Raw genomic sequence first — 144,179 nt, forward strand, 5'->3', positions numbered from 1 at the left:
GGCCACATTGTTTCTGAAAGCTGTTTGATTTACTAAATTAAATAATCTTCCTTAAATCTCCCTCTCCCCAGAGTCCCGGTAGAAAATTCATTAGAAATGGAGAGATGCCCTCCCTTGACTTAAAAGGGATGGGGACAAAAGGAAGTTTTTTCCCCTTTAGCAGTGTGGCTGGGAGGATGGATGAGTCCAGATTGATGCATGCAGTGGAGGAAGTATACTCCAGAGCATAGCAGTATCCTGCATACTGCACAAGGCTGGGTTTTGTGCCTCCGCTGCTCAGGAATAAGCACAAATTGAATAAAGGGTCCCGTTTCTCAAGAGATCAGAACCTAACCACCAAAAACTTTTCCACGTTCAAAATAAGATCACGGGTTGTGCATGGAAATCCATCACAGCAGGGCAGCCCTCATTCCAGAGTGTGGAGTCACTCCAAGATTAATTCTACTCACTGTCATCAAAGGTAACAAATATGGCATTGCTGGTATCAAAGCTGACAGCTCTGACTGCATTGGTGGCACTTTGTTCTCCCATGGCTGGAAGTGGGCCCTCCCTGCTGCTGCCAGGGGATGTTGATCCCCTATGTGGGAGTGGAGGTGTGGAAGTGCTGAGGTCAGCTATTTCACATGCCAGGTCCTGCTGAGCTCTGCCATGTCACCCTGGCCACCTCCTGAGCTTTCAGGAAACAAACAGAAATGCTTGGACTTGTGCAAGCAAGAGATCTTTGGAAATCTTCAGTACACGGCAGCAATTAGCACCGCAGTGGAATTACCTTGCAGTTCAATTCTCAGTGCAAACATACATTTAATGGTGCTGCATTTGCCAGCTGGATTAAGCCAAGCACGTTAAAGCAGATATGGCTTTGTGCTTCCAAGCTGAGCTACCAGAAGGATCCTCTCATGGGTCCTCAGCAAATTGGAGGCTCACAGAATAGCTTGCACAACTATTGGTTGAAAAATGGTTTTGTAAAAGACCAGTGGTAGCGAGAACATCTCTCAGCTCAGTGATGGAATGCTTGAGGGCACAGGGAAGGATATCTCCAGCCCCACATCTCCTTCCCAAGGAGCTGGTATCCAAGAGGCCTCTCCTGGGCTGTGGACAGGAGATTGTCTGGCCTTTACAGAAGCATAGGGGAAAAAAAGAAAATAATAATAATAATAACGCAGTAGCCAGGCTTGTTTAGTTGTCTGTCTTTTTGTTGGCATTTCCCAAGGTTTTTAGGAACCCCAGACTAGCATAACCTACATGCAAATATAGACTTCCTCCAAACATGAACTGAGTGAAATAGGTCTAATCAGCCACCACTTTCTTCTGTGGTAGGTAGGCTAGAGTACACTAGAGTAAAATAAATTACTGGCAACAGCTAATCATAGGCACAATGTGTGTTGTTTTATTTTGCATTTGCAGCATTCTTCTGTCATGGAGATAGAAACTAACAAATGCATTTTTATGCTAATTATGGCCACGTGAATTACTCCAGATAGATGGCACAACAACATTAAATTCCACCCAAGTGAAGAGCGCATATTTTTGTCCCAGAATGTAGCACATAAGTAGTGCCCAAGGTACAATAGGCATTGGGGAATGTTTCTTCAATAATGAGCTCAGGAGTAACCACTGCCTACTATACTATCAACAACAGCAAATCTCATTCTGCCTGATTTAAACATGACACAGGTTAAAGTAACCAGTGTGACAGTATCGTACAGCAGCAATATATATGTGTGAATACAACAAACTGATCTTTAGTCAGATATTCTCAAGATGAAATACAAACCTGTCTCCAAATTCAAATGCCTCCATTCATGCTTCTTTCTGCTTTTGCTCCACAAAATGCAGTTTTGCTTTTGTAAATGAAAACTCACTACCAAAACATCAGAACATAATAATTCTTCATGTGGGACAGCTTTTTATTTTATAATTTGATTTATAAGCACATTGTTACTGTTACACAAAGGTTTGTTCAGAAATGGAAGAATAAAAAATGGCCACATTCCATAAGGAACTCACCATTTTGATGCTGGAGTTATCTGTTAAGCAGCTAATGAGACAGTTCAGGAGTCTTTCAGGTTTCATAGAATGGTAGAATCATAGAATGGTCTGGCTTGGAAAGGACATTAAAGACTATCCTGTTCCCACCTCTCAGCCATGGGCAGGGACACTTCCCACTAGATCTATCCAGCCTTGCCTTGAGTCCCTCCAAGGATGGGGCATTTCTGGGCAACCTGTTCCATTACCTCACCTTCGTAGTCAATAATTTCTTTCTTATATTTAACATAAATTTACCCTTATTTTTTTTACTTTTTACTTTTTTATCTTAAAGCCATTATCCCTTTTCCTATCATTACTCCAGCTTTCCTTTAGGCTCTCTTTTGGTTACTGGAAGGCCTCTATAGACTTGCTGGAGCCCTCTCTTCTTCAAGCTTAACAAGCCCATCGCTCTCAGTTTTTCTTCATAGGAAAGTTGCTCCAGCCCTCTGATTATCTCTGTGGCCTCCCTTGGACCTGCTCCAACTGCTCCATGTCCTTTTTTGTGCCCCAGACTTGGAAGCAGTATTCCGGACAGGGCTTTACAAGGGCAGAGCAGAAGTCAACAGTCATCTCCCTTGCCCTGATGACCACCCCTCTTTTGATACAGCCCAGGATATGGTTGCTTTTCGGGGCTGCAAGCACACACTGCAGGAGACAGACTGCCTTTTCAGTGGGGTCTGATCACCTGATTTTCTGGCCTTGCATCAGTCAGTACTCTGCACCCTTCACTCTGGCTCTCTGCTCCATCTCAAAGTAATGATAACAACTGCTTCCCTTATAGTCTGGTGACTTTTTGTTTTCTGTCCAAACAACAGCTTGCCCATCATATTCTTGTTATTGCATGCACAAATCAAGCAGTGTGGTACTGCTCAGGCTTTGTCATGCACTCCTTGCCTTGGGCCATAATTCATGTCTGCTTCCTACAATCACTGTACAAAAGGGTGTTTATTAAATGCTCTGGTACTGAGTATGAAAGAAGTAAATCCACTGTCTTTGGCCAGGTCTGTGATTATCAACATCAAAAACATGTCTGACAACAATTGTGACTTCTGGTCTGACATCCAAAATACAAAAACAATGAGAAACTTCTACAGAGGGTGAATCAATCCTCATCATAACCATAGGTAGGAGACCCAAGGAACAGGATTGTCTGGCTTTCACTTTGAAACAATGCATGTTCTTTCAACATTCCTTAAACAACAGTAACTCACCTTTACAAGAACACATTAGAAAATCTGCTTTTCCTTTTAGCACAAGTAATGGCACTCACGTGCACAGTTCCTGGGTCTGATTGACCACCGCATTACTTCAGCCTTATTTCAGAGATATTATTTATAGTGCCGCACTGACATGAACTATGAGCCCTGTCTGCAATGCCCTCAGCAACCAGAGGGGAGGATGGATTTCTCCAAATTGGCTCAGGATTTGTGATCAACTTGCCCAAGTTCCCAGTTAAGTGATCCTTTGAGAGACCAGCCTCACAGGCTGTGAGTGCTCTGCACCTTCCAAAACACTTCCTCCTCCCATATACTTCTCAGCCATAACACAAGGGTATTTAGATCATTACTTAATTCAGAAAATTCTAGCATTGTGGGAACCTGTCCTGCCCAAAGATCCTGGCTTCTTCAGTCATTAGCCAATATTATTGATTATTACATGGTCTACACTCTGCAGAATATTTTCACAGCCAAAAGATTGCCCCAGTTTTTAATTCTGCCAATAGCTAAGTATGCTAAGTACTTTCCTGACAGGAATAACCTCATTGAACTCTGTAATGAGACTCAGCCATCCAAAGATATAGGCTAGCGCTGTCATTCCAGAATATAGCAACATGCACATTATTTAAGTTGAGCTAAATGCTGTACCTGGCCGCGCAGGACTCAGAGAAAAAAAAAAAAAAAAAAAAAAAAAAAAAGAAAAAGGAATGTTTCTTTTGACCTTGGTTAATTATCATCTTTATTATTAACATCACAATAATGCCCCATAGCTCTAACCAGCTCTCATTATCCAAGGTACTGTATAAACTTATCTGATGACTGAAATCTGAGCCAAAGGAAGCTTACATACACTTTGAAGCATAAAAAATGAGAATCCTGTTAATTTTATCCCACTATAATTGGTAATGTCTTTTCAAACCTAATAGCAAACTGAGGGCTACAGCGTGATCTCAGCTACTCTTGTGTAAAGCCATAGGAATGCTGTTCATTTAGACCTCATTGGAGAGGCTGTTATATGTATTGCTGCATGAAGAAAAAACTCTATCAGAAGGATATTATTAAGATTACAGAAGTCCCACACCTAGCTGCCACATGGGATACCTCTAAGTGTGCAATTTTTTGATGTTTTTGAAACCTTGAAATTGCTATGGTCTCACTTCTTGCCTTCCCAGAAGTAATATCACCAAGGCACCATGCTTCCTTTCTACTGATGTGCATTTTCTTGCCTGTCGAAGACCCCAAATGTTCATGAGTGGTTCATATCACCAGTATTTTCCCCCAGGAAAGCAGAGAGGTGAGGAATATTTATACTGCAGAATGCAAATACATGCAAGCACAGACAAAATGGCTCTTCCCAGGCACCGTGCTACCAGAGCCCCCACCATTGCTATGCACCAGAAGCCCACTCAGCTGCCTTTTATTGCTGCTAGCTTACTAAGAAAGCTCTGCCTGGCATGTACCATGTACCACGTCCTAGTGCTCAGACCCTAGGCACAGGGTGCCCTATAGACATTAGGAAGTATTACTTCTCAGAAAGGGTGGTCAGGCACTGGAATAGACTGCCCAGGGAGGTGGTGGAGTCGCCAACCCTGGATGTGTTCATGGAAAGACTGGATGTTGTGTTGAGGAACATGTTTTAGTGGGAGCTATTAGTAATATGTGAACGGTTGGACTGGATGATCTTTTAGGTCTTTTCCAACCTTGGTGATTCTATGATTCTATGGGGAGGCAGCAGCAGCATGCAGCCACAGGCCCTGGCCAAGCTCACCACCCTTCCTCCAGGCACCCAGCACTGGGGCTGTTGGAGGAAACAGTCAGGGATTTTGTTACACAGACAAGAAAACAAGGCATCTTACTCAGAAAAAGGAGCCAAGCCTTCTCAGATGACATTTTCAGAGGGATATTCATTTCTTTTTATCTTTATAGATCAGCCTGAGGCATTTATAATCGAGTCCAAACAAAGTCTGGCAAAGTTGTAAACATCTGAAAAGAAAGTCCTCTTACAAGCGGAAGCATTGGTCCACCTTAATTACAGACACTGCTGCCTACACCGATGGTAATTTGCAAATATAAAAAAGCTTTTGTTTACATACAGCAGCCTGCAAAATGTCAATTAAAACCAAAACCTGGGTGAGGGATTGTAAAGGTATGTGTGAAGATTAATCTGCTGCTCCCATTTTGTATTCCCAGAAATCAGACACGTTTTGTCTGTGTTTACAACAAAAACATCCTGCAGTCTGCGTGCTACCCAGTTAACTGCGGTTAGGTGGTGTAGGCTCAGTGGTTCTGCCTGGACAAGGGGTACTGAGCCACATGTCCTCAGAGGGCAGGGCTGGCCTAGAAACCCCTCAGACAAATGAGTGTGATGGAAACACTGACATAGCAAATGCAGTTTAGATTGGAAATCTTCGTTGGTTAATGAATAGCTGAACTCTCACTAATGCTCAACATTTTTTAATGTATTGATAGATATATATCCCTATATCTCATTCAGAACCATATGCAGGAAGATCACCCATGGTCACAATGATCTCTACACAGAGGCAGATAGCAGCGTTGAGGTGTTCAAGGTTGTTATGACCACAAGTCAACAACAGAGTCTCAGCTGCTATGCTGATTTACACCTCTGGAGCATTCAATGCATCAAATGAACATGTTCTCACAAATAGTAAATATCCCAGTCTGCTTTCAAGCTGTTTCTGTAAGGGCATCACCTTCCAGCAAGTGGAAGAAATGCCACCTTTAAACCACAGTGAACTTTTGCCTTAAGTAAGGCCAGTGTCAGCCATCAATCTGTTTCTCAGATGGCTTCACATGCAGATGGGAATTTATTCCCTGTGGAGTTGAGGTCAGCAGGAAAGAAAGAGCCTTCCATAATGCCCCAAAACATGACTTTAACAGAAAAAAAAAAAAAAAAAAAAAGAGAGAGAGAGAGAAATTAATTAAAATGAAAGTCTTGGAGTTAGGCATTGCCCATTTGGAAAGGCAGAAGAGCTGAACAGCAGAGCTCCTAGGCACATTTATGCCTCTGGTGAGATGAGCAGAGTGCCTCACCACAGCCCACACGTTGGGGTGAGCAGACCTCCCATGTAGGGCCATTTTGTGTCACTGGGATCTGTAGGGCTGGGGCAGCCTGTGGGTGGGAGAGCACCAGCATTTCTGCTTCCTGCGTCCTGGGGACTGCAGCTGTGAAGCAGAGCAGGGCGCACTTTCTGATGCCTCTCAAATATAGTCCTGAATGTAGCTTCTGTCATGAAGAGTTATTTCCTAAACAGACTCCATACCCCCACTTTCCATCTGATAATCATCTCCTTGTGCTTGTGGTAAGTCAACATCCTTCATCTTTGCCTTATGAGGGAAAGCTAAGGCTGCGAGCACTCCAGAATTCCCTCAGCACTTGCAGATTCCTATGATAACAAACAACAGAGAGCATCTAACATGGTTTTTTCCTTTCCATACAGAGACACAGGCTTTACTTAAAAGACAGCAGCTCCCATACCAGCTCTCTGTGCTATCTACTGAGTACAGCATATGCTTATCTCTCCGATTTAGCAATCAAGAAAGGAGAAACGTGATGCAGAACTATCAATTTCCGGCTCATGGGGGAGGCAAGGGCAGAGGGCCTGCACACCACTGACCCCATGTGCCATGAGGAAACATCAGTGGGCATTGCCCTTGAGCTATGAACTGCGCAGGGCAGACTCAGATGCCTTGTCTCTATGCAGCACCTTGCTGTAGTCCTTTGGTTACTGCTGTAAGATAGGGTCTGGCACACTATTCTTTGGACGTGCTTTTCAGAATGTAAAAGAAGGTGAAGAAACACTCTCCAGATATACAACCAGTCCATCCAGCTTCAGTTCTGCCAGCACAGACACCCTGGGTGGCCACATGCTGGGCCTCTCCCTACTTTCATAACTGACCCTCTGGGAAGCCTAAGGAGCCAAATACTCTGGGGAATGGTGATGGGGAAAAAGCTCATCTCCTGGAAGCTGGTAAGAGAACAACAGCAGTATTTTCTTACTTCTTCCTCTCGAATACACTTTTCCTGTCATTCATGTGAACTGACTGAGTCTGTGAGACTCATCCTGTCCTTCACTGTGAAAACAAAGAGAAGGGAGGCTTAAAGCTGGGAGAAAGTGGAGCTGAAATACAATGAGAACAGGAAGAGTATAAAAGGAAGAGGGTAAGAAAATGAAAGAAAGGTAAGAAACAATCCAGGAGCTTAGGGCAAGGTGTGTGTAAGAACAGAATGTGATAGGAGAAAGGACAAGAAAGAGAATGGAGAAAGGAAAAATGACAGATACAATAACAGAAACAGAAGGAGTTGGAAGCCATTTTGAAGGCAGTCATTGAGTGGTTTGAAAGGGTGTGAATCGGAGAGTGGAAATGTGAGAAAGGGACACGGCACTATGAGTTGCACAACATTCCTGCACAGAGAATGGAAAGCCAAGTGCTAATGCACATTCAAACAACAAGGGGAATCCTTGCCTTACAGGAGCAAAGGGGATGTTGGTGCCACAGGACACAATTTCACCCTTTGTGCTACAGGCACAGATGGGCCATGTGAGAAATCTTTGGCTTTAAGGGATTCATTCCTGGCGGTACAGGTTTCCTTCCTGACATCTCTACAGCTTCTGAAGTAACTCAGTATCTTACATTCCTCCACTGAAGCATGTTGTGATTTTTGAGCTACAAAGGGGGAAAATTTCCCCCTCTTCCTTACACACATTGGGCCTGTCCCTGCAGGCACAAAGGATTTATTCTTCCCTTTACAAATTACTTTACCAGCCAAGGAACTGCTACAGCTGCCAAATGCCCCAGCAGCCCGAGACCTCTGCCCCATCCCCGTGAGGCCTGGAACAAGGGAGGGCAGAGAGGCCATGAGTTATTGGGAAACAAGTGCTGGAGGGGACTGCAGGGCAAGCAGATCCCAGCCTCAGGAAAGCCAATGAGGGCTTGTGCGGGCCATGCCATTGCTTTCACACTGCTGGGGCACAGACAAGCAGGAGTGAGTAGAGCTGGGGAACACCCACTCTTCCCTCCAAACCATCTGTAATTCAGAGCTGGTACATGAGAAAGTGCAAAAAGCCCCAGCAAAATTGGGTCAGTATGGATGGATTGGGTCCAGCTATGGTTTGGATCTGCCTGCACCCAAAGTTGTTCTCTTTCAATTCTGGTTCACCCTCAGCCTCAGTTTCTAACCAACAGCCCTGGTCCAGGGCCTGATTGAGGAGAAATTACAACAGGAGCCAGTTCTCTGCCTGACTGCCACTGGGTGTGTGAGCAAAGCTGGTTTCCCTCGCTTGCTTGTCCTGAAAAATGATGAATTGCAGAACTACCCCTCAGCGTTAGTCACTCAGCAAAGCAGGAAGGAAGCAGGAAGCCCTTGTGAGCACTAACTTTTCAAAGCAGCTTGCAAAGAAAGCAAAGGCCGTCCCATCGGCTGCCTCATTGCGCACTGCTATTTACCTCCTCACCTTAGCAGCTACCTAGTCACAGTTAACATTTGCAATCCATTAGCCGGAAATATTTGTTGGGAGCAAACAGCTGAGGCATTGCGAGCTGATCAGAACAGGGAGGGAGGGCAGGGAGCCTGACACTTGCTGAATGAGAGAGGCCCGGCTGCGCTCAACAGGTTCAGCTCACAGGGTGACCCTGCCCGGCTTCCTGCTATTCAGATGTGTTACTTCCCCTTTGTGGTAATGGCCTGTGGCAGCTGGCCAGAAAACACTATTAATTTCAGAAGTGGCCTGACAACAAACCCACAGCGAAGCGAGAGGAAGTGGCGGCGAGGCCATCTGTTGACTTCAGCAGAACAGTAGGGATGCAGCTATGTAGGTTTCTACAAGGAAAGCAGATTAATAATCCACAAAGAGGAAACTGGCTAAAATTATCCGCAGACCATATTAAAAAAAAAAAAAAAAAAAAGAAAGAAAAAAAAACAGAGTCACTTGAGCTGCAGCTGGACAGGAAATTGCTAGAGCTGCTTGCAAATCTCCACTTTGAACAGAGCAGCACAGGGAATGCCAAGAGCGGAAACCGTTCAAAACTGGATTAACACAAGCCAAGTTTAACTTCAACCCACTTCTACTTTCACAGTTTATGCACTCAATCTAGGCCACTACTGCATGAGACACTGACTCACTTTTTTCCCATGTTTTGATGCCTTTCATTTCACATACTCGCAGTTGCTAAAATTACACGGGATGTGCTCCGGCTGCCCAGAACTGTGCAGAACTTTCAGCTGCGGCCCAGCCCTAGAGCCCTCCATCTCCCCTGTCCCATGTGTGGAGCCTGGAGCCTTGGGCTGCTGCTCCCTGGGACATCAGTGAGTCACTACAGGAAGTTTTACAACCACAGTTGCCCCCTCCTTCCCCCCCTGCAGAGACAGGGCTGCTCAAAGGGGCCAAAGAAGGTATGAGGTGACCATGGGAACATAGGGATGCTTTCTCCATGCCTTCACCTGCTAAACTGCAGCATGGTCTGACAGAGTCAAATAACCACAGACTGACTGCAGACAACGATGGGGCTCTAGAAATGAATTTCTGCCATGCAGATAAAGAGATGGCAGTCCCACTTCCTGTCATGCGGAACAGAGCTGCCCTAACTTGTAAATAAACAAAAGAGCAAAGAAAACAGCAGCTTCTTGCTCTAAAAGTGATCCCTATGCCCCAGGGCCAGGTGCATCAATCCCTGGGGTAGCAGAGGGGTGTTGGGATGTTCTGATTAGCCTAAAGGACTGCAGAAGCACCTTCCCTTCACCAAAGGGAGGCAAGGACTCTGCCTGTGCACTTTGTTCATTTAGGGACTGGAGGACTGAACGGCAAAGCAAGGCCTTATTGTCTCAGGGGCTGTACAAAAGCTGAAAACAATTACCTTTAAGCAGAACCATATGTGCATGTGCCATCTAACCACACCCACACAGAGGGACGAGGGAGAACAAACCAGCTTGGTTCTCAATAGCCAAAAATAGTTATTTATTTATTAATAATTTAAGGTTTTACATTCTTATAATAAACTCCATCTTAAAACTTTTACACCATGAATTAGACTCTCCCTTATTGGCAACCGTGTGCAGGTTCACTGTGTGTACACACAGGTACAAATGCTCGCACATACTTCCAGTTTTATACAAAAAAAAAAACAAAACAAGAAAAAAAAGACGCAAATATTGCATTTGAGGTGAAGCTCCCTGAAGAATTTGTACAGAGGTAATGCACTGTTTAGTACATCTGAAAGTTCTAAAAAGTGATCCAAAAATCTTTCGCACTCAAAAACAAATCTCCTCCCAGATGATCTATTTACAAAAGGTAAGGAAAAAAAAAAAAAAAAAAAAGAATTTAATTTAAAAATATATATATATCATGTGGAAACTACATCAGGAGTGTGAGAAACAAAAGAAACACCACAAGAAAAATATATGAAGGAAGAGATTGTACTTGTTCACTAACATGACTTGCAAACTTCTCACCATTGCCGTTTCTCCCCACGGAAAGCTTGCTTCAGCTGAACACTAAGATTGAGCATGCTGCAAATATGTTCTTTGCCATAGTTTAAAAAAAAAAAAAAAAAAAAAAAAAAAAAAACAAATAAAGCAGAATTTATGAAGAGAACAAAAACTTAGGTGTCCCTTGGATTGATTTCTTGAATACATATGAATTCAAAACAAACAAACAAACAAACAAAAAAAGAAAAAAAAAAAGCTGCAAATTGACTTAAGATTAAATATTTACATTGATCAAGTAGAACACTACTGAGCTCCTGGCAAAGAAATACTCCAAGTACACTACGTTGAAATCTCTTTCTTTGGCTCCTCTAAATTAAAAAGTGACAAACAAAACATAACCAGTCTTCACTGAAGACAGAACCTATGTCACAGATCCAGAAGCACAGAGGGAAGCAGGGCAGTCCCAGTCCCAGGGAACACGTGCTTGGCCCATCCAGCCCCACTGCACCCCTCTGCAGTCCTCAGGGCCAGCCAGTGGGATACGGCCACCTGCGCCCAGCCTCCATGGCCTCCCAGAGCTCATCGCCTTCCCTCCCGCCTCAATAGCCGGTTCCGTGCCGCGTGACCCTTTCTAGCCTGCACCGGCTGCTGCTCTGCAGTGCCACAGGCCAGAAAATAGAGAAAGCTGTGTTTTCTTTCTTCACTGCCAAAGAGAAACCAGTGAGGAATGATCCCATGGAACGGACAGGTGAAGGGAAGTTGAGAGAGCTCACGTGGACTGCAGGGAGTCCACCTGGAAGACATTCTGGTTGGCAGGGGTGGTGAAGTAGAGCTGCTGGTTGGGCACTCGGTTGTCACAGGGGCTGCTCAGCCCCAGGGTCCGTTCAAAGTCCAGCAGCTGACCCATGAAATTGAAGTTGGGTGAAATGTTGGACTTCTTCATCTTGACGATGTCGTAGGCATCGTTCATGGACAGGTTGAGCTTCTGCATGAGGTAGGCCACCGTCACCGTGACCGAGCGGCTGATCCCCGCTAAGCAGTGCACCAGGACGCCACAATTCTTCCCTCGCGCTTCATCTATGCACAAAGAGGGAGAGAAGGACACATCAGACAGGGGCTCAGAAAAGGATCTCACCACACAAACGAGATTAGCATCTGGTAAAGAGAAAGGGCCGTTCTGATCTCAGCGGCAGTACCACGCAAGAGTTAACTCCACCGGCTTAAAACCAGGACAAGAGGCGAATCCCCCCCAAGTGCATGTACAGGAGCCCAAGAGCTGAGGAAACTAAGAATGAGACAAAGGGAGTACGCCACATGACACTGCTTTAAAGTCGGCTTTAAAAGACACTCTTTCGCTTGGAGATTTGCTTTAAATTCTTAGTCCCCTCGCCCCAGCATGGAAATCCTGCAATATGTCACTGAATGCCTTTTATACAGACCAGCAGACTGCAAAGGTCTATTAAATTATTCTCCAACTGTTGTGCAGCTAACAATGGAGGTATTCAGGCATTTAAAAAGAATGAGGGAAGTCACAGGGGACAGCCCATTAGGAGGAACAGGATGTCAACATTGGTTGAAAATGGGTTCCTTTGAAATAGGAAATGCATTACAATGCCTGGAGATTAGTTTCTTTGTGGCTTCCAGCCCACATTTCTTCCTGCTGGGCTCAGATTACCTACATTCTCCACTATTACCGGTATCATTCAACCGGATTACAGCACAGCTTCCCAACAGATAATACGGTGCTCACCCCACCGCACCCCGATCTCAGCCCTCCCCCAGCTGACGGGGAGGCGAAAGCGGACGCTTCGAACCCACGGGAGAGCGTTCCCAGAGCCGGCGGATAGCGGCACAGGGCCGGGGCACGGCGCCCGAGAGGTAGATCATTATTACCGTGGGATTTAATTAAAGCCCTTACTATACATTTGCCAGTTATGAGTAACTTGCATTTAAAAGCTAAACTTAGATCCCCGGAATGTTTCTTTTCATTATGCTGCTCTCCAGTAACCTCAAGAAAGGGAAAAAGAAAAAAAAGAAAAAAGCAAGAGAAAAAAAAAAAGCCAACGAAACAACAAAAGACGTATAAGCCACCACCAGCTCGGGGCTCATTTGCCTTATCCCTCTCCCCTAAGAGGAGATTTAAAAATAACCCCATCCTGAGCACTGCTCAGTCCCCAGCTTCCACTCAGGCGGCTCAGAGAGGAATTCCCAGCACCAGGCCAGGTATGCAGCTGCAGCCTGCACAAGGCACACTTCCCCTCAACAAACCTTCACCCCTTTAAGCCGGCTTAAATAAATAAATAAATAAATAAATAAATGAAATTAAAGATCAGAAAGCGGAGCATCATCCCCCAGAGACTGGGAGAAACGCTGCTCCCGCTTCTCACCCGAAATCTGTTTGATTTCTGAGAAAGGCATAGGGGGGTTCTGCTGCTCACCACGGAGCTGCTGGCAAAGAACAGGGTCTCACCTATAAAGGAGATGGCCTCGGGGAAGAACTGAGACAGGTTTTGGCTCCAGTGGTCTGAGATGGGGATCTGCTTGTACTTGAACTCGCCGGCGTTTTCAAAGAGGTTGGGCAGGTTGGGGGTAACATTCAAGATGTATTTTATGCCAAACTCTTCTAAAACGTCCAGGTTCGTGGAGTCCTTGGCACAGCCCAAGTAGAGGTAGGGTAAGATCTCCACGGGAAAGGAAGGCTGGTTCGTGGAGAGCGGGCTGCCATCCGAGTCGGTGGCACTATTGGGGTCTCTGTCAATGTCAGACTCGATGTCCGATGAAGAATCTGAGCTGATTCGAAGGCCTCCCAAGCCCAAGACGGGCAGAGGAGGGGAGCTGCTGCTACATGAGCTGTCTAGGTTCGTTTCGCAGTGCAGGGCAAACTCGGCCTGGAACTTACTGAAACCACCTAGGGAGGAAAGCAAGAGGGAAAAAATCGCAACCTGATAGATATACATATAGCACGGCAAGCCTGGGAGAGCTCAGTGTGCAAAGGGACATCTGTTTCCCCACCTCCTCGAGTCTCAGGCAAAAAAAAAAAAGGAAAACGCCACAGTGTCAGCAGACGGACTGACTGACCCAAATGAAGGTTTAGCAAAATCTCCCGCTGCGGCGTGAGGCTCAGAGCGCCCGGGATTACAGCCCGGAGCCGCTCCGCGCTGCGGGGCGCTGTGCGGACGGCGGTCCGCTTGTTCGACCGTCTGTCCGTCCTTCCCGCTCCCCATCGCAGCCCTCCAGCCCCCGGGGCCCCTTTAAACAAAGCGAGGAGAGGAAGAAGCCCCTACCCGGGTTATCAGCGCGCAGTGCCCGGGCCCACCCGGTCCCTTCCGACAGAACCGTAGAATCTCGCTCACCTTCCAGATAGAACGCCTTGCAGCCCTCGTCTTTCAGACGCTTGAGCAGCAGCCCCAGCACGGACTCGCCGCCCGTGTTCTCGTTCCAGTCGCGGCTGTGCTCGTCGTACAGCACCACCGTATCGGTGCCGCAACGGCGGGCGAAGCGCTCGCGGTCTTCCTCGCTGCTGGCGACCAGGGCGCGCAGGGGCAGGTTGCCCTTCTTGAGGCGGCGGAGCATCAGGCCGGGGATGGCCAGGTTGATGGCCGTCTCGATGTGGGACGACTCGTACAACTCCTGAGGTCGGCAGTCCATCAGCAGCAGCCGGTCGTTGCCCATCTCCAGCTGTTCGTTCAGCCACGCCACGGATTTACTAATCGCCATTTCCGACGCGAAAGAGACGGGTCTGAACGTATCTAGCATGAGGAAGGACGGGGGGCGCAGAGCGGGCTCGGGAAGCGCCCCTCGCTCTCACAGGGGCGTGCGGTCGGGCTGCGGCCCCGCAACTCCGCACAACTTATCTCCCCCCGCCCCGGGGAAGTGAATCACGCAGCCCCCCCGCGCCTCCCCCGCGCCGGGCGGCGGAGCCACGGGAGGGAGCAGCGGCTGCGTGTGTGTGTGTCTGTGTGTGTCTATCTATGTGTGTGTGTGTGCGGCTCCGTGTGCGTGCGCGCTGCCTGCTGCCCGTTCTCTCTCTTTTTTTTTTTTGTCAATGAATCCCTGAATGAACCTGCCTAATCGCCGCTGCAGCCCGAGCCCTTGGGCTTTTCCTCCGCCCTGAGTGAATGAAATCCAATTAGCGTGCCTCCGAGCGGAGCTGCCCGGCTCGGCGCAGAGCGGGGCTGCTCCCTCCCTCTCTCTCTCCCTCCCGCCCCGGTGCCGGCGCTGCCCGGAGCGCTGTCTCCTCTCACCCAGCGGCTCTCAATGGGCTCGGCCTCGCCGCGCTCAATGGAGACATTCTGAGGCGCAGCCAATGGGGGCTCGCGGAAGGGGCTGTTGCCGCGGCGACGGGCCGGCTGGAACAGGTTGTGTTGATGAATTGTTAATGAGTTTGTCATTCACAAAAACGGAAAGGAATTTCCGCTCCGGATAAGCCGAGTGCAAACAAGCGGCGGCCGCGGCGCAGCGGGTGGGGGCGGCGGGGGCAGGTGAGGGGGCGCGGCCCGGGCCCGGCCCCGCCGCTTCTCCGCGGGGCTCCGGCGGCGCCTTCCTGGCCCCCTTCCCCCTTCCTGCCCCCCGCGCCCCTTCCCTCAGCCCCACGTCCCCCCCGACCGCCGCTCCGAGCCAGGGCGCTGGGGGGAAGAAGGGGGGATTCCGTTGTCACGAGGGGCGGGCTGCCGGCCCTGTCCTCAGCTGATCCTCACGCAGGGTGAGCTCCCGGCTCGCCCCGCTGCTTCCCCCCCACCCCGGCTTTCCGCGTCGTGCCGCCCCTCTGCCGTCCGCGGACGCGGTCCCGGCGCCCCCCAGCCCGCCGCTGCCAGCGGAAGGACGTGGGGGCGCGGCGGGGCGAGACCGGGAGCGGCTTAGCCGCGGGGGTAAGTGAAAAGCCAGCAGCGAAAATAACCCGGGAGAAGCCCGGCCTGGACGCTAATCCCGCTGCCGGCGCGGGGGTAACGTCGTTCCGCGGGGGCTAATCCCGCTCGTAAGGCGGCCGCGTTCCCCGCGCTGCCGGCACGCGTGATGCTGATGGGACGTGGCACTAAGGTGGCACCGCAGCGGGGTTGTGACAGAGCCCGTGCTGCCAAGATGAAAGGCTGGAAAGCGTTCTGTAAAGCTTGTCCCGTCCCTGAGCGCTGGCTGTGCTCAGCGCAGGTAAATGGTTTGGCTGTGACGGCCAACTCTGTGGAGCTGGCGCTGTAAAAATAATAGGTCCATCTAGAAAACAAACAAGTGTGATATCAAGTGATGGCCCGAGAGATGGAGATGGAGACAATTTCAGTATAACACTGTGGCAAGTCCCAGCTGGCTCGATGCAATGATAAAATGCAATTTGCTGTTCGTAGTCCATGTTATTAATTGACGTGGCTTACAGTGTGCATTGATTCCTTTTTTTAACACCACAGACAAGATGAGTCGTGTTTCAGAGTTTGGGTTTGAAAAAAACAATCAAAATATCATCTCAACTAAGATATATGTAGATGTGTATTTCTATCAAATGCTTCCACATTCATATAAGGAAAACTTGCCTCCTTGATGACTATAATATTTTAGGAAGAAAATACATTCTGATTGTCATCTTCAGGGCATTTTCAGTGACGTTTGATGGCAGTAGTTTAAAATAAAGTTCTTAGTCATTCAGCATTTTAACTGCAAGTTACGTGTTATGCAAGCCGTTTATCAAACCCATTGAGCTACCTGCCTAGTAGTAATGCAGCAATAAATAGTGATAGCGTTTAAAGCCATTTTCATCGTTAGTACTGTCAGATCTGATTGAAATATTATGAATGTTAAGGTTAGATATATGAAGGCAATAAATATTGATATGAAGCATGCTCAAGAGAGTTGTGTTTCCCAAGTGGATCTGGGGGCAGACTTGTTATGATGATGGCTACTGCCAGCTCATTGCATGGCAACAGTTTGACGGTGGTGTTTCTGAGCTGGGAGCCAGACAGGAGATTCTGTGCTGCGGTGGAGTTGAACACATGCAATAGAAGGGACACCCTCTGTGCCAGGACCTCCCTCAGCTCCCACCAGCTGAAGATAACTGGGGGATAGTGAAAGATACATTGTGCTTTGTTGCGTGCCCTCGCTTTTTCTGTTTGAACCACTTTAACCTGTTGGTCACTGAGGGCGTGCAGGAGTAGACCATGCCACCATGTGCTGCTTTATCCAACACCGGATCTATGGCCCATGCATCACTAGGTCACTTATCCTTCAGCTTCCAGAAGGCTTTATAGTACCTCAGCAGTAAGAGGAGCTCGTTCCTGTTCACCATCGTTATTCCAGTCAAGGCAAAGGCAGTTTTTGAACCCCGCGATGTCCATCTCTGGGTGGTTCAGGTTTGTTTGCTTGTTTTTCTTTTTGTACCTCCCTGGCTGTGAAAGAAACCTCCTCATCCCAGTTCAGGGCATCCTCATCACATAAGGCCTATCTGGCTGACCTTTGGACTGTAGGTGATGCAGACGAGAGTGGAAAATGGAGATTAGAGTTCAGCATTGCTTAGCCAGTTCCTTTCCTGTAACAAGAACCCTGAGTTTGGCAGATGGACTTTCTGCACAGTGTAATAGGAGAGAGAAGTACCAAAAAAATGCAGATACCTAAGACATTTTGAAACTGGGCCAACTGGGCCACTGTGAGCCACTTCATGACTTGGGACAGAGACAGAGAGGCAGAGCCATCCTCCAAGGCTTCTTCTTGAAGAGGGAAGAAAGGATGGGAAAGCGTTTTCCTTTCATAAGTGCTCTCTTCCTTTAAAGATGCAGGTTCACATCTCTTTTCCACTTGACCTGGAATCTGACTGTAGCCTTTTTATAAGGAAAAAGAAGAAAACAGGAATGGGAAAGGCTTTTCTGTTCCTTTGATCCAGCCTTCCCCATGTGGCAGAACTAAGTACTTACGAAAGCAGGAGCCCCAGCCTTGGTTTTCCAGCTCCCACTGATGATCTGAATCAAAGTGGCAGGGGGGACCCTCTGTCTCAGGGCTGTTTTATGTCTGTGAAGTAAATGCAAAGATTACCCAGTGGAGGAGGCCAAGGAGCATGAAATGTGCTGGCGTCAGGGCTTTGGTTGAGATGGAGCTCAGTTTAATGTTGGTGTGCAGGTGCGTGGAAAGCGTAATGAAAATGTATTTCTCCGCTGACATGTTACAGTTAGCCATGAATTTTGAAGATCATGACTGTCAGCCTTGACTGAATCGGCCTGTGGTGGCAGGCATTCAGCTTTTGATTGCTAAAACCTAGACATTCACTCTCTGACTTGTTCTTTCTCTTAATAGGTACCTAACTTAGAGCCTGTGAGTCTCACCTCTGGGTTTAGGTGTGAATCCCTCTCTCAGTTCCTTTTAATTTCAGTAGAAGTGAGAATTAACTGTGTTGATTTGTGTGAATTATCTATTTGGAAATAGAAGCACACAACTCATCCCAGACCAAACCCGACATAAAATGCAGCACGTGTGGTGCCAATATGGTCCGTGCAGGGTGCTGCAAAGAGAGAACAAATGTGTTCTATGAAGCATGTTGCTTGTTTTATGTAAAGCACAAACAATTTATGGAAATAGTATTTCACTGATTATTCAATGTCCAATTATTCACATTCTAGAATAATTCCTGAAGTCGGAGAAATAAAACACTGAATGACTCCATTTAGGAAATCCTTTTGACTCAAGTGCTTTCCTTGAAACAGCAAATAGCTGGATGACCTCAAGCACATATTTAATTGTGCCTTGTAATAAAGTAATATAATTAGCAATTACTTTGGAATGACTTTAATATACTTAACAGCTACTACGGAAATGCATTTATTCAAGAGGCTTTGTTTTCTTTTGACTTCTGTTAGTACAAAATAAACTCTTGTCTGAATGGAGCTCATACCTGAGTTCCCCAAATTGTTCCTCAGGGCATGCAGACTGAGCAGGCTTGTTCCGCAGCAGATCTGTAACAGCTGGTAGGGCTCTCTCTCTGCAATAGAGGATGAAACTAAGCTTGCAGGAGGGCAAAGAAGGCAACACAAAGCATGCATGCAGTGTGTTAGCCAGGCACGCAGGCCAGCACTCCACTCATTTTATTTTTTTTTTTCCTTTTTTTCCCCCTCTATTTTTTTTCCCCACTACTACTTGGTAGTAACCAGGTTTGGTGGTATTCACCTGTGTATCACTTCATGGTGGTTCACATTCTGCTGGCAATAGAAATGTGGCGCAGGTGGGCAGCTCTGTCTTAAAAATAATAGACTTGAACAGAAGGCTGTATACTTTAATTACAAATAATTGCATGTTCATTGGAAAGCTTTCAAATAAAAAATGAACTGTACAAAGGAAGCAAAAAGGAGAAGCAGAGCAAACTTTAAAAGGAATAATAGGACAGTGATTGAATTAAAATACTGATATTCCCTTAAGTTTGGTGGCAGAGAATAAGTCAGTAAATTAGCTTATGTGTTGGAAACTGGATTCATATAATTCTGTTACCCCTGCTGTGGAAAACAGCAATCCCTACTCAGAAATGCCATTCCACGGTGCAGGAATATCATGTGGTTTGCACAGAGACAACTGTGTACTTACTTTATTTCCCTGCCAATGCCAAAGAGCTCAGCCATGTCCAAAGTCTGTTCCCTTGCTTTACATTCTGGTGTCTTTTATCTCTGACATTCCCTGCTATTCAGGCAATGCTATACCAGGCATGCACATCACCACAGATGAGACAGCTGAGAAAATGCTGTAATCTTTTTAGTGCAGCCCATTTTAATGTGCTCAGAAGGGCTTACTAGGCACTAGCACGTGGGCTTACCTGGGGAAGCAATAGTGCCTTTGCTGGAGCATGTCACTGCACTAACCCTGTCCCATTTTCCTCCAGTTCACTCATCCCACAGGGAACCAAACCTGACAGCATCAAGCAAGTGTAGAAAGCGACTCTGTTCCCAACGCTACGCTTTTTATCTTCCTCTGCACTTGCAAGGTTCCCTGATCCCACATCCCTCCCTAGTTATTCACTCTAACCATGGGAATAAAGCCTGCCCCTGGGATGGCTGACGGCTTGTTCCAGGCTGTAGAAGGCATCATCAAGCCTGTGTCTCTGTACAGTGCAGTTTAAATCAGCTGTGCAGGGAGCAGAGCAAGGGCAGCAAATTATGTAAGAAAAAGATCTTCATCCTGGCACAGGCATATTCAGGAACAGAAATGTAGCACAGCTATCTCATGTTCTGGTTCCAAAGAGAGGCTATTAGGAATCTAACCCAGGCATGAACAATTCAGTTTCTTCTGCCTGGTTTTTATATGATCTCTGGAATGTGTTCTGGAAACCTCCTGGAGCTGAGCACACAGTTTGGCTCCAGGATGTTGCAGGAGTAGGGAAGTGGACAGACGCATATCCTGATACCTGCAGCCCCCACTTAGCATGTCTGCTTTGCTTTCCACAGGTGTAACCCCTGTGGGGACCTCTCATGGGCAAGGCAGGACCTGAACTAAATGGTGTAAATGCACTGACCAAACTTATGGTCTGACCTAGGTGCTAAAATGTTCTACTCAGCTAGAAAAAGATCAAACCGCATGCGGAATTTGAAGCACCAGTGGCATCACTAGTGCAAAGAGTGAAGCCTTCTGGTTCAGTTGGTTCAGTTTGATATGCTTCACCGTGCTCCCACCCCATACACGTAAACAGGTAGTGGGAGATGTGAGGAAAACTACAAAACCAAATTACAATGATCTCAAGGAGTCACCACACCTCCTAATTCTCTACTAATTTATTTGTTTTCTGGAAGCTTGAAAGACCTTTGTTGGTGCAAGAAACCTGTAGAAATTTAACATGTCTGGGATAGTACTGATTTGTGCATGTTAGTAGAAAAATACATGTTTAAGGTGTACTATCCTTTTAAAACGTATATATCTCAAAGTATGGGCATAGGTGGATATAGTAGTTATTTCTTCATCTGTGATTCAGCATTTAGAAGTTTTGCAGTACACAACACAACCTTGAAGACTGAGTGTGTACAAGTGTAATTTCTGTCAGTGTTGACATGAGAATTTGCTGTTGTTTATCCTGGCTTTACTTATGCTTAGATATTTATGAGGTCTCTATGGTAGAACTGTCCAACCTAAATACCAGGTGGTCACTTGGTATGTCAGAGCACCATGGCATGATGACCACAGTGCTTTTTGTGGTCACAGTTTATGTTACTCATTTGGTGCACTGGTGTCATCGGCATACCACAAAGGTAAATTAGATTAAATTATTACCTACTCCGAGTTGCTTTATAGTATAGCTGTAAAGTATACAATATTTTCTCAAAGCTCCCTATTCTGGCTAAACTGTGCAGATAAATCTCTCTTTGAGTGTGTTGACAAGAGGTCAGTGTAGAGATGTCTACACCCCTGTGCTTTCCAGTGATGCATTGAAGCCTCTCTGCTCTCTCACAGTGGTTTTCTTCAGAATCTTTTATAAAAATTAGTTATTCCTTTTGTTCTCTTTCAGTTCCAATTTGGTTCATTTCATGTGGCAACCCTATCAGATGGGAGAAGTCAAGCATTTCTGAATCACACCAGAATTGTAATGGGAGAGACACCAAATAGAACTCTGAAGCATGCAGAAAACAAGGATGAAGATTCAGCAGTAGCCTGCTTCCTTTCCAGTTGGTCCCACAGCACTGCCCTTCTTGGCTGCTTCCTCCACGATACGTGGGCAGGATCCTAAAGAAGGAGATGATCCCTTTTTTTTTTCCCCAAGTGAACTGTAACTTTACTGATTCAGGGAAATCACATTGGAATTACGCTGGGGATGATGTATCCTAGATGGTTGGGTTTTCAGATACGTAGAGGAATGCTCAGTGAGTCAGCCCTGCAGTTTTTGGTGGAGTAGGTCTATTCCGGTGTGTGGGTGTTCACAGAACAATTACGTAAGTGCCAGGGTAGCAAGGAACTTTTGACATATCTGGCAGCTTAACTGAGTTCTTTTCAGTCAAAAATATTCTAATAGTTGTTCTCTTGCATTAAACACACATCATTGCCTTAGATGGATTTGGAGGGGTTGGGGCATTTTTTGAAGCGTCACTTGTCAGGGCAAGATATTGGAGCAGTTTTAATCTTGAGAAAACAGGAGATTTTTCACAGTTACAGTGAGACGAACATTTGTGAGAACCGTTTTAAATCATATAAGAGGGTGCGAAAGTTGCCATGCCATATGCCTGGAATTTACTATGTTAGAGCTAATTGCTGCCATCGAATGTAAGGGCCCGTCAGCTTTTTCATCATCACACCCACCTCAACACCTTTTTTTTACATTTTATTTTAAGGGTTTGGTGGAGTTGGTTTTTTTTTTTTACTTTTTTGCCTACATAATTTTTGGGCTGCAGAATGATAGTGCAACCCCCCTGCTAAATCCAGTCATGCCTTACATCCCATATTCAAGGTGAATAGGTTAGGCGCCCCACTGACATACAGTGGATTCAATTCCAAGGCAACTGCTCTTCTGCGTGTATTACGCAGGGAAATAAGGAAAACTGGTTTGTCTCCCAAGAGCAAGATACCTAAATTAGTCAGGCTAAATCAGTGTCCAAGTGACATTTTCAGGCAAGATTTCTCTCTAAAGATCAAGTAGGAAAGAAACAAAATCAGATAACTGTATTCTTTTTTGTTTGATCCAAGCTGTGCCTTTACAACCAAAATCCTCCCATCAAACTAACCAATGGATTTTTTATTTTTATTTTTTTTTCTTGGTTAAGTATTAAATCTTTCAAGTGATCATGACCTTGAAACACTGTCTGTTCTTCTACATGATACCATGACGAGGCAAGTCATAAATCTGAGTGGTGCTGGGCATCCAGCTGACATGCCTGAGCGATCAACCAGGAAAACAACATTAGTCTGTGGCTGCTGGGTAGTCAAGAAAAGAACTGTAGGTTGTTTTTCACCTGAAAAAGTAGATTTCCTGGAGTCAGCCCCAGAGAAGGGCTGTGTTATTTGCTCTCTGGGTATGGAAGCAGAACAGGATCCATGTGTAGGTGCTTGCATACATCGGCACTGTTAGCAAATCCTTGCCTGGACTGGAAGTACGTTAGATGAAGGCTCTACCAGTGACAGTACATAATGAGGAATCACGGAGGTAACCTGTGTTCTTTGAGTTCCAACTAATTTATTTTTGGACAGCAATTTTTTCCAATTAGTGAGGACAACTTAAGCCTGGATGTTCCAGCTTACTAATATATATTTCGTGCCAGCTTAGACTCTTAGCATAAGGGGGTTTATTTTATCACTTGCCTCTGAAATTAGCGAACTCGAGGTTTGAATCTGCAGTTTCTGCAATCGTCCAACTGCTGCTCCAAAAACTGGAAAACTGGAGATCTGCAGTGTGAATCCATGCCCTTATATCACTCACAGCCTGGTGGACTGAAGGGGTTCATTGTTCTGATGTGTGCAGGAGGAATTGCTTAAATCCAATGAGCAAAAACAAAGGGACGTTCAGTGCCTCATATTTCCTCTCCAGGATTTGTGCAAAGTAAATAAAGGAACTAAGTCTTCTGCAGTGAGCGCTGAGGATGAGAGCACTCTTCACTATGGCTCAGTGCTTTCAACTGCCACCCGTGTCAATTCACATAGTTACTCAGAGAAAATTGGAGGCAAATAAATGTGAGTTTTTGCATACCAAGAACTCTCTATGCTCGCTGATAAAATTTGTTTCTCTTAGGTACAGACACAAACTAATTATTTTAAATAATTGCTCCCACTCCAAGACTCGTTGAGAACACACGCAATGCCTCTGCTACATCAGGTGGGGCAGGGACTCTTACATCTGCATAGGGGGAGGTCAGCTACCCGCATTGGTCAGCTTCTAAGCACTGACAGCCGGGGCACCTCAGTGTACAACAAGATATTTTCTTTGAAGGATTTTGTTAGCTGGACTTTTTTTTCCCCTGAAAATCTACAAAGATAAATGTGTGAAGGCTACGTTGTTAATCATTGAAGCTTAGAGATATGCTGCTATGGGAAAACACTGATTACAATCTTCTAATTGTCAGATGCAAATCTGTCACTCCGCACTGAGGAAGTATCACTTGATTCAATCACTTGGCTGCTCTTTGTCTCAGCTGAGTAAGATGATCAGTGTTCTCAGGCTAGCAACTGGACTGGAAACAAACAGAGCAGCAGATATTCTGGTTCTAGTTGGAAAACAACTGTAGGTAAATTGACCCAATTCTCTTCATGTATATGTTCCATAATAAATAATAACTGTAGCGTTAAAGTAGTAGCAAGGAACAATAGTAAAATTCACAACCATTAGAATAACAGTGATGTGTGCAGCAAAACCCATTTTAAATGGCAGTGCCTCACCTCCCCATGAGTGGTGTTAAAGCAGTTTTTTTTAAGATTAGTTGACATAATAAAGGCATCAGCAGTGCCTGGGATAGGACCCAGGATGTTGATTGCCTATTTTCTTTTATAAGCATAGTCCACATTGATTTTGCAACTTAGTCACTGCAAAAATATATTGCTTTAGAAGGCAGATGAGTCCAAAATTACAGAGAAATTAACCAAAAGCTTTTTATTCTCAGGGCTTGGAATCGATCAGGGGTGCTGGTAATCCATTAAGCTGCATTCAGCACATCTCTTTTAGAAAGATGAGGAAAATGAACTTCTGACCATAGATGGCGGAGATGAAATGGGGAAGATGTGCTGGGAGGATCAGGTCCAGCTGTGGCACAGCAAGGCCCAAGCAGGGGATACAGGGTGACCCCAACATGTTCTTTACATCATCCTCTGTCCTGTGGGTCTGTGCAACTCCAGCCCTGTGTCCTTTATCCAGCTCCTTCAGAGATTTCCTCAAAGGGTTTTCTCAGCATAAGATCCATGTTCTTCTGAAATTTCTCATATGTTATCAGGGTTTTCATAAGAACGTGTGGCCAGTATTTTCTATGGAGTAGCCCTTGGGCCAGGGTGAATTTTACCTCCCAAGAATTGGGGGTTTCATATGACACAATCCAAAGATCATGTCAAATAATTCTTTTTATTATTATTTTTTTTTGCCCTGCTGTCAGTGACATTTGCGGATGATAGAAAACCATCCATATGGCTAAACAGACTATCTCCACTCCCCCACAAGTAGTGACTTAGAGGATGAAAGAAATATTCATCCTGATCATCTGTTTTGTAACAGGATATTTATCTCAAGCTTTCAAGAATTTCATTATTATTGGGGAGGAGGGGAATGGGCACTAAGACAGTATCTGTAATAGATTATTGATGCTGGGAAGTGAGTAAGCTGTAGGGCAGGAAACCTGCCTGAGCCCTGCTGTTACCCAGGGAGAGGGGCTGTGGGCCTGTGGTAACACAGGGAAGAGGAAGAAGAGGAGGCATTCTTACCATAGTCAGTTTGGAGTCCAAGAAGAATAAATGAGTTTTGAAAAAGTCTGAGGGTCCTGAGACAAGGAGGGAGGGGGACATGTCTAATGTTTAGGAAGAGAGGACTTTAGGACAGAGACAGGGACAGGGCTGTAAATCTGTTTCTGCAGACGCATCTGGGAAAGTTCACCCTGTTGTGCTGCAGGGAGATTGAATCTCAGCTCTGTGCCACTAGTCCAGTTAAAGCAAATGGCTTAACTGACTTGCACCATCCCAGTGTTTGTGGCCATCTGAAAATGACCTCATTTGAACTCCGGTACTGAACTAAGGTGCATTAAAATTACAAAGCTCTTTGCTTCCAGTCAGGACTTCCAGGGTTGGTATTAATAGCTTTGGTGAACTGTAGTCCATTGATTTAAAGCACCTGTGCTTCTGCAAGTCAGGACTTCATCAATTTTTTTATCACTTACACAGGAAGAGTGCTGGGCTTAATGCTATTTATCCAGCTGGACGTATTGACTTTGACTTAGGAGATCAAAGCATTTGGGTTAGGGATTGTGTAACATCTTCGTATAAGAACTGTCAGGGTTCAATTTACCAAAGGCTGAAGCTTTGATTGATGATCATTTTGCAGGAGTGTTCAGCATAAGGAATCACATAATATACCGTTTCTCTTGATAGACATGCAAGCCACAACACTTTTAAGTATACATATTTTGAAACGTTTCATCACCTCCTGGAACATAACAGTACATAAAAACTCTGGAAGGTACCCTTGAAAGTGAGCTTTCACTATGTGAGTAAAGGTGGTGGGCCAAGACCTCTTAAGATGTGGGAGCCAGTAAGGAGAATGTATTAGTTGTCTTTTTTTATTATTTGCCATTTGTAATAGCAGTACTCCCCAGCAGATAGGAGGCTGGAAAGTGCAAGCTCCAGAGCAGCAACACAGGCTGGCATACAGAGTGAGCCCTTCCCCTTGGGAGAGGTAAAAGAAACTGGACTTCTAGTCTCAGCTTAAGGCAAAGCATGCCACCTTCTGTGGAATTATTCCCCTTCTATTAATATGTGAAGGTTACTAAGTATGCTCATTAAACACTCAAGCATTTTTTATCACTGATCATTGGGGTTTATTTACATATTCTAACTTTCAAACTGGCCACCAGCTTGGAAGGGGGACTAGCTAAGAGGCACTAGCTGCCCTCCCATGACGAGACTGTCTTCTACCAAAGGGCTAATCTCCTGTCTCTGTCTCAAAGTAAGCCATGCAGGATGTCCATCGCAGCCTCACTGTAATTTAAACAGCAGCAATCCCCTCATCACATGAGGTGTTGGCTACATGGATGCACTCTTGTTAGTTGCCCTTACTACAGTTGTAGGAGGCACGTAGAGAATTAAAACAGGTGGAATATGGCAGAGAGTTGTCTGAGCATTTCTCTCAACATTAAATTTAAAGCTAACAAGCTATATAGGATTAGACTAGCATTATTACTGTCCATCCATGGGTTTTAGAGCCATATACAGCATTGTCTCCATCCCTGGAGGTATTCAAGAAATATTTAGATGTTGTACTGAGGGACATGGTTCAGTGGGAAATATTGGTGGCAGGTGAATAGTTGAACTGGATGATCTTGGAGGTCTTTTCCAACCTTGGTGATTCTATGATTGTTGCCATGTGCTTCTTTCAGCAAGGTGCTTTGAGCACAGACCCTGCCCAGCAGCGCTGCTCTGGCTGGTCCCCTCCCAACATCTGCAGCCAGCCTGCTCCCACTCGCAGAGGAAAGGGCACTGTCAACAGTGGGAAGGGGGCTGGCTGCTGCCGCCACTCTGTCTGCGTCTAGTAGCCTTCATCCTGAGTGTGCCACAGTGGCTTTCCCTTTCTTTTCTTTCTTCCTTTTTTTTTTTTTTTTAAGGCTACAAACAAACAAACACAACCTACATAAATGGGGTGCAGACTATGTGGCTCAAGGACTCAGGATGATTAAAAGCAGGAGCCACACGGAGACATCCAGAAATGATTGTTTTTAACAAGACAGGAACTTTGTCTGAAAACAGGATGACCTGCTACAAAAGACGCCAACAAATCCCCGTAGAGCTTTAGAAAAAAAACAAGCAGGCGCCTGAGTGTGCTTTAAAAAAATAAAAAAATAAAAAAATAAAATCCTGCCTGGTAATAAAAAGGCATGTAAGGGTAAACAGGAAAAGAGCACTCCACACTGCAAGCAGCCCGGAGGAGGAAAGGCTGGGAAGAGCGCTGATCTGAAAACCTGATATGGAAACTGAAGAGAACGATTTCTTCATATCCCTGCCTCAAATTCCCTGTGCAAACACAATGTCTGGGCAGCTGTGAGCAGCACTTGCCTCCAGGTTTTATTGTGTCTTCCTTCCAGTCCTTTCCAGTGAAGGCTGTGGGACAGCAGCAGGCGCTCCGCAGGTGGTGTTGGTTTGCTTCATTGGCTGTAAAGCAACGTCATTTCAGACTTCCACAAAAGAGTTTTTTCTAGTGCAAAACTTTATTTCCTGAAGGTGAAATGACTGCAGTTCAGCCCACCGGTGCTGCATTTACACAGCTCTCTCACAGTTTTAGCATGAATCTCTTGACATCTGTTATGTTTTCCACTAAGTTTTGGCTCCATCAGTATCGCTGAATTTTAAAACCAAACGCTGATTTGAAGAATTAGGATACTGATAGACTTCATCATGCTGACAACCCCTTCTTGTTGGCAGAATGTGCAGACTCAGCTCCTAAGCAGTTTTCCCGTAGTAGCCTGCATGCCACCCACTAGAGACCCATGACAGCAGCCATCATGGTACATACAGAGAGCTCCCATGCAGCAGCTATCCCCTTCGTTTTGCTCCAAAGACGAGCACTGCCTCAGCACTGAAATTACAGCCTGTCACAGCCTGTGTTAACATGTGGCCAGAAGCAGCTTCTGCAGCAGCCATACAGCCCACGACTGGAAAAGGTCCAGCCCTCAGGCACAGGGCATGGCCCTGCAGAAGGGCAGACCAGCGGTGTGGCTTCCTGCCGCTGCTTGGCGGCTGTTGGCCCTGAGGTGGCTCCTGCTGAAGAAATGCCGCAGTCCCAACAACTTCCGTGGCCTTGTAGAAACCAACACGAGTTTCAGAGAAGATTCTGGATCGCTTTCCTCAGGAGCAGTCCTAAATTCCTTGCAACATGTGTCTCTCAAGAAGATGGGATGGGATGTGACTGTTTGGGCCAGGTATCTCCATTTAGCGTAGTCCAAATCAGAGTCCATTTTTCCTAAGTAAGCAAGGTAAAGACAGCATCCTGTACTTCGCCTTTGTGAAGATGCCAGCATGTCTCTGCCCCAAGGCTCTGTATTCTGTAGGAGTGATGCCTTCTGCACATGGGACCTCTCATAGTCATGCTATGCCAGGACCCTGTGTGCTCAGTGTCCTGCTGGGCACCCCCTGGCCTGGCCTGGCTTAGTGGAGATCTGGGTTCAAGCTTTCTCAGGCAACTCCATACTCTAGGCGTGGGTTACTGTAGTCACTGCTTCAGTATAAAATATACTTGCACTTTCTTCTTTCCTTTATTATCAGTGAAGGATGATTCACCACTGTTAATGTACATGATTTCCCATCTAACATATTATTGATCATTTTTCCATGGCCTGCAGTGTCCTTCAGAACTGTACTACTTAACAATAATAATTATATAATCAATACAGTGATTGGGGAAATTTCTAATTTCCATGAAGTGAAATTAAAACTAAATGAATTTTTATTATGCTCAAGATGGATAGCAATGCCAGATGCTTTGTCCATTGGTTTCATAATTATCAGAGTCCCACATGCATGATCAATAGCACGTGACACAAGAATCTAAAATGGCATGCTTTGGTTTGCCTATATACCTTCCAAACTACCCATGCATACAGAACACAAAACCTCTTTGCTAGTGTGTGTGTGAACATTTCTATGGAACGATCCCGAGAACTTTGTTCTTACAGGATGTTTGTGTCTTCATTGGACAAGGAAATACATAATTTCACCTGCATTGGTGTAAGAAAAAATAAATCTAAGTAAACATTTCAAGGTGGTGATGACTTGTTCTTAAAAAAGATGGTGAAGTAAGCATAGAAGATACATAAGTACATTTCTGGAGGGGAAAAAAAATAATTCCTTCTCCTTAAGAAAGAGATGCCTTAAACTCTTCATTGAAATGAATGCAAATAGGGTGAGATATCCCAGGTGTCCAATTCATCTCACAAATTGTCAAAGGAGCATCACAGAAACAGCATCACTCAAGATCTAGCATGGAAGAAGATATTTCACTTATGTTTAAAAAAAATGGCAAGTTCAGGTCAGTTGCCTGTATTTCTGCAATGTTTTTTCCCACATCGCTTTATAATGACTAAGAGTTAGTAGCTTCTGTTTGTTACATTTTCTAGAATGGTAGACGAGCCTTTCTGTGTATGTGTTAGTGGACATTTAACTCTCATGAATTAAGTGTTCACCCCAGAGTCTTGTGAAGGAGTCATGGAGGATTGATACCCGTAGTGCAGGACAAGTTATTCTTTAATGAGTGATGAGGTCATGTGCTATTTTGGTTCTGCCCAGCGGGATCTCCAGCTTGGCCAAGCACTGCTCCCTCAGCAGCTGCCATCTCTGTGCCCTGCACATGCCTGGAAACACACACTTTCTTCACAGACAAAAAAGGCCATTCATATCAGTTGTTTTGCTGTAAAAAGCTCCTTGTTTGGAGCAGTGGAGGCATGGCCTCTTTGCAATGCCACCAACTCTCTTGGGAGATACTGTCATCCATTATGGCCTGCACAGGACACAGGGAGATCCAGCCTGGTGCTGGCATGGAGGGAAAATCCTCGTCTTCACAAATTTGTTCTTTCTTCACAAATTACCCAGTCACTCAATTGAAAGAAAATACTGAAATATTAGTAGGACAGCTATTATATTCTGCAGAGGGTCTTCAAGCCAGACAGCACAGGACTAGTTCGATTTTACGCCAATTGCTTTCGGTGGAGAAAAAAATGCATCTGAGATTCTGCATCTCTAGTCGTCGGTAGTGCAGAAGCAAACCCTAGCAGAGCTTGTGCCAAATGTGTGCTGAGGAGCTCTGAGTTAGGAGGGATGATGTTCCAAAGTGATCGTTTCAATGAAGCTCTTCTTCTTCGTATTTCAAATAGTCACAGATTTATTTTTTTTTCTCACTCCAGCTATTATTTTGCATCATCCTTGCCATATGGAAGAAAGGAATGATGCGGTTCTGATCTGCTGCCATAAAAACATGAAATGTTATTTGTGTGATCTTCAGAGCAGATTAGAACTGGAAATTTCCACATTAGTGGGATTTTCAACATGTTGAAATTAGTTTTCTTTTCAACCTAGACAAGCTACAGTAGTGTCAAGTTTTTCTAAATTTAAGATTCTCTCCCAATCAGATCTGTAAAATACATAAAGGTTTCATTAATCTCTACATACAGTGCTTTGGAGGAAGGTGTTCTACCATCTAAATTCTCAACATACTCAGGGAGGGAGGACTCTCAGAGACCATCAGCACTCGTCTTCCTTCTCCCTCTTGATCACTGACATTTGGGAACAGAACATGAAAAAGTTCTTTCAACAAACCTAACATTAAAGCAATACTGTGAAAGTGTTAGCTACAGGGAAAGGGTTAGTATCTCCGGTGATATGTGTCATTTACAATCTGCTCTTCTGGAGCAGCAGGACATGGCGATAGAACAGTCAATGTACGGCTTACTATGCTAAGTGTCTATTTTCCTAACATTTCAAGATGACATATGGATTTCCTTTACAGGAGGTTGGATACTCATGGTGATGGAAATATTAGAGAGCGCAGGTGCAATTGCCTTTGATTTTCACAATGGGTTTAGGTATGGCTGCCTTACTCTCCCAGCATGCTGGCTGCAGAAGGGACACACACACTGTGGTGGCATCAGTGCTGCAAGGGCTTGGAGAAGAGTTAGCTGCTATTCTGCTCTGTAACTTGTCCAGCTCTGGTGACAGCACAAGCATATTTGCATGGTGCTTTCCCCCAGCCAGCCAGTTCAGCTGGGCTGGACTGAGCTGCATGAACCACTGTTTCCAGGGCACTGTTTGTCCCCCTCACACAGCAGCATCTCACTCCCCAGGACAAGAAACAACCTCAATGAAAGCAGCTGGCAGCATTATGCCTCTGTAAGAATTAGGCAGAAAAGTCTGTTGCTCTTACAAGAGCACTTTTTTCTCTTTATGGGGGGGTTGGACTTTGTATTAAGGAGTTTATGTACTATAGCCTGGACTGTACCAACCCAGTTCCTAATGGGTGCAGCTTCTTGCCCTCTTCCTTCTTCATTCCTTAATCTGATATCAGCAGTGCCAGATGGAGAGATGCAAAGCAGAACGCGAGAAGATTTATTAGAGTATAAAAACAATGCACCAAAAGCAAAAACATCAAGCAGCTAGAATAGGATTGTATGCACTTGTGCTTTGGGTGCTTACGGTTTCACAAAACCAGTTTCTGAGGCATTCAATATGCAGAATGCACCTTATGGCCTTTCCTGGTATGAAAATTGGAACATTTTCTTAGTTTCTTGGCTCTGTAAATGGCAAGTTGCTGTTAACTAGACAAAGTGATGTCACAAGTGGGAAGTGATAAAGGAGGAGACAATGAAAGCACTCAGGCACACAGATGGATGGGTTTCTACCACAGAGCAGGGACAAATGTGTCTTGTTCAGTCCAAAACTTTACCCAAGCTGTTGTTGTCCAGTGTCACCACTGTGTAAAATAAAGCAGCGGACTACTAGTACAGACTCTGCAGCCTTTTTCCCACAATCTGAATCTACACATTGCAGCTCCAGGCTAAATCATACGTATCAGCAGCAAGTGTAAAATAGCAACAGAGCTCAGGAGTGCAAATGACAGGGGGAATGATGAGGTAATGAGATATAAACTGTATTTTTCTTCCCAAATGCAAAGGGACTATTTGAATTGGAGAGTTTTCCCTGGTGTAATGACCATTTCTGAGTTCTTTTTCTCACTGGTTTTTAGCATCGTTCCAGTCAGGCTACTAGAAAGAAGGCAATATCAGCCGTGAATGACACAAGAATAACTGGGGAAGAGGATGAGAAAACTGTGAAAGAGTTGCTGGGGGAGACACATGGGGACACTGGCAGTGTTTTCAGCCAGCTTCTGAAGAGAAACTGGAGAAGTCTTACTGGAGCTGAAGTTGCTGCATGAGAGATAGAAAGAAACAAGGGTGGATCATCTTCCCCACAATGATGCCATGGTAAAGGATGACCGTTAGCTGTAAGGTGAAAGAATATATAAGGGACAAGCAGAGAAAATGCTTAGTAAGGGATCGAAAATGCCAGGCCTTTGTATGGTCTGCTGACTCCCTGGCTGATGTATAGCCCTGAGGAGGTAACAGCCAGGGCATGCATTTCACAAGTGGGGGTATAAGAGGCAGTGCTTCATCTCCAGGCCTCAGTGGAGGACACAGAGCAAACAGTCATGAGGGGATGCAGCAGGTATAGACATGATTTTTCATCATGCTTGTTTACAGTGTAGCAGCTTGACTGGACTTGCTTATTTATGTTGCACTGCACAGTGTGCAAGCACTCAGCAACAGGCAGGTATCAAAAAACCAAGGTGTTAGTACAGGCTACAGATAAAGAGCATGGTGAACTAAACATGGTCACAAACAGGCTTTAATATTGCACTGCAGGACAGTAACTTCCACACTAAATGAAGGAAAGGGTTAAATTTGTAGGCAGCTGGCTTTGCAGACTCTGGCTAGGCCCACCACATTGATATTTATGAACTCGCTCAGTGGGTGACTGAGAGCAGCTCTGGGCCTGCCAAGGGCAGACTAGCTCTCTAGCAATACACTGCAGGTGAATTTAGGGGTATGGTAACTGAACTGGGCTTGGGTCACCCAGCAGCAGTCCAAATCCAGCCAGCCATGCTGGGCATAGCTCTACTCACCTGGTCTGAACAAAGTGTTCCATTAGGCCTGCTGGAGCCTGGGCAGCCTCCGCTAGTCAGACTTTCTCTTTCTGAATAATATACAATAAAAAGAATGGGATAGGCAGGGCGTGCAAGGAAGAGAGGTTTTGTTCTATTAAGAGTCCACACTGCAGCTAAGCATCTGGAAGCATGCTTCTTGGGATCCAAGTGTTGCATCTAAAATGCTATGCTATGACAGGGAGCTGAAGAAAAAAAAAGATCAGTAACTTTGCAGATGAATGACCAAAGTACTAACATGACAAAATGAGCTTTTGGTTTGCCATAAAGGCATTATCTAAGCTTTCAAGGGTTGATCACTAAGAATGCAAAATCTCTTTCAAATGATGTAGATGAGAAGGAGGGGTACTCATCAGAATTAAAGAACATCATTTGCTAGACTGGTGTTCCTGGCAGGTTACACCTGCTTCCCACTCTGTGCCTTGCTGCCACTCTGTCTGGAGCAACGTGCTTCTAACAATAGCTGGTGGCTGGAAGGTACAGAGTGTGCTACGCAGCTCGTTTCCTCTTCCTCCCGCCTGATTGTTATTGCAGAGCTCCCAGCAAGAAGGGCTCTTTAATACCATTAAATCACGAGAAAATGTGGCTTTGATAGTGAGGGTCTGATTTAATGCAATACCAAGTCAAAGAAAAACATTTAAAGAGAGAAGATGCCTTTCTCTAAGTGCTTTGTACTGTAAAGCTTCTGTATATACACATAGACTCACACACACACATATCCTGGAGGTGTGTGTCCAGTAGGGAAATCCTGCCTGCACCAAAGTTAATGACAAATGTTCCCACTGACCTTGGCAGGGCAGGGTTTCAGGCACTGTCTGTGTATGTGGGGAACATTATGGAAGCATTCAGGCATGATACGTCTGTATTTACTTGCTGTGAAGGACTGTGGGAGCCTGAGCCTACTAGCAACACACCGAAATACAAATAGAGAGCAAGAGATTGTCCCCAAGACAAGGCCCAGAAATGTTGCCATGTCTTCTTGCACCACGGGTGATCTCCCACATCTTTGTCTGTCTGCAGGTTGTGGGAGCACCCTAAGCAGTGACTTTACTACCAGAGTCTTGGTGGGGTCTTGGTTTGCTTGCTTGTTTTTGGCTTGGTGACTTTTGTATGTGTGATGCTTTCTTGTTTGTCTTTTTAACATATATTGGGGTTAGTCTATAAATTGCTCTCAGAATAGGTAACATAGTTTTTGAGGGCAAATTAGAAGGGCCAGCTGACCTCTGAATAACCATAATCCCACACTCAGTGATTTCACTCTGCTTGATTTTGCCTTCAGCTGTTTACAGTGTGGCAGAAGGTCAAGAAACCTACTTCTACAAGTAATTTAGTGGTTATGATCTTCAAAACTCCCATTTCAGTGCTGATTGTAATTCTGTTCCAGTGCTTTTTTTCTAAAATCTGTTTTGAATTTGTGCACCTCTGAACACCATAAAGTGATGTTATAGGTGGAAACATAAGATCCTGGAATAATGAACATAAATCTTGTTTTCTTGGAGACCTTTTGTAGGTCTACTAAAGGTAACTTAGAGACTCACAGTTTAAAGACCTGCCTTAATTTGTGTAGCTCTAATGTGCCAAACTGAAGTGGCTGATTTCGTATCAGTCACTAAATACAGTGAGCCAGACATGTGACTTCCTTAATGTAAAATATATTTTGTATTTCTGGATTCCTCCTGTTTGCAACTAGCATTTTGTAACAGCTGCATTCTCAGTTCTGCTGTCCTGCGGCACAGCAAACACCACAAAGCAGAATCCCCGTGTCTGAAAGGCACTTCCTTCCCCCTTCATCTTGACAGCAAACATCTGAGCCAAGGTTCCTCTGTGCAGAAACGGGTTGATCCCAATATCAGGGCTCTCACTCCTACTAGAAAGCGCAGCACTTCCATGGCTGGGACCAGATTCTGGACAGTATACCACATTCTTTTGAGAATTTGGGCCTGGCTGTAAATGTCACAGCTGGTGGCTGCCCACTGCTGAAAATCTGCTGCAATATTATGGCTGATGAGCATTTGGAAAATCTGGTGCTAAAGACCAGCAGTCAACAGGGTAATGTTGGAAAGGAGACTGGGACAAGGCCCAGAGCTGCAGCAGAGAAAAGCAGGAATACATTCAAAGTCATAGACAGGATTCCAAAATACATTCAAAGTCTGTGCAGGATTCCAAATATCTGGCAAAACCAAAGCAAAACATGAGCAGTACTTAAAAAAAAACAAGCATCAGGTACACCTATTTCTGTGTAGCAAGTATAAAACCTTAATTCACTTCCAAAAAAGGGCTGAAGTACCATTAGCAGTGTTCCTGCAGAAGCACTCTGAACTAAGGGCTTGAAGCCAGTGCCCTCCAGTTACACTGGACAAATGCATTCTCACTCCCATGCAGAGCGGTGGCTTCTTAGACACGTTCAGTGTTTTACAAGAAGTGCTGTCAGTATCGCAAATTCCAGAAGAAAAGCTGCTGAACTGCTTTAAAATCGCTTCTAAGATGTGTACAAACTGGTTTAGGAAAGTTATAATCATCATTATTACCTTCACATTTACTCTTCTTTACATAATCTTTACCTTCTCCCTTTGGAGCACTGTTGTATATGGAAACTGCACAGCACAACACATGAACACTTGTGGTAAGCAGTCTATAAAGATGTAAACAGCAGTTGTTACTGTATTATCAAAGCAGATTCTATCAAATTTATCTGTCTTCAAACCAGGCTCTCAGCTGCTCCTGAGCATATTGAGATGACCCCCACATGTGTTAGCAATACGCTACAATGACATACATGTGTTCCTACGTAGCCCATTCCAGCACAGGTTTCTTTGTTCAGAATCACATTATGTTGTTATTCATGTTTCTGCTTCCACAACTTTCCTTTGATGTAAACGTAATACAACTTTTTCATCATTATTTGAAACAGAAACGTTGGAACAAAAGGAGCATCAAATATAGGAAGTACTGAATTACATTTAGCCAATGGTGTATACATTTTCTATATGTTAAAACCATCAATAACGTATTTTCAGAAGAAACATGAATGACTTGACTTTTGTTCAGACTACAGGCTTAGCATAAAGGTCAGACAGTGACTGCTCAAAGTCTGCCACAGAGTTTGTGTCAGGGTCAGGAGCAGATTCACAGTGTCTTTAGCAGTGCCAGAGACTTTTTTTTTTTCTGAAGAGAACATTAGCTTTTAAGTCTCCTGCAAGTCCCCTGAAAAACAAATATACATCTTTGGAAAGTGACTGAAAAGGTGCTTACGTGAGAGCTGGGAAAGATGCTTGGTATCAGTCTGTACTTTCCTCTTTAAGTGTTTCTGAGCCACATCTTCACCTGCAATTAACTCACATGGCGTATGAAGATACACTCCTCTGTGCTTAACCTTTAAACAAAATTTCTGTGATTATTGGCCTTCATTCCCAGCATGACTGTGAGAAATGAGCAGGGCAGATGGGAGCAGGCGTTCCCAGTTGATGCTACAGAACATTTCTGTGATGATTTAAAGCCCTGTTAAACAATAGCTTGTTCACATTCAATTGCAGAGCATCCCAAGATGCTGTATGAGGCAGGGAAGAGAACTGAAATTGCTTTTGCGGAGATGCTAGGCATAATTAAAGGCTCATGTCTGGATCTTACAGCTAACAAACTGCTGTACAACAAGGGAAACAGCTCCCTAAGTGGCTTTATACAAAACACTAAATATACTGTCGTAACAATAAAACCTAACCATCCAGCTGCCAGTGCATTGTGTACATGTGGCACTGTGGACATCATGTCCACTCTTTCCCCTCAAATCCATCCCCTTCTGCTGCTGGAAAAATAGCAAAAGTCCTGCCAGGAGCCACTGGGAAGTTTAATAAAAATAAATTGGAGCTGCTTAATCCACGCCTGCAACCTGGCTGCACTTGTTCTGAAAATCAGGACTGCTCCTTTGGCAAAGTGCAGAGTGAAGTGAGAGGCTGTGAGCACGGCCTCACAGAAGGGCAGAAAAAAAGGCCTCTCGCTGTCTCCCCTTTTGACATGACAGATAAAGGCAAATGTGTGAAGGTCTTAAAGCCCCACTGCAGAGCAGGAAGAGGAAAACAAATGGCACTGCACCATATGCCCATAATCCCAACTAAAAGGCATTCAAATTCATTTCTTCTCAGCTACCCTTTTACACACCAGTGAACAAGTGTGTTTGACAACACAGTGTGGGAGTTTCCAGTTCACTGAGCAGGCTTCCTTCACCTTTGCTCAGACTTCCACCTGAATGTCCTGCTCCCAACCACAAGGTGGATCCCAGGTGGGCTGGTGGGGGCCAGAAATGGGAGCCCCCAGGCACTGCACCTCACACAGGTGGCTCTGACAGGAAGCAAACTGGGAAACTGGATGCAGGTTGAAGAGAAAGTGCTGGGCTTGTCAGGAAAGCAATGTTCTCAGGCCTCCATTGCCACCGTGCTGAGCTCGTTGCTTTTTCTGGGCCCAGAGCTTGCCGTGTGTGAGGAATGCACTCGGGGAAGCACCTTTCAGGTTGATGGGACCAGTGGCCTTCAGTACGTTGAAGCAGCAGACCAGAGCAGCAGGCACAACAGCTGAGGTGATACCAGCCAATGCTGGAAGAAGGAGGCGAGGGTAAAGTGCTGCAGGATGCTTGGGAGACTGGAAAATGCCTAGGAGCCTGTGGGGCCACGAGCATGTGAGGGTAAGGCAGCATGGGCTGCTCATTAGAGCTTGAGTGTACTGAGAGCAGGAGAGGATGCTCGCGTGGCAAATCAATTTGCAGGCATCAAATTGATTTAAAAAAATGCAAAAGGATGCATTCACCATTATAAATCGAATAGGAAGAGCAGTGAATAAACATGGTCTATGGTTCATAAAACCACAGCTAGATAGAGAGTGGAAACTTTTTCTCAGGCAAGACAGCAGGCAGTGTGCCCTTATGCCTCATCTGTAGCTTTTCACATTTCTATTTTTCACATTTCCAATGCCAAACTAATTATTTTCTTCCAAAGGTCCTTTCCACTCCTCTTCATCCTTCTGTTGACATAAAAGCTATTGACTGGACCTATAATCACAGCATTGCTTTCCAGTATTTGATTCTTGCTTCAAATCCTTTTTTCTCCTTTGTAGCATCTCTGAGATCTCAACCAAGGATCCCAAACACTTGCATATAACTTCACAGTCTCCAGGTTTTGGGTTTCACGTCCCCCTCCTTACCATCCTTTTCACACCTCCATCCCACTGCTTCCTACACAGAGTACAGCTGCCAGGTTGATGATACAGATGCAGAGATAAAATCCAATTCTCCAGAGCTGCCTTAGTAACACTATTTTAGCGTACAGTTCCAGATACTTTTCTTTGTGCTTTCAGGTTCACCACGATGACTTTGCCTCTTGAGCAGGCACAGCACCCAAGAGCTGTAGCAGGGTGTTATTCTCCACCCTCACATCACAGGGAAAGCAAGTATTTGGAGTGAGCACCAAACCAGCTGTTTGACAGATGTTAAGTCAAGCAACAAGTTACACTGCAGACTGGTGGGAAATAGGCTGTCATGGACCAGGATCAGTTCTTCCATCACTCCCAAGCTTGACTTCTAGCAATACAAATATCTCTGGTCCTGCTTCTAAATCCTTTTCAGTGCTCTGATCTCTTCTGTGTCCTTGCCCCACTGTCTCCATGCTGAGCAAGCCTCAGTGTCTGCTTTCTGTCTGACCTGGGCAATCCTCCCTGATGGGTTTCAGTGAGCTGAACAAGTGTCTTCTGCACTGGTTCAATCCCATCAGATTTTCATACTATTTTTGATGATAAAAATCTGTAGGAAAGTTGCAGCTGAAGATTTCCTGAAAATTTCATCCTGAAATGTGTACCAAGAATGGAAAAGTAGCCTAAGGCAGTTGTTCAAGAAATTTGTGGGTACTGCTTCTTACAAAAAGAAATGTAGGAAGCAATGGCTACCACCCAGTCTGTGGTTTAAGTTTATTGTAGAAGTTCTTGCCTACTGTTTGCCTAACCAGGAGTAAAGCTCCCACATGAGCTAATTCTGTATGTCAAGCCATACTAGTTCTGTATAAACTGCAATATTTACTTAAAATCCTCTCGCAGACAGTGTAGTGATGCAAACTGTCCCATAGTGGCTGCTCGCAATGTCATTATTATACATCTCATTATCCCAAGACAGCTGGCAAAAATAAGCTGGGTAATTTACACACAACTTTGAAACTGTGCCTGCATTTTGAACTGTGTCAGCAGCCAGGGCTTCTTCACAGCCTCTTGAATGGGCAGCTACCAAGCCATGTGAGCTCACTGAGAGATAAGAAGGAGCAAGAGCCAGATCCATCCCTTCTATGCTGTGGTTATGCTCCTTCCTGGTCACTTCTTGCTGTGTGTCTGTGCTGTGTGAGGAGATCCACAGCAGAAGTGGGGATCTGCAGGGAGGCACCACATTCTGAGGTTGCCTCATGTTGCTGTTTGACAGGCCCATTGTTTGCACAACACTAATACCAAACTGATGCTTTTGGGAAACTCCACCCATGAGCGATCTGGAAAAGTTCCTGATATGCCCAGTGAGACTTCAGCCAAATGCACTATGAGTGGCTGCAAAACATTGTTTTGAAGGAAAAGGATGGGAGAGAAGAGAAGGTGAAAACAGAGAGAGGAAGAGATAAGCAAAGAGGCGACTGGCTACAGCAGGACAGACAGTATGGGAAGGGGCAAAGCATTTGTGCAGAAGGAGGCAGAGGCTGTGGGTGCACTTGGAAGACCATTCTACCTAATTATCAGAGGTGGTACAACAGCAGAATGGGGTTCACGTTTGTCTTCTTCCTATCTGTGGCCACATTCAGAGTCTGCTGGCTTTCCCCTTCTACTCAAACCCCTAACACTTGGAGCCTTTTCCATAAAGATTTTAGGGTATGGCAGAGCTCACATTGCCTTGAAAACTGCACTGTGGTACATGACTTTCTTTTTCCAGTCTTTCTACATCTCCTGATCGCCTCTGACAGGCTGACGTTGGTGGCTGCACTAGCCTTTTGGACAATCCAATTTCTAATGTAATGGGTTTCCTGATTGAGAAAATATCATTAAAACTGAGAGATCTGGGAAAATGAGATACTCTAATAGGTTCTAAAATGCTGTTTACAGACAGATTCTGCGGCATGGTAACACCAAAACTAAATTAACTCCAGAGTTCAGCTCACCAGATCTTCTCAATTTTGACCAAATGTTTCTTCTTAGTCAGCTGCTTTTCAAGGCCAAGTTAACCCAAGTACAGACAGTGATGAAACTTATGGTCTGGAGGGAAAAAGAGAAAAAACTACAAGAGCTTGATAGAAAGAAGTATTGAGCCTGGAGTACAAAGGCAGCTAAAGCTGACTGCCTGCAACCTGAGCTCAGAGGTGGAAGAGAATTTGCTTCATCAATGAAGCCTAAGATCCTGGGCACACTTCTTCACAGGGTTCTGCTTGTGGATAACCTCACTGTAAAGAAAAACCTAAAACAGCCACCCAGGGGGTGCAGGCTGAAGTGCAAGGAAGCATCCCTATCTCCAATAAAAATAGGGCAGATAAAGCAGGAAGCAGCAGCAGAGCTAATACACAAGCAGCCAGCCACTGAGGTGAATTTCTAGAGTAAATCTGGCAACCAGGGTCCTAGGATACCACCTGTTGTCCACCATGATGACCAGCAGCTACAAGTGTCCAGGAGTCATGTGAGAGGTAGATGCAGCCTTGGTATCAGAGTCCAGGCTGGAAGAAGCAAGTGAAGGAGACAATGCTGAAAGGCCCCGCTGCTTCAGAAAGACTGTGATGCAATTAAGTGTTTAGCAAACAGGGAGGAGGAGAAGATGCTGGCACCATGAGTTCACCAGGAAATGCTCAGAAATGAAGCTCAACATGGCATGAAAACTATTTCACTTCCAGGGCAGTTTAACCTCCATCAGGGAGGAAAGCTATTCTGGTTTTCCCATGTAACAATTCTGAACAATTGGAAAAAGGCACTGAGGGCTGGTTTATATTTCTTACAAAACCTTTTCCCTCTAATTTCAAAAGAGAGGGGGGGGGGGAACCAACAAAAAAAGCAAGGAACCAGAAAGAATCCCAGGTTGAGTCTCCGAGCCGTCCTGGAGCCGCGGAGCCTGGAAAGTGGCCAGGCAGGCTGGCAGGAAGTCAGGCAGGACAGTGATGGAAACCTGCCTGGGCTGCAGCGGAAGTTCACCCAAACAGATGTGCTTCTGTGAAACACTTTGCTTACGACAAATCAGCATCCTCTGACAAAATCCTGTTCTGCTGGAAATCTCTCAGCGCTGTTTATTATGGCATTGTTCTTCCTCCAATAATAAATAAAACGAAAGTGGGTGTGCGATGGCTAATGCTAATGAGCCAAATTATATATATATATTTATATATATATTTGTCATTGACTCTCTGTGTGGAACAGATCTTAAAAACCTGACCTTGGGCATTTCGGTCTGGTTTTGTTTTCACAGTGAGGACCGAAGGCTCAACTTTGTTATTCTACAACTTAAACAAACATAAAAGGAATTGTGAGACACTGGGTGAGAATAGGGAGACCTTACTGCATCCGTAATTTCTTCCACACCAAACAGCAGTTTTCAAATAGTGTTGAGTGCCAGCTTTGTATTGTTCCCAGTTCCTCCCAAATCCATTGCACAGAAACACATGGCAGTTCCCTCCCCATTACTCAGGTTATGCAATAAGGGCTTAACTCTCCCTTTGAAATGATTAACTTGATCATTTAGAGAAGTGAGAAATGTGGGCAACTTACACACAGCTTGGAATAGCTGAGTAGCTGAAAGCATTTTTCTTTCTCAAAAAGGGGGGAAAAAAGAGATAAAATGACTGATATTTCCTCTTTTATAGTTTAGAATGACAGTGTAGACCTCTCTCATTTTGTCAGCTCCTCAGAATGAGCATCCAAAAGGCTGCAGATAAGGTCTGTATGCAAACATGGTACTGTGACCTATGCGCATTCTTCATTTACCTGTGTTCCGGGGCCTGACCTGAGAGGCTGTATTTCAGAAAGCTGTGCAACAAACAGTAAATTACACCTTTAAATGAATCAGAAAGTCAGGTTTTCACGGCTACATTTGTTTTCCATCTACCTTCAGAAAAAAATCAGCCATTGGTTTCTTCTCAACCTTTCTTTCTCTTTCTCTCCATTATGTGAATATAGCATACAAGACTGAGGCATTTTCAGCACTTCAACCGTGTGAGCAGTCCCACTGATTCCAGCCAGAGACTTCCTATTGAGTCAGGACAGCACTGATGCTTGCGTGTGACTTTGGGCTGATGAGTCATTCCCCGGTCGCGGCCACGCCGCCAGTCCAGCGCCCTGCAGGATGTCCCACGGCCACGGCCCTGGGAACCCAACCCTGGCAGCATCCGGGCTCTGCTGGCTGTGGCCACCTGACCACAGGCTGCTGAGTGCCGCGCTGCCGTCTGGGAGGAAACACACTGGCATCTCAACCAGCGTGGTGCACTTGGCGAGTCGCAGCTAGGGGGTGGTTTTAAACTACAAGAGGGGAGATTTGGGTTAAATGTTAGGAGGAAATTCTTTACTCAGAGGTTGGTGAGGCATTGGAACAGGCTGCCCAGGAAAGCTGTGGGTGCCCCATCCCTGGAAGCAGCCAGGTTGGATGGGGCCCTGGGCAGCTTGATATGGTGGGAGGTGTCCCTGCCCACAGCAGTGGGGTTAAAATAGGCGATCTCTAAGGTCTCTTCCAACCCAAACCATTCTGTGATTCTGTAACAGAGAGGATGGCTTGCAGTGACACTGGCTTGTCCACATGGCAAAAGCTTCAGGCTCGGTGTCACCCACTTGCTTCAGCTCTTTGGGGTCAGCACTGAGCGGTTGCCACAACTTCTCTAATGAAGCTCTTGCAGTCTCATGATAATGTGGCTATTTATAGGTCGGGTCAATACTGAATGGATTGCAGAAGCGGCACAAAAGCTCGCAGTGTTAGCAGTGAAGTGGTACAGAGGCATTGGTACAGCCTGAAACTCAGTATGGTTACATACAATTAAATATTATAACCTACATTGCTTTGCCTGATTACGTTCACTTCTAAACTGAAAAGTTAATGCTATCTAACTTAAAAAATTTCTCTTAGAAGCTAAGTTAGTCTTGTGAAGTACAGGAATTTTCAAGCCTTACATACTAAGCCTGCTTTTGCACCAGCATCACATTTTAGGCACCAGAATTAACACAGTAATCAGTGCAGAACCTACTGACAGATAGATACCAACACTGTCTCCTCTTTCCCTTTCAAGGTGCTCTTTGTAGGTTTCAGCAATATGTCCTGGGTTTTGTGCACCCAACATGTATCACAGGGCTAACATAATTATAAAAAGAATGATTCGAAAATGTTAGACAAGTGCTCTCTTGAGGAAGAATTTCTGCCAGGAGCAGTCTGTCCTTTTTGCCACCCAACTGTATTGCATCTTCAATACTTCATCTTGGGAGACTTGAACCATGATGGCAGCATGAAGCAGCAGGGCCCTTTGTGCACGGCTCACCTGACTCTTTCTTAAAATAAATCAGACAGGATTTTACCACTTTAAGTTTCCCAGACTTCTGTCCTGTGACACTTGTTCAGGAAGTCCCAACAAGCAGCAGCCGACACGCTGTGCTTCTGATGGTTAATCTTAGGATGGAGCTGATGTTCAATATCAATGCTGCAATAAGCACCGTAAGCCATCACTGTCACCAGATAAAGCTTCAAGTGAAATCCTGCAGCAGAGAGATCCTGCTACTTTCCCTCCTCTCTAGTATTTTCTTTCTCTAAAAAGAGTAGGGATTTCCTCTGGGGATTGGGAGGAGGAAAAAAAAATGAGAGAGATACTGAGATACTGTTTCATTGCAATACAAAGCACAAAAGGATGGAAAAGAAGCCTAATGGATGTCTTCTTTTCTTGTCTTCTGGCAATTGCTTTCTCTTCAGCAGCTTTGAAGAGAAGTTAGGCTCCTCTGTTTTATCCTGCTCTGCAGGAGCTCAGGCAGTACAGGGACTTGCAAATCTAACCACTACTCTGAGTCACGGAATCCTATATTTAGATGGCCTTGAGAGCCTCAGCTTTTCTCCTCAGCACACTCCTGTCTCTGCGAGTGCATCAAGTCTGCTGATGCGCATGTGCAGCTACAGGCATGTGAAAATTGTGTGATCCCGCCAACAGCAGATCCAGTATCAACATTAGTAGTAACATTCCTCTAGGATTCCTGCACTAGCAGGTCCTGCCAGGTCTACACCATAGGTCTCAATCCATTCAGGGTCTCAAAAGATGCCTAGCAGATTTTGGCCTGGTATGAAAATCAACCAGGATCAAGACTTCCTAAAAACATGCACACTCCCTTTTACCAGCAGTTTTCCTTATTGACTGGAAATTTAACTGAACAGTTTTAATGTGGGTGTCTTTGGAGCAGAGGTCCGAGCCAGTGTTGTTTCACCATAGAAAAAAGCTTTGATTCTAAGGCTGCAGAGTACTCTAGGGTGAAGCTGAGTCAGCTGCTTCCTGGGCAGCCATCCATTTCACAGCCAGCATGCCTTAGGTGAGTGACTTTTCAAGGATGAGGTTGGGTTGGGCACATGGCTCCAAACCAAAATCCTTGCTTCAGTGGATTCATGTGAGTAGCCAAGCAATCCCAAGAGACCCGTGGATATGAATGACTAAATATCAAGCAGTAGCTCTTCTGGCCTGCTACAGCCAGATGTTTTTGTATTGCTTTCTTGTGTGTGCATCTTTTCATTTGTTTTATTCTTTTTTTTTTTTTTCAGGGTGGTTATTGGTGGGGGTGGGTAGCGCGCTCTGTTTGTTTTGTTTGTGGCAGTACATTCATTACTTATATTTTAAGTATTGAATTTTTTTTTTCTGCTTTAAGTCCATTGACAACACTTGATGTACCTTGCTTTGAATGCCTCCAGCCTCCAGGGGCATCCACAACCTCCTTGGGCAACCTGTTCCAGTGCGTCACCACCCTCTGGGTGAAAAACTTCCTCCTAATATCTAACCTAAACCTCCCCTGTCTCAGTTTAAAACCATCCCCCTCTTGTCCTATCACTATTAGCCCACATAAACAGTTGTACCCTTTCCAGTTTAAACTCTCCCTTCAAGTACTGGAAGGCCACAATGATGTCTCCCCAGAGCCTTCTCTTCTCCAAGCTAAACAATCCCAGTTCCCTCAATCTTTCCTCATAGGAGTGATGCTTCAGCCCCCTGGCCATCTTAGTGGTCCTGCTCTGGACCCACTCTAAGAGCTCCACACTGTTCTTGTGCCGGAGGGCTCAGGCCTGGACACAGAACTCCAGATGAGGCCTCTCAAAAGCCAGGTAGAGGGGGTCAATCACCTCTCTCTCCCTGCTGGCCACTCTTCTTTTATTGTGGCCCAGAACACAGTTGGCCTTCAGGGCTGCAAGTGCACACTGATCTCTTAGGAAATAAACACTTTGGAAGGGAAGACGCATTTTGTCTTGTAAGACTCCCCACTAAAATTCTTCAGCACTGGTGAATGAGCAAGGGCATTATTTTTGTGTTACTAAGATGCTTAAGTCCACATTCAGAAATACACTGTAAATATATTTTGTAACACAGGTACAAGATGCAGCTTACCACTCACTGACTAGTTGGGAAACTATATTTTTTCCTCTGGATTTAGAATTTATAGTAAAATCGGAGGGGAGTGCACTCAGCACATCCTGTTAGCTGAGTCAATTGAAATTGCACCTGTTCTTGGATGCGAGTCATAACAAACACAATCCGTATACATTGTAAAGAAAAGGACTTGTCTGCACTTTTTCCAATTAACATCTGCCTTTTGGCAAGTTATTAACCTATTTTCTCACAAAGAAACGGCTTCAATTGTATTATGCATCCGAAGCGTGCAAAAGTCCCTGAGGGGGCACTCTGACAAAAACATACTGTTCCTGGATCCAGTGTGAACATACATATTCATTAATTGTTTAGGGCAGAGAGTACAGAATTTCTGATTTTTACAAGTCCTACAGGGTAAACAGGTTACATAAAGCTATGTCCTTGGAAATGCATTCTGATCCCAGCTACTATCATTCAGTGTTTCTGTGCTGCGATACAGCAACTAAAATAACTCAGTAACCCCCTGAAAAGACTTCTAGGAAGAAAAAAAAAAACGTAATTGTTTCCCTTAAGAATAGTTCAGCACACTTAAATTATTCAAATAAAGACAGCAGTTTGTATTTCCTGAACAAGTCATGCTACAGGGATATACACAGGGAAATGGCCAGGAGAAATGCGTCTACTACCATTTTTTTTTCCACCTAAAAGATAAGTTTAATCAGAATGTAAGCCTGTAGTTTAAGTTTCTCATGATAATGGTTATGAGAATGAAACAATGAATTGTTGTTATCTTACATGCAGAAAAAGCAATAAACAAGATGAGGAGTTGTTCTGATGCATGTGCCTTCAGGAACTGTTTTTTCAAAACACTAAGGCTATAGAAGGCATGACAGAGGTAGCGAAAGGTAAATAGTGGGGATTTTTGGAGAACGTAGTGATATGGACAAAATCAAATTAAAAAATAAAAAAATAAATTAAAAAGAAAAAAAAAAAAGAGAGATGGAGAGAGTGAGAGAAAACACAGAATAGTGTTTGAGTTGTCACGCTAGTCCATAAGGCGCGACGATTATTGGCACAGAATAATGCCTCAGCACGGTTTTGCCCAGGCATTTGAAAACCTGTACGTTCACAGCATTGGCGCATTCCAGACCCATGTTGCAGTATGAACCACTTGGTACCTGCCCCATGGTGAGAGTCTGGTACCTCTACGTGTCCTTCAAAAGAGATGACACAGGGCTATCCAAAGTAAAAATGCCTTGATTGCTTCAGTATCATGCACTACACAATGCTCGGGATAGAAACCCCATGAAAATTAATGATTCAACTTTGATGGGAATTACAAATGGAACTTAAGACACAGCAGCAGCCAACAGCATTTCTTTCAATTCTCACAAAGCGTTTTTGCTTTGATTGGAAATCTCTGCAGAATTATCTCAGATGAGTTGCTAAGCTACTTCCTAACACTACGAAACTTTATGAACTTGCAGTTCTGTTCCCCTGGCAAATCTTCCAGGGGACTCAGGCAGGGCTATTTGTTCTGCCATGCTCTCTCTTTCACTCACAAACATCAGGGACCTACCACACTTTGAAGCGTGCCATTCAGGCACAACCATTGTTTTTGTTGAATTGGTATTCAGCCACCTTTGCAATACTGAGAATACTTGCTTCTGAGAGTTTAAGCAGCTCCTTCAGCCACTTTGAAAGGAAGTTTTTCATCCTGTAGCCTTACTTGGAAATTATATGGATCAAGACAAAAGGCTAATAGCCCACGTCAAAGTTCCTTTAAAAGAACGTGTTGGCTGGTAGTGGTTGTATTTTAAGAGAGCGCTCACAGCTTGTGGAAAATACCTCCATGCTTTTATCAAACTACCACCTCTAATTATACAGATATCCCAGGTGTCAGGCATCCTGAGCACTTCAGTATCAACAGACTACCTGATCGAATGAAAATACCATACATTAAGTTGGAAATGTTACATTAATTCACCAGATTCACACACAAGTATTAAATGCTCCTGCTATATACATACTGAAAAGGAAGAAGGCAGAGTTAGGGCAAAAGGGAAGACAGAAGCAGAGATTTTATTAAAATATAAAGTAAAAAATAATATTTTCATATGTTGTTGCTTAACAATCCTGAAAAGCTTAACAACAACAACAAAAATCCTATGGATATAGAAACAGAAAAATATGTATTCCATTAAAAGAAAACAAGAAATAACCCCACTTTTTTAATAGCTGCATGGTTTTGTGCCTTGTAAGGAAACCAAGAAAAGGCAAAGACCACAAGAATATTTTCAAATGCAAAACAGCAAAGTACATCTGACCTAAAAGACACTATTTATATAACTCTGCATTATATAGCATTATAAACAATTGCATAATCAAAGGTCATGCCGCACACATTGGAATATATAAAACTATCCTTCCACTAAAAAATCAGTGCATAGGATGTTGCCTAGAAATAGTTGTATCTGGAAAGCTTGTAAGTTGTTTCTTCACAATATATAGCGCTATTTAAAGCTGAGCTGAAAATAAGTAGCACTTGTTGGCAAAATTCAGTATTTACTAAGTACTAAATGAGATTCTTCTGGCTATCCAAAGGTGTACTATAAGAGAAAATAAAAAGCTATAAAGGAACATTTGTCTGCTCATTATGTTGGCTCCGACTGCAATGGTGTCTGTCCGGTACTCCTGTACTTAAGCTGAATTCTATTGATGTTAATGAGGCTCAGCTTGGGAAATGGGCTTTATCTATATACAGTCAGTTGCAGAATTGGATTAAGATGCTCCCCCATTTCAAGTGTCCTATTTTTCAACCTACAAAATGTGAAGCTGCAGAAAGGGCTGACTACCTACTTCTGATTGTGGATATACAAAAGGTGTTTTGCAATTGCCATTTAAAAAAGTAATAGGTAGACATAAAGAAGCAGAGATGTTCTCTACTGAAGAACAATACCCACAATTATGCCTTTCTAAAAATCACATTTTTATTACAAATAAAACCAAAATTCATTATACATGGCAAACTGACTCACACAACATCTTTACTGATTATGGGTTAATTCATAATGCATTAAATGATGAGGAGAATTCATAGCACAATAAAAACGTGAGCACCTGAGGAAGTCCTTGGAGGATGGGGATCTTTTGTATTTGTGATAGAGACTTTGAATCACTGTGTGTTTGGTTCAGATGTACTCCAAAGAAATACAAAGCTAATTCTTATTTACTAAAAATGAAAAATGAATTCTTCTGGATGAGTAAAAGTGCTGCACATCTTGCATCTGAATTCATGCAGATACAATCATTGTTTCAACATTTACATGACTTCATATTTGTAACTAAAAGTTATTACACTAAATCTTGCAGTCATCAGTAAAATATGTAGAAAATGAACTGTCACAAGCTTTTGGTAAAATATCTGACAGTCCATAAGAGGCAAAGAAAACTTCTGGCACTTAAGCAGATAGGGGTATTTGGACCTTGTTTCATTTATGTGCAAGAGTTATACTGCCTTAGCACAGTGAGCACTACTTTCACAGCCCCTACCTGAGTTGAAAAATCTGCATAGGGCACTTCCACGGTAAGTGCTGCTAATTTAAAAATATACATCTTGTTGCTTAATTTAAAGATCTTATTAGGCTGAAATAAGAGTCCTGTAACTAAAAACACTCAGTGTGATACTACTTTTGGCTGATACTACTTTTGGCTGGGCTACACTTTACTAAATGTATAAGCAGAGTGTCTGCTTGCAACCAACGTTTAAAATGTCATACATTTCTTTCTTCAATTTTTATTACATTGATGAGCAGAAAAGGAATTTTTTTTCCACTTACAGTCAAATCCAGTGAAGCAACATTTATTATTTCCTTGTGAAAATAGAAAGCATAGTATCGATTGCAGTGGATTTCCATCTTTTATTCCTCCTGTCTTTCCTGAGGTAAATTTTTTTGCTGATTTTCTAAGCATTCTTTCAATTTATCTTCAGTCATAGTCAGCCGTTGTTCCAGGATTGAAACTGTCTGCATAAGGAAGACAGTAGCAATAGCTTCAGTTTGTTTTTATATCACTCAGACAGTACTACGAAAGTGTGCAACACAGCAACATTAAAAAAATCATTTTAACTCAACAAAAAAATATCCTGAAGATGGCTTTGTCCGAGCTATTCCACTGTTTACAACTGTATTTAAGAATGATGAATTTGTGTCTATGAAGACTGTCTAAAGGTTTCAAATTGTTTCCATGACAAAAAAAACCCTGTGTGCACAATATTTATGTGCACATAAAAATTACTCAGAAATATTATGTGAAAGTCGCCTCCATATTGCAATATAAAAACAGCCATAAATAGCGACCCCAAACGATGTCTTCCAAAAGCCTAAAAGAAACTTCAAAGATATAAAAAATAAATGAAGCGTGAAAAAGACAATATTAGAAGGCATTCTCCAAGAGACCATCTTCCTCAAGAAGGGTAGGTTCCTGGACACAGGCAGACAGTTTATTTCCAACCCATCTTACTTCACAAATAATTTTCAACTGATGTTTCAACTCTGAACTTTTCAAAACATATTTCTTCAGTTAACATATGTATTGAAGAAGAATGAAGAAAAAAATCTTAACCACTCCTATTAATGATTAATGTTAATACATTCCAGACTATAGAGTAGTGTTTTAAGTCATAAATTGTCTGAATTTGGATCGCTAAAAATAAGTATTGAGCTTTTGCAAACAAGCAGCTCAGAGTTACTGACAGAGACTAACATTTGTGCTGTTTCACTGACACTTGGAATTATTCCACTGCGTAGATTCCTACCTAAGCCAATATCTTGAGCACTGAGTTTGAAGAAGGATTTAACGGTACGTTGCCAATTTACTTTGTTCATCCCCTACTAATGCATGACTGTTCAAGCTGGAATTTGACAATGTCAACACAACAACTGGCTTCTGGCAAACCCACATTGAAAAATAGTGACTTTTTTTTCTTCTACAGTTAAAAACACAATAATAATCTCCATGACTATGTAGCAGGAAGCTTTCACTTTAGGACACACAACACATGTAATCAGTATTTGCTGAAAGGCAAAAAACAAAATAGTCATTTGACTATGTAACCATCCAAAATAACCCTACAGACTTTAACATTCTGATTTATGAGCACAGTTCCTGTTTTTTTCACCATTGATAAAATTATTATTTTTCACTGCGAGTGCGGTCTGTTCTTGCATACTTACTAGAGTCAAAACATCCAGCTGTTCCACAATGTTCTCCAGAGCATTACCCAGGGATGGGGAGATGCCTATTTTCTTGCCCACATTATGCACAGCTGATTCACTCTCATTCTCAGACTTCCTCTTTGAACTTGTTGCCAGGACTGAAGCAGAGGGATACTGCAAATCTTCATTGCTGACATCATCCTTGAATACAGAAACAACATTTGAATATTCAGTTACCCTTGTCCTCATTTAATTGGAACAATACAAGAAGATCTGTTATTATATTTTTAAAAATCTTTACACATGTACACACAATGGCCTTCAGATTTGCTTCTTGTACCATAACCAATTTATAACACAACTCCTTCTGAACTAAGAGGTAATTTCAGCCATGATAGATGAGGCAATAATCACACATGATGTACTGAGAAATCTCAGCAGTCTTTACAAATGATTTCAACACGATCAATTTGCAGATACTTGATTGAAGAACGAAATGCTTTACTATGAGAGCTTGAATTAAAGTTCAAATACTATTGCTGCCCTGAGTTTAATTCAAAAAGATAGCTCTAGCTCACAAAGGCATTCATTCAAAGCAGTCATATGAATGAAAATTCCATACATGACTAGATCACAAGGGTTCTACTCAACTTCATAGCACGAAACTTCTCTTTGGTATAAGTTTTCTGCCTTTCATAAGAATAACAACAAAATAGTTTTTAGGTGTTTATTTAGTTGCATTACTTTTTTGAGAACCAATTTCTTCAGGAAACAGGAAAAGAAAACAGAAAAGATCCACACAATATCACAAGAGAAATAACCTTGCTGTATAAATATTATTTCAGGGTAAGCAAAAGAGCAGGATCTTCCCAATCACCTCTGCTTATATTTGTGCCTTTAAGTTTTAAAGGTCCATTTGAGTCAGGACAGGTTAAATCATCACTGATTCTTTAGAGGACTCCTCATAAAAAACTTTTCCTGTTTTTTTTTAAATCCTTTTCCAATTTCTCTGAACTTCTACTTCCAGATAGTATAAAAATAAACAAAGATGGAAAGAAACAGACAGACAAATTTTATTATCTCTAATTATATTTGAGATATCTGCAACCATTATAAAATAAGTAGCCCCACTTCGGCAGTTTCTCTGAAATATCTTGAGTGCTGATGAAAGTATCCATTTACTGAGCAAAAAAGGGAAAATTCAGTCTTATTTGATGTATTTAAAATACACACAACATACTCAAAATATTTATGTTGTAAAGCTGAATAGATTTTTTCCAATGAAAATCCAAAAATCATTGTAAGCCATTAAAAAAAAAATTCTCCTAAGTCTCCAAAATAATTCTGCAGATTGTAAATTACTAGACAGAATTAGTGGCATGTTGATGAGTCACCAAGGGCACGGGAGACTTGGAAGCAAGTTGGATGATTCTCTGTCAAGAATGTTTTCTATGGAGTAGACTCAGTCATTGAATCAGGTAAGATCATAGACTAATGGACGAAATACTGTCACTACGATAATTATGGTTTTAAATGTACGTAATAATAAATGACACTGGTATTATCCAAAACAGCATTTCTGCATTTTCAGTGCCATCCTGCAAACTCCCGTATGCTCTGTTCTCTGGACTCAGCATGCTGATTCTCCAAAATCTTTTCTTCCCTAAGTGCTATGTACGTACATTAGCGGGAGAGAGCTGAGCAATAGACAAGTTGTGTATGCTGTCTGGCATGCTTTTCTTTTGACTGACAAAGCATGAGAGCAAACCAAAGAGAGTCAGTAGAAAAGCACAGGTCTAGAGAAGGTAACAACTGAAAGAAAAGATCTGCTGGTGTAAAGGGGTTTTGTACCTTAGGAAAATCATAGCAAAGAGGAAAGTGACACCACTTTGGGTAGCAACAAGTTTCAACTCTCAGAAATGTATCCAACAAGTGCAGAGCATGGGGATGGTAAGGGTAGAGGGAGACCATGTGAATACTTCAAACTTTAACATACAGTGCTACAAAACCACATGGAACCCTCCTCAAGGTTTGATAGTAACACAGCATTTGGTGATATGTAACTTTCATTGATTTCATTACAGTGAATGAAATGGATAAATGAGCTAGAAGATACCTCCAGATTCCTTTCATCCTCTTTTCTATGCTCGGTGACTGATTCATGCAAATGAACTATGCAAGTCAGAAATAAGAGTCTGGTACAAACAATGCTGAAATCCATCAGTAGTTTGTACCAATGCTTTGATTGTGTCATAGAAGTGTCAGTCATCAAAGATTTCATCAAATATTAAGCACGTAAAACTGATCTACAGAACATCCCAGTGGTTATAAAACATTTGCAGTGGACTGTAGGGAACCCGTGTCTTAGATTAAGATTTTTCAAACTCATGCCTCATAGGGCAATGCTTCTTCAGTTAGGCTGCAGTCTATTGGCAAGAAACAGTGGAAGAAAAGGTATTCTCGTGAGCAGTACTGCCAGTTTTGCCACTAGCCAACAACAAGCAGCCTTAGTGGATAGAATATTCAGACAGGAGAAGGTGAGTTCTGTTCCCATGAGAGACTTCATATATTATTGTATGGATATAGGTAGAAAAGAATAAAAACTCCTTACAAGAAGAGATTGGAACTCAGAATTTCTCTCCTCCTAACCAGATGCTTTAATTGGAATCCAAAGAGTTATTTAACCTTTCTCTCTTCAGTACCATCAATTTTGATTAACTTTTAGTATTAAACATCTTGTGATGTCAGTTTCAAATTATTCCACAGCACTGTACATTGTGAAGGAGCCGCCTTTTAGCACAAAAAGATAAAGAATGCAAATGGTTTGATTTCTTTTAGATGTACATTAAGTATGTAGGATTACTGCATCTTAAGATTGTCTGTATCTTCCTTTTGCAGATTTTGTTACATGAGATGCCATTAATTCACATTCTTAAAGGAGCTTAGATTCACTGTATTATTTCTGACTAACCAAGTTATATCTGTGGTCTGGGGAAAACAGGATTAATGGAAGCTTTTCGGTATGCTTACAAAGTCACAAAACAGAGATATTTTCAAATGCTGATTAACATGAAAAAGATTAGGCTTCATTTGGCGCTCAGACATTTAAGAGAAAAATTATTGCCATACATTAAATAATCCCTACCTTGTAAACAGTCATACTGTAAAGAAGGACTGCACCTTTGCATTTATCTGCATCAGAAGAATCAGTCTAACTAGGACTTCTTATTGAGATTTCTATAGAAAAACATATAGTGAGATTACAGAAACCTTGCTGCTCTCTGAATCTTCACTGCTTGCCAAATTTCAACTAGGATTACCTAAATTTGACGAGTTAGGTAGAAGGTTAACTAGTTAAGTTACAACAGATTTCAAGAAAACTGGAGACAGGTTAGATAGGACGCACTGTAGGAAAGAGAGGTAGAACTCAAGGATATATTCTCCATGGCAGCAGTAAACGTGCTTGATTATCATGTGCAGTCAACTGAAAAAGGGAAGTTGAAAGTGCCACTGAAAAACATCCAGTTGATAGGGGTTTTTTTTATTATTATTTATTCATTTATTAGGTATCCTTTGAAAAGTCCCACATGAGTTTGAATACCACAAAGCATATTGCCGGTCTTGACTGGACTGTCCTTTCACACCCACAGTATAATCCAGACTTGGTGTCTTCTGACTCCCATCCGTTAAGGCCAGTGAAAGACGGATTGCATGGGTAACATTTTCATATCAACAATGCTGTCACAGCAGCTGTGAAACAGTGGGTTGCCTCTGCTGGTGCAGGTTTGTATGAATGCTGCATGCAGTTGCTGGGAAAATGCATAGCTAACGATTGTGACTAGGTTGAAAAGTAGTGTTTTAAGGCTGAGTCTTGCTCTATTTAACAGTGTTGCTCTTTGTATCTGCTATAGTTACTTTTGGAGCAGCCCACATAACCTTTCAACTGGGGGGGTTGACAGTAGATGATCATTACTGTCCTTTTCAACCCAGGCCGTTCTATGATTCTATGAAATGCCAAGGAATACTCTTTGGCTTTGCTTATGGCATACTGCTTTGCAAATTCAGTGTCCTAGGGGACAGTTAATTCTCAAGTCCTTAAAATAACATAAATTGCCAGGAATATTGTAAAAATGCCTCAAGATTAAAAACAAACAAACAAAAAAAGTACCAAAAAACCCACAAAAAAACAACAAAAAAATAACCCCATGATACTCTGTAAAACTCCTGAGATGTTCCTTATTTTAAGAGAACAAACTTGAATAAGATAACAATTTAAAATTGTTACTTTGGAACAAACTAAGAAGAAAATTAAAATGTATGCACTGTTTCCATTCATAGCCCTTTAGTAATAAAATAGATTCACATTTGAGCAAACTCATGTGAGTTACAAACAAGGAAAAGGAGCAGATTTAATTAATCAATAGGAAGTTATTACCATGGCATTACCAAGCGGATGTTCAGTAGAAAATTAAATTCAGCTTATAAATGATGTCATACACAGCAAACCATAATTGCTCATCTTTGTTTTCTGTTGAGCAAAATAAGACAAAACTCTGTGGGTGGTACTTAATCCATTTCTGAAAAATCCTTACATGTGATCTGATCATCCCTGTGTATTCCAAAATGCTTTTCCACAAAACATTCACAGATCATGTATAAGAATAGAATGTGATTAAAATGCATCCATGTCTCAAGAAGCCTGAGCAGCTTTACTTATAGAGAAAAAAAATCCTTTAAAGGAAAAAAGGTATGAAATAATACACGTCTATATGTCACTCAATTGAAAATCATTAGGCTTCAGCCTTCTAAGAGCTTTGAATTCAGAAAACATACACAACAGCTTCCAAATGAATACCCTAATGATCTTATAATTAAGATGGGCTTATAGGAAAAAGTGACACTGGTAAGCTTCCTAATGAATCACAAAAATTGGCATGGCCTGCTTTTTAAAAATAATGCTTTAGATTTTGAACACATGGCACATTTGCCAACTAATACTAAAACATTTCTGATACTGCGATTAAAACAACTACAAATAATTAGTCATAAATAGGCCATTAAAGCTCAAAATAGACCAGCAAGCAAAGACTTGACAGTACGGTCTCCCATCTCACCAGACCGTGACTTTCTGTGTTTTTGTTGTTTGTTTTTAAATCATGGGAATTTTCTCAGGAGAAGTAATGACAGTATCGTTATCACTGTTTTTTCCTCCATCTTGTAAACCCACCCTCAGACTAAAATGTTTCATTGTGGGTATGGTAAAGTGAACCATCTGAGGGAATGTATGTATGTATGTATGTATGTATTCATCTTTGGTAGGCCATAATTAGAGGCAGATATTCTCTAGTGCTTTGAAATTATTTTCTGAATGAATAAATGTTCCACAAAAAATAAAGATCTCTAATCTAGTAGACTAATACCAAGCATGCTAAATCACAATCTGTTTTATCGGTTTCTGCTGCAGAAAAACTTCCCCTCGGTTTCAGCTGATGACAGCACTCATCGTTTCCTCTCTTCTCTTGCACGCACATGAATCAGCATTAAGCACAGCAAAAACTTGCCATGTGTCAAACTGCAGTTTTCTGCCTGTTGTTATCTGATGGGGTTGTTCTGATATATTTTATCTGCAAACTTTAATGGAAGTTTTGTGTTCAGGCAGTAATACAAACTATGCAGAAGTTCAGGCAAACATTTCTAGTTTTAGAACACTGTCAGAACAACTCACAATACAGGATTTCACATTTAATTCAAAGGCTTTCATTGTTTCTTATACACCTTAATCTTCTCTAGTTCTTAAAAGAATGTCCAAGCTAAATGAATCCAAACATATAAATTGGAAATACTTGTTGTAAATGCAACTGATCCAATCTGGCAAGCAAATATTTGCTCTTCCATGCACTACTGCTAGTATGTAGAATCCAGCCATGGCTGCTGGTTGTACCAGGATACAAAATCACAGCTGACACACCAAGCAAGACTATCCAACTATGTTCCTTAGCAAAGCATTCATTTTCACTGATAGCATTTTCTTAGCCATGAAAACACCAAATTCCAGCTGAAGCCAGCTGAGTTTATAGAGGTCAAGAGGTCAGTTCAATACCATAAAAAATAGCTGCTAATTTGTTATTAAAAACATCAATGCCAAATTAACTCAAATCCTGATGCCCTTACAGGAATGATCTGATTCATCATTTTCATTTTTTTACCAGGATTATAGTTATGTTAAATTTAACACTGCTTTAACAATATAAAAGACTAAACATTTCTGTTCACAGCACAACAGACTACAGTTTCATGTAAATAAATCTTATTGTGTGTTACCAGTGTTCTATCAAATACATACTGAGAAACTGACTATGTTGTTTTACAATGTCAGCTTTTCCCCAGTAGCTTTAGTTATCATTGCTGCTGGTCAGAGAAAGTGCTGAAAAACAGTGAGAAATTCCACATGTTGAGAATCTAGTAGAAATCAAACAATTTGCTCCATATTCCTTTCTTGTCAAGAAAACATAGAAAAAAAAGCTTTTTTTTTCCAGAGAAGTAAAAAATTAAATTAAATTGCCTAATAAAAATCATAGCAGTGCATTAATATTTGTGTACATGCAGCTAGAAGTAAATATTTCCCTAATCTTTTCTTAAACTCTTAGATTATCAGTATTACCTAAGCTTTAAAGGCAGAAAACATTATTTTTTTTTTAGTTTCCTTTTGTTTGCAATTGATTTTTATTTTTAATGTTGACAATTCCCTGCACAGTCAGATCTGCTAAAGGAATCCACAGAGGCTTAATAGCTATGATATATTTTCCTGGATTTGGATAAATCAAACCCTTAAGATGAAATACTCACCTAAGTTCAGTAGCTATGCAGTTTGCAAAGGGAGAACCATTATCCTTCAAAAACAGTCTAATCAACCATTTGTTTAGCATTTAGAGGAAACTGAGGAGTGCTCCCCATAAAATAAGCAATACTGATTACAACAGAAAAATAACAACAATAGAAAGCAATGATCATCCTACACCAAGTAGAGATGCCACCTCTCCAGGCAACCTGTGCCAGTGCTTCTTGAAAGTAGTCAGCACTATAATCCCAGATCAATAGCTGGCATTCCAATCCTAAATGCCAAACCCCTCTTGGGGAGTTACAGTCTTCGCAGATATGTAAAATGGATTGTTGCTTTTTACAACTTAGCAGAATAACACAAATGACCATAAGCTGTAAATGATGAAATGCAGCAGACTCGGATAACTGATGGCATCAGCAAAACCCTATAGCCATTAGAATTAACAGCAATAAAAAGGACATTTTAGCCCACTCATTTCTGTCTGGATGTCCCCACACCTCATTTCTATATTTTGAACTTGTTGCAGACTTTAAGGGGTCTGACAGAGGAAGTCAATAGAGGTATCTTAAAGAGCTGATTTCAGATAACTTTCCTAAGAACAGATTGCTAGCTAAAGGAGAGAAATCAATAAGAACTCCCACTGGGAGAAAGGACCTGACACAAGTTTACATATAATTGGAGACCAGAGAATGCGTACATGAGAAATAGAACTTACAATTACTGCAAAACAAGGGAAAAGCTTCAAATAAAATATCAGAAACATACATATGTAGGAAGCTAGTATACATAGTTTCTGTCACTCAAGGATTATTTGTACTTTACAAATATCAGAACCAAAATAAATCCTTGTAATAGTACTCTAAATAGCTAGAGATGTTAAAGAGCAATGCAGAAATTATGTTTTAAGTGGTTAATAAAGTAATTTTACCTCCTATTTAGTAAGAACATGAATGCAGTAACTGCACTTGTGGTAAAATACTCTTGTTTTCAACCATAATCAGAATAACTGGTAAACAATTTACACTGTATGCAAATATTTTTAAAGCTTGGGTTACATAGTTTGAACTCAATGGTTCTAAAGTAACTTGACAGGTAGGTTAATGGTATTGCTTCTTTTTTTTTTTGCTTATATCCTGGGAAAATACCAAGAGAATGAGGAAGCGAACAATCCATCAATATTTAGAAAGGATAAACAGGATAACTGTGTGGTCACAGGTCACAGTTGGCTTGAGAATAATGTCAGGGAAAATACTGAAAAGCTGATTTACAACATAGCTAGCACATACTTAAGACATAACATAATGCAAATCAATGCAATTTGAGAAAGAAAAAAAAAGAAGAGAAACATGAAATTAACAGATGATGCAGAAGAAATATACTAGAAACTGCTGTCTAAAATAGTCAGTGCTGTTTGGGAAATGGATTTCATTGAACCATCCAAATACAACATCATGCTCAAAGGTGAGACTGCAGAGATGAAGCTGCTATCAAATTATATACTAGAAAGTAGATGCTTTGGAAAAGAATTATAATATCATAATATGCAACTGATTGAAATGTTAAAATCAAATATGAATAGGTTACTGAGTGAAGAATCACAGTAACCTTGATGTAATTTTAGCTACCTGAAAGTACTGAGCAAGAGGTAGTATTATGCTGCTACATTACACTGGCAAAAACATGACAGAAATTCTGTGTCTATACTTCCAAAGTAATGTGTAAGAAATGGGAAAACACCTGTAACAACAAATCATGGCTTGGAAAAGTAATCTTTTCAATTCAGTCTCTATCTTCATTTCCTTCTATTTAGGTATAGCCACACAGACGGAAGAAAGCAGGCTGAATCCTCTGCAGGCTGCAAAGGAGAACTGGCCCAAAGTCACCTACTGCCTCAACAAAAGGAAGCGACCACCACCACCTGCTTCCCTCAAATTTTCTCCCTGGTCTGTATCTTAAGAAAGACTGTGCTCTGATGTGCCATATACATAACACATCTGTATGTGTTACAGTACAATCACCTCAGGTGGTCTTTCTTGAGACAAGATACGCGGGCTCAAAAGACACTGGTTAACCTAAACTGATTTACAGCCAGCACTAACCTCCTACCTAATCTCCAAATCATTTTTCCCACTATTTCCTTTGTTCTGGTATTAGTGTTTGGACAGCTAAGCAGATCAGGGAAATGACCTGGATGCAATTAACCAGACAAAAACAGTTGTTAAGTTAAAATGACTGTGAAATCATCCTTTAGCACTGTTCTACCTAATTTCTGACCTCAAAACTATTTAAACGGAAGATGGAACCAAAAGGCTTTCACTTTTTTTTCCTGCATCAAACATCTACTGGATGAGACCAGTATGAAAAACATCTCTGCTCTTGGTACTGAATTATATTTTAAAAGTCTCTGCAAGTCCCATTTTAAGCAACTCAGTGTCTCCATTGTCTCACATGGAGCAAGGAACTCTTACAGTAAACTAGCAGAAAGTATCCTCTTTGTTTAGATATCGCTGTAATCTCAGTGATAAATGGAATTTGGTAGCACTCATTCAAGCACTGTCATTTAGAAAAATAAGAAGAGATTTGAACACGATTAAAGCACTTCCTTTAGTAACAAACATGCATTAATCATTTGTTATACTATAATATGTATATATATATCATACTTAATTTTATATTCAAGATTGCACAACTAATTTGAAAGCATGCTGTGCTAAACTTAAACTCCAGTAATATTTAAGAACATAGAGTAAATCAAGAGCACAGTATCACCTTTTCTAGCACACTTCATCTGTGGCACAAATTTATTACACAGCTTTAGATAAACAAAAATAAAACCTTGTAACCTTTTCTAAGGGAACCACACACTATGAACCAAGCCAAACACTCCCTTGTTTCCCTGTCTCAGAAAATGTGGGATCTCAGAATTACTGAAATGCCACGAATAATAAGAAGTTCAAAACTTAACTTGTGCTAATGAATGAAAAAAAAAAATTATAACAGGTGTTTACAGTAGCAGAGCTACTGTGCTAACTTCATTTACTTCCATTAAGCTAAATGATTCACAAATGGCATTCAGATCAGTAGTAAATCATCATCTAGGTCAGCAGGAAGCTCATTATAGACTGACAATCCAAGTGACAGAGACACTTTTCTGCAAGTGCAATAGTAGTAATTTCCTGTGTGAAAGGCTTGCTGCTGTTCGTGCATTCCTCAGGGGATAGTTCTTCTCAGAGGATGTTACACTTCCCCAGGAAGAGGAAGGAAGCAGTTGTTATTGGATGTGGGGGCTGATAGCTGTCAAGCATTTTCTACATGCCTCAGAATCAGCTGTGAGAACTGTGAATACAGCTTGGATTCCCAGCAGATATGGGGGGAAACATGACTTTGGCAGACAAGGTCAGAACAGACAAGTACAGTATCTCAGGAAGTTGAAGCAGAAATAATACCTGGAACTTCCAGGCCTCTAGTTCCCATAAAACTGCTGATTTGCTAAAAGAACAATATAAGGACATGGACCAACCTGAAGCATTCCTGAGGCATTGTGCTGTTGCCACAACTAAGACCTCAGACAAAGCAAAATACTGCCAGTTTTCAAAGCCATCTACAGTAAGCCCATTATGTCACAAAATGGTACCAGAAGTCCAGCAGCAGCACTTGTAAATAATACCACTGTGGGGCAATGGCAACATAATTAACTAAATAAACAAAAAACTAAATATTAAATCTTTTACATTATATCTTTTACAGCAGTGAGGAGGGGTTTTTGTTAGGTCCGTCTCCTGAACTTCCTGCCCTGCTCTATCTCCCTCCATATGTGCAGTGACACTCTTACCGGACAGGTCACCGGCAGCTTGTCCCTGCTTAGTCCAGCATCAGCGAGTTCACAGTGTCACATCCCACCTGTTTTTAATTTAGTGGCAGCACTAACCTTAGTTTCTTTATTCTTCCAGCTTCAAAAAGATTTTGATTCAAGAATTATTAGGGAGATGAGACAGAGATAGACAGACAAACAACATAAACTCACAAGCTACACCTCCCCGGGAAAGTAGGTTAAAAAGAATAGTATAAGAAATATTATATTCTTGCACTCTCTAGTGCTCAAGTTCAGAATTCTGCCTCTAGTGAAAACTCAACTCTCTGAAGCTCCAGTTCACTCAAAGAATATAATGAATCCTATTAGGGAACATCAAGACATATATTATTACCTAATTACGTAGCAGCAAAACACATTTCCTGTTCTATCCCTGAAACCTGCAGTTACATGCTGCGGTAGAATATCACCACTGTGAAATGCAATGGCCATTTGGATCTTATTCTTCTTTTATTGCAAACACTGAGTTCACCTTGATGTGTCTTGATCTTTGTTATTTTATGTTAGTATTATTAAATCATGGTTCTTTTAGGATTAAATACACAATTTTTTTTCTAAACATGCCTGCACATCTACGAAGACATTTAAGATTTTAGAATTTCACTGTTCTATATACAAAATGGTTCATTCTTTTGGCATTTGTGTTGGAAGATTCTTTTAAAGTTTAGTATACTAATCTACATAAATGCTGCATCTAGCTTTAACATTCTTGTTTTCTCCTTTCTTCTTCCCTTTGCCTTAAACTTATTGAAGAGGGATGGTGTTTATTTCCATATAAGGCTACAGCTAGGAAAGGACGTAAATCACAATACATTTGAAGCTGTACAATAAGTAAAACATGCAGCGTTTTTAGGTTTTAAGTAAATTTTCTTTTGTCATTCTGTTTATTATAATTCTAAAGTTGTGTTCATGCATGTGAGGAAAGTACAATATTCCATGAAGATCTTTGCAAAAGAAGATGCCACAGTAAGGATAGTTCTGTAAACCTTAACATACACAGAGATGGAAGAATTAGATGCAAATTTTCCATCTGTAACTGCTGACACACATGACAACTTATATGGGGTTGTTTATTTTTTGGTTGTACTCCAAATACAGTCATTAAAATTGTGTCAAAAATACCTAAGCACTGAAATACATACTAAGGAATACAGATATTTCTTACTGCATTGGGAGGCCTACTACAAATGCAATACAGATTAGCTAATAATGTCTGGTCTCAAGGAATAAAAATTACACATGCTCTCATTTTTATTTGAATATTTTGCAAGTTTTGGAGAGAGAGAATTTATTTGATCACTTCCTACGTTAAAGCATACCATGTTCCTTTTGTCCCAAACAGGAACGATATTTCCCCATCCACCGTCTTAACAATCCATACTGCAAATGAATCAAAAGCACATCTTTCTTTCAATGTTAACTAGCACTGGAAAAGAAAGAACAGCAAACGTCTCACAGCCAGTGCAGACTTTCTGACTTCCAGATTACAGTACATTGCTTTGCTTCCTCCAAATCCTGTTTACATGAACAAGGTCAGGGGATGGAACATTTGAGAGCCTCTACAGTGATTTCCTGCTGCTGTCAGTAAAAACTACTGAGACATCATCAACTTTCGCTTGTTCCCAACGGCTTATCAGGGACCGGAGGTTATGAGTGTATTGACTTACATACCAAAAGAAAAAAAAAAAAAAAAGGGAAACAAGACCTCCATTTTTCCCTTTTCAACAGATCAAAAAACAAAGGCAATGTTAAGAAGACTGACACATAGAAAAGAGTGGCAGGGAGAGAAGCAGTAATTTTTTCAGGGTCTTCAATGAGATAGAAACTAAAAAGAACCCACTCATGTAGCCCCAAAAACATTAACCCCAGTTCTGTGAACGTTTTCACAGTGTGAAAGGCTATAGCACATGCCTCATTTTCAACAACTGCAACATATAAATAGAATTAACATCAGAAAAGTCAGGGCATTATGCAAACTAGTTACATAGCATATACGGCTTATTTGCATGTTTTTATATACATTTCAGTAACATGCAGGAAACAAGTAACTGAATCACCAAATTAGCTAAAAAAATAACTAAAAAAGCTAAAAAAACTATTTTGCTGAAAATACCAATATATTGACAGGGTTTCTTAATATTTTTTGTGATTACAGTTCAAAAGAAAGTAGCTATGTACTGACAGTTACACTTAAGATATTACACTGACACAATGACTATGTTCCCATCACTGTGTTCACAAAGTAAGTTGCTTCAGTTTGGATCTTAGATGAAAGCATACTTTTCACTAGGTTTGAAAATAACTGTCCTTATGTCTTAAGAATTTGTACAAATACTGAAAAGATAAGCTGCTCAGAGTTTAATAATCTGTGTAGGTTGTAAATAGTAAACACCTATAGTACAAAGCTTCACCTTAACTATCTAGAGTTGTGCCCAGTTTGGTATTTCTCAGTACAAGACAGTACATTGACAGATAATGACATCCTGGCAAATCCAGAAGGAGATGAGCAAGATGGTCAAGAGATGAAACACATGAAAACTAAGGAGAGACTGAGAACCATGCTTGCTCAGCTTCAGGGAAGGCAGGCCATATGGAGATATTACTGCCACCTAAAATAACTAATGGATAAATAATGGAAAAGATTGAGCCAAAAATTGATGAGAGAACCACTGTGACAGAATTAGGGACAACAGACAAATTGGAACATGGGAAATTCTAGCTACACACTATGTGAAATATTTTCACCAGTATAACATCAATAGCAAACTGCCTGGATGGGTGACGTGATCTTCATCTTTACACATACTCACAAATGAACTGCTTAACAACCCTTTCTGTAAAGAAGTTTTCCCTGATATCCTACCTAAACCTCCAATGACAATGAAGAAGAATCCTTAAGGATACACAAGTGCAGATTGTATTTTTTCTCTCTAAATAGATCAGAAGGGATGAAGAATTGCTTAAGCTAAGCAAAAATGATTGAAAAAGAATGAAGTGGGTATGTGCTGGTCTTTTGTAAAATAATCTGATAACCGGATAAAAGAACTTCAGTTATCTGAAAAGCAAGAGACTAGAAAAGAGTTCTTTCAGTAGGACCAGAAACCATAAGTGGATTTGATGTGCCTTGACAGGTTTGCAAAGAAAATAATATACAGTTGTATTACCTTTGATAATCAGTAGGAAACGAGTAACCCAGGGGTTTAATATGATGCTGTTGGAGGTGACACATCAGGGAAGAAAATGAGCTTCACTAGAGGCTGATGACGTCTTCTAATACACAGATACACAAACACAGTACAATTCACGCAATGCCAAATAGTAACTAGGAGGGAGCTGGCAGTGAAGGTGGGACGGGAAGAAATCCAACATCTCCCTTCTGCCTTTGATTTTTAGAAAGAAAAAGTGAAGCCTCTACATCCTAGGGAAATCAAGATAGCTTCAGATGAAAGTGTCCAAGAGATTGGACTGTTCACCCAATTAAGAAACAAGTAATCATTCCACAAACAACAGACGTAGGTAAGGCACACAGATGCTGAACAGAATGATTATTCCAAAAGGTAAAATGACATGAAGCAGGGAGGACCAGATAAGGTCGCCAGAATTTTGCAAAGTGTTACTTACAACACTGGGGAGGAAAGTCAGCTGAAAAAAAACATAAGAAAGATTAGAACAGTTGTCCTTGCGGCTGCAGTCTGAATTGCAAGGGTACAGAAACAACACTAGACAGAAAAAATATGCAGACTGAATACTGAGAGGTGGGAACCAATGCTGAATAGGAGATGAAGATAACAGAAAACCAAAAACATAGTGATTGCTGTCTGTCAAAAGAGATGAATATGAATTTTGAAGCAACATTTTTGTAATAAAAAAAATGTAAAGCCAACTACAGTGAAATGAAGAGAACGCTGTCAGCAGTGGGTCAAGTTAATCCTAGAATAAGTTCTGGACATAAAATATTATAAATTGCTTTCATATTAAATGAATTAAGGAAGGAGATTAAATGACTGACAGATTTATAGGCACATAACAAAGAATCACAGTGCAGCTGTACATTTGGATTCTGTGGTCAGTATCAAGAACAGGAAGTAGTGAACAAGGCATATTTTGAATTGACAATCAATAAATTTTATCCACTGTAATCTTCAATCTGTCAAGTCCACTAAGGAGACATCTGTCAGTCTGAGAATTACTTTTGACTGAAATTATCTCAAAGATCCATACTGTATTGTGAAAACATAATACATCAACTACTGAAACTTAAATGATATGGAGCTACAAAGGCTGTTCCAAAAGTAATGCCTCCTATTTTATTAACTTGTCCTCACAGTGTCACAGGTGGACACTGGTGGTATAGCACTAGAGATTGAACCTTCCCACCAATATTCCACTACATTTTGTTGCCATAAGGTGAGCGGTCTGGAGCACAAGTCTTATGAGGAGCAGCTGAGGGAGCTGAAATCATTTAGTCTAAAGAAGAGAAGGCTCACAGAAGACCTCATTGCACTCTACAACTTCCTGGAGGGAGGTTGTGATGAGGAGGGGTTTGGCCTCTTCTCCCAGACAACAAACAGGACCCAAGGAAATGACCACAAGTTGTACCAGAAGAGGTTTAGATTAGACATAAAGAAAAACTTCTTCTCTCAGAGAGTGGTCAGGCACTGGAATGGCTGCCCTGGGAGGTGGTGCAGTCACCGTCCCTAGCAGTGTTCAAGAAGCATCTGGATGAGGAGCTACAGGAGGTGGTTTAGTATCTTGTGGTAGCAACAGTAATGGGAGGATGTTTGGACTAGATGATCTTGTAGGTTCTTTCCAACCTTGTGATTCTATGGCAGAAGAAGGGCAATCGTATCTTGACACAGAAGTGTGTCTGAAGCAAAGGTGTGTCATTGAATCCCTCAATCCAGAAAAAAAATGCACCCACTGACACTCATCAATGCTTGTTGAATTTTTATGGACACCAAACAATGGATGTGAGCACAGTGAGGTAGTAGGTGGTGTGTTTCAGCAGTGCCATCAGTGAAATAAAAGACAAGCCTCATTCTGGATGGCCATGCACAGCTGTCACACCATGAAATGAAGACCGTTTTGATCAGCATAACCATGTGAATTGCCTAATGCTGGTGACAGTGTAGAAAAATAGTGTTTTTAGCTGAGATTTTGCTTTATCAAATAGTGTTATTGTGCTCTTTGTGTCTGCTGTGGTTTCCACAGAAATAAATAGAGGGCTTACTTTTGGAATGACCTAAATACCATCTCTCAAACAGCATTATTATATTTTTATTTATTTTTGAAGAAAAGGTTTCTTTTGGGATGTGAACCTCTATAATGATTTCCATTGAACAACCTCGAAGTATTTTATAAACTACCCTTATAATATGCCTTTTTATAAAGCATTCACAACAAAGGAAAACAGCAGAAACCACACCGGCTGCCCATTCACATGTATCAACCCCTCAGCTACACAAATTCTTGTCATGGTAATTTAAATTGCTCAAGATAAATCAGACCTTCACGTGAACAGATTCAGAACTAAAAGATATATTTAAATCATCTAGAATAGTACATCTTTCAGGACTTTATACTAGAAGAGCATATTTCTCCTCCTACAAAACTAGAGTTAAAACACTTCATCCTTTTCCTCCCACATGCTATAGCAATGTCATATGAAAAGCTAACACTAGAAGGAACTAACCCAATGATTCTTTCTTGAAATGTTATATTTTTTTTCTTCCCTGGAAAAACTGGAATTTCTATTGGAATCTCATCAGTGAGGCAACTACTCTTTAGGTTTCTCATTATTTGAAGCTAAGGACAGCTACAAAAATTATCTGTGAAAAAGACAGAGATTTTAACAGCAATATCAAGACAGAATTAACATGGGCTTCTAATTAGAATTTCTACTTATTACATTAATAAAATTGCTAGTATAATGTGGAAGCTTCACTATTACACCATCTTCTGGTTAGCCTTGGGAACTGTGGGGAAAAACAAGCTTAAGTTGAGAAGTTAGAATATTGAGCTCTGAGCAATCAACAACTTATTAAAAATGTACTTTATACACACAGACAAAAAACTATTTTCAGTAATACCTTTAAAGCTAAGCTAGGTAAGTATTATTATTTTTTCCTTTCTTTTTTTCTTTCATTTTGGCTCAGAAAGCAACTTACCGAAGTACCAGAAGATGGAGAGGGACTAATCTCTACAACAGGTGGGTCAACTGTTAGTGTATCTGCCACATCAAATATAGGATTGACCTGTTGAAAATTAATTTCATTCCTCATTATTTACATCAGTACAAGAAGGGAAATAGGACTGAAAGCTACAGTGAGGAATTGCTATTCACAACAACCTAAAAACAAGCCTTAAGAATAAAGGTAGGATGCTGATGCACAACATAAAATGCAATTGTATAGTGCAGAAAGAGAATCCAGACATGCATTTATTAGAGAAATCATTTATATTTTGTAAAAACCTGATTCCTCAAAACTAACTCAAACATTCTTAGCCTAAGTAATAGGAGGTTTAGTTTCATTATAAATGAAGAAAAATTAAGTCAAAAATACCAGCTTGACATAGATTTACCATGACCAGCTACCTCAAATACATGCAACTTAAAAAACAGATAATTAAAAAAAAAAAAAAAAAGGCCAATGCTGTTGCTGAAATACTGAACAGTAGGAATTCTTCACAAAACTTCCAAACTGCATAACTCATCTGAAAGTGTTTTTACATGTTTTGACATGTGTATACTGCTTTCCTCTTAATTGACACAGACACCCACGAATCTCTACTGTATCAAAACTCAGTCTTAAGAGCAGTGAACAACTTCAGGCAGTTGAATCAATGTTAGTACTGTAGCACAGGGCAGAAATATAGTGAAGCTAGTCTTATATGGAATACCAAGTTAATGCCATCAGTAGGTTTTCAGTACCAGAGCTAGTTTATAGCCACCAATAAAGACAATATAGAAAGCTTTAGCTGTCGTGTTTGCATCACCCGTACTGTCTGCTCTGGTTTGCCAGTGGTTCATACCACTTCACTAAAGTCAAAACATACAGACTTAAAAATTATTACACAGATTTTTACTTCACTGAAACAGAGACTTCCAGCATGTACACTGCTAGCATACCTACAATATTCACACCACCACTTACCTTCATGATTATCACAATTAAAAAACCTTATAGTTCAGTACCGCATAGCTAAAAACCTGCATCATACAGGATACTCTCTTCCCCCTTGTATAATCTTTTTTTATATGAAAAAATTTAGTAAACATATGCATTGTAAGAAGGCACAAAAGCCAAATATTTTGCTAGCCAGAAATTGTGTTTTGTGCCAAGCAGTGCCAGTTATGGAGTTTTACAGCCCAATGTGCCCAGCTTCTTGTGCTAAATATGTTAAGGGAAAAGGAAACTTGTTTAGTTTGTAAAGGCTGAAATAAAAAGCACAGACAAAATTCACAGGACTAGATGACTTTCAAATCACCATGAAGTCTGGTGTAGCAAAGAGAAATGAACTTCCCTTTTCCAACTTTGCATCAGTAGTCCAACAGCAGCCTTAGCAGAGGTGGTATTAACTCTATCTAATTCATTTTAAAGTAGAAAAAAAAAAAACAAACAAAAAAAGAAACATAAAAAAATAATCTTTCATAAGAAGACATTGATGCTAAATAAAAGACACTAGATTGGTAAATTAATAAAATTAAAGGATGAAATTCTAAATGACTCATGCAAAACGTTTCCTAGAAAAATGATATAGCTAGCTGTTAAATAATCTCTCCAAACATAATAAGAAGAAATTTAGCTTTGAAGTTGATTTACACTATTGTTTCTTCCATAGACAAACAAGGCAAACAAGCAGTAGCCGTATATCTCGACTGCCATCTAGTGTACATGCGGATTTCATGCATCTGTGAAAATACAACTGCAAGTACACTGAAATTTAAATGAGAAACTATATTAACATTAGATTACCATGCTGAAGTTGGAAACTTCATATATGTTTAAAAATAGATAGCACTGGGATTTTAACATGTTAAGGGAAATCACACTTTCTATAATTGTCACCAAGTGGAGTGCATCTCTTGGAATACTGCAGAACTGTGCTACTGATTGAACGTAATGTTTTCAAATGCCCTCAACAGCTCAGTAATTCAAAAAGGAGACAGTCAATGGGGCTCACCTCATTTTAAACTTAGACATACTGCTGTATTTGTGCTAATCATCCAAGATTACCTCCAAGGTCACTGGAGAAAAGCAAGTACTTTAAGAGAATAAGTCACTTCCTTACATTTCCAAGGAAAACCCTAGAAAACACAGAAAAATGCTAGAAGAACTTGATGAGCTTTTAGATCAATAACAAGATCTTCTCACAACAACTCAAGGTTTTGGAAAGAGGGACTTCTACTACTTCATCCTGCTCGTTGAAGACTCAGATATCTTCTGCAACAGTTCAGTGTGTTACTTCAGTAGAAACCAGACTAACGCCTGCACGCACTTTTTTTTCTAATTAGACTTACACAAGAAACATGAAAGGAATTCAATAGGATTATTTGCCTGTATCAACTAGCCTAGTAATGTTAATATGACTTTGTAAGCTATGGGTGCTTTCAAAATATTGTACACAGCAACAAAAAGTTTTCTGGTACATACAGTCTAAATTTAATTATAAATGTTACACAGACAGTGGTTGTAAGTTTCCAGTTTCCTATATTGCAGTACATATTGCACTCACCTCAACTGACTGAAGCTTTTCATCATGGAGATGGGGTGATCTTGGGTAAATATCGAGAAGATGAGGAGGGTCATCAGTCTGTATTCTTCTAATGTGGTGTTTAAGAACTTCTTTATAATCAAATGAATCAAAGTTGGTTTTCCATAGTAATACCTGTAATAAAGCCACCGTGTCAGTAATTATTTCAAATGTATTCACTGATAGTTGTTAGCACCAACAGATCATAACATCAGAACAAGCCTGCTCTATTCTACAATACAGACACTTCCATATGGCATCTTGTACTTCACATCTAATATACATGGTTCAAAATTATTCAAATCACTTAAAAACAAATCAAAACAGAGGAACCAAGAAGATGCTTAAAAGATGCCACAACAGTCACAAAACAAAGAAAATTTTTGCCTCAATGGTTTATACTATTTTCTGCTATATCAAAATGTCATACGCTATCAATTTTTTGTTCCCTGTGATGGCTTGGAGAAGAGAAAGTCTTCTTGACTTGAGGAAGTCTGAAGGGGCATTAGAAACTGTCAAGATCAACATAAATCAAAAGCACTTGATTTTGTGACAGGATACTGTTTTCTGGACCTTGTCCAATTGCATTCAAAGTACTTATTATTTCAACAGTCACACCATGGTCAAAAGTGGAGGTAAGTTACCAGAATGAAGAGTTAAGGCAGTAGAAGGCAGACTACCCAACACAACAGAGTAAGACCCAATCACAAAGTACAATACTGCTCTTTGATGTAACCAAATAATTGTAAATGAAAGTAATTTCATTAAATTTAGTGTAAGTTTACATGATTTCTGCCATATACTTTAAATACTGAGAAAAAATTAATAAAAAGAAGTTCATAACACTTAGAAGAAAATGGCAATTTCCAGAAGACCGATGCTGATTTCTTATAGTTATCCTCTGAATTAGGAAAAAAACAAAGATTGAAGCATGGTCTACTTTACACAGTCTAACTTAAAAATCACTTGCTTGTAAGAGCAAGAGTATTTACGGCAACTATTAAAAATGTTTTTCAGGAAAAAAATATATGTGTAAGCATCAGAAAGGTCAAACCTGTAAGCAGAAATTCTAGGAAGATTAAATCATACTTCCAGTATAATCTTAAGTAGATGGATTGTTACAAAGCTCATTTCAAGTTCAACACCTTCCGTGATTGCTTAGCGCAGTACTGAAGGGCCAAAATGAGGCCTCCCCAGAGCCTTCTCTTCTCCTTGTTGAACAAGCCCAGCTCCCTCAGCTTTTCTTTATAAGTAATCCAACCCTTTGATCATCTTTCTGGCTCTCCTATGAACCTGTTCCAACAGCTCCACGCCTTTCTTGTGCCAGGGGCTGCAGACTTGGATGCAGTACTCCAGGTGGGGCCTTACAAAGGCAAAGAAGAGGGTAGCAACCACTTCTCTCACCCTACTGGATGTTCTTTTGGCACAGCCTGGGATACAGTTGGCTTTCCAGGCTGTAAGAGCACACTGCTGGCTCATGTCCAGCTTTTCATTCACCAAAACCCACAAGTCCTTTGCAAGACTGATCTCAAGAAGTTTTCTTCCCAGTCCGCACCCATATCTGCGGTCCCAGACCCAAAACCTTGCTCTTGGCCTTGTTGAACCTCATTCAGTTCATGTGGGTCTAGTTTTCAAGTCTCTCCAGGTTTCTCCAGATGGCATCCCTTCCTCCTATTGCATCAACTGCACCATTCAGTTTGGTATCATCAGCAAACTTGCTAAGAGTGCACTCAATCCCACTATCTAGATCACTGATAAAGATATTTAACAGTACTGATCCCAAGACAGACCCCTGGGGGGCACCATCTATCACCGGCCTTCACTTGGACACAGAGTCACTGTGTAATGCTCTAGCTGTGGCTATCCATCCAATTCCTTATTGAGGTTGCTAGGCTTAATAGTATGGTTTTCTCCAACAACACTGTTTAATATGTATGAATTAATACTATTTGCAAGAAACCTACTCATTTGACACTGAATATTTCTATTAAAAACCACCTCCTTACTGTAAATAGAATGACCTGTAGAGAAGTGCCTAGTATCTCCTTCTCATAATATCCAATCTAACATAGTTAAGCTTATGTTTTTAAATAACGTATTTACCACTTTTCTACCAAAATTTATCTTTAGTGTAAAACACTCTTAGACAAAATGCCAAGAATGTCAGCCTACTCTAATTAACATTAACTGTAACAAACACTGAGAAGACATTTAATTTCAAAAGACTATACTACAAACCTGACCATCTGCTCCACCTGAGGCAAATTTTTCACCACCTTTTGAAAAGGCCACAGAAAAGACAGGTCCCTGAAGGAAAAAACAAAATTGCAGAGTAAAATGCAATGACTGTAGTCATAGTATTTTAATACACAGAAAAAGAAAAGAAAAAAAAAACAAAAACAAAAAACATAGTTATTTAATATTTTTAAATTACTCAATGTTAAGCATGCACACAATACTGACGGATTAATTGCACAGTTGTAGCCAAAATTGATGTGTTTCCTTACACGCTTGTAGAAAGGTATACTAACAAAACACTTTGCCATCCACTGAAATTTAATCTTCAACTATAACAAGATGTTGTGTTACTTCCACTCAAAAAAAAAGATAATGAAGAACTGATTAAAATCTCCACGTCAAGAGGGTTACAGGCCTTATGAGGAGTGGCTGAGGGAGCTAGGATTGTTCAGCCTGGAGGAGACTCATGGGAGACCTCATAGCTCTCTATAACTTCCTGAAGGGAGGTTGTAGTGAGCTTGGGGTCGGCATTTTCTCTCATGCAGACAGTGATAGAACTAGAGGGTTCGGTTCCAAGCTGCACCAGGGGAGATTCAGGCTGGAGATTAGGAAGTATTACTTCTAGGAAAGGGTAGTCAGGTATCGGAATGCACTGCCCAGGGAGGCGGTGGAGTCACCGACCATGGGAGTGTTCAAGAAATGTTTGAATGTTGTGTTGGGGGATATGATTTAACTGGGAAGTATTGGTGATGGTTGGACTCGATGATCTTCTAGGTCTTTTCCAACCTTGATAATTTTGTGATTCTGTGATTCTGTTAAGGTATATACCTTGTGTCCGTGAAGTGTGTAAATAAGTCTTCCTTCTAAGAGGTCCAGAATCTTAAGGGTACCGTCAGTAGAAGCAGTGATGAGATAGTTACCAGAAGGATGGAACGATACACAGTTAACTTCTGCTCTGTGAACTAATTTACAGAAGATAATATTTAAAGTCTACATAAGGAAATATAAACCATTTCTGTGCTCTTTTCTACTTCCCCACTCTAAAAAAGTGTTTAGGATAATCAGAATGCGGCTACAGAAAGATTACTTACAAAATACCATCATGATCTGCTTCTGTACTTTCTCAAATAAAGAATGAAATCACATAAATCAAAGTAAATTACATTTTGCAAGGAAGAGTCCCACCCTAAAGAAAACACAACTATGTTGCTTTTACCTTTGTAATGCTGTAGCAGCTTGTTCATTCGAATATCCCACAGTTTCACAGTATGATTAGAACCTGCAGATGCTATACATGTACCGCTTGGGTTGAAATCTGCAAAATTTGGAAACCTAAATATAATTCATTAAAACAGACCAATTATTTGTTTTGGTAGAAATACTTGTGTTTTTCTTTTTCTTTCTTTCTTTTTTTTTTTTTTAAATAAAGTATTAACATTGAGTATTTAAGAAATACCTTACTTGAGTTTCCAAAGAACTTAAATAAGCATGAGTAAACAAAATGTGCCTGATAAATCATAGACTCATTAAGGTTGATGAGACTGTAATCTGGATATTTGTTGTAAATTTCTTTAAAAAGGACAGCTTACTGACTCAGATATCCACAACTGATACTGGCATACAAAATTCCTAGAAGAAAATGCTGCAAAATCTATTCCTGACCATAATGGTATTGATGTACAGAAGAATCAAGAGTTTTTAAGTAGGAAGTAAAATAAACGTCTCCATACACAGATGTGGCAGATTAATGAAGCTAACAAAATACAGTCCTTGTCAACAGCAAGTAGAGAACTCTTAGAATTCCAATATTAAATAGCATTATCTTACCCAAATAAACATGAAAGTGTTTAGTAATCCAAGAACAATCTAACGACTCTATGCTATTTCTTAACTATGGGAAAACAGCTGGATAGATGCAGCTAATTTCATTATTTAGGAAAATGCTAAAATTAATTATTTTAGCTTATATGGGTGGTAGAAAAACTTACAACCTATCTTCAATAGCACACATTAGCAAAACACAGATTTAATCTTATTAAAACGATATACTTACACTTCTTTTTAATAGCAACACTTACCCTTCATAATCTATCAAACTATCAATACATGTTTTATTTATTGTATCCCAGATCTTCACAGATTTGTCCTCACTGCACGATGCTATTAGTCTTCCATCAGGTGAAAATCTGGAACATGCAAATGTATAGATTACTAGTCTCAGAAGTATCAGTCACATTGTATTCTAGACATAAGCAGCAAAGCACTGGAACCAGGAAAGTCTACCCAGAATTAAAATGTAAAGCATTCAAAGAACATTTGAATTTATCATATTTCTCAGGAAGCAATAAAACTGGAAACCTCCCTCTACACTTTTGTTTTTCCATTTCACAGGCAACTACAATAAATCCAAGATTAATATTAAGATCCATAAGTGATGGAAGGAGGAAAACAACAGTAATGGCAACATAAGGTTGGCATTTCAGATACCAGTGAGATAATAACAGAAAACTATAAGCGAAAGAGGACAAAGGAGAACCTTGCATTCAATTTTAACTTACATATATAATCCCCTGTGACTTCTCTCTCAAATTCCAAACTGTCAGCAAAACATTTCTTGGTTTAGCAGACTAGGTTTTTAAACAATAAAATTGATATGTCTATAATTTCACTAATCTTCACTATTTCTACATAACAATCAACTGCACAAGGACTTCAGAATGCTACCCACAAACACTGACATGCTATTTCCGACAGCTTCCATTTTTCTTTTCAAGATTAGATACTTTGGAATTTTGTAGGGCTTTACAAGTATTATGTTTCTTCTCCAAGATGTTAAAAAGTGGGCCTCTTAGCTGGAGATTTGCCAATAATATGGAAACATATTATGAAAGAACGATCTTTGTTTTTTTGTCTTTGAAGATCTGCTCTGCCTTAAATGGGATGTTAATCTTAGCTTTCAGTACAAAGACTTTATTTTAACTTCTCCAGTTCTGTAAATTTAACTCATTTTGACTCATAACCTTTTTACTGTTTGAAGAATAGTTAAGAAAACTCTGCCATGAATAATGAAACTAGACATAAGTGAATGCTACAAAGTAAGTTGTTACCAGAAAACAGATATATGCAGGATAGTGGAAGGAAACAGGATACTCCACGATGTATGACCTAAATGTCCCTTGTTCAGTATATAAGACCTAAATGTCCTTTAGAGTAAAAGGATTAAGAATCAGTGGCTGATTTACTATGTGCACATATCAACACAGAGCAAACATTCAGATTTTAATTTGGAAATATAGACAAAACGTGTGTGTTAGGTATTCTTTTATTACAATTTTATTATTAGCAATAGATCAGCTTACGCCATTCACAGATTTTTCCTCTCTTAGTTCTGTTTTAGGAAATAAAAACCTTTTGAAAGGAGTTCTGAATGCAGAATCCACCACGAATACCCCTGTGCAGAGAGTAAAACCACAGCTTACTTGGCACAGCGAACCCAGTGAGTATGTTGAAACAGTGAAAACAAAAGGCGCCGACGCTGAACACTCCATATTTTCACTGATTTATCATTGGATGCTGAAACTAGAAAGTGGCCATCGTGTGAGAAGCTCACGCTACGAACAGATGCTGTATGACCTTTCAGTACTGATGATTCACCGTGACTGAAAAAAAACCACAACAATAACATTAAATAAAAATAGGGTTAAAAACACACACACAGAAAAAAAAAATATTATCTACTTGGAAGACTACACCTCATCCAAACAAAAAAAATAAGCAATACACACTGGCTAAATCATTGCTGCCTATTTTTATATATATATAAAATATATATAAGGCAAAATTAACTATATTATATATATATATATATATATATATATATACACATTATTTGCAGGTAAAACATTAAAATACAGACTTAAAAGTGATCTTATTTAAGACGATCAATATTTGGAAATTATTGCAACTATCACTACCAGCCTCCATGCAGTATTTGAAAAAAGATTTATTAAATACTTTGATACAGTAATCAAGAAAATGTTTAAGAGTTAAAACAACACCGGTCTTTCCAAGATCATCCTGGATTGCTCACAATTACAAACTGCTTGAAAATAAGTCTGAGATGACAAATCAAATACAATATTTTCATTAGAAATGCTTTTTGTTTCTTTCATCATTTGTCTCTCCAAAAAGAAGTACAGTCAAGTAGTTCTTCTAAAAGAAATAAATCCATTAACCTGGAAATATATTATCAAGTGTATTCCTGCAGACTCATGAGATCATAGTGTCTAAACTGCTAAACTACTCCCTGGAAGAACAATCAGTAAAGCATCACATTACCTGTGCTCTTCTGTATCTGTCAATACTCAAGCAGGGATGTAGGAAGCAAACATAAACATTTACTACGAAAGGGCCCCAACATTCACACTACACGTTAAAGAAACGTACAGCCAGCACCTCCCAGTGACACTTACATGCAAGGAATCCACAGTCTGACAGTACGATCCTGGGAAGATGAAGCAAGTAGCTGTCCCTCTGGTGAGAAATTCACGCTGGTCACAGCATCCGTGTGACCTACAAATTTGTAAGCTCTGCACTGTTTCTTCAGCTTCCATATCATAAGACACCTATCCAAAGAAGAGGTAGCTGGCAAGAAATGATTAAAACATATTATGAGTCTGCCAATTGTTATTTGAAAAAACAGAGCAAACGATTACAGATATGGATTCACCATCCACTCGCTAGTTTGGGAGGGCATTAGGGGAGGGAGAATTTACTGGATTTCAATTGATAGTTCTGTTTGCCTGGCCTTAATACAAGCCTGGCAGCCAGAAACATCAACACCAGTTTATGGCAAAGATATAAAAAGACTGGAGAAGTGAAAGCTAATAATGCTTAACAGCTAGCTCTCCCACATATAGAGCAAACAAGCTGAACATCATGCATATCATGAGTATGAATCCAGATACAGTGTTACTAAATACTAAGAAAGTCACTAAAAACAAGAGAAACTTTTCAATGATAAGTTCAGAAACTTTGTTCTCTGAGATGGATTTTTTTATATATTTATTTTTTAGCACCTAGTACTTAACTCAGAAGAAACGGACAATCTTAAAATCAAGATAAAATTTCTAACACTTCAAATACCTAAACTGAGATGTGCATCTAAAGAACATGTATCTAAAGATGATAACTAACTCCGTAATTCTAATTAAGAATGCAGTTTTCAATACTGGCATTTGGATAGCTCAAAATATGATGTAAACTTCTTGGCCTGTTAATAGAAAACAGTACAACTTTCAGTTTTTCCAGTCATCTTACAAGTTGATTACACTACCTACTTAACATATCTCCCATCTTAAAAAAATCATTACTATAGAAGGAGGAAGGGAAGAAGTAAAATGACTTTCTTGAAACTGAAGAATGAAGAAAAGGGAAAAGGGAAAAAAGAGAGATGGGTCTTCTCTTCCCAGCCAGACTCTTTCAGGCACCAGCATAGCACTGGCAGCAACTGAAGAAATGAAGTCAGTTTATTACCATACATGCCAAGGCAAACCTTAAATAAAATATTAGACTTTAAACTCTCCTTTAAGACTTGGCTGAGATATGGCATTTTCCTTCCCAAATGGCTTCTGCTAAAAGATGTGGAACCAGACTTTTCCAGTACCCATATCAGTAGATGTAAATCTGACAGAAGTATAGGATGTTTAACCACACCCCTGTTCCAACTTTTCTGGTCTCTTTTTTTCACAGTAAGCTTTTACTAAAGGCACTTGAGTGATTTTTGTTATTGTCTTTGATTCAGAAAAATATGACCTGGAGTGGCATAAACAAGAGGAAAAAAAAAAAAAGAAGTGAAAAGTAAGCCAAAATAGAATTTGGAGGAGTCACATTAAAAACATGGAACAGACAAGATTGATGTTTCCTAAAATTAATAATTATCTATGGAAAATGAATAAGTACCTCCCAGACTGCTGACAGGCCTTCAAATACTGTCCTTCCTTGCTCCCAGTTCTAAAACTAAAGGAAATATTCTAAGAGATGACAGAATAATAAATTTAAAGCCTGGTTTCTTGCTGTTTGCTCTCTCTCAGAAAAATTATCTCATGGCTAATGACACAAGCAATGACATTCTTGTTTTCCTGGGACACCTACAAACACATTCCTTGCTCTCCCTTTGGACTCCCCACTGCCTGTGCTGAAATAGCATCCTTTCTCCATCTTTAGGGAGGTTTCTCTCTTCAAGTCACCACCTCATTACCAAGAATATAAAGGCTATTTATTGTCTCTGTTGCTGCAGTTCAAGCCCAGTTAACACCACTCCAGGAACAGAACAATGGAGGAGTTCAGAACTTGCACAGTAACAGGCAGACCAGACACAGAATTCTTTTCCCAAAGCAATGTGAATCTGTGTTTGAGAAGCATAAGCCCAGAGAAAGAAACTAAATCAAACCTTTGAGCCCACGTCCAACTTTTGCCGCTGGGCTGCAAAGGAAGTTAGGTCCCCTTACCATGAATATGCCTCAGACCTATCCAAGGAGGCTGAAACTGACTTTGGAGTATGTGGTAAATACCTAATCTTTTTTCTCTAAAGTCAAATATTTTATTTCAGGGAGGAGTCTGAAGGGCAATACTGTTGCCAAATGTAATTTCTGTTATCAGTACTAATCTTAAAAAGCTGTACACGTGTTAAATGCATGGCAGAAATCAGTTCTATCAAATTAACTCTTTTATTTCTCTTTATTCCACTTCAAAGGATTTTGTCTGCTTTATAACACTGCTTCTCCAGTTTACTCAGGCACAGTACCTTAGGAATTGTTTCTTCATCTTTTGATGAATTTTTCTTGTCTCAAGTTCACACTGTGCATACACTTAAGTGTGCAAAAGGAGAGGATCAAGAACCTTCCAACCCAGCTTATGTGGGGTCCTGCAGGGGCACAGACCAGACCTTGATGTTACCTCCTGCCAGCACTTTGCTACATATGGCAGTACCCTAACATTTGGCTTCCTGTTATCATACCTGTACTGGGCCCATACTATACTCCACTGCTAATTTAAAGCATCAGAAATGAAACAAAAGAAACATAGGAGGTCCAGAGCAGTTTTTAAAGGGGACTATATCAGAGGACTGCAGTACATTCTCCTCCCAGAAACACAACCAGCGCTCCATTTAGAGAAGAAAAAAAGTAACCAATGCCACTTAGCCATAGCAATGATAATACCTGACCATCTGCAACATGTAACTACAAAGATGAAAGCTAAAAACCACACAGAGGCTACTTCAATATGCAACTTAGTCCAGTTCATATACTTGGCTTCCTGTACACACACCCAAGTCTGAGGTAATGCTTGAAAATTTGTTTTGTGGTTATGTGTCATAATAGAAGGGAATACCAAAGAACAGAGACCTGGATTTAATGCAAAGGTCAAGTTTACACACTGCTTTGCTCCTGTTCTCTAAACAAACGCCTGGGCTTTCAATAAGCCAAGAAAAACGGCTAAGATACTTTGCAATGAAACCAAGCTCTGCTTTTCTTACAGACACACATGCTCAATTGTGATCAGGAACACAATGTAAATGCATACAAACGGACACGGTACAGCACATTGGAATGAGAAATGGGTGAACAGACATGCTGAGGTAAAAGTCCATTCACATACGTTGAGGCATGATGCTAACAGGTGTATTCACATGTGTGGCATGCACACCACACACACAGAGCTGTGAGGTGTGAATATGCGTCTTTAGGCATGTTTAGTTTGGCACCTTCACACCCATTGATTGATGTGGTATGTACACACATGCTGAAATGTATCTCCAGGGCTCTGCCTGCACACAGGCTTAATCTCACAGAGACAATCTCAGTGCCCAACAGTATTGCCACCAGCCTGAAACCACACACAGTATCTACCTTATGCAGGTAGTCTGAGATGCAGGCATTCACTGCCAATTTGTCCTCACTATCCTTTATAAATCTTGTGGATACCTGGAAGTGCTATCTCAAGTCCTCCTTACAGTATATAAAATACTTCCTGAAAGGCTTTTGAGACATAAAATTATCATCTTTTACTACTAATATTCACTTGCCAACATCAGTTCTAAAAATATTGGTCACTTGGCACAGGTTGTCAGAACTGTCAGTTTCTTGATACAGAGACCAGAGAAGTAGATGGAACATTTGGGGTCAGGATCAGAGAAGCAGATGGATCGATATTGTCTGGCACACTCTCAGCACTCATACTCAGGGTGCTGTCACAAAGAAAACCCCAACAAGAATTTCCAAATGTATGGCTTCCTGTACCTCACAGCTAAAGTCTGGCCACTCAAATTGTAAGTGTATCTACATAGCAACAAGAACAGTGTAAAAAAGCACAACTTTGTTTTAACTGCAGTATGAATAACATTTATATTAACCTGCAAAAAGTGTTACAGACTAGAGAAGTGATATTGATCTGGCTCATGATCTGGCTGGGTAAGTAATGTCTTATAGATTATACACCTCTTTCATTAGCTTCATGGGTTTTTGTTGTTTGGTTGGTAGGTTTGGTTATTTGTTCTTTTTTGAAGGATTTCTTCTGACTACTGTGGTTGACTTCCTACGCAAAAAGACAACTATTTGTTCGAGTTACAGAATATCAATGAAGAAAATAAATATTTTGACTGGAAACTGATTGATGCTGAATCCATTACTTTAGCTTGTTAAAAACTGGAGCATACTGCTCATTTTTATTTGACTTGCTTCCTTTTTAGTCTCCGAATCTTGTCATGTATTTCTCTAGCGATTGCACATAGAATTAATCCCCTTATATTTTCCCCCTACATCTTAATCTACTTTCTCTGTTCAGTTAAATATATCAAGGTATTTATAACCATCACTATCAGCTACTGTTCATTTCAAATACACTTATGATGTTTAAAAATCCCCTCCAATTTTTCACATTAAAAGAATACCGACAGGCAAAAAGGACACAAACTACCCTGATTCTCAGTCACACTCCCTCTTTGGTCACTTTCTATCTTTCAATTCATCTTTATCTTTGTGTTTCATTGCTATGAGCCATGAACAAAAATGATTCATGATCTGCAATGAAGCACTGTTTCTCTAGGCACATTTTCCAGCTACTAGGAAGGGCAAGTATTGTACTGAATAACATATTCAAGAATGGTAGTAGATATCCATCTGATAGACTTCCAGTTTATTAATTAGAAGTTTTAATCAAACATACTTTGAAATACTTGGCAGATCTTCACCTCAGCTATTAATCCCACTTTAAATAAAACCAGGGAAACGTAATTCAAGAAAATCCTTTCATCCTGGATCCCTGCTAGTATGTTGCTCTATTTAATCCATTAACGACAAACTTTTATTTTATTTAATTTCTGTCTGATAATATTTTCATCAGAGAATGAGCAGCAGATTTCCCAGAAGTCAGCTCGAGTCCAACTAGAGGTCAACATTTCCCTACAGACACGTACACACAATCTGGCTGTGTATCACATACCTGATTCAGAAAACACTTAACAGAAAACATTCTGCCTCTTCATACGCTTCAAACTAAAAAACCTGAAACAACGCTCATGGATCTGTATGAATGTTATGAAGTTTAAAAATGAGTTATGAAACTTCACAGAGGTTTTGAATAAGCCATCTTTTCAACGCTCTGCCACGACAGCTTGGAACTTTACTGTTTACACTACATGCATCAGTGTCAAGCAAAGAAGGGTTCAACTGAAAAGAAAGAAAACAAAGAGAGCACTACTCTCTACTGACCACACCAGTTTATCTTCTTTGGCAGGAAGAAGGTAATGAAAGTTCAGAAGCACAGTCTTTATGGGGCTACAGAGGGAAAACAGTATTTTAATCTTTTTCCATTGTTCTCACAGAGAACGTGGCTCAAAGCTTCAAGGCAACATTAGCAGAATTCAATCACAAGCCATGCAGGGACTCCCATTATCTATACCCAAGGCAGTATAATTTTGCCCCTTCTCCCAGTTCTACATAGTATATCCCTCTTCAGAATTATGGTTTGATTGCTGATCAACTCAGGAGCAAAACATTTCCACTGAAACAGTCCTGCCAAAAATCCAGGTGGTGACCTGGGCACAGGCAGACCATATACTGAGGCCCCCTGCTCAGTCTGGTATCCTAACAGTGGTGCCCTGTGCTGCCTGGAGATCTGCCTGAAGTACTTCCCTGTATCTTCTCCTCCTTGGGTCTCCCACCCAATGCTGGCAACAGCCTCACACTGATCCTCTTCAGCTTGCCACACAGCATTCCTTGGGCGCAAAGTGCCATGAACATGTCTTGAGAACACAGAGAACACAGCCCAACTTCACATACCTGCAGTACATGCTTTGGAGAAATCACAAACCCTAAATTGATGATTTCCCCTGGATTCACCTAATTGTCAACTTTAGCCATGTTTAATGACAAAAAGCCCCCACAGAATTATTATGTATTCAATTCAGGCTTTTAGTTCAAACATGGAAGACCTGAATTCCTAACTTTATCCTAAGCCCAACTGCTCATCCAACAAGGTTCTAACTTTGGTATCTGTAGTTCTCATCTTTTTTAATATATTTTATAGTTAGTTCTGAGACACAAAAGCAAATACTCAAAGTGCTCCAGCACAGTACAGATAACTGTCAGCAGGAACTATGCTCATCATACTTAGGTAGATAAGATTATCTCTAAGAAGGAATGCTTTTTGAATTGGAGTCTATGCACAACAGCACTGCCAGAAACTGGTGAACTAAATAAAGTAACGAGTAAATGAACAAAAAATTTCCTTTCATAGAATAAAACATGAAACCTAGACTTAATTATCCATTTAAATAATGTGAAGATGGTTACTTTAACTTATTAGACATTTGGAATTGCATATGGAAGAACAAAAAAAAAACAAAAAAAAAAACCTAAAAAAAAAACCACAACAGAGGTAATACTTCATCCTGAGTTAATGTGGAGTTGTTAATGTGCAGTTTCAAACTCTACCTGTGTGCCCTGGCAGACGTGAAGACAAGGCCTTACAAACTAGAGTACTTATCCAAACGAGCTGTGCTTGATTGCCATTTTCTGTCACACCACCATGACAGCACTTAGTGTTTCCATTCAAAATACGTGATTCCACGTCCTCTGATAATACAACACAGGTCCAACATTTTGTGTACTACAATTTCAGCTCCATCAGGGGTGGTACAACATACATCAGTATTACAAGAAATTTTCAAACTGCAGTGCACATGTTCCATCATGAAATGTAAGTATGTATATATGGATATATGGATAGAGCAAGCTAAACACAAGGTACCTCAGTATGGAATTACCTACTACGCTTCCATTTCCTGGAACACCCCAGTGGTGACTATAAGATAAAGCTGTGCAAAAGATCAGAAAGGATAAGCATAGCAAGGGCTTCCCAGCTAAATACACCACTTGGTCACCCCCTTCCTTTGCCCTTCCTCCCCTTTGCATACTGAAACAGGCCCAGCACAATTAGATCACCCAGTGCAAGGATTACACGTTAAATGGAGAACAAGGATATTTGTGTGAATATTTGAACAACAATACAAACAGGAAAAATCTCACACCTTACAGCAACGTTGCAAATCACATTGTGATAAGGTGCAGTGTCACAGTACAAACACAATTAACAGTAACTCCAAAAGTTTCCTACTTCAAGGAAAAGAGTTAGCAATTGAACCTCTGACAAAGTAACTAATCTGGGATTCTAATAGTGGACTCCACATGAGGAAATTTTAATAGCTTCCACAAAGATCATGATCATGGCATTTTCACTGTACAGTGTATGTAGTGTAGGGTTTTTAGAGTTAGGGTACTGGTTAGGCTGCGGATGGACTTGATGATCTTCAAGGTCTTTTCCAACCTGGGTAATTCTATGATTCTATGTATTTATACAAGTGGCAGAGAAAATCAATACATGTAAAAAGAAAACAGCACATTAGCCAGCATTTCATTATCATTCTGGATTTTATTTTTCAAGAGAAACCTCAGAGTAATCTCACATTTATTCAGTGTTAAGTTTACATTCAGCTTCTTAAGTCACTTAAAAAGTCAGTAGTTTAAAATATACACAAGTGCTCCTCATATTTTTTAAAGTTTAATAGAATAGAAAATCTTCCACAGTTCCAGGTGTTCCAGGAATCTGCAGGCACTGGAAAATAGCCTTATTAGAGTATTCCTGTACAATTGCAATAACCCAGTTCAAGACTAGATGAACTGGGAATGGAAAGCCTTTTCTCTTTCTTTCTTTCCTTGCCCACTTCCCCCATTTCAACTTTTCCTCCATTTGGGTGAAAATAAATACTTTATGTCTGAAATCCAGATCATTTACTTCAGCCACGTTGTTTGCTTTTACCTTTTTTGGTTTTGTTTCCCCCTCTCCCAGTTCTATTTAGGTTTTAAATAACCACAAAAACAGAACGGGAGGTGGTGAGGAGAAGGAAGAAAGGTTCAAGTACACACAGAACAAGTTTTTAAACTTTAAGAGGCAGATTCACTTTGATTTATTGCTTCAATAGATAAGGAACACTTTGAATGTCAGATTTAACACGAAGGTAGTTCTTTATACAAAATATAGTTTTTGTCAAGTCCTAAAAAAAGTTAATTGCATAAAACTTGCATAGTCGATATTCACACTCTTTACTTTCATCTGAGGAAACATGCATTGCATATACCACTGATGCTTCAGTCATGTAGGAGAGCCCAGGCCTTTTTACTGTTGTGCCTACTGAATATTAACAGCCTACAGCAAGCTTCTCACAAAAGCACCTACTTTGTGTGATTTGCTCCTCCAGTACTCAATGGCTGCTTGCCTTTTACAATTTGATACGTGATTTATAACTCGTAGGTCTGCAAAATAATTCCTTACTGCAGCGGAATGGAATTTTTCAGGAATGTCTCCCTTATATAGTAAAGAAGCTCCCTTTTACCCCAAAATTGTTTTTTTTTTGGGGGGGAAACAAAACAAACAAACAAAAAAGAGGAAAAAAAAATAAGTTGTAAGTAACCTCCCAGAAATAAGTTAAAGGCTTAAAACAACCCATGCCACACAGTGGCAAGCATTTTGAGCATGATTCAAATGTATCCCCCACTCCAATTTTTCTTCCTCTGCTCCCCTTCAATCTCAGCCTGTTTGCACCCAAACCCTTCAATTCTTTAAGACAACTTAGACTCTACCATATATCTTTACTAACTCTTGCTTTATTATCTTCAGTATATTCACCTACTTCAGGTCTCACTTGCTCCCCTTTAACCATCCTACTTAGCAACACCTTTACCAAACGTGCATCTACTGCATACCTCAGGGGTCTTTACCCAGATTCTTATTACTCCAAGTTCCCACCAGCCCAGAGTGAAGGATTACTATACTGTGGCTACTGAAAGACACAATTACAGTGTAAGGAACCAAACAAAGTTAGAATGCCCAAAACATTAAGATAAGCATTCAACTTAACTGTATATAGCTAAAAAAAAAAACAAACACAGAATCAAGATTTTTTTTTTTTCAAATTCAAAAAAACATATCTGTCACATCTACTATCTATAATCACACTGAAAGCTCATCAGTGACGTGATTTTAGAACTGGTGTTACTCAAAGCTTAGTATAACAGGATACAGAAAACATTAATAAGATTTGTTATATGATTCACAGGACATCTTGTTTTCCTCTAATCTCTTCTTTGCCTTTCCAGCCCTCTTCACCCCAGCAACTCCAGACTAGGCCTCCCAGAACACTACAGTGAAGAGAAAGGAGCTGTGTATGCTGCATTATTTCCAAACTCTATTGAGTGTGCAGAGCATGACAGCTGGTACCAAATATATAACACAAAATAAGTCAGCCCAATTTTAACTTTGTACTTCTCCCCTCTACTCTGCTGCCGGTCTAAAACGTGTAAGATTCATTAAAATAAAAATACAAATGGATACATGGCATAGTCACACGGACTTTGAGCCTCTACGAAGCCAAACTCAATGAAAATCGTACACAATGATGTAAATATGAAATACATAGCAAAGAAACAGCAGTAGCTAATGTAATTCTGCGCTTTGTTTCCTACCTTCCAGTAGAATCATAAGTCTAACCACTTATTTCCTCCCATCTGCAGCACCTCTAGCACATCCTTGGTTTCACTGCTACTATGTTCTTTTCTAAACATGAGGCTCACCCTGGCCAGGTTAAGTTTTACAGAACAGGAGCAAGACTGCAAAGCTGTACCCAAATCCACACACTAAAAGTCCTTCCTACTCTTCAATGCAGTATTATAGTTAGAGGTCACCCTAAAACCCTTCATAGCATGTAAAATCCCTAGAAAACTGCAGAATATTCCAAGACCTCAGGTGCAGCTTTCCACATCAACATCAATTCAGTCACATGCTACAGCAGTATATCTTAGGGCGACAGATATGTCTGTTATGGTGAATCTGCAAATAAGTGAACACTGCAAGAACCTCAATTTTACTTCAGTAAGTACAATATTTTTACTTGCACGTAACGTTACCATGCAAGTTTAATGCACTCATTTTCTTAATAGTAAACAATGAGAAAAATCCCTCCACTCAAAAGGATTTGCTTTCCCATAATCAAGAGAGACCAAAATAAGAAAATAATTGGTCAAAATTTTACAAAAATAGAAGGCATTAGAAGTGTAAATCCCTGTTTAAGAAACTAACTCCCAGCATTTGCTTTTGCTTTCCATAATAGTTCACCACAGCAGATAGTTCCTACATCGCTACAGGACAGACACACCTGGAGACATTCCAAGGTATGCAATCAAACGTCGCTATCTGCTCACATACGTAAAAACCTTGGAGACTCTGCTCAGTTCTTACTACCGCTAGCAATCATTTCTCAAATTTCCACATCTGATTTTTATCTGCAGCATTACAAGTTCTCATTTCCACATCAGCACGCCCCTCAGCAGTACGATAAGCAGTAAGGCACTTCCCAGAATGAGGATGATAAATAGTCCCGTCTTCTTTGAAATGCCATATAATAATTTCCGGGACAGGAGATCCATCTTTTGGGCAGCTCCTCATGCCTATGAAATCCTCTTGCTCTGGAACTTCAGCACATAACTCCGTTACAGAGTTAAATCTAAACTCCTTATTTGATGTGTATTCAAAAAATTGATTTCCTCCCTGACCATGACATCCAAAGAGAGAAAGGTGAGCCCCAGTAGGATTATGCTCTGGTAAAACATAGTCTAGGCACTCTGACGATATGCCTACACTGCGGACGGCACCGTGCCAGCCAGGACGATCTTCTGGTACATGCAACTCAGAAAAGACGTTTTTCAAATACCAGTCAAAACTCTTGCACTTCAAACGCTCTCTTAGTAGTTTTCTCTCAGAAATATCTCCGTAGTTTTCTTTCCTCGCTGGAGGATTTCTGTTGTAGAAGTGTTCTTTATACTCATCCATCCACACCTCAGCAGCACGTGCCGTGTTCTGAAGGAAATTCGGTCTGGCATACGGAGCACGCTTTGGAAACACATGGCCTACATGGGAGCACGGATGAATTTCTAGCATGCCTCCGCATTGCCACACTCTAAATGATAACTCTAAGTTCTCTCCTCCCCATACATCCATTCCCGTATCATAGGTACCCAGGTACTCGAAATACTTCTTGCTGACAGCAAACAATCCCCCAGCCATAGTTGGGGATCTGATTGGGTCTATTTCAGATTTGCGTCTTAGCCGTTCGTGTTTCGGCACTGAGTGCCACTGGAAAGTCAGTCGCCAGTCAAAGCCCCCGATCATGGGCTCCGCTGACTGCATGTAATACTCAAATGTGTTCCAGTCGATGGTGTCAATAACAGGACAGATCACAACAGTCTCGTTCTCAGCAATCCTCTCTAGCAATGGTTCTAACCAACCGGAGACACATTCGCAGTGACAGTCGAGAAACGTGAGGACATCACCAGTAGCAAAGGTAGCTCCAATTAAGCGCGCCCGAACCAATCCTTCCCGTTTGTTGGTCCGTATTAAACGAACTCTTTTCAGACTGCTTATGTACTTCTCCAGGTCAGTTTTCAAATACACTTTATCACTCAAATCATCCACCAATATAATTTCTTTCAGAAGCACTGAAGGAGAAGTTTCAAGAACACTGTGTACTGTCCGCAGCAACGTGGACCAGGCTTCGTTGTAGAAGGCGATTACGACAGACGTTGTGGGCAGCTTTCTGTAGTTGTAAGATTTCGCTTTACAGCCACTCAGCCGATTGTCTTCAATGTGCCGATGGAGAGAGATTTTATCACTCACATAAATATTAATCGCATACTTATCGATAAGCTCTGCTTCCTGCTTCTTCTCCTCGGGGCTCAGCTGCAGGCGAGTGGCTTTGCCCCACTCTCCCGGGGCGTAAGAATCGGGTGGGGATTTCTCATAAACCGGACGAGCCAAATCCACCGCCTCATCTGCTCCGTCGGTAAAACGCCGCTCCCATTTCCCTTTGGAGATGCTCTCCCCGGCGATGGAGGCACCGAAAGAAGAAACCGACAGCTCCAAAGCGAAGTAGGCGACCATCAAGAAGCCCAGCAACGCGCAGCTTCTGCGGACCCACGTCCACCTTCTCGCCAGCCGGATCCTCATGGCAGCCCCTCGCTGAGCAGAGCTCGGGGAGCCGCCGCCGGCTGCCCTCACGCCCCCGTGCGGGGCTCGGACAGACACCGGGAGTGCGGCAGGTCGGGCCGGGGAGACGAGGGGGCAGCAGAAAGGCACGGCGTAACCCCCGCCCACACAGCCCCGGCACAGCTCTCGCTTACTTGCCCGCTTGCTTGCTTACTTCCTCCTCCCCCTCCTCCTTCTCCCCTCTCATGGCGGGACAAACCCCTCCCCCGTCCTGTGGTTTGCTCTAAAACTTGTCGCTTAAGGAAGGGGCAGACACTCACCGCCCGCCCGGCCGGCCCGGGATGCCGCCCCGCCCCCGGACCCGCTCCCGGAACCGCGGGCGGCGCGGCTCAGCCCGGCGGGAGGGAAGAGCCGCCTCCCGCCCCACGCACTCACCGAGCTCCGCGGCGCTCGCGCTGAAGGCGACACCCGTCACCGCCGCCCCGTGGCCTCGGAGGGGACGGATCAAGACCGGGTCCTCCTGAGAGAAAGCGGCGCTCCGTTAGAACCGTGGCAGAGACCCTCGCCCTCCACCGCCCCCCGTCCCCGTTCCCTTACCAGCACGGAGGCCATGGGCGGAGCGGGCTGCTGCGGCCGCCCGAGCGGAGCCTCAAACCCCGCGCGCTCCAGGCGCGGCCGGTCGAGCCCCGAGCTCCTCTGCGTTGCCCGCCTCGCGTCCTGCCATTCGCCCATCGGCGGCCTCACGGGGGGAGCGGGGCGGAGCCGTGCCCTGCCGGCGCCCCTTCTCCTCCCTGCGGCCTCGCCATCGGTGCTCGATTGCCCGGGAGCGGCTCGTCCCGCAAGGCGGCCCGGGTGCCGTCCTGCTGCCCCGTGAGGAGAGCTCTGGTTGGCTCCTGGGGCAGCAGGGAGCACGGTGATCAGAGCAGCTGCAGCTCCATTGCCCGTAGCGCCTGAGGAGGCTGGGACAGGAGGGAGGCTTTAAGGAGCCTTTGGGTTGTCTGTACATAGCTATTGTTTGGGCAGTGCAGAAAGGCTGAGCGGGAATGTGAAGGCTCATGCCCGGGATTAGGTGGCAAGGAGGGCATGAAGGAGATGTCAGGAGTCAGTCTGTTGTTGGGCATCTGTTTCTAAGTCTATCTGCTTTTATCTGCCTCATCCTTCAGCAGAGCTGGGGAGAGGACAAAACCTTCAGAGCTGGTGTAAGTTATTGCCCACACTGCCCGGATCTTCTTTAAATTAATGCAGAACAACTCTATTTAACACCTCAGTAAGCGATTTTGAATTCAACAGGCTTAGTTAGTAGTGGCCTCTTTATTGTTGGTTTTTTGGTTGTTTTTTTTTCCCTTTCTTACCCTGTTCCTGCTTTCCAGATTTCCCAGTTTGTGTTTGTATCGTAACACTGTCTTCAAAAGCACCTTTAACGACTCACAGAATGGCTTGGGTTGGAAAGGACATTAAAACCCATTCATTTTCAACTCCCTGCTATGGGCAGGCTTGCTACCCTCTAGACCATGCTGCCCAGGATCCCATCCAACGTGGCCTTGGACCAGGGATGGGATATCTACAGTTTCCCTGTGCAGTCTGTTCCACTGCCTCACCACATTTGGAATAAAGAACTTCCCCTTAACATCTAACCTCAATCTCCCGTTCTTTAAACCTCGTCCTACCACTGTTTACACACCTAAGAAGTCTGTCCCCCTCTTGCTTATAAACTCCATTTAAATACTGAAAGGCTGCAGTATGGTCTACCCGGAGTCTTTTCCAGGCTGAGCATGCCCAGCTCCCTCTACGTTTGTCAGTAGGCGAGGTACTCCAGCTCTATGATCATCTTCATGACCCTCCCCTGGGCTCGTCCCAACAACTCCGTGTCCTTCCTGTGCTGGGGGCCCAATGCTGGACTCAGTACTCCAAATGGGGCCTTATAAGAGCAGAGGAGAGGGGCACAATCACTTCCCTTGTCTTGAGGGCCACCCCTCTTTTGATGTGGCCCATGATACAGTTGGGCTTCCCAGCTGCAATGCTTTAAAAAAGCACAAGTAGACTTTTTGTTCTGTTTAAACAACAAAAAAGTAACTGTTACTAGAGAATGTGTGAATGATTATGCAGCATTGCAAATCCCTTAGATGAGGAAACCAATCTCAAGGGAAAAATACTGCTCCAATAGTTATGCTAGGAGAAATAGGTGAAATAATTGGCAAACGGAGGGCTACGATTGCTATCAAACTGTTGTTCAATATGCAGGCATTCAGGAAGAAATAGCTTATACTGCAATTATCTTTTTTTTTTTCTTCTTTTTTTTAAATCTAGCCTGCATTTTTACAGCGTTTCATCTGACATTGAACTCAAACATCTATAGAATCAGGTTAGTAATTAGGCCAACGTGTGAGATTGGTCAGTTACAGAACAGCTCCAAATCAATTATATTTAACCATGAAGTTTAGATTTAAAATAGCATTTCAAAACTGCTGGAAAAAGGCAGAATTATCACGAGTATGTGAAAAAGGTTTCCATTATTATCTTCTAGTCAGTCCTTTCATTGCATACTGGTTACTTGACTTTACAACTTCAGAGCTTAAGAGAAGTTTTCAAAACAGAAATGGTGGAATACATTTCCTTTAACTCTGACCTAAGTAAAGCTGCAGCTTTATGTCATTATTCGTTCTTGGTTTGGCATTGTGTTTTTCCACACAGCGCATGAATCCATCCCTCCATGTTAGCTTCCATGACTTAATTATTGCAAAGTAAAAATTTAGCATTAAAAAGTTGGTAATGATAAGCCTTGAGTGTCCCACATTCTGCCACGTTGTAGGAACACTGCAGTATCCTCAGTGAGCTCACTTGTCCTCCTTACCACTACTGAAGTTTTCCAGCTATCCCATTTCTCCTAGGACTTACTGACTGTGAGCGAAGCCTATCAGTAGGAAAACAGCCAAGTACCCATCGACTGTATGCACCTGGGAAGCAATTTTAGTCCCAGTTCAAGTTGGTGTGTTCTATTTTCTTAGAGAAATTACTCTCTGCTTCTGTATCTCAGTATTTCTGGTATCTTGTGTTCTGGAAGCCAATGGGGAGGAGTACTTGGTATTATATTTACAAGCTGAGATAAATGAGAGTTAAGTCATATTGAATCTTTCTCCTTTTACTGCCTTCACATCTGCTGCATTTCCAGCAGATCAGTATCTTCTACTCATTTAAAGAGTGTTGCCAATAAACAAAAATCTGTACCTGACCCTAAAATTCCTGACATGGTTCCAGGTGATAGGCACAATGCGAAGAAAGAACTGCAACTACTGAAAGGAGTGTGAATATCACTTATTTCTACTGGCTGAAAGTTTCTCAACTTTCAGGGTTTACAAAGTTAATCTGTTCCTTGCTGCTTTCCTTCACCTGAGGGCATTTTGAGGACTCCCACATGATTGTAGGAGATGAAGTACACCCTTGTTGCAGATATATAATTAGCTATAATAATTGTAGCTATAAAGCTGGCAGCTAATAGTCTTTATGTGGATTTTTTTTTCCCATTAGCATGCATAGATTTTATTTTTAGAACGATTTTTCTGATTCCCGAAACTCCCAGTAATCTAATAAAATTATGAGTTGATATTAACTTCTTAAGGTTGAGAATGACTGTTCTGCAATATATAGCTGCAAACTACTACACAGGGTTGTCATGTGCTGTGATGGCAATGACAGATGGTGCATCAGAAGGTGTCTTCCAAGCATGATGCCTCAGTGAGCTGTTGCTTCATAACCTGTGGTGTTGTTCTCAGATACTGAGTTAAGGTAGTGTATGTTTGCCCAAACAGAAGTTGTGCGTACAGGGGAACACTAAGATTTTAGCTCAGTTACGCAGGTTACCTGGTCACAGTAGGGAAAGACCTAGTTAAATTATGTGTCGAATTCAAGGACATGTAGACAAACTTGGTAATTTTCTTGCATATATATGTCGCAATGCAATGCAATGCAATTACATTGACGACATATTATTTCATAATTATATATGTAATAATGCATGTAGTACTAGGGACGAACGGAACACACCAGCCCACTGAGAATTCCATCCTATCTCATAGGAGGACTTTATAACATTAGTATTAATAAAGAGTTTGAATGTCATATCCTACTTAAACTGAGAGCCCAAGTTCTATGTTATGCAATCACATCAGCAGTGGCTGCTAACACAGGTGAACCCACAGGTCACTGGGGTGAGCCTTTGGCAGGGGGGAGAGACTGGTGCTGACTCTACAGCATGTGGGAGCCAGGCAGGTCCAGTGCACCCTGGGTGTTGTTGGTTTGGAGGAATTTTCTTATCAAAGTCCCATTAAAATCTATTTACCAACAACATGTAGAACATAAAAGGATTGCAAGCCTGTACATAGATTTGTAATGTGAGGGTAATTCAGAATATGTCTGATACTACTTATAGTCTAAGACTCAAATACCTGAGAGATAACTGGGAATTACCTTTTGGGGATGATGGAATAGTTTATTTGAATAAAGTCACTTGAAACTTTCAAAAACATTGTTTGATCTCAGAGTCTTATTGAAGGGCACTCATAGAAGTTTTTAGTGGGAAAGCTTTTCTTGTTTTTGTAAGCAGTCAAAGAAGGGAGGCATAAAAACTAGTTAAAACATATACGTTGCCTTCCTGTCTGTCAACTCTTCATAAGACTGCAGATCAGTAGACCTTGATAAGCATCTAGATCATACAAGACCTGTTTCCAAACAGTGTGCTTTCAGCTAGAAGGTAGCTGCAGCTCTTTCAAAACACCTCACTGTGCTCCTGGCAGACCTTTTGGTAGCTGGTCTCCAAAGCTTGAGGAACCAGAAAATGATCCAGCTACAGAAACTGTAGATTTTCTTGCTGTGCAAATGAGGTGCTTTTTGCCGCTAAACATAAGATAGAACCGTAGTCAGATGCATCCACTTCTTGTCACAGCTTTCTACTCTTCACAATAGGTAAGAGAGATGATTGATAGGAGCTTTATATTAGTGAAGTGCTCATAACAGTATTACATAGTTCAGTAAGCAGTAATAAGCCTGATGAAGCTCTTATCAAAGTGAGGCATACGTGGCAGATTGCCCAGTATTTAAGTATTACTAGCTTAATTAAAATACTAATTTACATTTTACATCTAAATCTGCTAATGAGGTAGCTCAGGAATCCTATTAAAATACATGAAAGTTATCTAATATTGGATGGCTTGTATTCACTCAAACCGGTGGCAGCCTCATGTGGATGGCTATGGTGTATTTCATATTTGTAATGTCTGTAATATATATCACCATTCTATTTCCAGATACATTACATAACCTCCAAGATAAATCTTTTAGCGAAAAGGAGTTGCAACTTTGAATTGCCCTGGTTATAGCTATTCACTAAAAATCTGGATTTATTTATTTATTGGGTTTCTTTTTCCAGCCAGACAAGTTAAATACTGCATGCAAATCACATGTATTTCTAAGTAGAAATTAAATTAGAAGTCATGTGTTTTAGATCTATATGGTTCTATAGTTCAAGAACTATATAGTGGAATGGATTGAAGGGTCAAGAATTTTGATTCCTTGAAGAATTCATTCTATATTTGTGTAGACTGATGACAAATGGCAACAAATTTACATATATGGTCAAATGATTTTGGTGTCCTTGATTCTTGAAGGTGTCCTTGAAATAGGGCAAGAGAAGAAGGATGCATTATAGGGCATTGTTTAAGCATGGTAGAGAAATACAATAATCTAAAAATAATTCTTAATGTTCACAGTAGCTTGCAGCTGATGGATTTTTAAGATTTTTTTCCTTTTTCAACATATAACTTGTATTTTTACTGACGGACATATAAGAGAACTTTAAGTGCCTGAAGGGAAACACCTGTAAAGAGAAACAGCGTAATTTACACCATAAATCAAAAACTGTCTAGATTAGAAGCTGAGTGGCAGTTGCTCTGCCAAAGAATTTGTCTTTAAGTCTTTAGAATTTGTGTAAACATGGGTGTGTTTTCCAAAGGGCTTTTTTTGTTTGTTCCTTTTAATTAGTTATTTTCATATAAAAGAAGCATATCTTTATAATGACTTCAGGGATTACATTTCTTTATGTTTCTCCTTAAGAACCTTAAAAAACAAAGTGAAGGTACTTCATGTAATAATATGCGCTTACGCTGTGAGCTGCATTTAAGCCTTAGTGTCACCTCCAATGTTTGTTATAAATCATAGTCTCTGTAACATTCTACGATAATCCTGTTATGGTGGTTTGTAGCAATGACATCAGTACCTGCATACCATGTGCAGTTCTAACTTTTTCTCATAGAATCACAGAATGGCCTGGGTTGAAAAGGACCACAGTGATCATCCGGTTTCAACCCCCTGCTATATGCAGGGCTGCCAACCACCAGACCAGGCTGCCCAGATCCACATCCAGCCTGGCCTTGAATGCCTGCAGGGATGGGGCATCCACAACCTCCTTGGACAACCTGTTCCAGTGTGTCACCAGGCTCTGTGTGAAAAGCTTTCTACTAATATCTAAGCTAACCTCCCCCCCGCCTTAATTTAAAACCTTTCCCCCTTGTCCTATCACTATCCACACTTATAAACAGGCATTCCCCCCTCCTGTTTAAACACTCCTTTCAAGTACTGGAAGACCGCAATGAGGTCTCCCTAGAGCCTTCTCTTCTCTAAGCTAAACAAGCCCAGTTCCCTCAACCTTTCATCATAGCAGAGGTGCTCCAGCCCTATGATCATCTTATTGGTCCTCCTGTGGACCTGCTCCAAGAGCTCCATGTCCTTTCTGTATTGGGGGCCCCAGGCCTGGATGCAGTACTCCAGACGGGGCCTCACAAGTGCCGAGCAGAGGGGAACAATCACCTCCCTCTCCCTGCTGGCCACCCCTTTTTAATGTAGCCCAAAACACAGCTGGCCTTCTGGCTCATATCCAGCTTCTTGTCCTCCAGGACCCCCACGTCCCTCTCCGCAGGGCTGCTCCCAAAGAGATCTTCTCCCAGTTTGTATAAATAGATGGAGTTGCCTCAACCCAAGTGCAGCACCCTGCCCTCAACCTTATTGAACCTCATTAGATTCTCCTCTCCTTTCATAATGTTTTAACAGATGACTAATACTAGTAATGTTTGCTGTGTTGCCAGCAACATGAATGTGTTGGTAAATAGATTTCTATTTCAGAGCACCCGCATCTATCTTTTCTAGAAATACGCAACATTTTTTAAGTAGATATGTCATATGGTGGCTGTTTCCACTGCATCCAGAGCCTGAGAAAATTGCATAATCAACTTCAACAAACTCTCTGGTAAGGGATGTTTAAAACCACTGAACACTTGTGTGTTTTACAAGGTTCATGAAGGTTAGAACAGGTTCTGAAGAATTTATTACAGTGCAGCAAACATTATAATAAATGTGTGCCAGATGTCATATGTTACAGTGTTTGCAGATTATCTCCATTTAGTACAGCTGAATAGTAACATCATCTAACAGAATGTGATTATTAACTGCAGGAGTGAGCTAATGTAAACTGATGAACTGCCATGTGAAGATCCCTAGCTTGATGAAATGTCTACTTACCCGTGCGTCTCAAGGCACATAGCAGAATTCCTGTTGGCAGGTAGTTCATGGCATTTACTATAAGCCAGACTTCACTAAAAGTAGATGGGTGATGTTTTCAATGTTGCAGTGAAGGTGTAGAGAATATAAGGAGTGATAAAAGCTTTTTTTGCTTGACTAAGCTTTTCAAACTCTTATAATACCATATTCTTCCCATTTGAATAGAAAATGTAGAAAATCACCTTGTTTCACCACCTGCAATTACAATTGATCAGAACGCTTCAGGACCCCAAAAAACTGTCAGGAGCTTTTGTAAAACATCCCTGTTCTACGTAGATGGACAACTATGAAATATACATAAGGAAGTGAATGAAGGTTGTTCAGCTGTGTAATAATCCATTGCGTATCAGTGAAAGTGGGTAGCTGACAAAGTGCCAGTGAAAAACAAAGACAAGAACGTTGAGGATTTTTTCCTCATCTCAAAGGAACAAAACAAAAGAGGATGCACAGGTTTTCTCTGAGGCTTTGGGGAATTATGGGACTGAATGAAAAAACAGATGTGCACATGGTTACTAGAACAATCAGGTACTCTGAATTCATATGATGCTTTTTATTCAGAAATTGTGAAGTACTTTTCCAGTCTGACTAGCAGTTTGTTCTACAGGTGGGATTTTACTTGCTCTTGAATTTCTGCAGAGACATGCTCAGTGCTGAATGCTGGACTGAAAACATACATTTCATAGGGAATTTCAGTAGAATTTCATAGGCAATGCAGTAGAATCAGAACCAGAATTCATGTCTGACTCCAAAATCTTATTTCAGGGCTTCAAGAAATTACTGGCAAGCCTCCAAGAGACATGAAAAGGGGAGAAAAAAAGTGTGTGGAGATAAAATTCTGATTTGTAGGAGTTGTTTTTAATTAAGGCTACTTGGTAAGGTTACCTACAGAAGGGCTTAATAGAATTTCACTTAGCTAACAGCATTTTCTGTTCAATAATCCTGATGTTACTTCAGATTTGACCTCTGTGTTGTGTCATACCTTCTTCAGATACCGTTTCTTATTGCTCTTGTCCTTTGCTGAATTTAAATCCATAGAGAGTTTCTTCTGCTTTTGCTTTCTGCTAGCTACTTGGTTTTCGTTTTGCTTTGTGGTATCAGAGTCAAATTGGAAGAAGATGGGAACAGCTATTTCTGTGTTTCTTGCATTGCTTTGGATGTCTGCTTGAAATTTAAATGGTCAAATTCATTGAACTCTAGATTATAGACAGTTTATAGCAAGATATACTAGGTATGTAAACAGTAAATGGATTCACAGCGTACTTTAAGACTGAGTCAGAATCCAAGGTTTGTTCTGCATGCTTCTTGCTTGATAAAAATTCTACATCTTGTTTATGTATCTCCTAGCTCAGGGTGAAGCTTAATGGACTGTCCAGTGTCAGCAAGGTATGTCAAGGTTTGTGCAGTGACACTGTTTAGATATGTTAGTTTGACTAACTTATTTCTGGTGGTTTTTAAATCAAATTGTTGTTCTAATTTTGAATTTTCTTGCATCCCTGCAAAACATTTATGCTTAGTTGTAGTGCCAAAACAAACAAATAAACCTAGCAGCTAGCAGTTCTCCTCAGGATCAGATCAGTGCTAATGCTGGTGCACAGGAAACGTTTGGAGTTTGCTGCTAAGTGTTGCACTGTGGCGTTTGGGAGCCTTTATTCTGTAGGTTCTCTTGGAGAGGCTGTCAAACGACATCCTTGGATGATTCATTTTCTAGGTTTCATCAGCACACGGTGCCACCACATGATCAGCTAATAACAACAACCTGACCTGCATCACAACTTGTAGGCTAATAATGCTACGCTACCGCTAAAAGTAGGTCAGTTCAACTGAAATATTTTCTGATTACTATGAGGTTTGTTAACAGTAAACAAGGTACTTTCAGTAATCACAGAGTAGTGCAACGTCTCCCTAATATTCCTCACATCGGTTCTCCTTTCCTCCTGTGATGTTTACAAACTGTGTGGTTGTTTACTGATTCCTCCCCACTGGCTGTATAGTTCATCTTTGAACTTAGATGAAGATGAAAGAACTGGAGATAGAAAGGTGTACTGATAAGATAACTTTTTTGGTAGATCATTAAGAGCATTTTTCTGCATGTGCAAATTGCTTTTGTAGATACACCTAATGAATTTGCTAAATGAAGACTGTATCATGACATCTTGATTTTTTCTCATTGCTGTGTTTATTCTTAAACTGAAACTTGTCAGCTGGTCACCAGGTAGGATCTTGAGATTAAACTGCCTTCTACTAAGTTTGCACACTAAATAACGTGGAATTTGCCCCTGCAACCTTGAGTTAATCTCTTTTATTACTTGTTTCTTCCTGTCTGACATAGGCAGCCAGGGTGGAACAGACCTTCTCTTCTCTTGTTTGACTGTAGATATTTGCAAGTAACAGCAGTAGCCTCAAAAGTTCTCTTTCTCACATCGCATCTGCCAGGAGGTGCTACATGCCTGAATGTTACTCAGCTGAACCTTACTCATTACTTCACCTTTGTCCATTCTGCCTAAGTTTACAAGAAAGTAACCACTAGTAAAAGTTGATGAGGTAACAGGAAGAAGGAAAAACAAGATTTGATATAGACCTTCAGGAAAAGGAAAGAAGTTTTAACAATTATTTGCATACAGAAGGTTGGAATTAGGAAAGACAAGGCTTAGCTGGAATTTGAAGGAGGGTTGCTAAAAACAGCAATGCCTTTAAGTACATGGTAGCAAAAAGAAAGCTAAGGAAAGTGCATCCACAGCTCAGTGGGGCAGGGGACCCACCTACTGCCAAAGGACATGGAAAAGTTTGATGGATTTGTTTCTTTTTGTATCGGTTTTCAGTGATGCATTTTCTCCAGCTTCTCAAATCCTATTAGTTTGTGGGTCGAAACATTATTCACAGTAAAAGAAGGTACAGTTATATAGCACTTAAACCAAACTAATACATATAAGTCTATGGAACCAGACTTCTCTCTCACCTTTGAAAGGTCATGATCAGGGGACACTGCTGTTGATCAGAGAAAAGCCAAAAGAGGACTGGGGAATTAGGGGCCAGTGGAGCTGATCTTTCTCAAGGTTCTTCATGAGTATGTGAAGAACAAGAAAGTTTTTGAGGACACTCATAATGGATGTAACAAGGATAGATCACTCCTGACCAACTTAATTGCCTTCTGTGTTTAGGTGTGCAGTTGCACGGATGTTGCATACCTTGGTAGGCATTTAATATGATCTCAAATAGCAAGGTAGCCTCAGGGGGGAAAACCCTTCTGCTCAAGTTTTGCTCTCCACAGAACAACCATACAGCACGACAAGCATTTTTTTTCCAGTAGCAGTAGTAGCTAAGGCAGCAAAAGTTTAACCAGAACAGATTCTGATGTGGTACACTGTGCTGTCACAGGAATAGTTGGAATGGCCCAGCTGAGAGGACAGTGCAGGAAGAGAGGGGCAGAACACAAGAGGAAACTCAAGGCAGCATCATGGATTATGATTATTATCAATGCAGAATGAAAGAATCAGCTGCAACTTGGTCAGGATTCCCCTGAAACTGAACTGAGCAGTTTGCTTGAAACAGACAGAATTAACTGTGCTCGACAGCTGATACTGTCAACTATAAAAAGCACTTAAAAAGTTACATCTTGTCAATACTTTCCAGCTAGGTAGCAAAAGAGACTCACAACACCTGGACATCATCTTTGACAAGTATCAAAGCTTGTTCATTAGCTTGGAGATGTTAGAATAGCAACAACAAACAAACATTAATGCAGCTTTGTTACCTTCCTCTGAATGCATTCAAACATTTCCTATTCAAAGATCTGCTATATTTCGTGGAGCCCAGAACTGCATGTAACACTTGGTGTGAGGCTGCACCAATGAAATGAAATGCAGTGAGATCATCACCTCTTTCAATCAGATGTCTATGCTGTCTTTAATGCATCCTAAAAAGCAGATTGCCCCTTGGCTACCAGAGCACACTGCTGACTTGTTACATTCCAGATGTAATACCAATAGATGGTATAGATGGAATCACTTACCTTTGTTGAATTCCCTGGTGCTGCTTACTGTTCAATTCTCCAGTCTACCCAAGTCTTTCCTGTAGGACCTCTCATCCCTCCAGAGCGTCTACAGCATCTCCCAGTTTAGTATCACCAGAGAACTTGTTAAGGGTGCATTCCACTGCTGCATCCAGATTATTGATCAAAAACGTTGAACAGAATTGACTGTAACCTTTGATGTTTCAAACTGAGGTAACACTAATACTTTTGAAATAAAACACATAGCAATACACTGGCCCTACAGAAGAAAAATGAAGTACAGTGGCACAGTGGTAGGAATGCCGCTTTGCAACACTAGGGCCCAGGTTCAATTCCCTGTGGCGCAAGTGGTAGAAGTGCCGCTCTGCGACACAGGAGGCTCGAATCCCGGGGGTTGGACTTGATGATCTCTAAGGTCCCTTCCAGCCCGCACGAGACTATGATACTATGATGATATGATGATACTGTACTATTAGAGAGCCAGAACATGGTACGCTAACATTTAGTGTTGCAGGCAGTTCTCACATATCTTTTAAGCATACTCATTTAAAACCTTTTTAGTTTCAGAAACATTTTTTTTTGTTATAAATAAGACATTGCTATGGCAACTGTCAGAAAATCATCTTTTTTAATAGCTAGATTGTGAAGTTTCTCTTTGAATAACCCCAGGTCATTTTAACGTTTGGTCAGCCAGCTAGTTTTACTATAGGTCCTAAAGCTGGAATATTTGGCAGAATTTGTACCTGTTACATTCATTAGGACCAGAATAACAACAGGCTTCCTACATTCACACAAGATTATTTACACACTGCATTCATTTCAAATTATACATGCAAATAACTTAAAATTCAGTAGAGACACCCAAGGTTGTTGTAACACGAAGAACTACAATTGTAACCAGGTATATTTTGTAATTTAAGGCAGAAGAGAAAGCACTGCGAGTGGTACTGCGTTCTCTTATACTGTTTCACTCAGTAGCACAAAAGCCTGAAAGGAAGTTAAACTGAAAAGTCAGCTTCTCAATTCCATTGAAATTATAGGCTTCTATTATTGAAAATATATATTTGTGCTCTCTATTCTTTCTTATTTAAACAATTATGTAGATTTCATTAGTGCTGCCAATGACAAGAGAACCATATTTTTCAGAAACCAGTGTTTGAAACCAGCATCTCCAAGAAAGCGGAACAACTTCTTGCAAGGGTCCCAAGTAGAGGGCAATGAAACCACACCGACCAGCAAATAAGGCAGCTCTTTTTTTCCCTTACGTTTCATTCTTTGTACACTTAAATGATTCAAAAGAGCCAAATAACTGAGTGACAAATTATCTTCTTCCTTGAGCAACAGCCGCTTTCCACATGAGTGCAGCAGAGCTTCCTGTAGGCTTTCCCATGTGCTACAGGCTGCTACCTCAAAGTGTCTGAGCACATCCAGTTTGTAGAGTGAAAACCAAACATTAGAAGGCATAAACAAAGTTTAACAGATAGTCGCTGAATAGTGTTTAAAAATAGGACTGGGGAATAATACAGATTGGCAGAGGCCTCAGGAAGTCATCTAATACAAGTTCCCGCTCAGAGCAGTAGAACTTTGTGAAGCTTCACTCTAATTGCCTCACAACGCATCCTTCCTTCGATGTCTGTGAGGAAGAAAAAGCCTGTGAATTTTCTTCAATAAATGTTATTTTCTGCTGAATAGGCTTCCATCTGCACAAAATAATGATGGAATAATACTTTGTTTTGAATGTTCAAGTACTGATTTAACTCAATACCCCTTGTTATAGCTCAGAATGTCTTCCCAGATGGCTGTCTGAAGAAGTGCACTGTAAACTGAGGAAGGAGAAGAAGTGGGGAATAGACATAAAAGAAAATCTGCGTAGTTCATCAGTGAGCAGCAGCAGCTAATCTCTGTGATAAACGTGAACAGCAGCTCACAGCTTTGTGGATCTCCATTCTCATCCAAACATAATGCCTGTGACTTGCCAGTTACCCTATACTCGGCAAACTCATTTAACAGGACAGTTTCAATACTGATTCTGGGGGTCAGAATGAGCAGCAGACAACAGCAGGAAAGTGAATTAAATATACTTAGGAAGTGAACATCTCAAATGTTATCCACAGATTTTCCTTATGCTGCATTTCAGCAGTAGTGTACATTCCTTAAAGTACTTTAAAGTCTGGCTCAAAACCTATAAAGTTGAAGCACAGAACAGCTGAGTATTAAGGTGCAAATGCAAATTCTCTTCATTCTCTGACATAAATAAAGCCAATATAGAGGTTTTATTTCCCTTAACAGATAGTAAGCAACTCCAGTTCACTCTTACAACACCTCTACTCAAAGTCACTTCTCAAATGTCCTTACTTCACTAAAAACAAACTAACAAACAAACCAAACTGGTTTTCTGTGGGTTTTTACCATTGCCCTCTTTTGAAAGAGGGTAAGAAAGGTTTACACTGCAACACGATTATAGAATTTCACAACAAACTGTTATAAATCTTTCAAGACTTTTGTTTTTTTCTAAAAATATAGTTAGTTTCTTTTGCTAGCCTACAGCATACACAGAAAGCCTTATTCATTCCCTGTAGCTAACCCATGAGCAAGTTCTCCTTCTGCAACTCCTTCTCCAGCCCCCTCCAATCTCTACCAAAGCAGTTCTTACATCAGGATTGAAAAGCCTTGAAAAGGAATAGGACAAGGTTAGAATAAGAAGCCATCTCCTTGGTTCCTGTAGACTTTCAATTCACCTACAGTGATTTCTCTACATACATGCACCGTTTTTTGCACTCGTTTTCATTTCACCACAAATAGAAACACTACAACTGCTTGACAGCTATCCCCAGATTCCCTCAACATACCAATTTGATAGCTTAATATTATCCTGAAGTGATGTACTGAGACTGACAATGTATGATTTTGCCCCAGGTGATGCAGCCACATCAGCAGCACTGAAGAAGTAGGGGATCCTTCACGAGAGAGTCTTGCGCTGTTTCAGAGTAGCAGCTCATCATGGCACTAGGCGCTCATGCTGAGGCAACTGGAAGTTACACAAGTGTCTGCTGGAGCTAGGACAGCGGGTCGTCCAAGGTGAGTGCTTAATGACCAGTCAGCCAAATGACTATGCAGGCTCTGGCAACTATAAGAGGAATTCAGACTCCTAGTGTCCTAACTTGGAGCTGAACTACACATTCTGCACTGAAGAGCAGTAGAGGGTTCCTTACTTCAGACAGATCCAAAACCTTCCTTGCACACAGCAGTGTTTATATCAACTACCTGGGAAAAGTACTTGGCCTGAAATTGCCATTCACTACTCATTTTCATGTTCATTGGATGTCCATGCTTAGTTTAAGACATAATTCTTTAGGCCTTCACACCAATTCAAATTTGAAGCATATTATCGATACTTTGCTGGAAAAGATGAAGAGCCACAACACACAGTTATTTCCCAGCATGCTGACACTGGGTGAGAGCTTGATGTAGAAGGCAGGGATCACAAGGCAAAACATGAGGATGATGCAGGAGAACTCCACTATTATACCTCTTACTACATATGCCCTTCACTGATTCTTTGGGATGGTCTTTGACAAACTGGAAGGAGAAGCAAGAAAAAGGGAGAACATATCTGGTTTTAGGTCACATCCACATTCCTGCTAGATTAATTAAGATGGTCCAGATAATTCAGTAAAAGGAAAAAAGCTAGGAATTATTCCTCGTAGAAAATTACAGCATCACAGCAAAGAAATGTTCCAGGATTGGTGGTTGGTTTTTCTTTTCTTTTTAAACTAAAGAGTAGTTTAGTTCTAGTAGTTTAATAGAAGTGCTTGTTATATGATGGTTCCCAGTGTTACATTAGACAGTTGTATGATGTCAGAAAGAATGTAGAGGCCCATACGCATGTCTGGTGAGCAAAGATGTAACTTCTCATCTGAAGAATTGTCGTTGCTCATAAAGCAAGTCTGAGAGCTCCTTACCAAAACACCAATTCCAAGAGCTCCCCCTTTTAGGCAATCTATGTTCTGACCCACGTGTCTTTTGACAGCTCCTTTGGCGAGGACCTGAATGTTTGTATTTGATAGTTTTGCAGGTTCCCCCCTGAAGTACACAGCACAACGCACTACTCAGTTCCTGCCAGCACAGCATTAGAAATGAGCGCATTTCCTCACAAACATCAGCCAAATAGCTGCTTACCTTCGGGAGGTCTGGAGGCTAGTTTAGGTTAAATCTAACGATGCTTTTTAGCTACAGCCATCAGAGCAACCAACTTCTGGAGGAGGGAAAATGACAGGTTAAAGCCTTTACTTGTAAAACTGAAATTGTCAAGGAAAGTTAATGTATCCCCTGGGTTTTATCAGTAGGGTTTTTGTTGTTGTTTTTTGTTTTATCTAAGAGCAACTTTACTCAGAAGTTTTAGGAAGGTATTCACATGAAGTGTAGGAGCGTTTGCACTATCTGCTCCAATTCTATACAGGTCAAACTCATTCATTAACTACCAAAAATAGGATGATTAAAAAAATCATTCACTTCATTTTATTTTACTGTTGTGCAGCAAAATTGGTGCCTCCATTCCCATTAAGTCTAGAAATACAGTAGAGTCAAATAACTGAGCTAGTAGGAATGAATGCAGCCTTAAGGAAACTTCATTTTACTTACAAACTCAAGTGCTCCTTTAAGTACCCATAGGAGGCTTTTGGGTTAGACACCATGTAAGCCAACGCCTGGATTGGTGCTGTGGTTTCCTGAAGAAGTCGATTAGATATTTCCATATACAGGTCAGGGTACAAGCTGAAGCAGCTCTCTGGCTCTCGACTCTGGCACAGAAAAACTCACATGGCCCTGAACAAGCAAACCAGACCTTCTGTCTCAAGGTTTAAGTTTAAGTCAGAGCTGGACCGTCCATACTGATAAGGCCCATCCAACAAAGTTAAAGTATTTCAATGAGGGCTTAGAATCTGTAAGATTAGAAGATATGCACTGCTTGGGGAGGATATGGTGGTGGGAAAAGCAAGGAGCTCTTTAGAACCAAGCATTTGTATTGTAAAAGCAGAATGGATGTTAAGACATTCTACTTTAATTTTCACAAGGCTTAGTATTGCCTAGACTTTGCAGAAGCTGGCACTACTAGCAGAAGCTGAACACATTAGGTCTTTGGGAAGACTTCCCAATGCCATCGGCCGAATATGAGTTATCCTTATATGAACATTACATTTGCTTGCTCGCTTGGAAACATTCTGGAAAGCTTCCTATTGTTCTAAAAAGTCCCTGGGCATCAATTCATCATCCTTGGATGCTCACACTTACTATGGTTTTCCTACTGGTTTGACATTCTAGCATTTGTTTCCTTTATTCTCTTCAGACTACTCCATGCTGAAGGATTTTCCTCTTCCTGTCAAGGTCAAACCGAAGTTAAGTGTCCTGAGATTTGTCTTATAAAGAAATATACTAGACAACCCATTCAAGACACTGAATTCAAACAGAAGTCAGCCTCAAACTACATTTAGGTTAGTTACTATTGCGTGATCATAATACCACTTATAACTTCTTTAAAAAGAATGAGCTTAAAGTCATGGCATTAAGAGCTGTTTTATAGAACAAGCATGTGTTTCAGGTTTAAATCAGTCCTGTACTGACATTCAAGAATTTCAGTCCCCATACAGACTGAGATGAACAGCACATTTATTTATTTCAGTTACAATAAAGACAAGTAAACCTTACAACCAGAAAGGCAATGAAGGCCTCAGTAGCTTAGTGATAACCATTTCATAATCTAGGCAACATGTTTATGAGTTCTTGAGATCACAAAGAAAGCATCCCCTCCCCCCAGCCCTCCCCCCCCAACAACTTTTCCTTATTTAGGTTTCACTTACACTTCCTATAAAGAACAGCACACTGATATTAACAGAATCAAGAGGGACCACTGATGTACAAAGCCTACATTTGCTCCCCTGTCCCCCAAAAGGCTTACGTGTAGAATTTATTCCAAAAGATACAACGCAGTCATGAGCACAACTAGAAGAGGGAAAAACTAAAGTCTGTTTTCAAAACTCATGTTAAACTATGATACAGTGAATCTTCCTCTCACGGTGGTGTATTGTTATGGGTAATGAAACTCTACACATTTTAAACCAATGCTTATCTGACTTCAGCAGTAGAGAGAAAAACCACGTACATAAAAAGGGTTACCCCACCAAGCACTCTAGGTAAGAAATCTGAAGTGAGAGAAGTGCTAGAAACACACGGGAGAACTTACTATACAAAGTGTCAAGTGCAAACTCCCCTTGCCTAGAATTCAGTGTATTTTCTTCAGTAAACTAGAAAAGACTGAATTCAGATGTGGTTGACAGTGGGATACAGTGCTACACATTCAACATTAGCCATTGAAGAACAAACGCAAGCATGAAGTTATCCCACCACAAAGGAAAAGATCTGCTTGAGCCTGTCTCCTTAACCTGCTCGCTCCTGCAGTTTGCTCTAGTATTGTTACCTCCTCCCTCATCACCAATGTAATTCCTCCCAAGCGACCTCTATAAAAAAAGTCTTCAATATTACGGATTACTCTGGGAAAGAAGAAAAGCGATCCACGCAAATACTATGTTTATGAACACAGAGCTGTTGAAAAGAAACATAGTATTAAAGTCATGCTCTTCTGAACAGTAACGGACTGGGAAAACGTGGCATGATCCAGCAAATTCAGCGCTGTTCCACCATCCTTAGCTGTTTAAAGAGTGCAGCGGAGGCAGACCGTGGGTTTTGCAGTCTATCACTAGCACTAGCAGGTTAGTTTTGGTGCATATTATTCAAGTGGAAAATGTACTTTCACTGGTGCCATCGGTCAGTTCTTCTTTTCCTCCCTTTACAAAGGGATACAGAGATCTATAAGCACATCTTGGAATCTCAGCCAGACTATTTGCCAAGGAGTATCTTTTGGGCTCAACAAAGACTTGTGAGTACCTTAACCTTACATTCATTCTGAGGCAGCCACCGCAATTCCATTTACCTGCAAGTCCTACTTATAGTGGGGCTGTTACCATCTTGAAATTGTAGCTAAAAGTAGTTTTAACCAGTAATACAAGAGAGTACTTTTCAGTGTTTCCTGTGATGGAGCTGAGGGAAAAAAAATAAAATAATAATAATAAAAAAATCTGTAATAAACCATCGCTGCAATTTTATTTTAACAAAAGGGCAGGTTTATTCATGTTTACAAACAAGTTTCAAAAACAAAAAGGAGAACATGTATGCTACCCACTAACAACCTTTCAAAATGCCAACAGCCCTCATGCTGCATGAAGGATTTTATAGATTAGAAAAAAATCACAGTTCCACTCACAGTTCACCAAGACAGCACTAAACTAACATGTTTAGACAAAAACAAAGGACTAAGATTCTGATGTATTTTGATTTAATCCATTTTGCCCGAGATAACAGAAATGTTTCAAGCAAGTTCCATCACATATTGATGTCCTGCGTTAAACAATCCTACTAAGTTCTGAACAAAAGTTATTCAGTTAAGTTTCTCAAAATTTTTAAAAATTAAACAGTTGTTTCAAAACCATTAAGTAGTAAATGTATTTAAGAAACTAATCAGGACAGAGGCCATAACTTCATTAGAACACCACTGCTCATGTTTTTACAAAGCATTAGTGTTATCTATTTGGCTATTAGTATCAGCAATTTATCTACAATATTTAACAAGGTAAATTGCAGGCAAAATTTAGTACAGTTTCAATAGAAACACCCTTTTCCTGAAAATACAGCAGTATTTGAAGGACTAGTTTTTTTTTTTAATATTTTTATTTTATTATTATTTATTATTATTATTATTTTTCTCTGCGTCATTTATAAGGAAGCTTCCCATCTATGAACAGGAACAAAAAAGTATCTACAAACCTTGTAAACAGATCTGTATCATTTATAAACATAAATAATCCAAATTATTAACAGCCAACAGCAGAAATTAAAGTATCAATTCAACGATCCAGGGCCTCCTTGCCCTTCCCAGCTTTCCCCTCAAAAAAGGATCATGATAAACTAAAGCTCTGCTAAACACACTGTTCGGGACCATTCTTAAGTACAACAGATGATCCACAGGTCACTTATGCCGAGTTACTGTTCATCTGTCAGAGTTCATTATTACTCCCACCCCCAGAAAAGCACCCTCCAGTCTGGCAGAAAGCTTTTTTGTTTAAAAAAATAAATCTACATTCGTACAAGTGTGTCTTCTGTTGAAGTCCAAGACAAGAATCTCATCTTGTCCATCATAAAGTGTGAAGAGACCCAGTTTCAATTTCTTTACAATGCAGCTAGTGTGTTAACATTCAGCTTACAATCAGAGTGATGTTTCCAAACTATGTAGCGGGCTCCCTGGGGATGAAGAGGTAGCAGACTTGTTCATGTCTGTTGTAAGGTGAATTCCACTGTCAACCGCATTGTTGTTTTTATTGGGAGAGGGTGGGGGAGTAGAGTTGCGTTTTGTTGGAGCATCATCTTCAGCATCAGTATCGTCAATTAGGGGAATATGAGGCTCGGAGTCTTCTATTCTAAACTCAGGATGCGTCATAAAATTGTGAATTGAACTTCGTGTCTCAGGTTTCTGTAGCCCCTCATACAAAGAACTACGAAATGCATTCACCACTCGAATCTGCAAACAAAGAAAAAAGGTAGTTAACATGCCGCAGATTTACTGGCCATGACATAGTTCTTATGAGTTTTGAGTCCACAAACAGCTAGACATGAGTGATTCGAATTTGTATGTGATGCAGTGGAACTTGCAATACACTGTAAAAAATGAAAAGCGTTTCAGTAGAGCACTGCCAGTCTACAAAGTAGGAATAGAAACAGTGAAAGTACTGCAAGAAGCTGAAGGGCCTAAAATTCAGACATGGCAATAGAATTGCTTAATTACTTAACGTGGGCAAAGCACTTCTTTAAATGAGGCCAACAATTACTTATTTGCAAATCAAATAATTTTCAGTGAGTTTTATAGAATACTGAGGGGGGTGGAAAAGGCTGGAAGTAAGTTAAAGGGTAAAAGAGTTACTAATTCTCATGCTGGGAATTTAGGATGTCAACTGACTATGAAAAAGCCAAGCATGTGAAAGCCAATGTCACAATGACCAGACAGTAACGAAGTCATGCAATAAAGGATATGACTAACTATAAACAGCTGTAAATGTTCGAGTATATACCCATCTACCACAGTGGAGAAAGTTTCTTACTTAATGATTTGGAAGCTTAGTGCCAGAACTCGGGAACTGAATGCTGTATTGTACACTGAAGATGTAGCTACAATGGGTTATAACTTGGAAGAGACTATTCAAGCAACACTAAATACAAGAGATGCAGGTGATCAGCTTTAGCTTACTTGGGTTTTCAGCTTCCAATGAACGCATGGATAAAATTCCCAGGCTGAACATAATTTCAAGTCTCTTCATTGTTTAACTAACACGTGCAAATCAGAACACCAAGTTTAAAGAAACCGCAAACAAACATTTCAGAACGATATTCGATACGAAATTGGATAGTAAAAAGGGGTAACTTCATTTTACAAAATGTACATGTCCAAGATGACGGGAATTTACACTTTTCCAATTATGGTTTGAAGGATGAAGCCACCTGCTCATCTACCTCTTCTCCTGTGCCCCACAATTCCCTGACCAACTCATTAATTCAGGATTCATTCTTGATTTGATATAACATATTTAATGACAAGCCAATGACCCCTTTGTCCAATACTTCAATCAAAACACATTTTCCAACTTCTGTTAGCTTCTGCCTGTTCAATACTCAGCATCTCTAAGTAACCTGAGTAAGTCTTCAGGAAAGTACACAAAAAGTTCCTGCACAGTACAATACGAAGCAGAGCAAAACTCTGTAGTACAGAGCAACTTACTGTTACAGAACAGTAAGCCAAATTTTAGGACATCCCAGATGACTTGTTTCAAGCTGAGAAGTATATCAGGATTACTGCTTCCAAACAGGATGTGCCGAGTTCCTTAGTAGTAAAAAAGAAGCAATACCAGGTGAAGGAATGAAGCTGGAAGGTCAAGAAAGATGGGAATATTGACTTCAGAAGAGTTAAGATACACCAAACATCCTCTTAGTGCAAACTGAAAAGGATTCCCCAGCAGCAGTGCGCGAAGTTTGTTACCATAGAAGCTCTGTATACACCACATCGGTTCTGACCACGTTCTTTGATATCCAGAAATAGGTGTTGTTTCCCCTATCCCTGCCCCAGTGGTCATTAAGAATTTTACTAAAAAGCTATAAAGTCCACATTTTCATACTGCACGCATGCAGCTGAGCTCCACTGATGATGAAAATCATTTCAAGAGGACAGGAAGGATACATGATATTCAGAAAGGAGAAGACAGGAAATAGTGTTGATGAGCTTGAGAGATAAATGGTTACAGAGGCATCTAATGCTTTACTGTTTATCACATGAAAAATTGAGCACACTTTTTAAGAGTTTGCACGTTATGTGAGACTTAAACAAACCCAGAGTGCTGCATAAAATCTCTTGGTACTTTCCAAGTGAATTAGGAGTGACAGTGTCAGACTGAAAGTTTGCAATGCCAAATAAAGATCTGGCATGTTGCATCCTACTGTGCCACTGATTTCAGTGGCAAAATGAAATAGGACTGCCTTACGGTACTAGTTTTTCATTCCTTACAGATGGTATGTTACAGCATAAGCAGTAACGAAAAACAGTTTTTCAGCTTAATAGGAGAGCTGTAATTATCATAAGAATATAAGGATATCTATAATGAAAGTGTGATTCACATAAAGACAAACAACTGACCTGGATGATCTTATGAACCCTGCTAAGGATCCTTATAACGTCTGGCTGCGAACAGTTGAAATAAGACTACCAGCATTTTACCTTACACTTAAAAGACAAACATCTAACATTTTTAAGGCTTTATTTTCAGCTACTCAAGATAATGAAGCAAGAGAGCTAACTATAAAATTGAATAAGTGAGGAGCGAACAGCACAATCTATGATATCTTCAGGCCTTTCCTATATTAGGTACCAGGATAGTAAGGAATGCAAGTAAGCACTCCAAATCTTACTGGACTGACAGCTGCTTTGGAATAGCAACCTTAGTACATGTGAACTATCTTCTAGCTAACAGCTCCAAAAAAGACAACAATGAACAAACTTGTCTGTTTGCCACTAATATACATTAGCTATCAAAAGATGTTCTCCTAGAGGGAATAGCAGAAGGCTGTATTTCATAGTGAATATCAAAAACTAGGTATTTTTTGTTGTTGTTGTTTTTGTAGCTTTGTATCTGCATTGGTCATTTGATGCAATGAGATGATGCAGTACCCATTAGGTTCTGCTCAAATGACAGCATGGCATGAAGTTGCTCTCTAGAGAGTTCTCAATGTCTAATTAATGTTCTTGAGTGTAGTTAGGGATACAGGTTACTCATTACCATTTTAAGTAGGAGATGCAATCCTGCATATCCTTACTCTTAAATCTACTTTTCATTTTGTGAGCTTCAGGCATGCAAATTTGCGAGCTAAGCTTCTCAATACCACTCACTTGCAGGATAGGGAAGTATCTGTGTCGCCAAGGAAGAATGAGTTAGCTTGTGCAAGCTAACACAGAAATTCTAGCCATGTCAAAAACCCCATAAAAATAAAGGAATTAGAAGAAAACATTTAAGGCAGCTCCTGAAATTAAGGGTCTTCATCCACTTGGTAATCTGAAAGCTTAAAAAGCAGGGCAGGGGTGGGGAAAAGAAGCCTTCTCACAGTTATTTTTAAAAACAATTCTTTAACTGGTCTATAGGAAGTTAAGAGAGGGAAGTTAAACATATATTACATAACTAAGATGGAAAATGGCTTCAGCAATAGTTGAATACTGAGAGCTAATATCTATAACTGTTACACATCTTCAGACTCCATAATTAAAGCCTACATATGAGTAATTAAATCTCTAGCTTCTACAAAGAGGAAGGCTGAAACTGAAATGCCACTTAGAGTACAATATAAAGAGGGCAGAATTGAGGTGAGACAAGAACTGTACTGCTACTGATGGCTTATGAACTGCTGTCTGAAGAACCTAGAAAGGAAAAGAAACTCTTCAAATGTGAACCAAAGTTTCACTACTTAGCGCTTAAGCCCTTCTTCTTTTTCATGAGCTATGTTTCTTCTGAACTGTATGCATTTAAGGGAAGCCTTGTTTCGCCACCTGAATCCTGGTGTTGAGAAAGTTGTGTTATTCAGTAAAAAATAAAAAAATAAATAAATAAGTCCACAGAAAGCAGAGACTCAGAAGTTCCTCACAAGCTACAAAGAAAATGCATTTAGTGCCCCATGTTCTCTAACTACATTCTTATTTTTAAAACAGCATGGCTTTTCCATCCGTTTCTTCACCTTCTCAAGTATCATCTGTGCTCTGTGTAGTGCAAGAGAGTTGAACTAGATCTACGATTATACATTTAATCAATTTGCTTATTCAACAGAAGTCACCCACATAAGGTGACTTTCACGGCATATACTCGAAAATTTACAACAGTTTTCCTGTTTTATCCTAAGCATTCCTCTGTACACGAATGGATGAAGGCACAGGATGTGCAGGCTCACAGCTTTAAAGTGAAAGTCTTTTGTTGCAATTGTTCCACCTGTTCTCAGCCCTCTAAGAAAAAAAAGCCTCGAGGACTCCACTTTGTGAAAAAGCTCTATGAAAAGCCTGAACGATGAGTTTAAGTACTAAGGAGAAAATGAGAAACGTTAGGTATGTGAATCAGGAAATGTTAACTTCATGCACTTTAGGAACACACACTCACACCCCACAGTAGTAGAAGCAGTAGTAGAGGAAAACACTACATGTGTAGGGGTAGAAATATTTGTTACATCATGGTGCTGGCTGGCGATGGAGGGTTGCCGCCTTAGAGCCCCCTGAATGGTACTTCCACTCTGGAAAGCATTCACTACATCCATCTGCAAGGAATCAGAGATTGTGACAGCTTGCTCAGCAAGAGAGAGAGAGAGAGAAAGAGAGAGAGAGAGAGAGAGAGAGAGAGATCGAGAAAGAGAGAGAACAAGAGAGGACCATCCCCATCTATAGCACACAAAAAAGTAAAGAAAAAAAAGGCACTTTTTTTGTTTAAATACAGTAGATACACAGGGAAGAGCTGAACTTAGAGTAGAAGAAAACAGAGAACCCTGAGGGATTGTACAGTCATCCATATCCCCTCGAGAGTCTCATCCACACCATTTAAAACTGCCACCGTAGTCAAAGGACTGGGGATGGAGAAGAGTGATTCCCCTCCTAACACGCACCGCATCCTACCTTTTCCAAGACCATACCTGAGTTTGTATTCTGTTTAGGCCCCTAAACCACAAGATCTGACCACGACGTAATTCTCGTTCAGCATGGTCAATCTCCTCCACGTCTTCTGCTAACTCTTCTTCAGGAATCTCTTCCTTTTGTGTTCCATGACCAGCTTCCTTAAGAAATTTCAGGCGGCTAGTTGGGATTGTTGAAATCAACTAACAGCGAATAAGAAATAGGTATCAGAATTATTGTTTTAAGGGAAGAAAAAAAAGAAAAAGAACAAACATAATAACATACAGCTTGACATAATATCCTGTATACACGATTAGCAAAGTTGGAAAAAAAGAAAGAAAAAAGAAAAAAAAAAAAGATGTAAATGGCTAAGTGCATCAGTGTAGAGCCGTCACTCCAGATGAATGGCTGCACAACTCTTAAGCTTTCTCACAACCTCAATAACATTTAATTAGAAGTGGCCACAGCTTATTCAGAAATACAGAAGAGGCAGGCATTCTTTTGTCACCTGAGCGGTATTGATCCACTTGCAAGGTCAGCGATGTTTCCAAAACCCCTACATCAAGCTACTAAATTGCTAGTTGTTTGTATTATATCGCTACTTGTTTTTAATTAATTAATCTAGCTGAAGCTAAACAGAAGCTATATATGTCTTTTCCGGCTTTCCTTTTCATCCACACCTTCAGGGCTATTCTGTTGAACTATGTAGTGAAGGAGAATCATCTTTTGATACATCCCATCTAGCAGATCCACATCAGTTCCAAGCCTGCTTTCCTTGAGCATCATTAATCTAGAAGGCCATTTCAGAAGCTGCAAAGAAAAAAGACTGCTCCAAAAGCGAGATAAACTGCCTTTCATACTGACATTGTTACTATGACTTCAGTTTCTACTATTAGCAGAAAGTCAAAAGGTCTTTCACTATGATCAGACACTAGAGCAGCATGAACTGCAGCAGGGAAGCTCTGCACTTCCAGGATGCTTTGGATCAAAGGTATTTCAAGCTGCCATGACTCTCTATGAGGCTGCTTTTAAACCTCAGAATGACTCTATTCAATTTTTAAGCCTTCTTTAAAAAGTTAATACCCACATTTAGAATATGCGTTTATGTATTTATTTACAACTAAAATTCACCCTGAAAAGGTATTCTTTACAAATTAGAAGGGAAGAAACCGTACTGGAAAAGTCTTCATGTGGTATAAAGAATTTAGACAACCATGTCATTAACTAATGAGAAACTACACAGAGTTCTAAAGTTTCATGTAAATAAGCTCACAAGTACTGCTGCATGTGCAACAGCAAAGAAACCCCAAGGAAGAAAATAATGAAAATGCAGTCAGCTTAAAAGTATATTCCATAATTATGCAAATGAAGATTTTTAAAGAGAAAACTTTTGAGTTTTGCTGCATTTCCTGCTACTCTAGGATATCTTTAAAGAAAAACGACTGGCACACATAACTTACCCATTTTTCAAGAAAACCATTCAACATTACGTCAAATACACTGAAACATTAGCATATGAATTGCCTCATGTTCTTACAGAAGTTGTTCTTGTGTTTATCTGGCTGAAGACAATTTCATATTTAAAGGCAACTACAGCTGCTTCTACTTAAAAATTACTGAATGTAAATACAGAATCACAGAATGGCCTGGGTTGAAGATGACCACAGTGATCATCCAGTTGCAGCCCCCCTGCTGTGTGCAGGGTCAGCAACCAATAGACCAGGCTGCCCAGAGCCACATCCAGCCTGGCCTTGAATGCCTGCAGGGATGGGGCATCCACAACCTCCTTGGGCAACCTGTTTTAGTGCTTTACCACTCTCTGTGTGAAAAACTTCCTTCTAACTGTCCTAAACCAGACATAGTATCTAGTTATGACTTTAACTTGCTTGATTAGTTAGTTATTAGTAAGGAATGTCTAACTGCAGACTTACTAGCTATTAACCCAGGTAGTTTTAGGCAGCATTCACAGTTAATTTCCACAAATGTATAGTCCACTTCAAAGATCAGAATGCTTAAGGTAGACCTGTTCATCTGTGTCCTTCAGCAAGCTTTGAGTCAATGGTATAAAAGAATAATCTCTTACACATGGAAAATACAAATTCATTAACACAACTGGATTTGACATTTAGAAAAAATTCTATTTTTACCTGGCCCCAGAGTAGTGTTCCCATGCCCAGGAAAACAGACCACAGCCACTGTTCAATTGAAAGTTTTGAGCAACTGAAAGGTTTTCCACCAAACTGCACAATAATTACCTGTGAAGAACAATATCATTAAACATGTATCAGTGATCCATTACTAGAAAACTCCCTAGAGCTTCAAGACCATCATAGACAACTCTGCATTAAAACACTGGATTTACTATCTCATTAAGCACACAATTATTCTTCAAATGGTATACAAAAATAAATGGTTTTATGTACTTGACACTACAAATTCAGTTCAGCCATCTCAGAACGAAGTTAACTAATGATCCAAGTTAACTAACGATCTTCTATTAATGCAAGTCTCAGATATCCAAAACACATGCATTTCAGAAATCGCTCAACAGAATATTACTACATCCCAGTCTTAAGCATGACAGTTTGACATAAAAACTATGATGATGGGCTGAAATCTGAAAGCCAAGTTAAACGCATCCTCACTGACTTATCTACTTACAACAAGCTGCACAGGCCCTAATGAGTAAGGTATCCCACTGCATAGGAACTATATGCATGGAACGCTGCCCTGGAGAATAAACATTCAAGCAGCAGGGCAAGCATCAAAGGAGACAGTATCAGCCATTAAATAGGGCTCCTGACACTGGAAAGCCCAGGAGTATCTTTTATTATTAACAAAGAATAAGACACTGTGCAAAAACACAGAACTAACTTATATGGGAATGTAAGCCCCTTATGAATCGCTGATAAAGAGAACAAAACTGCAGGCAGGATTAATTCCTATGTATTTGGGTTTGTCTCAAAACAAGTCTACTGCACTTATGACGGATGAGTAGATTAAGTGAAGCAACTTTACGCAAAGTAGAATTGCATACATTTGCGTTGCTTGAATTGTTATATGTTTGTTAAGATTCAAGGAATCCCAAGGTTAAGATCCATCCTACACCTGAGATTACTCATGTCCAAAATAAACTGTGTGAAAATAAAAAATAATTAAATCATAAGAATATTAAAATTGAATTGTTGGCTATTTCACTGTTATTAGTCAATCATTATTTTTAATTATTAATAGTATGATGTTGCCCATTCTTCACAGAAATAAAATGTCTGGTTGCGGAAGCATTAGTTGGTTAGCATTTCCAACATAAGCAATAAGTTACTCACCTGCACAACAAATGTTCCCAGAACAATAGTACAGAAGATGGCGTTGTTAAAGATTCCTTCAAAAACGTTTCTTTCACCATGAATTTTCCGGGCATTAATTTCATTAAAAAGCTGCATCATTACAAACGTATTAAAGACAATAGTATAATGCTCTGAAGGAGGGGCATGCAGAGGTGCATTTCTTCCGCTATCAATATCAAAAATTTTCTCACCTGTGCATAAAGACATTAAGTCAGTAGCTTAAATTGGTGGCTTTATGTACACAGATAGATAGAACATGTACTAAAATTAGGGGAAAAAAGTAAAATAGATTTTAAAGTCTTCATCTCTGTCCAGTTCTTACCAGCAAACAGGAGTGTAAAGACCACTACGAGTTGGTAGACAGCGTGGCCCAGAATGTTCTTCATCATGGTACGGGATATAAGAGGTTTGTTCCTGCCATATGGCTTTCTTAGCAATAGAGCTTCGGTGGGTGGTTCTGTCGCCAAGGCAAGAGAAGCAAATGTGTCCATAATCAGATTTACCCACAGCATCTGCACAGCTTTCAGGGGAGAATCCTATAAAGACAGAAAGGTAAGCCCCTCCAGTACAAGTGAACAAACTACAGCTATTAAAGGCATTTGTTATAAAACACTGTCACATTTTGAAGGGCATTACATTTTTCAGGCTAGCGTACAACTGAAAGCTGAATTCAAGAGTCAGTCACGATATTTACAACACTTATTAGCTGTAACTATCAAGGTACATACCTGTGTTATGCACGCTCCTGTAAAAGCAACAATTACTGCCACTACATTGACAGTAAGCTGGAACTGAAGAAACTTCGAAATGCTGTCGTATACGTTTCGTCCCCACATAACTGCCTTGACGATGCTGGTGAAGTTGTCATCCGTCAGGATAATATCAGAAGCTTCTTTAGCTACATCGGTTCCAGCAATTCCCTGGTAGAAAAGGAAAAACACTAAGGAAATGCAACACGATGCAATGTTGTACATAGTAGGAACAATTACATCCCTGGTCAGCATACAAGCATTCATTTTTATTTCATCATGTCTTCAGAACTACTTTAATGTAAACAAACTAAAGATTTACTGAATCAAGCCTTGCTTCCATGTTCTACTACAGAATGGAAAATGCAAAATAAAATCCTCATCTTTACCTAAAAGATTTTAATAAAGAAATCTCAAGCTGACAATATAAAGCACACTGCGCAAGTTCTCCCTGTTCAAGTTAAAGGCCACCAGATGGTGCAGTACTACAGTTTAGTCCACATGCTACATGGATTCCAGGAGAAGGAAAATGCTCGTGTACCTACACGGTAAAGTGATGTAGACTGCCAAAAACTTTTTGCAGAATACTGACAATGAAAAGCAAGCCATTAAGTATATTTGCATATGACATTGCAATGTAATGATATTGTTAGGCTTTAAGCACCTGGAATCTCCTACATATGTAAAAAGTTCAACTTAGTTTACGAATTAAGTGTAATATCTCCTTAAAGTAGGTGATTTTTTTTTAATACCCTAACTACAACTCAATAGGAAAATTAACGATCCTGATTCTTGATTTGCCAGTTTGCTACAAAACATCACCTGCACAGATATGCATACAACCGCAGAGTTATCTTTAAGTATGATTCTGTGACTGCATGGGAAAGCAACTAGCCCACTTAAACTTGAATCCAAATTTGTAACACAGCATAAGGGGCTGCAACTTAATTTATTTGTTGATAGTGATCAGATTTTGAAGGAATTACCACTCTTAGCTGTAATTTTCCTAATATTTAGTACCACCACCATAGGTAGGCCACCACACAAGCCTTGCCTCTGGAAGAGACATTTATGTATCAAATTTTTAACATCTTCAAGTTCACCTACTAACTGAGAGGAGACAACATGTCATCTTATTTAATTCCTTCTGGTCAGCTCAGGAAGAACAGTAAAATTCCCTTAGCTACCATAGGCTGCTCGGGTCTCTGCAATAAAGTGTGCTTAACACATGCTAAATTTAGATTAAAATGCTTTGTTTTATCCATGGCAATTAATTTTCATGCACTGTTAAGACTCTGGCTACCATTTCAAAGGGTGTTTGAGAATTTAAACTGAGAAAGCCAAGTGTTACCGAACTCATACAGACAAATGCAGATCCTAGGCTGCTAGAATACGTTTTGTTTAGGATGTAAAAGATGTATTGGTACCACCTCCAGCATCACTTTCAAACATCAACTTGTGCTTTTCGTCTCCATAGCCTCTGTTCTTCCACATCATTTCATGGAAAACAGATAAATAAACTTAATCCATATCATTTATAAGGCTTACTGAAAGCCACTGTGTGCTATTTACCACTTCAAGTCATTTTACCCTACGTTGAATAATCTCATTTCAGGAATTTCTCAGTATCAGGAATTCCAGTAGTACATTTTACAACAAGTCTTTGCAATAAAAAAAAGTCCTGCTTTGCAAGGGCCTGAAGATCTGCAGTGTCTGTTTTACTCACTGGCAAAAGACAAAAGGACATTTTTAATCAAATAAAAGAAATGGGAAACTGAGAAAAAAAGTAATTAGTTTTAAATGTGAGAGAAGTTAATGCCCTTAAATTAGCTGTGTATTAGGCTCATGAAACAAGTAAAGGTGTTGAATCTTCTCAAAAGTGATTTGAAAACTGCTTTAATGTAATAGTGCTCAAAATATTGAAAGTAAAAAAAAAAATAGTCATACCATAGCAAATCCAACATCTGCTTTCTTCAGCGCAGGACCATCATTGGTACCATCACCAGTTACCGCTACAACTTGCCTCTGATCAAAGACAGTGCTGTCAATTATACCTAAAGTAAAAGGACTCAGTATTAGAGTTCAAACCACACAATGCAACAAAGACTGAGGTTCATAGAAAAAAGCCATTTTATCACCCTCATACAAAAAAATAATACCCACACAACTAGAACCATCTATAATTTATCTCTCAAGAAAGGAAAAAAAAGAACCAGTTGGCATATGAAGACACCCTCATTGGCATTTCCCACTACTCATAATCCTACTTTTCTCTAGAAATATAACTTTACTTGGAAGTTCAAATAGTTTTTAATTACCTTTTACTAGAGTGTGTTTGTCAGTAGGAGATGATCTTGCAAGAACACGTAGCTTTGGCCAAATTTTATCTATTCGCTCTTGCTCTATCTGCAAAAAGATCACCAGGTTTATTTTGCAATTACAAGCCTTTATGAAACAGCTGATCCAACATAAGTCAGTATGCTTACCTCTCCTTTTTCATTGCGTATTCTCCTATTAAAGTCTTTGCCCTCTAAACACAGAAAGTCTTCACCAGGATTCAGAATACCACATTTTAATGCAATAGCACGAGCAGTATTAATGTTATCACCAGTGACCATACGTACAGTTATGCCTGCACGCTGACATTTTTTTATTGCATCAGGTACCTATATGTAAAAAGTAAAAATAACAAAAAAAAACAAACCCCAAAGTTAGACTACATGAGCACTGAATAAATGAATAAATTCACATGTCTAGACACGTGCATGAAATATCCTCAAGTCAAACCAAAATAACATCAGTGCTGTTGCTAAGGAACACTTGAGAAATTTAAGTAACTTACCTTAATCATTTTCCACACAAATGACTATTCTGGCAGAAGATGGTTGTTTTTCGTTTTATTTTTCTCATTTATTCCCCTTTTATTTTCCAAATGCTGCAGTGTGCCAAGTCACTGCAGGAAGCCCCATGATACACAGTATTGGCTTTACATTTATGCTTATGTAAAATGAACTACAGGTCACACACTACTTGTCAGCCCACAACTTTGACTGTGAAGTGGCACTAGTGCGGGTCAGAACAGAGTCCCCCTTAAAGCATAAAAGCTTTTACTGTTGAAAAATACTACCCTCCATAGACCTCAATCACAAGCAGATCTCCTTAGCTCAGTTGACAAATCCTCTTCCCCTTTAGAACCTCGCAGCAAACACAATGGCTAATATGATCCTAATCCATACTCCTAATATTCCGAGTAGTTTAAAGAAGAAAAAAAGACCAGTTGTTCCATCTACTGAGACACTGCTTAGTAAGCGCCTTAAGTCATTAGTTTGCACAGAGCTTCAGTAACACAGCGTAAGTGTCATTAAGGTTTTAATCTGCTTTTGTAGCTCCATTAACTTTTCCCCCCAAGAAATTAGATTTTCATCTATTAACTATGCTAAAGATACAAAACTCACTCTTTACATAACTGAAAACAGAAACACTGCAGCTTACTCAGTGACCCTACCTCAGGTCTCACAGGATCTTCAATCCCAACAACAGCAATGCATGTCAGACCAGTAACAATGTCATTTTCATTGTCCCATTCCGGCTCTGGTTCCCCTGCTGGAAAGTCTCTAAATGCCAAACAAATGGTTCTGAGCCCTTCAGAAGCCATTGGCTCAATGACAGTTTTTACGATATCGTCACGGTCCCTAGGTCTGAATACCTTTGGTTCTCCATCAGCACTCAGTATTTTGAAGCACCTGAAAAGAGAAGTTTAAAGTTAACAGATGTTCACCAAAGTTCAATCTCTTGTGGAAAGTGGCTTATTAGTCGATGTGTTTAAGTTTCCACAAGCTTTACTCTGCCAGACAGACACACCAGCAGATAATCATCTCCGTATGCACTTAATCTCTTCCTAACTGCAAAACATGCTAGCTGTTAACTGAGATGGTTGTTCTGGGATGAAAATAATGCTCTGTAAATTATGGAAACAAAATTAGTTACCTCCCAGAAGTAACCACTTCTCACTGTACTTAACTGTAGTGAATGAACTGTATCAGTTAATACAGCTTCAAGTTCAACAAAATAGTCCCACCTTTAACAGCTGCACATGTCTCATTAATACAGTAAGCTTCCAAAACATTGCTTTCCTGGAGAGCACACATACTTTACATAATACTGTCACAAACATAACACTACCAAGTGCTTTTATCAATAAATTCAATTTTGTTCCTTTGAGTTTTTACCAAAGGTCTGCCGTAACACAAAGCCATAAGAGCTTGTTTCAAAAATCAGTACTAACATGACACTGAAAAAAGCCAAGGATTTATGACATTCTGCAAAAACACCTGACAGATCTGATGGGCAACTTCATTACAACCGAAATTTGAAGTCTGTCATTGATTTAGGTTACCTGCTCAAATGTAGCAACCACTGCGTAAATCTTGTATTATCACCAATCACAGAGCTCACGAATAATCCCAAGTACACAGAGATGTCCACATGGAAAGCAGTAAGTTTTATGTAAAGACTGAAGCAAGTTTTAGTTAAAATACTTGAGATATGAGTGTAAATAAAGAAGAAAAACTGCTCTGCTTGAAAAGTTTATGCATCATTTCTTCTATACTTACAGGTGACTCCTTTATATTATTTTAAAAAAATATATATTTATATTCATATTTAAGTTTTCAGTGCTCAGTAGTCATCTCTGTGACAGTGAAGAATGTGCAGCACAACTGTCAAGCCATGTTATGAGCTCTATGATTACCTCATTTCACTGCGCAGACAGAAAATAAAGAAAACAGCTAAGATTTTCTCAGATGGTGCTGCTCAAATAGTTTCAGGTTTATGCCTACTTCACTGCTATCTAAATCACTCCATATTTTCTCATTCTTTCTTAGAGATTGCTATTTATTACCTCGGATGTGAAGGCAAATGAATCGCATGAGTCAGAGCTGAATGAGTTCTAGCATATTCTAAAGTTCAATTGCTCAACAACAAAATAAGATATATTCCCAAATGTAAAAGCAATGCATGTGTGGGCATACCCTACTGATGAAGCTTGGCTTAAAATCTAGCTAGAATTTAGATATGAATTATTCCAAAGATCTGTATCAAAAGGAACTAGAAAGTCCTTGAAAGACAGACATTTTGTTGTGAGCGCTAAGCTGATGGAGAAAAATTATCTTCTCTCTTTAGTATATTAGTACATCCCTACATGACGATCCTGTGGCCTGGTAGCAAGTTAAGATGGTACGTGCTACTACTAAGACTAGAAAGAGTCTGAAGGCAGAACTGAAAACAGACTGGTTACAACTAGTGCTCCTAGATAATGTAACATAAAGCATGCAAGCCCCTAGTCTGCTTAGGAGTTACCACAGCTTTCTTCACACTAAGGTTTGTTCCAGTGGCTACGCATCTCTCACTAACAGTCTAGCCACTAAAACAAAATGCCTCTGGAAATGGGCAGACAAGTAAGGAAATAACTTGCTTTGTCATACTAAAAGAACAATTAACTTTCTCTCTTACTCAAGGTTCAATCTTCTATTAAAGTAATCAGCTTTGACACCAATTCACGCTGACATTTGAAGCTGAAAGTAATCTTGTGCAAAGGCACCAAACCCTAGACAGAGTTTAAATGATCAGCTGCCAGGACTTCCACACTTAAAATTAGTTAGGCTTGCCTGTATCAGATTCACACACCGAAGAGCTGTACTTCTGCTTTATACCTTCCAGTGCATTAGATTTAAAGTAATTCAAGTGCTCCTTCCCAATTTAGTGCATAAAGTCAAATAGGGACGTAAGACAGAAAGCTAGCAGCTATTTCAAGGGTACAGAACTGCTGCACTCGTTCATAAACAGCAACAGAAATAATTTGCATAAGGTTGTTTAGCAGTTCACAGTCTCACAAAGTTTAGTCAAATTAGAAGTGCTAAAGTACAGTAGTAGCTGTTCTTACTTTTTAAGAACAATCTCAGAGGCACCTTTACTGAATATTCGGAAACTGCCATCAGAGTTTTTTAACACAGTACTCATAGATTTTCTAACAGAGTTGAAGGTGTACACTTTGTGCAACTTCTCTTCCGGTATCTCATTTCGTACATCCTGATAATCACGTTTTAAATCCAAAAGAAAGCCCAGCAAGGCACACTCTGTCTTGTTCCCCACTTGCCGGGGTAGCCCCCCTTCCTTCTCTGGTGGCTGCAAGAAAAACAATAATCATCACTAATTAGAAGGTTAACTTAGGCACCACTGGAATACAGCATTTAGAAAACAAAGAAGCCAACTCTAAGTTCAGTTCTGAGTTGGATAGTTTCACTTTTGCAATGATTAATCTATAAATTCCCATGAGTCATAAGCTCACACTACTGGCCTTCATAAGCGACTTCTGCACCTGTTTAGTCTTACAATACATTTCTCAGGCTCAAAAATCACCTATGAAGTATATGTCAAATGCAGAGCTGACCTTCCTTTTTAGTTAGTTTCCACTGTTTGAAATAACTGTCTGGATCACTTGGGTGTACTGGATCCCTGAATAATTTTGCAATTTAGAAGTACAATTAAGTTTAAGGAAACAGTCTTGAAAATACTGAGTGCCATTATTTCTGCTACATTAATGTATTATCCCCTGTAACAGTTATTCCTTAATAATATGCTATGAACACATCGCCTGGTAACCTCCTATGGAAGAGACTTAAGTCTTTAAGCGTCTTAGGCCTCACAGCAAGTTCTGTATTTCAGGCAATGGCCTGATCAACATGTTTCTGAAATCTCTCCAGTTTTCAGCCCTTTAATACCAGAACAATTCCTTATCTCAGAAATGTGGGATATACAGACTTTTGTCATACTAAAAGAATACTTCTTCTGAAGATATTTCTGAGCATTTATATATGTAACATTGCATTTTAGTTTGTAGGAAAAAAAAAGTAGGAGCACTTACTGCCTGTCCAGGCCTCAAAAATCTCAGTCACAACAGTATTAGCCATAAGGCAGGGATCTATTTCCATTGTTAAGAGCTACAACATCTTGTGTTTTACTGAATGCTAAGTTCTAAAATGTTCAGTTTAAAGTGCTCCCCAGACATCAGCACGCTCGTAAAAATCCAGCTGTAAAAATGAAGGGTCTAGAGCACCTGCCTAAGAGATTTCATCAGTTGATACATAGGTACTTTTTACTTGTATACAAAGAGCTTTAGGAATTGAACTACAAAACTTCTCACATGCTAGAACTCATTTCACAATGATAGGTGCTTGTGGTCTTGATGCACCTTCGCAACCGCTAGCAAAACAGTTCCTATGGAGGTTCAATCTCTGTTGACTGACAAGTGACTTTTGGAATGTAGTTTTGCTTCAGTTCTCAACCTACAGATTTGTACTAATAGTATCTGAAATAAAAATCCAAACTTATTTGTACCTGCATTTTCCCACCACATTTTGGTAATCCTACACTACCGTTAAATGTCAACTTTGAAGTAGCACTCAAACTATGATATCTTCCAAATAAAAAGCTCTCCTTATCTGCTTAGAAGAAAACATACCTTTGAGTCATCAGTTCAAAACAGTTAAGTTCAGCCTTAAATGAACCATTAAGTAATTCACAGTAAGTACAAAACACTTCATGCAGTTTTCTGCCATACACTTATACTTGGTTGACTGCCACGTGGCAACCAGAACATTTTTAGTTGCTTTAATTAGAATGAAGAAGTGTACGTACCAGTATTTTGGAAGTATAAGCACAATTAACAGAAATTCCTGTGACAAGGTAAGTCATGATATTCTCTGGAATAGCTTCTGGTGCTGGAATTTTTTTGTAATGCTTTTCATTGATGTAAGCTTGGACGACTGTCATCCTGTTCATAGTCAGTGTTCCCGTTTTATCTGAACAAATAGCTGTTGCGTTACCCATTGTTTCACATGCATCCAGATGTCTCACCAAGTTATTGTCTCTCATCATTTTCTAAGAAAATAAAAGCAGTTAACAGTCAGCCATAATTTTCACTCCCTATTTTTGAAATTCTCATTTAGAGTGCTCGGTTTCAGACAGAAGTTTCAGAACATGCTCATCTTTTAAGTTAAGTTCTCCAGCTGGTTGCTGTAAGGATTCCCCTAAGTCCATCATATCAGAGTAAGCATCAGCTTCACCAAAGAGCTCCTAATCAGAGCAACCTATTTTCCCCACATCTGCATGTCAGACCAACTACTGTTAATAATCACAGACTAATAAGGAAATGGTACACAGAACATGGATACAGACTGAGCTTTACCAAACACAATGTTAAAATATATTTCACAAGTAAGGTGGGACTCCATTGGCTCAAGTCTGCTCTTCCTGAATATTCAAAGGAGGAAGTAAACTATGCCACAGACTTATCATAACATAACATTTATATTTAAAAGATGACCGTGTCACACTTCATATCAAATACAAACTGGGAGCCTAACTGTTCAGCCAAGAGAGCGAGAACTAGACAAGTAAAGGTCTAACACTGCTTACAAGTCTATACTTAACGGGTTTGTCTTTAAAATCTGCTCCCCATTTATCCACTTACCTTTACAGAATAAGCCAAAGAAATAGTGACGGCAAGTGGAAGACCCTCAGGGACAGCAACCACAAGTACAGTAACACCAATAATGAAGAATTTAACAAAGTACTGAATATAAATTGGTGTACATTCAGCAAGCCAGGGTCGCTTCTGAACCCAGAAGGTATCAATTACAAAATACAACACAAGGATAATGACTGTGATTGCAGACATCAACAAACCTTGTTAAAAAGAGAATAAAGAGTTTTCAGAAAAATAGTTCAAATGTTTGACAATACAGATTCTGGATAAGTCAAGGGCAAACATTTCTCCCTTTGTAGAAGATACAATTCAGAATTTAAAAAAGCAATTCAGAAACCACGGAGACAGTTCTCAGAGGTACACTGACTTTTAACACAAGCATTTCCTCACAAAAAAGCCTATAAACTATGGGGTTGTTTGTTTGTTTTTCAACTAATTGAAAAGTGCAGATCTAATTATGAATGGGAGAGACCATTATGTAAGGTAAATTGACTATGGCAAATAACAATTAAAAGAGTTCAGCAAGCCTTCCATGACTACACACTGGTGACAAACTCAGCAGAGAAAGCAGGTATCTTTTCATACCTTACTTCCTGATGAAGCTGGGAGTAAATATGGCAGGTAAACACAATGTTCAATGAAACTGGAATAACTGGGAAGACAAACTAGAACTAAAGTTAACAAGCTGAGTGGCACACTTAAGATAACACAAGAAAAAGAGTAAAAGAAATTGCACCTTGTGAAACACCAGAAATAGCCCGTTGAACTCTACAGTCAATATATTGTTCTCCAAGTACATTGTTATGTTTATCTAAAAGTATCTTTTGTAACAGTAATTCAACATTATGAAGTTTGAAATTCCTGTTCTAGAAGCTAATACACTACAGCTCGAGTATTTAAATCAGGAAAAATATTACCAGTATTAGGCAGTCAGAGAAGCCATCAGCACACTCAAGCATGCTGGCACACTTACATGTATTTGAATTTTACATTTCAGTAGCTAGCCTTGATCAGCTTATCTTCTCACGTAAACGTGAGGCATCAGCAAAAATAGTACTGGTAATGCATACCTGCTTTGCCAATCTGAACTGCAAGCTTTGTCAGCTTTCCCTGAAGGACAGATTTTTCTTTCTTGTGCATGTTGGATTTCTTCTTGTCTTTGTCATCTCCATCCACACCATCCTCACTCTTCAGTGGCTGCATTTCCATAGCTGCACCATCTTGAGCTTTAGCTATAAATTACAAACAAATAAGATTTAGCCATTCCAGTATCCCTGAAATCAATAGTACACATAGATTCTGATTCTAGCAGGCAGTTTAGCACAAGTGTAGTGTAGTACCTGATATCCAGAAATGGCATAACATCCTTGAATATTTTAAAGCATAGCCAGATACCACAGAAATAAACTTTAGAAATGTGTAAACATAAGACTATCAAAGTTCATTTATTATTCTTTTTTTTTTTCTTTTTTTTTTTAAGGAAAATTTACTTAGATTATTGTTCAACCCAGGCACTTTGAATGTAAAGATGCAATAAGCATTTTCATACTAAAGTATGTTGTCACTGATTACACTTAGAAAATAAGTACATACAAGAGAGGATCATGTATTTACCTTTGTTGCGGTTCTCAATGGCTCCATCTTGCTTTTTGCCTGTCAGAGAGTGGAACAAGTTATGTTTCACACTGGCCATGCAGAGTCCATCTCAGTATTAAGGCTTACATAAAAGACATATTAGTATCTGCTGAGACAAGTATCTGTATTTCAAAAACTATAAAGCAAACTGGGAGACAGAAGGCTAACATGAATAGTCAAAGTGTAAGTTAACTCACATAAGCAACTCACATCATTTTTCTGGACAGCAGAAGTCTCATACAGGAAAAGTACTACCCAGACATAGTTAAGTTTGCACAGGCTCTGGTACAAACATTTATATGCAACTAAAAGGTAACACAGCAGAAGGCATCACCTGGCCAGACAGCTGTCCTATGAAAGTGTCTTTAGTTGAAGAGTGTAGTGATTTAGTTGTAGGAAAGCTTTTTAAGTGCTTTCCTCAAACTTCTACTGGGAAGGGGATCTGTGTCATGCAAGAGATCCTGGCAGTCTCACTCTTACTCTGTTCCAACTCTGGCAAGTCTACCTGACTACTGCGGTAATGAACTTTATGATTCCACTTACAGAATCAGTGCTTATGCATAGCATTGCAGAAGTCACTGTAGTGTATTTTTATAAATAAATATTTATAAATCCACACCAAAGCTTAATGGAGGCACAGTGCTGGATTAATGGATCTATGCTAACCCTATTTACGCAAGCATGAACATAATCTGTTGGCAACATACCAACATTAAAGAATGAAGAGAACAGTTCAGTTCCTAACAAAATACCACTCCTAACTCTGTTCAGAAGAGCAGTTCAGCAAAAGACCATGAAGACCATTAGAATAATGAAAAATTAATGAATGAAATTTATGAATGAAACATTAAATGCAACTAAATCTAACTGTGTCAACATGCAGCTTGTTAGAAGGTCACTACCCTTTTTTGTTTTGGTTTTCAGGTAAGATGGTTTACATAATGCCCTGACAAGAGGCAAACTAGCAGCTTTTCTTCTAACCAGAGAAATCCGACTTCATGGTTACTATTGGCAATAACTTAAAATGAAAGAACAAAGTCAAAGAACTTTGAACAAAACCCACAATAGTTCAGTCTTACTGCTATTTCATTTTATCTATTGCTTTAAAGTAAGTAGCCTGAAGTGAGTAAGAGCTAGAAGAAAACTTGGAATAAAACTCAGATAGAAGAAAATCAACTTGTCATCCATGATAGCATGCTTGACATTTAATACTTCCAGCGTACTGTTATATTACTACTGATATGATCTGGTGTTTTTCTTTTACACACAAGGTTTTCCCCCAGCATCCACTGAACAACTGATGAGAAAAACAGCATGCCCATATTCTCCTGAAGATGTCACTTTGGACTTGTTAAGAATTCATTATGTGCTGATTTAGTATTTGTTCTTTCCTAGGTCTCCGTTCTCTCTTTCAAGAAAGAAGTCCTGCAATTGAATTGCTTCTAACTCCCTGCACATACATATGGTTTCACTCTGAACCAAGACATATACAGCCAACTAAAGATAGCCACTTTAATCTCCTTAACATTCACAGAGAAGCTAATTTAGTTTAACCTGAATTTTACCAAGGAGAATTCTAACAGCCACATAACTTAAAGGAAAGAGGAAGTTGCCTATCTTGGAAGACAAATTAAAAACAGGTTTTCAGTTCCAACAATACACCAAAACACTATATGTCAAAAAAACTTCTGCTTATGTAATTCATATTAGCAGACTATCAATAAAAGCTATCACCTTATCCCATATCAGCTACTATAGCTTACTACCTTCTCCCTCCTCTGTCAGAGAAGAGTAAAAGGTAGAAAATCCCCTAAATCAATTCCTGGCAGTGCTGCAAATCAGCTTCTAGTCTTCACTATTCCACTTGAGCTTGAACCTCACTTTGAACTCAAAGCAAATTTCAGAAAGGGTCAGAATTTTTAACAGAGCTTGTAGAAAAGGCATAGTTCAATCTTAACCCCCGCACAGAGCACACATTTCAATAAACACCCATTTAGTTTGAAAGCTAAGATTCATATGCACATTCCTATATAGCTTCTCATCATCATTTCTTAGAAAGAAAGAGTATACTTTTCAGCAAAGACCCTCACAGACTCCCTCTCATTCAGTTTATCTCACAACTGTTTCTATAAAAACTTGGTGGTGGTGAATGAAGTTCAGTCCTTAACACACCTTATGAAAGCTAGCATCAAAACATCACCATCTAACATTTCTAAGCTTTGACTCTTAGACAAGATGAAAGATTATGACTTATAACACTAGTGGCTGATTAAATCCTTCCAAATAGGAGAGGCATCCTGTTTCACCCTTCACAGAAGAGCTCTAATATGGTCTGGGTTACAATTTCCTTATTCCTCTAAAAGGAAATTCTACAGAAAAGCATCACTAAGTTATTTTATTTTGTACTTCTTTGAGATTTACAACTCCGGAAGAAAAGGGCTGACAGATGAAACTGTCTGCTTACCTTCAGCAAAATATATTTCTATTAAAGTTATCCATGAGCTCAGTGTATCAGTGATAAAAACTTCTCCTTTCCAAGTGGGATTTTTTCACTAAAGAGCTTACCTTACAAGACCTAATTAGAAGCAGAACTAGATGCTCATTAGGCTGATTTGCTGTTAATAACCTCTTTGTCATAAACAAGTGTTTCTTATGAGACGTGAATGTACTTTAAAGTTACGTGAGATGGCAGTTTAACAAGTAGCTCCAGGCACCTATAATACTTTTCCATTCACTATAATTCAAGAGTTCACACCTTCCTTCCTAGCGAAAGAAGATTACTATGCTTACTTTTTTTGTCCTTCTTCTCTTTTTCCTTCTCCTCTTCTTCTCCTCCAGCCCCAAGCAGGGTAAAGATGATTCCAGTCTGAGAGTTCACACCCACAGCAGTTACCACCATCCGCCCAGAGCCTTCCATCACATGAGTGCCTGGAAGAAGGTATTGGATTCTCCATTGAAACTTCAACAGTTGTATGAAAAGCACAAAGGAAATTCATTCTCAAACTTCATAGTGACAGAATCTTAAGATGATGCATACAGATATCTTAAAGCACAGTAATATAATTATATTATAAGTATTATATAAGTATTATATAAGGTAAGTTGCCAAAACTATCTGGAAAATAAAGCCATAATCAACAACATGAAATGTTCATCAGCTTTAAGAATCCATTCGCTTGGACAAAGTTTTGCAGCAGACATCAGCCTAGATAAGGTCCACTTTGCTAGATTTAAATATCACAGATAAAAATAATCTGTTCCCATGGAAAACTAACCACGTTTTTAAGTGCTACACACCTGAAAGCAACATAGGATCTCGGTCCAAAGACTTTTTAACATGGTCAGACTCTCCAGTCAGTGAGCTTTCATCAATTTTGAGGTCATTTCCTTGAATGAGTATGCCATCAGCCGGTAAAAGGTCACCTACAAGAGATCATTTGGTGTGTTGATTTCAGATACTTCTTTGAAAACAAAATGAAGTTCAACTCTAAAAATATGTTTACCATATTTCACTTGTGCAATATCTCCAACAACTATGTCAGCTACTGGTATTTGGATGACTTGGCCACCTCTGATGACTGTGAATTTCTGTTCTTGTTCAATACGGCTCTGCAGTCCACGAAACTGCTTCTCCTTGCTCCAGTCATTGAAGGCAGTGACAAGTACAACACAGATAACAGAAAGGAGGATGGCTGCACCTTCAATCCAACCTGCTTCAGATTCCTCCTCCTCTTCACCAACATTTACTGATCCACACACTGTAGAAAACAAGATTTAAAGCATTTAGAGCAGAAGGCTTGCATAGATAATTACTTCATAAAACACAAGTTTTCCCAAACAAAAGAATGTTTGCTAAATATTTTCCTTGCTGGCCTTAATGGCAATTTAGATTGTTTTCAACAAGGGCAGCACATAAAGAAGATCTGTGCTCATATGAACATGAGAAATGCTGATAGAGAAAATTACCCAGTTTGCACTATCTCTCAAAGTGACACATACTAAGAGGCAAAGACTGGACTATTAGTTGGTATCAGGAGGTGGATACCATTTCCTACTTTACCCTTCTCCCAACAAACCAGATGCAATTGCTGAAGTTTGGCTTAAGTAAGGCCAGATCCCTCTGTCTTCTGTTTTGAACTTCTAGCTTCATTTCTTACATTGGACAGTTACAAGTGTCATAGTGCAAATCATGAAAAAAAATTAAGACATACTGACTTCGTAAAGAAAGCAAATGAACACAAGATACAAATTGCTTAAATATTTGAGATGAAGCTAACAAGATACTTGCACAGAAGCTTGGCTGATCTCACACAGATCATCGCTCCTGCTGCTTATATTCCATCTTTCCTACTACTTTGTGTAGAATCAACCTAGATCATGACATGAAATCCTGCGTTGCCTTTCTAAGGCAAGGCAGAGTCCTAGTGTTATCTCTGTAAGGAATGATCAGCTACGTTTCCATTATTATTGTCTTCCATCAGATTCACAATATTAGCACGCTGGAAAAGGCAAGTCAATAGTATAAGAGAGGTAGGCATTTACTTTTTGAAATATTTACTTACATGCTTCATTTCCTCCAGGAGGCTGGTAAAAAGAAAGGCCCAAGGACACTACGGCTGCCATTTCTAATATAATTAGTGTAACATCCTGTAGTGCTTCCCATACTAACTGAAGAAATGTTTTTGGCTTTTTAGGAGGTATAAAGTTCTTCCCAAAAACTGCTTCTCTCCTTTCTATATCTGCTGGATTTCCACTTAAACCTATTTAGTAAGAAGACAAAATTAGCAGTTCTCCTTTCATGGAGTCACGTGTCACTCCATATTTTACAATAATACTGAAAAAAACACATCAAGTATACATACGTAGGTATCATTCTTAAACCAGGCTTGCTGTATATCATAATCCACATTTCGCCAATAATCAATAAGATGAAGGTCTATCCGCTTGTGCTTAACACGGCGGAACAACAAAATAACAGTAACAGACACTCCCAAAAAAATGTAAATAAGTGTACAAGACAAGATTACCAGAGGGCTGCTCCAAAAGTAATGCCTCCAATTTTATTTTATTGCTCCTCTGCAGGGTGGTATTGGTGGAACGGTGGTAGAGATTGAACCTTCCCACCAATATTCCACTACAGATGGCAGCAGAGGGCAGTCAGACAAAATGACACCTGACATTGGAACACGAATGAAGCAAATGTGTGAAACCGAATTCTTCCATGTGGAAAAGATTTGCAACTCTTAACATTCACTGATATTTGCTGACCATTTATGGAGCCCAAACAGTAGATGAGAGCACAATGAGGCAAGGGGTGGTGTGTTTCAGCATCAATGACAGATGGCTACCTCCACTGAGCAGATTTTCAAGAGCACAGAACACAGGCTCTTGATCATCACTGGCAAAAATACACCGTTAACAACGGTGACTATGTTGAAAAGTAGTGTTTTGTAGCTGAGAATTAGCTCTATCAAATACAGTCATTGTGCTCTTTGTATCTGTTATAGTTTCCATGGAAATAAATAGGTGACATTACTTCAGAGCAACCTATATAGCAGAACTACTGCTCAAGAGACAGAGCAGCACCATCAGTTCAAACAAGCCCAGGACTCCAGCTCTGGTTGCCACAGTATGGATTCTGCATTCAGAGAGAGCATCCTAGGATCCTGCAATTCACCTAATACTTTGATGATGCGTTTAATACAATTCATAATGTAAAATATGATTAACGTCATGCTTATGCATAATTTATTATATAAAACTCTATGAAAGTCACTGAAGCTCTCCAAGAATCACAAGGTGAGTGGCAGCCACAGTGCTGCTTCCATCTGGGCAGCAGCTGGTGAATGCTCTGAAGCTTCCACCTCTTCACATCCCCCATCAGAGAATGTATGTGGTAGTGCATAGGTAGTCAGTCCTTATGGGCTTTAAAACCATCTTCTTGCTTAGGTAGTATATTTCTTTCTGGATCCTTCTTACTGCCTCAATTCTCTCGCCATCCTTAAGTACACCAGTAATTAATTAAGAGTGAGGAACATTCCCCAGAAAGCACTGCATGCCTCAGCAGTTAGCTAAGCCCCTAAAAATAAAAGAATACCAAATATACTCAGTGCAAAGTCATGCACGCAAGGTCTTCCACATGCTTAGCTCCTGTTTAAGCCTTCAACAACAGACAGTTACCTAATGCTTCACTACAAATTTCCCTTTTGAAGGGAAAATGAACCAACTTTTTTGCTTTATTCAGAGTAGAGCTTTGGATACCTCACAGCCCTCCTGTTTCACATTGTTATTATAAGTATTTCTTTTTAAAAAAGAAAGCAAAGACACTAATTTTCTGAGTAGTAGTTTTTCAGTAGTTAACCCAACTGTTGAGGGATTATCGAGGCATTAAAAACACCCTAGGAAACCAACAAGTACACAACTGGTTGTCATATTAAATGGATAATCTAACATCTCCAACAGTCATTTCCTAGAATCAATAAGGAACCACAGTAAACAAACAAAATGATGTAGACATGGAAACATTGATGGCGGTCTCTCTCCAGAAAACAGGGAGGATTTTGTTACTGCAGATACATCAAACATACATTTATTTGAACTTATTTGAGTTTGTACACAAAAATGACATAAGCATGTAAGTATTTAATTTATTTAAAGTGATAATGGTCAAAGACAGTCCCTATTTCTGTTTCTCATTTTATATCAATTAGGTCCGATCTTCATTTTGTCTGAAAAGAGACATTATCTTACATTGTCAACAGCCTCAAAGCAAGCAATAACACACTGAACTTGTCAACTCAGTTTCAAAACTACCAGTACTTTTGCACTGAGGCCACTTGTAATTATGTAAGTCAGCATTTCACATCATACAGAGACCTTCTGAATAGGAAGATGCGTCATTAGGCCTTGCAGATACACAAAAGACTTGAGAGAACTCAAAATAGTATAATGCACAGAACAGAATAGAAGCACAAACTATTCTGAGTTGGAACGAACCCATAATGACCAAACTTAATGCCCAGGCAGCTTTCATAGTCCTGTTCAGGGTTTCTCCTTATAAATTTCTCTGCTTCTACATTTATAACTTGAATAACAACATAAAGACTTAGTTATTCTTCTAAATTAGTTCTACAGTAACACCCCTCTGAGACAACCTTATTCTCTAAAAATTCATGTAGAGATTTAGAATCAAAACACCATTTCTGTACAATTTGTAACTCATCTTAACCTTTTCCAATGTAATTATCAAGTTCAGCTACTGAATCCTTCCGAATTTTTGAGCTGCTATCACACTTTCAAATAAAGCTGTATCTTTTTATCAATTTAGTCGTTGTTAAACACATCTAAAATGTTAAGCTCTTTTAAAAGGAAAGGCTTTGATTGTGCAGTTCTTAGTACAGTAGAATCAGCCTGCAGAAAGGGGTACTTAGCTATGTGACATTACAGGACACCCATGAAGAGAATCCTGCAGTACACCATCTGCTTGGTGCTTTTCATGGTCATACATCCTTACAGTTTGCAGTAATAACCGCCCTTAAGGTTCACAAACAACTGCAAAATTGGATTTCACCCTCAGTTCAGTTCTCGTTATTTGAATACTAATGAAGTTTCCCTTCTCACTGGAAAAACAAACAAACAAAACAACAACAAAAAACATCCCCAACTTTCAATGCCATTCAACAAGTTCACAGGATGCCAGGAGACCAATGCTCTAAGACTGTCATATTGCTTGTACACATGTACTAATGCTGATGATGAGAAATGGAGCTTGCATTCCTCATTTCTTTGCCAGCCTAAAACTGGTCTACTGGTACACCAGATATATGAGCTAGCTACTTGCCATTTGTTTAATGGAAGCCAGTTGACCTTCTGAAATTGATTCAGCAATCTGGACTTAAGAAATCTGGTAGATAAAGCCAAAATACACTACATGCAGATGCACAGAGAAGTATCATTCTGAATTAGACAGAATAATGGAATTGCAGGGGTTGGAAGGGACCTCAAGAGATCATTGAGATCAACCCCACTGCTAAAGCAGGCTCCCTACAATAGGTTCCGCATTTAGGCATTATTAGGCTGCTCTTGAGACAAGGGGACAAACATTTTCATAGCATTTTAGAAGGACAGAAAGCAATATCTCTCCAGAATTAAGACAGCAACTATTTCACTGCTACCAACATCAAGCTGGTTAAAAGCTGTAATAGTACTTAAATGCGGAGACACCAGAATTTGCCAATATCTTGATTTTGGTACTCAGTATCAGTCTCTATTGACAGCAGGACATCAACTTAACATAAGCTAAACAAAAAAAAATATTTCAATGAGATAATGTAATTTAGATAACTTAAGCAATACAACTGGAGCCCCATTTCTTTCACAAATTAAAACTCAGTTTTCATTTCAACTGGAAAAGAGGGTTAAGTCTTCATGAAAACTCCTGGAAAGCTCTCAGCAAGGAGATCTTACGTTTATAAATAATGACATTTCCAGAATGCTACAGAGTCTGAAATGGCAAAGACTTGTTTAAAAGATCCTTGTTTCTAGAGACCATGAGTGTGTGATAACTTTGCATACCTCCTACTCATGGTCACAGTACCACACAGTGCCTGAAGCTACACCAACAGTTTATCTTGTAGGTCAACTGAAAATTACAGAATAGTGAATAATAAAGACTTAAGTGAGAAATGGCTTAGAAATACCTTAGTATTGTATCATGGTACAATTACATAACAGATTTCACTAGTTTTAAAAGTTGCTATATTAAGGAATGCAAAAGCTGGGTCACAACACACAAGAGCTAATTAGCCCTGCATTAGACTACTAGAACTTTGTTCTATGACAGCATGATCTAAATTTTTAATGCACCCCATAGTTCACAAACTTGCATATTCATAGCAGGTTAAACACTGTTACTTTGCACTGCTACTTCCTATCCGGATTCCTACATAAAAGCTTCCTCCTATGTACAATTTTGCCTCTAATTCAAAATGATGCATAGTTGGACAAGGTGGAAACCCTTGCTTATTCACCAAAGTATCAACCTGCCTTAGAGAAGAAACACTATTTTATTATTATAGTAACTGAAATACCTTTATAAACTTCATTATAATAAAACAACAACAATGATAAACAAACTAGTTTGACTGAAGCATTTCCTATGTGGAATTTTCTCAGTAATAATGTGAAAATCATCATACCTTCATTTGGTGAAGTTTTCAATTTTGCACAGATGCCCTGCACATCTCCGTAGCATTCCTGTATTTTATGCAGTGCATCTGTAGCTCGAAGTTCCATAAGAGAACGAAGCTCTGCAAGAGTGACTCCAAATTCTCCATGATTAGCTTCTTTGACAGCATTTTTTACACCACTATATGCAACCGAGTTGTTTGCCATATCACCCATCTTGCCAGTCTTTAGCGTTGGTAATTTCCAGTAAGGAATAAGACTTCAACTTAATATATTTCCAAAAGGAAAATAAATCCTCCAGGTATGAAGACAGTCAAGGCAGCAGACACATCACCCAAGTAAGAGACCCATTTTGGAGAGATATCTTTGAGGTCGTCCCATGACGAGCTGTGTTCCCCAAGCCAAATGACAGGCACAATCTAGGGAAAGAATAAACACAGATTAATATATCACATTGCAAGACAGTCCTATTTTACTGAGGCTACAGAACAAATTTCTGCCTAAGGACAAGTTCCATATATTTCTCACTATGTTTTTAGTCAGTATTCAGCTGGCAGAGTGACAAGGCATAAAATAGATGCTTCCAGCCCCAAAATAACCTTGCGTTATTGTACTCCCTAACCTGTCAGTAGAGCCGGTGACTTCACATCATAGATTTTGCTTGGTACATCCCTATGGTTTGACACCAACAGGAGACCTCTATAAATGCCTGGAAGTAAATCAGCACCCAGTGAAATGAGGTATGGAACATTTGCAATGGGAAACACACACAGTAAAAATACGCTCGAGTCACAAATACTGAACTACCACAAAAGTACCAGAGAAGTCTCAGAGCTCAAGATGAGCAAGCTTCTGAGCACAAGCAAAAGGGAGACTAAGGTCAGCTCTTCCAGTTAACACCAACCCACAGGATTTGCAGATTTGACCTGCATATACACATGTATCCATTTAACAAAACAGTGAATCCACAAACTCTTTGTGCCTATATTAAATCTCCCTACAGAAGACAGGAGCCTCATCATGTAGGTCAGCTGTAACAACCTGCCAGGTCAAGGTGAGCACAATTAACCATGTATTCCCTCATTAGACATTAGAATCGCCAGCTTCAGATGGAAAATAACTTGGGCACTTCCAAGTCAACATGACTCCAAGGTGCCACATGTCCACTTGTCTAACATACCACCACCTGCTCACCCCTCACCCAACCAGGACCCACAAGATGTATTTAGTGAATCTCATCTAGAAACTCTACCACTGTTTCAGTGAAAACTAATCATACCATGGCCTCATTCATTAGCAAAGGCAAAGAGTCACAAATTAAAGATTTCCAGCTCCTGGCAGGTCAGAAGACCACTTGCCTCAGCCACGGTGAGTGCAAATAAGCACCTAATAGCCTGAAATTTAAGTGTTCTGGAAAGTCTCAGTTCTCTGCTCCAGAAAAAAATGAGCTACATCCACATCTGATCCACCATTTTGGACACCTAGTCACAGTACTGCATTTACACTGAAGACAACCACTGATACAGACATAGGAGTGTAAATGCCATCACTATAGCTGTTCTTCTGATACTATGACTAGAAAATTCTGAGAAAAGTGATAATCTATGGCCATTTTCCAATAAGACATAAAAGGCATAAACTATATTTAACCACATAAAATTTCTGCATCCTATACTATCAAGTTAACTAACACACAAACTCCATTTTCAACTTTGATAGCTTTCTTCATGTCAGTTGCAAAACAAACAAGCAACCCTCAGAAACAAACAAATAATCAAAAGGCCTACTACAATAGCTTAAGAGCTCATATCAATGCCATTAACCTACATGCTGGGATGCAGTTTTCTTCAGCTGTATTATTCTTCAGCAGAACATGTTACAGTCAGATACGGTATCCTACAAGTGATGGAGCTCATGAGAATCGCATATGAAAGATTGCTCTTTAAAGGCACCATCCACCTTTGTTTAACCACCAAAAGTTGAATTTGGTGGCCAATGTAGCTAGTACACAATGTCCAACAACTAATCACAACCAAAATTGATCCCATAGAATTAAAACAGTCCGGAAAAGCTCAATTCAAGATTCTAACCATAGTTCTGCACTTCAGGCCCAAATAACTCCCAAAGCCAGGCACAGATGTGAGGCTGTAAAAGCTACAGCTCTAGTCATTGCTAACTTCCCACTGAAAAGCTGTGTGATGGAGGAGATCTAAGACATATCAATACTTGTTTTCATGTGACTTTGTGAGAAGAGCAATAACATCACTTACTAACTCATACTGCGCTTCACACTCCAGCCCAAGCATTTTTCTGTCACCTGAATACATTTTCACTAAGGCATAATACTCTATTATATATAATTAGTGCAATACTGAAAGGATGTCCTGGTGTCCTAACATACCCAACAGATCTTCAGCATTCACAGACATCTTCAGGAATGTTACATTAACACAGAAGCAGTGCAATTCTGCAAATCAGATGTTGTAATGTTGTCGACTATTCCACATATTGCAGTTCAGAAATTGAGAGAAATAGCAGCAAATGCTCTCTAAATTCTGAATTCTGAGCAAGAGCAGATCCAAGTCACGTAAAAATTTACTAAACATCAACAATCGTTACATGAAAACAGATGAGAAAATAAACAAATAAATAAATGTACTCCAATAGCTACTTCTTTTTTACCAAGCACTTCAATAGTGTAAAAGTACAAGTTCAGAACGGATGCGTATTCTGACCTAGTTTCTCTACTCTTTTCTACTGAAATATATCACTACAAGTTTCTTTAAGAAATATCCTTAAAGTCAGACCTTGCAACATTTACTCATTTCCTGTTACAGCAAGTTCCAACAGCCTGCTGCAGTAACAAGAAAGTGACGATGTAGAAGGAAGCTGCAAACACTGAAATCCAGGTAGCAGAAAATAAAGTGTATTCCTTAAGGCAAACAGGTCGTCTAATATTTCTAAAGTGCTCCATTATTTTCCTAGTTTTGATCGATGTTCCAGTTCTAAACTCTACTCTTCCAGCAGCCATTTGAAATGCATTGTTTGAGCACCACGAGCTCTGAAGCAACTCACTCTAAGCTTCCAATCTGCTAATATCTCCAATTTTGAAATCAAGTAATGGTTACCACGACTACCAGTTGCCTGCACACCATTTCATGAATTGCAGCTTATCAAAAGTTTTAATTCATCTGCAGATAAACGACTGTCCAGGTTAAAGCTGCACATCAGTGACTGAGAGAAAGAAGTCAGTCTGATATTAGGCACATCCTTGTTTAACACTAGCAGCAATTTTGAGGCTACTGTACGTCAAACTTGGGAGACAAAAAACACTGTGCTGTAAAGGCGCCTGATGCAGGCTGCAGATACCTGTGCAAATCCATGACTGCAACAGCTTCACCAATACGGAGTCATCGTGGCTGTCTGCCAGGAGAGCTGCATCAAACTGACATTTAATAGCCGAGTGTGTTTTGTTATGCAGTGAAGACGATAATTTAAAATAATCGAATCAAAGTTTAGCTGCTCCCAGCAGTGTAAAAATTCAGTTGTTTCGTGAGTCTCTGGTTGAAACAGAAAGTGCCAAAGTCAAAAACATTCACATAGAGATGTTTACCATGGCATGACAAGACTATAGCCTACAACTCTGTCCAGTGCCATCAGCACATATAGTGTTGACCAAGCTGGAAGAAACTGCAATGTGTCTTGCAGGTATTTTATATTATAAAATACAAAACTGTGTTTTCTCTTCCCTGAAAAAAAGTACAGTTTCTATTGAGACAGCCCTGAAAGCTAATCATGCTTCAAAAAGGGTCTCCAGAAATAGGCCTTCATAGACATAAGTAAGACTAAGCCCTTTATTTGGAAGCAAGCTATAATCCTCCTTCTACACTGGTTAAAATTAGGACTACCTTGAAGTAATAGTTTGAAGTGGCAACACAATCAAATGTGAACAGGAGAGGTCAAAGGTAGCACAATTACAATTGCCCAAATGCACAGGACCTAATACACCAACAAAGAACCACCTAAGCCTTTCCTATTATTCAATTTGTGTTTAATGCTGGCTTCACCAAGGAGTCACCACCAATCATCAGGAAACCTTTTAGTGAGAATTAAGAAAATTGAATCTTAAGATCTCCAATGAACTCATACTCCTTAGGAGCCAGAACTTCAACAATTACATATCCTGTGATACTCAATTTAATTTATTCATCTGCATGAGCACTACGCATTCAGATTTTAAGTATTAGCTGGTACTAGCATTTGACCTTCAGCAACACACTAAAGCTGGCTGCTGTAATATAGGAAAAGGCTTGCAAAGTGATTATCTCAGGAAAGCCTTTGTTTAATCTAATTAGTTCAATGAAGACCAGACAGATCTACGTACCAAGAGGCTGCAGTGTTAAGAACTGTCCCCATATGTTTCAGTTGTCGTGCCATTTTAATCTGTTTTAAAGTTTAAAAAAAATAAAAACCAAGAGCTTTAATACACTGAAAAATCTAATATGTCTTTGCATACATTAGGTTGAAATCCGTGGAACTGGGTATGTTCCATAGCCTCGAGCTATCACATGACTTTTTTCGTAGGGGAAGAAAAAAAAAAAAGTTGTCCATAATATTATTATACTGGAAAGTATTAGTGACAAATTGACCTGGAGAATATGCTAAAAATGCCAAATTCTTCTGCTGGAGGGTGGTTTTCCTACTTTTAAGAGAATGACCTCCTACCAACTTAGAAGACTACAGGAACTCCTCACTTCTTTCACAGTAAATGCATGCAAATAAAACACAAAGCTCGTAGAGCACAGTATGTGTTTACAAGTCATGATCCCACAAGTTAAAACACGCTCAACTGGAAGGAGTCAAAGTGTAAGGCAGTCAAATCCACTTCACGGCATGCTGCTGCTGCTTTACTATGGACATCTGAGCCTGGCTTATGAAGGGGGCAGTGGTAAGTAGACAGAAGACCTAAGGTGAATGCACTGTAGAGGAAGATGCTCAGAACAGGTAGTTCTTAAACAAATTGCTTTTCAGCCCTATATGTGCCCAGCAGAGTTGTATTGACATATTTACTTTCTCACAAAAACTGCATTCCAAGCAGTAAATTAATCAAGAGTCATGAATTTTACTGAGTTTTCAAAGCCAAATTTTGTTTTGTACTGAAGCTTAATCCTAGGAGGCAAACATACTTTGCAGAAATAAAACTAGCTGCTATTCCAGACTGCACTGGATGCACACACTGTTGTCTACCACATTTACCTAAGGGATGGCTGGTGGCTACTGTGATCACCATTTCTGCAACAGCAATGTCATCGAACACAATTTTCCTTGCTTTAAGACCCTACGCTATTTCTTTTTGAAATGATACCTGGCAGATTAGGAGTGATGCTGTTAATTCTGCATTGCAATCCATGCAAAGGATTCCCAGACTGTTCCCTTCCTTGTCATCTCTGACTGCAAAGAAGCTTGATGAAGAAATAAATTGGAAAATACATTCCAGAATCTTTGAGTAGAAAAGAATCTATGAGCAGAAAAGCTGTTCTATCAAAAGCCCAACTTAATCATTAGTTTTTCAAAATGATTTTGACTTCACTGAAAGAACTAAACAGGTGTAAGAAGAGACTGGTCAAAGTTCAGAAAAGAACAACTGACTGAAACTAACTACTGGAAAGTCCTCAAGAATAAAATCCATGCCATCATTACCGTGTCAAATCACTGGAAGCATCGAACATTCCAAGTATTTAAAATACTATGTTTTCACGTTTTTTTACTTCGTCTTGCAATGTTGGGTTAACCACAAGAAGCCAAATACTTCTTCCTCCCCCTGGCAACGCTTCAGGCCACTAACACATGCTTAAATGCTTTTCTGGAAACAAAAGTTACTCATTCTAAATCTCAATCAACAGAGCAATGTCAAGGGGCCTTCTGCAGCCCTTCACCCTGACCAACATTTGAAGGGCTTTTTCCCTCACAGGCCATGATTCTACCTTTCTCTGTACCGCCGTTTACACATCTCAGCTTCTTTTTGTTTAGCAGTGACATCATAAACTAAAACAAAAAGCCAACATTTGACAAGAGTACTTATAATGCCAAGTAATTCCATTGTTAAGACTATAATCCCACAGGAAAAGTTTTAACCTCTAGATATGACTGTTTCCCATTAGGCATTATTTCTAGTGCACTCAAGTACCTAGAATGCATTTACTGTGTGCGTCAGCTTCCTCAGATAACTTGAGATGAGCCTAGCTGCCAAAATTTGGACTGAGGCAGCAGATGGCTGAAGCCAAACCTGGAATATCACAAGGTTCCTACCTACTGCTGTTTAAAACGAAATTATTTATTTCTTTTGAAGTGCTGGCTTTACTAATGCCCAATCTCTTACTTTACTTCAGATCCATTGGGTCCTGAACAGACGACTGAGGATTTAATGTTTTTCTAATCCTACACAGTTCAGGCTGAAAATGTTTATTCAGGATAACAGTGCTGTCACACACACAAGAGCAACTTATATATAGCCTAAAACTAGGAGGGGGTGGCTCCCAGGAAAGTCATTCCTTGATAAATATTTGCATTAGTAAGTTCACCACACTTCTCTGTGTTTATCAAAACACAGTTGACAGAAGTTATAGCACAAGAAACGATTTCTTGTTTCAATAAAAGAAAGTAACACATGACATCCTGCTAATTAAGATTATATATCATTAGATTACAGAGCTT

At 40.3% G+C, this 144,179-nt stretch overlaps 4 protein-coding genes and 1 long non-coding RNA gene across 9 annotated transcripts; 1 reads left to right on the forward strand and 4 right to left on the reverse strand.

Annotated features, from left to right (window-relative positions):
* Positions 1-10,194: 10,194 nt before the first annotated feature.
* DUSP6 (dual specificity phosphatase 6) lies at positions 10,195-15,024 on the reverse strand. The gene is made up of 3 exons (XM_015857810.2): positions 14,046-15,024; positions 13,163-13,600; positions 10,195-11,769 (listed from the first exon to the last, which is right to left on the reverse strand). Exons 1-3 carry the CDS (start codon positions 14,446-14,448, stop codon positions 11,462-11,464), a joined length of 1,149 nt encoding a protein of 382 aa, XP_015713296.1. The 5' UTR covers positions 14,449-15,024; the 3' UTR covers positions 10,195-11,461.
* A 164-nt stretch (positions 15,025-15,188) lies between these two features.
* LOC107311349 lies at positions 15,189-22,413 on the forward strand. The gene is made up of 3 exons (XR_001554009.2): positions 15,189-15,560; positions 16,904-17,024; positions 21,143-22,413. It is a non-coding gene; the product is annotated as an uncharacterized LOC107311349 (long non-coding RNA).
* A 25,222-nt stretch (positions 22,414-47,635) lies between these two features.
* POC1B (POC1 centriolar protein B) lies at positions 47,636-89,893 on the reverse strand. Of its 2 annotated transcripts, XM_015857790.1 has the most exons (12): positions 89,699-89,893; positions 89,537-89,621; positions 76,978-77,149; positions 75,985-76,164; positions 74,584-74,691; positions 73,722-73,837; positions 73,334-73,467; positions 72,506-72,574; positions 70,250-70,402; positions 67,681-67,767; positions 50,820-51,002; positions 47,636-49,610 (listed from the first exon to the last, which is right to left on the reverse strand). In XM_015857790.1, the coding sequence occupies exons 1-12, from the start codon at positions 89,831-89,833 to the stop codon at positions 49,506-49,508; spliced, it is 1,527 nt and encodes a 508-aa protein (XP_015713276.1). In that variant the 5' UTR covers positions 89,834-89,893; the 3' UTR covers positions 47,636-49,505. The 2 variants fall into 2 exon arrangements, with proteins under 2 accessions (XP_015713276.1, XP_015713284.1); XM_015857798.2 differs by lacking the exons at positions 47,636-49,610; positions 50,820-51,002 and adding an exon at positions 67,241-67,488.
* LOC107311320 (polypeptide N-acetylgalactosaminyltransferase 4) lies at positions 84,477-89,483 on the reverse strand. Its single transcript, XM_015857778.2, has one exon. It carries the CDS (start codon positions 89,120-89,122, stop codon positions 87,371-87,373), a length of 1,752 nt encoding a protein of 583 aa, XP_015713264.1. The 5' UTR covers positions 89,123-89,483; the 3' UTR covers positions 84,477-87,370.
* A 16,469-nt stretch (positions 89,894-106,362) lies between the features above and the next one.
* Positions 106,363-137,880, reverse strand: ATP2B1 (ATPase plasma membrane Ca2+ transporting 1). 4 transcript variants are annotated; one of them, XM_032443839.1, is made up of 21 exons: positions 137,477-137,880; positions 132,842-133,039; positions 131,783-132,037; positions 131,577-131,702; positions 131,070-131,207; positions 128,259-128,297; positions 127,715-127,876; positions 126,630-126,844; positions 125,795-126,037; positions 124,041-124,282; positions 121,605-121,842; positions 120,586-120,765; positions 120,418-120,505; positions 120,047-120,153; positions 118,079-118,270; positions 117,673-117,886; positions 117,330-117,541; positions 116,151-116,258; positions 114,024-114,206; positions 113,568-113,654; positions 106,363-109,341 (listed from the first exon to the last, which is right to left on the reverse strand). In XM_032443839.1, the coding sequence occupies exons 1-21, from the start codon at positions 137,679-137,681 to the stop codon at positions 109,030-109,032; spliced, it is 3,744 nt and encodes a 1,247-aa protein (XP_032299730.1). In that variant the 5' UTR covers positions 137,682-137,880; the 3' UTR covers positions 106,363-109,029. The 4 variants fall into 4 exon arrangements, with proteins under 4 accessions (XP_032299730.1, XP_032299733.1, XP_032299744.1 ...); XM_032443842.1 differs by having other exon boundaries at positions 113,541-113,654; XM_032443853.1 differs by having other exon boundaries at positions 113,501-113,654.
* Positions 137,881-144,179: the final 6,299 nt, after the last annotated feature.

Source organism: Coturnix japonica, chromosome 1 (genome assembly GCF_001577835.2).
Source record: "Coturnix japonica isolate 7356 chromosome 1, Coturnix japonica 2.1, whole genome shotgun sequence".
Classification (NCBI taxonomy): domain Eukaryota; kingdom Metazoa; phylum Chordata; class Aves; order Galliformes; family Phasianidae; genus Coturnix; species Coturnix japonica.

Excerpts from the sequence above, each read along its gene's own strand:
- ATP2B1 (XM_032443842.1), bottom strand. The coding sequence starts at position 137,681 with ATGGGTGATATGGCAAACAACTCGGTTGCATATAGTGGTGTAAAAAAT. Across the intron at positions 121,843-124,040 it reads TCTGAGATTGTTCTTAAAAA|GTGCTTCAAAATACTGAGTG; the intron begins GTAAGAACAGCT and ends TTCTCTTTTCAG. Across the intron at positions 120,154-120,417 it reads CAAACACACTCTAGTAAAAG|GTATAATTGACAGCACTGTC; the intron begins GTAATTAAAAAC and ends CTTTTACTTTAG.
- LOC107311320 (XM_015857778.2), bottom strand. The coding sequence starts at position 89,122 with ATGAGGATCCGGCTGGCGAGAAGGTGGACGTGGGTCCGCAGAAGCTGC.
- DUSP6 (XM_015857810.2), bottom strand. The coding sequence starts at position 14,448 with ATGCTAGATACGTTCAGACCCGTCTCTTTCGCGTCGGAAATGGCGATT. Across the intron at positions 13,601-14,045 it reads CAAGGCGTTCTATCTGGAAG|GTGGTTTCAGTAAGTTCCAG; the intron begins GTGAGCGAGATT and ends TTTCCTCCCTAG. Across the intron at positions 11,770-13,162 it reads CGAGGCCATCTCCTTTATAG|ATGAAGCGCGAGGGAAGAAT; the intron begins GTGAGACCCTGT and ends CTTTGTGCATAG.
- POC1B (XM_015857790.1), bottom strand. The coding sequence starts at position 89,833 with ATGGGCGAATGGCAGGACGCGAGGCGGGCAACGCAGAGGAGCTCGGGG. Across the intron at positions 77,150-89,536 it reads CGCGAGCGCCGCGGAGCTCG|CTACCTCTTCTTTGGATAGG; the intron begins GTGAGTGCGTGG and ends ATTTCTTGCCAG. Across the intron at positions 49,611-50,819 it reads AGCTGGATGTTTTGACTCTA|ACAGTTTCAATCCTGGAACA; the intron begins GTAAGTATGCAA and ends TTCCTTATGCAG.